Here is a 130,881-nt window from a genome sequence, read left to right as displayed (position 1 = left end):
GCGGGAGACGTGTCTGCAGAATTCCAGGCAAGTTGGAAGCGCTGCTTGAAGGGCCGGAACTCTGGACACAGTCTCATGGGGGCACCATAAATAGTAGCTGATGAGACCTGTACCCTGTTTACAGGGTGCTCATTCAGGGCAGTGGTTGCATTTGGCCTAGTGCCAAGAGACTAGAGGGCAAAGACCCGATCCCTGATTACAGGGCGGTCGTTGGCAGCAGGCTGTGAAGACAGCACGAGGCCAAGAGACCCAAAGGGCCTCAGAGACGCAAACCCTAGTTACAGGGAGGTCAAGCTGCCCACGTAACGGAAATGATTCTAATCCCCCAGATTTCGAAAGCGAGATGCAACCTGTACCCTGATTACAGGGTGGTCGCTGGCATTAGCCAAATAGGAGAGACCATAACCTGAATTACAGGAAGGTCAAGCTGTCAAAGTACCAAAGAGCTCGATATGTCCCATTCTAGAGAGACTTGTGACATAGACCCTAATTACAGGGTTGTCACGCTGACTAATGGGGCAGAGCACGGCGTAAAGCCAAATGAGCAAGAGGGCAGAGACTCGGACCCTCGTTACAGGGCGGTCACATTGCTCACTTTAACAAAGAGCTCAATGCCCCTCCAAGGACAGCGGGAGGTGACTGGCACCCTGATTACAGGGCAGTCACACTCACGAACCAGCTAACCGAGACCCAAAGGGCCTCGGAGACGCAAACCCTAGTTACAGGGAGGTCAAGCTGCCCATGTTACGGAGTCGATTCTAAGCTCCAATTTTCAGAAGCGAAATGCAACCTGTACCCTGGTTACAGGGTGGTCGCTGGCATTAGCCAAATAGGAGAGACCATAACCTGAATTACAGGAAGGTCAAGCTGTCAAAATACCAAAGAGCTCGATATGTCCCATTCTAGAGAGACTTGTGACATGGACCCTAATTACAGGGTTGTCACACTGACTAGTGGGGCAGAGCACGGCGTAAAGCCAAATGAGCAAGTGGGCAGAGACCCGGACCCTACTTACAGGGCGGTCATATTGCTCAATTTAACAAAGACCTCAATGCCCCTCCAAAGATAGTGGGAGGTGACTGGCACCCTGATTACAGGGCAGTCGCTCACACTAGCCAGATAACGCAGCAGAATGTCAAAAGGACACAATGGCACAGACCGGGACCCAACTTACAGGGCGGTCACGCTGCTCAAGGTATTAAAAGGCTCGAGATTCCCATACAGTCGAATTACATGACCTGAGGCCTGATTTGAGGGAGCTTACTGTGCCCAGAGTTCCTTTCGTTTTCCTCCATCTTCTTTTCTCCTCTGTGTGTGGCTTTCCTGACACTTCCTTCTTCTCCACTTGTGCTTCATGATGCCTGAAACAGAGAGAGGGAGCACAAGGCCTGTGTAAGTGAGAACCGCTTTCGACAACGCCACGTCCCGCACGCAAATTCAGTGTAAACTACTGATACAGTGTTCTTTTCCGCATCTGCAGACAGTCTGGATATTTAGGTCCAAGACACTTCTTTGTGGTCCTCAGACACTTCCACAAGCATATCCCCCTCCTCCCAAGCTGCACTGGCTGAGAAAAGTACTGGACCCATTCTCCTCTAAAGCCACAATCTCCAGATTTCCCCTTGACAATTATTTCACCAGGCAGTCTCCCTACAAAATCAAGAGGAATTAAATGATTAAGGGCGGTAAGGAATTAATTGACAAGGATTCCTAAATCAATGTGACAAGGAATACTGCCTGGAATGCCTTAGTCCAAAACCGCCACAGGACACTCCCTTTCGGAACTTACCACCAATAGCATGTCAGATCTCGAAGAGTACAAGAAGTGAGTAGAAAGCGGGAGACGTGTCTGCAGAATTCCAGGCAAGTTGGAAGCGCTGCTTGAAGGGCCGGAACTCTGGACACAGTCTCATGGGGGCACCATAAATAGTAGCTGATGAGACCTGTACCCTGTTTACAGGGTGCTCATTCAGGGCAGTGGTTGCATTTGGCCTAGTGCCAAGAGACTAGAGGGCAAAGACCCGATCCCTGATTACAGGGCGGTCGTTGGCAGCAGGCTGTGAAGACAGCACGAGGCCAAGAGACCCAAAGGGCCTCAGAGACGCAAACCCTAGTTACAGGGAGGTCAAGCTGCCCACGTAACGGAAATGATTCTAATCCCCCAGATTTCGAAAGCGAGATGCAACCTGTACCCTGATTACAGGGTGGTCGCTGGCATTAGCCAAATAGGAGAGACCATAACCTGAATTACAGGAAGGTCAAGCTGTCAAAGTACCAAAGAGCTCGATATGTCCCATTCTAGAGAGACTTGTGACATAGACCCTAATTACAGGGTTGTCACGCTGACTAATGGGGCAGAGCACGGCGTAAAGCCAAATGAGCAAGAGGGCAGAGACTCGGACCCTCGTTACAGGGCGGTCACATTGCTCACTTTAACAAAGAGCTCAATGCCCCTCCAAGGACAGCGGGAGGTGACTGGCACCCTGATTACAGGGCAGTCACACTCACGAACCAGCTAACCGAGACCCAAAGGGCCTCGGAGACGCAAACCCTAGTTACAGGGAGGTCAAGCTGCCCATGTTACGGAGTTGATTCTAAGCTCCAATTTTCAGAAGCGAAATGCAACCTGTACCCTGGTTACAGGGTGGTCGCTGGCATTAGCCAAATAGGAGAGACCATAACCTGAATTACAGGAAGGTCAAGCTGTCAAAATACCAAAGAGCTCGATATGTCCCATTCTAGAGAGACTTGTGACATGGACCCTAATTACAGGGTTGTCACACTGACTAGTGGGGCAGAGCACGGCGTAAAGCCAAATGAGCAAGTGGGCAGAGACCCGGACCCTACTTACAGGGCGGTCATATTGCTCAATTTAACAAAGACCTCAATGCCCCTCCAAAGATAGTGGGAGGTGACTGGCACCCTGATTACAGGGCAGTCGCTCACACTAGCCAGATAACGCAGCAGAATGTCAAAAGGACACAATGGCACAGACCGGGACCCAACTTACAGGGCGGTCACGCTGCTCAAGGTATTAAAAGGCTCGAGATTCCCATACAGTCGAATTACATGACCTGAGGCCTGATTTGAGGGAGCTTACTGTGCCCAGAGTTCCTTTCGTTTTCCTCCATCTTCTTTTCTCCTCTGTGTGTGGCTTTCCTGACACTTCCTTCTTCTCCACTTGTGCTTCATGATGCCTGAAACAGAGAGAGGGAGCACAAGGCCTGTGTAAGTGAGAACCGCTTTCGACAACGCCACGTCCCGCACGCAAATTCAGTGTAAACTACTGATACAGTGTTCTTTTCCGCATCTGCAGACAGTCTGGATATTTAGGTCCAAGACACTTCTTTGTGGTCCTCAGACACTTCCACAAGCATATCCCCCTCCTCCCAAGCTGCACTGGCTGAGAAAAGTACTGGACCCATTCTCCTCTAAAGCCACAATCTCCAGATTTCCCCTTGACAATTATTTCACCAGGCAGTCTCCCTACAAAATCAAGAGGAATTAAATGATTAAGGGCGGTAAGGAATTAATTGACAAGGATTCCTAAATCAATGTGACAAGGAATACTGCCTGGAATGCCTTAGTCCAAAACCGCCACAGGACACTCCCTTTCGGAACTTACCACCAATAGCATGTCAGATCTCGAAGAGTAGAAAGCGGGAGACGTGTCTGCAGAATTCCAGGCAAGTTGGAAGCGCTGCTTGAAGGGCCGGAACTCTGGACACAGTCTCATGGGGGCACCATAAATAGTAGCTGATGAGACCTGTACCCTGTTTACAGGGTGCTCATTCAGGGCAGTGGTTGCATTTGGCCTAGTGCCAAGAGACTAGAGGGCAAAGACCCGATCCCTGATTACAGGGCGGTCGTTGGCAGCAGGCTGTGAAGACAGCACGAGGCCAAGAGACCCAAAGGGCCTCAGAGACGCAAACCCTAGTTACAGGGAGGTCAAGCTGCCCACGTAACGGAAATGATTCTTATCCCCCAGATTTCGAAAGCGAGATGCAACCTGTACCCTGATTACAGGGTGGTCGCTGGCATTAGCCAAATAGGAGAGACCATAACCTGAATTACAGGAAGGTCAAGCTGTCAAAGTACCAAAGAGCTCGATATGTCCCATTCTAGAGAGACTTGTGACATAGACCCTAATTACAGGGTTGTCACGCTGACTAACGGGGCAGAGCACGGCGTAAAGCCAAATGAGCAAGAGGGCAGAGACTCGGACCCTCGTTACAGGGCGGTCACATTGCTCACTTTAACAAAGAGCTCAATGCCCCTCCAAGGACAGCGGGAGGTGACTGGCACCCTGATTACAGGGCAGTCACACTCACGAACCAGCTAACCGAGACCCAAAGGGCCTCGGAGACGCAAACCCTAGTTACAGGGAGGTCAAGCTGCCCATGTTACGGAGTCGATTCTAAGCTCCAATTTTCAGAAGCGAAATGCAACCTGTACCCTGGTTACAGGGTGGTCGCTGGCATTAGCCAAATAGGAGAGACCATAACCTGAATTACAGGAAGGTCAAGCTGTCAAAATACCAAAGAGCTCGATATGTCCCATTCTAGAGAGACTTGTGACATGGACCCTAATTACAGGGTTGTCACACTGACTAGTGGGGCAGAGCACGGCGTAAAGCCAAATGAGCAAGTGGGCAGAGACCCGGACCCTACTTACAGGGCGGTCATATTGCTCAATTTAACAAAGACCTCAATGCCCCTCCAAAGATAGTGGGAGGTGACTGGCACCCTGATTACAGGGCAGTCGCTCACACTAGCCAGATAACGCAGCAGAATGTCAAAAGGACACAATGGCACAGACGGGGACCCAGCTTACAGGGCGGTCACGCTGCTCAAGGTATTAAAAGGCTCGAGATTCCCATACAGTCGAATTACATGACCTGAGGCCTGATTTGAGGGAGCTTACTGTGCCCAGAGTTCCTTTCCTTTTCCTCCATCTTCTTTTCTCCTCTGTGTGTGGCTTTCCTGACACTTCTTCTCCACTTGTGCTTCATGATGCCTGAAACAGAGAGAGGGAGCACAAGGCCTGTGTAAGTGAGAACCGCTTTCGACAACGCCACGTCCCGCACGCAAATTCAGTGTAAACTACTGATACAGTGTTCTTTTCCGCATCTGCAGACAGTCTGGATATTTAGGTCCAAGACACTTCTTTGTGGTCCTCAGACACTTCCACAAGCATATCCCCCTCCTCCCAAGCTGCACTGGCTGAGAAAAGTACTGGACCCATTCTCCTCTAAAGCCACAATCTCCAGATTTCCCCTTGACAATTATTTCACCAGGCAGTCTCCCTACAAAATCAAGAGGAATTAAATGATTAAGGGCGGTAAGGAATTAATTGACAAGGATTCCTAAATCAATGTGACAAGGAATACTGCCTGGAATGCCTTAGTCCAAAACCGCCACAGGACACTCCCTTTCGGAACTTACCACCAATAGCATGTCAGATCTCAAAGAGTACAAGAAGTGAGTAGAAAGCGGAAGACGTGTCTGCAGAATTCCAGGCAAGTTGGAAGCGCTGCTTGAAGGGCCGGAACTCTGGACACAGTCTCATGGGGGCACCATAAATAGTAGCTGATGAGACCTGTACCCTGTTTACAGGGTGCTCATTCAGGGCAGTGGTTGCATTTGGCCTAGTGCCAAGAGACTAGAGGGCAAAGACCCGATCCCTGATTACAGGGCGCTCGTTGGCAGCAGGCTGTGAAGACAGCACGAGGCCAAGAGACCCAAAGGGCCTCAGAGACGCAAACCCTAGTTACAGGGAGGTCAAGCTGCCCACGTAACGGAAATGAGTCTAATCCCCCAGATTTCGAAAGCGAGATGCAACCTGTACCCTGATTACAGGGTGGTCGCTGGCATTAGCCAAATAGGAGAGACCATAACCTGAATTACAGGAAGGTCAAGCTGTCAAAGTACCAAAGAGCTCGATATGTCCCATTCTAGTGAGACTTGTGACATAGACCCTAATTACAGGGTTGTCACGCTGACTAATGGGGCAGAGCTCGGCGTAAAGCCAAATGAGCAAGAGGGCAGAGACTCGGACCCTCGTTACAGGGTGGTCACATTGCTCACTTTAACAAAGACCTCAATGCCCCTCCAAGGACAGGGGGAGGTGACTGGCACCCTGTTTACAGGGCAGTCACACTCACTAACCAGCTAACTGAGACCCAAAGGGCCTCGGAGACGCAAACCCTAGTTACAGGGAGGTCAAGCTGCCCATGTTACGGAGTCGATTCTAAGCTCCAATTTTCAGAAGCGAAATGCAACCTGTACCCTGGTTACAGGGTGGTCGCTGGCATTAGCCAAATAGGAGAGACCATAACCTGAATTACAGGAAGGTCAAGCTGTCAAAATACCAAAGAGCTCGATATGTCCCATTCTAGAGAGACTTGTGACATGGACCCTAATTACAGGGTTGTCACACTGACTAGTGGGGCAGAGCACGGCGTAAAGCCAAATGAGCAAGTGGGCAGAGACCCGGACCCTACTTACAGGGCGGTCATATTGCTCAATTTAACAAAGACCTCAATGCCCCTCCAAAGATAGTGGGAGGTGACTGGCACCCTGATTACAGGGCAGTCGCTCACACTAGCCAGATAACGCAGCAGAATGTCAAAAGGACACAATGGCACAGACCGGGACCCAACTTACAGGGCGGTCACGCTGCTCAAGGTATTAAAAGGCTCGAGATTCCCATACAGTCGAATTACATGACCTGACGCCTGATTTGAGGGAGCTTACTGTGCCCAGAGTTCCTTTCCTTTTCCTCCATCTTCTTTTCTCCTCTGTGTGTGGCTTTCCTGACACTTCCTTCTTCTCCACTTGTGCTTCATGATGCCTGAAACAGAGAGAGGGAGCACAAGGCCTGTGTAAGTGAGAACCGCTTTCGACAACGCCACGTCCCGCACGCAAATTCAGTGTAAACTACTGATACAGTGTTCTTTTCCGCATCTGCAGACAGTCTGGATATTTAGGTCCAAGACACTTCTTTGTGGTCCTCAGACACTTCCACAAGCATATCCCCCTCCTCCCAAGCTGCACTGGCTGAGAAAAGTACTGGACCCATTCTCCTCTAAAGCCACAATCTCCAGATTTCCCCTTGACAATTATTTCACCAGGCAGTCTCCCTACAAAATCAAGAGGAATTAAATGATTAAGGGCGGTAAGGAATTAATTGACAAGGATTCCTAAATCAATGTGACAAGGAATACTGCCTGGAATGCCTTAGTCCAAAACCGCCACAGGACACTCCCTTTCGGAACTTACCACCAATAGCATGTCAGATCTCGAAGAGTACAAGAAGTGAGTAGAAAGCGGGAGACGTGTCTGCAGAATTCCAGGCAAGTTGGAAGCGCTGCTTGAAGGGCCGGAACTCTGGACACAGTCTCATGGGGGCACCATAAATAGTAGCTGATGAGACCTGTACCCTGTTTACAGGGTGCTCATTCAGGGCAGTGGTTGCATTTGGCCTAGTGCCAAGAGACTAGAGGGCAAAGACCCGATCCCTGATTACAGGGCGCTCGTTGGCAGCAGGCTGTGAAGACAGCACGAGGCCAAGAGACCCAAAGGGCCTCAGAGACGCAAACCCTAGTTACAGGGAGGTCAAGCTGCCCACGTAACGGAAATGAGTCTAATCCCCCAGATTTCGAAAGCGAGATGCAACCTGTACCCTGATTACAGGGTGGTTGCTGGCATTAGCCAAATAGGAGAGACCATAACCTGAATTACAGGAAGGTCAAGCTGTCAAAGTACCAAAGAGCTCGATATGTCCCATTCTAGTGAGACTTGTGACATAGACCCTAATTACAGGGTTGTCACGCTGACTAATGGGGCAGAGCTCGGCGTAAAGCCAAATGAGCAAGAGGGCAGAGACTCGGACCCTCGTTACAGGGTGGTCACATTGCTCACTTTAACAAAGACCTCAATGCCCCTCCAAGGACAGTGGGAGGTGACTGGCACCCTGTTTACAGGGCAGTCACACTCACTAACCAGCTAACTGAGACCCAAAGGGCCTCGGAGACGCAAACCCTAGTTACAGGGAGGTCAAGCTGCCCATGTTACGGAGTCGATTCTAAGCTCCAATTTTCAGAAGCGAAATGCAACCTGTACCCTGGTTACAGGGTGGTCGCTGGCATTAGCCAAATAGGAGAGACCATAACCTGAATTACAGGAAGGTCAAGCTGTCAAAATACCAAAGAGCTCGATATGTCCCATTCTAGAGAGACTTGTGACATGGACCCTAATTACAGGGTTGTCACACTGACTAGTGGGGCAGAGCACGGCGTAAAGCCAAATGAGCAAGTGGGCAGAGACCCGGACCCTACTTACAGGGCGGTCATATTGCTCAATTTAACAAAGACCTCAATGCCCCTCCAAAGATAGTGGGAGGTGACTGGCACCCTGATTACAGGGCAGTCGCTCTCACTAGCCAGATAACGCAGCAGAATGTCAAAAGGACACAATGGCACAGACCGGGACCCAGATTTCAGGGGAGTCATTCTTCTTAGGTTTCCTCAGAAATTTATTCCCCTCCAGAAGACATAGAGACTCGTTCTCTCCCCTAATTAGAAAATCAGGCCTCCCACCAACCTGCTGATGTGGCATGCTTTCAAAAGAATTAAGGGCAGAGACCAAAGCCTTTGATACAGAGTGGTCAAGTTGCCCAGGTACTAGGAGATGCTGTACTTCCTTTGACCTTAATCATCCTCATTAAAGGCCATTCACTGCCATCAGCCCACTAATAGGAACTCAACCTTAGGAAAGCAGAAGTGGAGAGAGAATCTCCTATGCACTAAAAGATATCTGAGCTTTTACTCTTCCCTTTTGTGGGGAGGAGGAGGATAAATATATTAATACACATTCAGCTCTTTTTCCAATTCTGAGGAGTATAAAGAAAAAGCACTGCAGTGATTTAACTGAAAGAACGCAAAATAAATAAATAAATAAATGCAGATGTTCAGATCCATTTGTATCACGTGCACTCACATACACATACATACAAAACAAAGGGGGACTTCCCAGAACAGAAAGAGAGCTCCTTGCAATAGGTCACTTGACCCACAGTGTTAAACTTGACTAAACATCCTCCCTTCCAAAAAGAAAGGGAAAAGGCATAAGACCTGAACCCTGCTTACAGGGGGGTCATGCTGTTCAAGGGATTAAAAGGCTCGAGATCCCCATACAGTGTAATTAGATGACTGGAGGCCTGATTACAGGGAGTTTACTGTGCCCAGAGTGCCTTTCCTTTGCCTCCATCTTCAGTGACTTCTCTTCTTTCTTCCCCTTGGCTTGACATTCCTCAATCTTTCTTCTTGTGTACTGTGTTTGAAGCTGCCAGAACCAGAGAGAGGGAGCACAGAGGCATGTGTTAGTCAGACACCCTTACAACAACTCCACAACTCTCAGATAAGGATTTTCCTCTCCTGAGTCAGAAAAGTACCAAATCTTTCACGCTGAGCTCCTCCTCCTCCTGCATCACCTCAGCCATTCCGGCCCAAGTTCCGACCCACCCCTTCAGAGTCACCTCAGCCTTTCCCTCCCAGGCTCCAACCCCACCCCCCTTTCAGAGTCATCACAGCCTTTCCCGCCCAGGCTCTGACCCACCCCGTCCCGAGTCACCTCAGCGTTTCCCGCCCATGCTCTCACCCACTCCGTTCAGTCACCTCAGCCTTTCCCGCCAATGCTCCGACCTCACCCTCCCGCTTCAGAGGCACCTCAGCCTTTCCCGCCCAGGCTCCGATCCAGCCCCTTCAGAGTCACCTCAGCCTTTCCAGCCCAGGCTCCGACCCACCCCCTTTAGAGTCACCTCAGCCTTTCCGACCCAAACTCTGACACTCCCCCTTGAGAGTCACCTCAGGTGTTCCCGCCTAGTCTCCAAGCCCCACCCCTCCCTTCAGAGTCACCAGCTATTCCTGCCTAATTTCTGAGCCCCTCCCCTGGTGTCACCTCACCCTTTCCCTCCCAGGAGCCAAGCTCCTCTTCCGCTGCCACCTCAGCCTTTCCCGCCCAGGCTCCGACACAGCCCCTTCAGAGTCACCTCAGCTTTTCCCGCCCAGGCTCCGACCCAGCCCCTTCAGAGTCACCTCAGCCTTTCCCGCCCGGGCTCCGACCCACCCCCTTCAGAGTCACCTCCGCTTTTCCCGCCCAGGCTCTGACCCAGCCCCTTCAGAGTCACCTCAGCCTTTCCAGCCCAGGCTCTGACCCACCCCCTTCAGAGTCACCTCAGCCTTTCCTGCCCAGACTCTGACACTCCCCCTTGAGAATCACCTCAAGTTTTCCCGCCCAGTCTCCAACCCCCGCTCCTCCCTTCAGAGTCACCCGCTATTCCTGCCTAATATCTGAGCCCCTCCCCTGGTGTCACCTCACCCTTTCCCTCCCAGGAGCCAAGCTCCTCTTCCGCTGCCACCTCAGCCTTTCCTACCCAGGCTCCGACCCAGCCCCTTCAGAGTCACCTCAGCCTTTCCCGCCCAGGCTCTGACCCACTCCTTCAGAGTCACCACAGTCTTTCCCTCCCAGGCTCCAACCCCTCCCCCTCTTCAGAGTAATCACAGCCTTTCCCGCCCAGGCTCTGACCACCCTGTTCAGAGTCACCTCAGCCTTTCCCGCCAATGCTCTGACCTCACCCCCCTTCAGAGTCACCACAGCTTTTCCTGCTCCGGCCCCGACCCACCCTTTCGGAGTCACCTGAGCCTTTCCCGCCCTGGCTCTGACCCACCCCTTCAGAGTCACCTCAGGCTTTCCCGCCCAGGCTCCGACCAGTGGCGTAGCTAGGTTCTAAGAGCAGGGGGAACAAACATTAAAAAGGTGCCCCCCACTTGGCTGGCTCCTCCGGCTGCACTGCGCCGCTCCCCCACCCCCATGGCTCCCCCGGCTGTGCCGTGCCGCCCCCGCGTCCCCCCCCATTGCTTCTACGACAGTACTGCCCCACTCCAAGGCTCCTCCGGCTGTGCTGGCCCCCCTTCCCTGCAGGAGCCCAGCGCCGACCCGGCAGGATAAGCTTCAGAGCGGGCCCCGAACTCTGACACCATGGTAACCCCTAACTAAGGTGCCGCTTTTTGGAAATGTGCTGAGGGGAAGCGGCTGCTTCCCCTGCAACCCCTAGCTATGCTACTGTCTCTGACCCCACTTCAGAGTCACCTCAGCCTTTCCCGCCCAGGCTCGACCCAGCCCCTTCAGAGTCACCTCAGCCTTTCCCGCCCAGGCTCCGACCCCACTTCAGAGTCACCTCAGCCTTTCCCTCCCAGGCTCCGACCCACCCCCTTCAGAGTCACCTCAGCCTTTCCCGCCCGGGCTCCGACCCACCCCCTTCAGAGTCACCTCAGCTTTTCCCGCCCAGGCTCTGACCCACCCCCTTCAGAGTCACCTCAGCCTTTACAGCCCAGGCTCTGACCCACCCCCTTCAGAGTCACCTCAGCCTTTCCTGCCCAGACTCTGACACTCCCCCTTGAGAATCACCTCAAGTTTTCCTGCCCAGTCTCCAACCCCCGCCCCTCCCTTCAGAGTCACCAGCTATTCCTGCCTAATATCTGAGCCCCTCCACTGTTGTCACCTCACCCTTTCCCTCCCAGGAGCCAAGCTCCTCTTCCGCTGCCACCTCAGCCTTTCCCGCCCAGGCTCCGACCCAGCCCCTTCAGAGTCACCTCAGCCTTTCCCGCCCAGGCTCGACCCAGCCCCTTCAGAGTCACCTCAGCCTTTCCCGCCCAGGCTCCGACCCCACTTCAGAGTCACCTCAGCCTTTCCCTCCCAGGCTCCGACCCACCCCCTTCAGAGTCACCTCAGCCTTTCCCGCCCGGGCTCCGACCCACCCCCTTCAGAGTCACCTCAGCTTTGCCCGCCCAGGCTCTGACCCACCCCCTTCAGAGTCACCTCAGCCTTTCCAGCCCAGGCTCTGACCCACCCCCTTCAGAGTCACCTCAGCCTTTCCTGCCCAGACTCTGACACTCCCCCTTGAGAATCACCTCAAGTTTTCCTGCCCAGTCTCCAACCCCCGCCCCTCCCTTCAGAGTCACCAGCTATTCCTGCCTAATATCTGAGCCCCTCCACTGTTGTCACCTCACCCTTTCCCTCCCAGGAGCCAAGCTCCTCTTCCGCTGCCACCTCAGCCTTTCCCGCCCAGGCTCCGACCCAGCCCCTTCAGAGTCACCTCAGCCTTTCCCACCCAGGCTCCGACCCAGCCCCTTCAGAGTCACCTCAGCCTTTCCAGCCCAGGTCCAGACCCACTCCTTCAGAGTCACCACAGTCTTTCCCTCCCAGGCTCCAACCCCGCCCCCCCTTCAGAGTAATCACAGCCTTTCCCGCCCATGCTCTGACCACCCTGTTCAGAGTCACCTCAGCCTTTCCCGCCAATGCTCTGACCTCACCCCCCTTCAGAGTCACCACAGCCTTTCCTGCTCCGGCTCCGACCCACCCTTTCAGAGTCATCTGAGCCTTTCCCACCCTGGCTCTGACCCACCCCTTCAGAGTCACCTCAGCCTTTCCCGCCCAGGCTCCGACCCAGCCCCTTCAGAGACACCTTAGCTTTTCCCGCCCAGGCTCCGACCCACCCCATTCAGAGTCATCTCAGTCTTTCCCGCCCAGGCTCCGACCCAGCCCCTTAAGAGTCACCTCAGCCTTTCCCGCCCAGGCTCTGACCCAGCCCCTTAAGAGTCACCTCAGCCTTTCCAGCCCAGGCTCTGACCCACCCCCTTCAGAGTCACCTCAGCCTTTCCTGCCCAGACTCTGACACTCCCCCTTGAGAATCACCTCAAGTTTTCCCGCCCAGTCTCCAACCCCCGCTCCTCCCTTCAGAGTCACCTGCTATTCCTGCCTAATATCTGAGCCCCTCCCCTGGTGTCACCTCACCCTTTCCCTCCCAGGAGCCAAGCTCCTCTTCCGCTGCCACCTCAGCCTTTCCTACCCAGGCTCCGACCCAGCCCCTTCAGAGTCACCTCAGCCTTTCCCGCCCAGGCTCTGACCCACTCCTTCAGAGTCACCACAGTCTTTCCCTCCCAGGCTCCAACCCCTCCCCCTCTTCAGAGTAATCACAGCCTTTCCCGCCCAGGCTCTGACCACCCTGTTCAGAGTCACCTCAGCCTTTCCCGCCAATGCTCTGACCTCACCCCCCTTCAGAGTCACCACAGCTTTTCCTGCTCCGGCCCCGACCCACCCTTTCGGAGTCACCTGAGCCTTTCCCACCCTGGCTCTGACCCACCCCTTCAGAGTCACCTCAGGCTTTCCCGCCCAGGCTCCGACCAGTGGCGTAGCTAGGTTCTAAGAGCAGGGGGAACAAACATTAAAAAGGTGCCCCCCACTTGGCTGGCTCCTCCGGCTGCACTGCGCCGCTCCCCCACCCCCATGGCTCCCCCGGCTGTGCTGTGCCGCCCCCGCGACCCCCCCCATTGCTTCTACGACAGTACTGCCCCACTCCAAGGCTCCTCCGGCTGTGCTGGCCCCCCTTCCCTGCAGGAGCCCAGCGCCGACCCGGCAGGATAAGCTTCAGAGCGGGCCCCGAACTCTGACACCATGGTAACCCCTAACTAAGGTGCCGCTTTTTGGAAATGTGCTGAGGGGAAGCGGCTGCTTCCCCTGCAACCCCTAGCTATGCTACTGTCTCTGACCCCACTTCAGAGTCACCTCAGCCTTTCCCGCCCAGGCTCGACCCAGCCCCTTCAGAGTCACCTCAGCCTTTCCCGCCCAGGCTCCGACCCCACTTCAGAGTCACCTCAGCCTTTCCCTCCCAGGCTCCGACCCACCCCCTTCAGAGTCACCTCAGCCTTTCCCGCCCGGGCTCCGACCCACCCCCTTCAGAGTCACCTCAGCTTTTCCCGCCCAGGCTCTGACCCACCCCCTTCAGAGTCACCTCAGCCTTTACAGCCCAGGCTCTGACCCACCCCCTTCAGAGTCACCTCAGCCTTTCCTGCCCAGACTCTGACACTCCCCCTTGAGAATCACCTCAAGTTTTCCTGCCCAGTCTCCAACCCCCGCCCCTCCCTTCAGAGTCACCAGCTATTCCTGCCTAATATCTGAGCCCCTCCACTGTTGTCACCTCACCCTTTCCCTCCCAGGAGCCAAGCTCCTCTTCCGCTGCCACCTCAGCCTTTCCCGCCCAGGCTCCGACCCAGCCCCTTCAGAGTCACCTCAGCCTTTCCCGCCCAGGCTCGACCCAGCCCCTTCAGAGTCACCTCAGCCTTTCCCGCCCAGGCTCCGACCCCACTTCAGAGTCACCTCAGCCTTTCCCTCCCAGGCTCCGACCCACCCCCTTCAGAGTCACCTCAGCTTTGCCCGCCCAGGCTCTGACCCACCCCCTTCAGAGTCACCTCAGCCTTTCCAGCCCAGGCTCTGACCCACCCCCTTCAGAGTCACCTCAGCCTTTCCTGCCCAGACTCTGACACTCCCCCTTGAGAATCACCTCAAGTTTTCCTGCCCAGTCTCCAACCCCCGCCCCTCCCTTCAGAGTCACCAGCTATTCCTGCCTAATATCTGAGCCCCTCCACTGTTGTCACCTCACCCTTTCCCTCCCAGGAGCCAAGCTCCTCTTCCGCTGCCACCTCAGCCTTTCCCGCCCAGGCTCCGACCCAGCCCCTTCAGAGTCACCTCAGCCTTTCCCACCCAGGCTCCGACCCAGCCCCTTCAGAGTCACCTCAGCCTTTCCAGCCCAGGTCCAGACCCACTCCTTCAGAGTCACCACAGTCTTTCCCTCCCAGGCTCCAACCCCGCCCCCCCTTCAGAGTAATCACAGCCTTTCCCGCCCATGCTCTGACCACCCTGTTCAGAGTCACCTCAGCCTTTCCCGCCAATGCTCTGACCTCACCCCCCTTCAGAGTCACCACAGCCTTTCCTGCTCCGGCTCCGACCCACCCTTTCAGAGTCATCTGAGCCTTTCCCACCCTGGCTCTGACCCACCCCTTCAGAGTCACCTCAGCCTTTCCCGCCCAGGCTCCGACCCAGCCCCTTCAGAGACACCTTAGCTTTTCCCGCCCAGGCTCCGACCCACCCCATTCAGAGTCATCTCAGTCTTTCCCGCCCAGGCTCCGACCCAGCCCCTTAAGAGTCACCTCAGCCTTTCCCGCCCAGGCTCTGACCCAGCCCCTTAAGAGTCACCTCAGCCTTTCCAGGCTAGGCTCTGACCTCCCCACTTCAGAGTCACCTCAGCCTTTCCCGCCCAGGCTCTGACACTCCCCCTTGAGCGTCACCTCAGGTTTTCCCGCCCAGTCTGCAACCCCCGCCCCTCCCTTCAGAGTCACCAGCTATTCCTGCCTAATTTCTGAGCCCCTCCCCTGGTGTCACCTCACCCTTTCCCTCCCAGGAGCCAAGCTCCTCTTCCGCTGCCACCTCAGGCTTTCCCGCCCAGGTGCCAAGCCCACTCCTCTGGCATTACTTCAGCCCTTCCCCCTACCTCGTTGATCAACCTCAGACCTTTTCTGCCTCAGCCCAAGCCCCGTACACCAACTCGTGCCACCACATCTCTTTGCCCATCCTGTTGCCTCAAATCACGGTTCCTCTCCCCCTTGTGCGACGTCAGCATTTCCCTCCTGAACTTGAACTCTTCTTTATGCCCTGACCTCTCCGTGCCTAGATGGAGCCCCACCCTCTTGTGCCCAATCACACGCTCCTCACCCCTCTCCTCGAGTTACCTCAGTGCTTCCTGCCTCAAGCCCAACCCTTCCCTCTGCTCGTGCCCCTTCTGTAGGTTTGCCCCCAGCCTCCTACCCTGTTTCCCCGAAAATAAGACATCCTCCGAAAATAAGGCCTACTTACAGTTTTGCCTCTCGTTGTAATATAAGGCATCCCCCCGATAATAAGACCTCCCCGATAATAAGGCATCCACCGATAATAAGGCATTTTTCATTTCTGAAAAATAAGACATCCCCTGAAAATAAGACCTAGCGCATCTTTGGGAGCAAAAATTAATATAAGACACTGTCTTATTTTCGGGGAAACAGGGTAGTGCTCTCTCAGCATCGCCCCTTCCTGCTCTGCAGCAACCTCAGCACCTTCTGTCTGCCCCGTGTTGCAGTTTCCCACCCAACCCACATTCTGTCTACCGCCGCCTCAGACTTCCCGCCAGAACCAGCTGCTTCCCGCCATCTCGTCGTGGCGCTCCAGCCTCACCTTTGCCCCTCCTGCCACGTCACAACCCGGCCACCCGCTCCTCTTTCTCAGGCAGTGCCTGTCGCTGCTTCCCATCCGCCCTCCTCACGGTGCCTGCACCACTTTTAGCCTCAGCTGCAGTCCCTCTCATGCCGCCATGTGGAAGCCTGGTCTGAGCCCCCTGCCTCTGAGGTGCTTGCTTCATCTGGTCCCAACCATTCTGATGTTCCCCGGGTAGCGGGGCCTCCTGCAAGGTTCTACTGGCTGTGTGCAGCTCCTAGCGCCGCTTCTCCCCATTGAGCCCCCCTTTCCCTGAGGGCCTGGAGCAGTGTCAGAATTTCTAAGACCAGGGCCCCCGCTTGGGTACGTGGCCCTCTGCTCCTAAGCCCCACCCCTGGATCGTGCCGTCTCAGAGGTTTTCTCGGGCCCACCTCACAGTCGGTGCCCGCCGTCCTCTAACCTGAAGTCTCGCCTCAGTCTCGAGCTGACTCAGCCTCTCTCTCACACCGAACGCCCTCCCTCTTGAACCAATTCCCGCCCAGTCTGAGCCCGGCCCCCTGGTGGAGCCCCATGTGGGCTCCGTCCAGCCCTTGTGTCTGCGACTAAGTTTTGGAGTCCTGGTGCCATGGTGGCGGCAGGGCAGCGATGCGCAGAGCTGCCTCAAGAGGCGTGAGGGGCGGAACTCACCTGTCAGGCTTCCCATGGCAGCCCCCGCACTGAGCCTGCCCTGGCCTCTTTCTATGTGGCAGGGGGAACCAAACCATCCCCTGCTGTCCCTCAGCAGTGCATGGAGCCTGCCTGCACCTGCTTCCACACTTTGCCAAGCTTAGCCCCATCCCTGCTGCTCAGGCTTTAGCACCAAGCCCACCATGGCTTCCCTCATCCCCAGCAGCGCGGAGCCATCCCAGGCTCTTTGGTAGAGCCCACCACCAGCCCAGGGAGGAGTTGGGCCACTCCCAGCCTTAGGCAGTGACTTCCCATTTGCACAGCCCTACTCCATTGACAGGAAAGAAAAACCAGGAGATAGCGACCCAGATCCTCAAAGATGTTTGGGCCCCTCACTCCCATAATGGCTATGTACCTTGGAGGAGCTGGGCCAGTATAGCCAAAAGATACAGCAAAAGCTTCTAGTGTAAAGAGACATCCCCTGCACAGGCATCAGAAAGGAAATGACCTGCACACTGAAATGTGCTGAGGTGCTAGCTACACATCAGTATATTGAGTCCTCGAGGTTCTTCTTTTTACCCATAGAGGTTTAAATTAATCTTCTAGGCAAAGCACTTTCAACCTTGATTTAATTATATGGATGTGTTTTATAGTACACAAAAATAAAGAGCTTGTAATTTTACAATTCTATCTACAAGAGACCAAATGTCATAACCCAGTACCTTTAACTTTAAACCATTCTAGAGTTACATGGAAATTCTGTTCTTTATTCCCCCTGAAGAAATAGAACATATAGGGTTTGTATGTGTGTTTGGATCTTTAGCGATAATAATCCCAGTAGATAGCCGGGAATAAGTGTTTGCAGAGGACATATGTAGATTTGTTTATGTAACTTTAGCGCCCTCATGGCCAAGATGGAGTCTGCTCTGCAGGCAGCTCTGACCAAGAAAAGGGCCGGGCAGGAACGCAGCAAGGAAAGATCCTCCTACCCCAGGGGCATCTGTTCCAAACCCCCCAGAGTGAACACACACACACACACCTGAAGAATATAGGAAAGGGAAATATTTGTTTCCACGGGGATGAAAGGAGAAAGATAACAGGGGGAAAGATGGGGGAAGCGGTAAAACAGGGCTGCATTCATTACAAGGCCCCACTAGTACCACAGTCGGAAAGAGCTGAGGGGAGAACGGTAATTCTATTTTGTAGAGGATTTTGCTATTTCAAAATCAGATTTCATTCTGATTTGGAATCATATTCAAAAATTTTGAAGTTCTCTGTGAAATAGAATTGCTGATCTCCACTGAGCTCTAAAGCAGCCTTATAGACTGCCCCAAGGCTGGAGACCCTTGGAGCCTTACAAGACCTAGCTCCACGGTAGCACACCTGGTGGGCTGTCCTGGAGCCAGGGACTCTAAGAGCCCTACCTGGCAAGGAGTCACGAGCCTGGCAGCTGGGGGTCCCGCAACTTTTGGGCTCCCAGCTTCCCATCAGCCCACCAGGCAGGCAGGTGAAGAGCTGGGAGCCTGGAAACCCGGCTTCCCCAGCAGCGTGCCACATGGTCTATCAAGGAGCCAGGCAGCTGAGCTGTCAGGAAGCCAAGCAAGTTTCTGATGGAATTCTGCCTGGCTGGCAAAGTTCCATCGGAAACATGCTTGGTTTCTGCTGGATTCTGTCAGAATTGACACAGTCCTGCAGTGTGTTTCAATTTCAACAAAAGCGCAAACTCTGGCAATTGTTTTTTTCTAACAAGCTCCGCTAATTAGCAGTGGAGAGCAACACGACACAATAGTTTTAAACAATAAGACCATCAGAGACAAATCAAAGAGCAAGGAAGATAATTTTTAAATAGGCAGAATGTATGGTAATTATTCAGTGGAAATGCAACCTGCACCAGCGCAGTCTTTGAGAGGTTTAGCCAACTTTATACCAGGTTAACTAGCAGCAACCTATTCTATTGAATAGTCAGTCCTGGCAGATCTTTCTTTTTCCAGGTACGCATGATGACCGTGGTTGAGGTATGCTAGAATGGTACGTTGCTGAATTAGAGCTCTCATCATCATACCATCAGGTTACAGGTCTCTCATAGCGTGCCATTCATCCTGTAAGAAGGAAGAAGCCAGTGCACCTGTGACTTGTCAGCTGTCTCTGAATTGGGTTTAAGTGAAGGGGGAAACGGGCGAGAGTGCCTGTAAACAGAGAAAAGACGACTATTGAAGTCATGGAGTTCCCCTAGTGTAACTGCCGCTGCTGCACACTTAGACTTTGTTCACGTGCTTTTTCTACACCAGGCGAACAATTACCTAATATTGAGTATTTGCTTTCCAAGTTGCCCACTTTTGAATAATAAATCATAGGGCAAGAGTAATAAATAAAAAGCACATTCCCATGCATATTTCAATGGAACAAAAAGCATCTGGTGTAGGAGAAATGAATTAACAAATGCAAAGAGAGAGAGGCTGTTTCAATTCATTATTCACAAGACAGTTTCTTCACAACATTAGCAAAATGAATGCCTACATAGTGAATTATATCTTCACGTACCCTACCAAAGTTAATCTCTAGTTCTCTACCACCCCTATAGAATCTCATTTGTAGTAAAAAAAAAAAAAATCTGTTTAGTGCTTTTCTTCAGTAGATCTCAAAACACTTTACAAATGAGGTCAGTACAATCATCTCCCCTTCCCCACTTTTTTTTAAATGGAGGGGGACACTGGCACAGGGAGGCGAAGTGACCACCAAGTGACCCAAGGACAGCCAGTGACCCAGCAGCAGAGCCAGGAATAGAAACCAGGCGGCCTGAATCCCAGGCCAGTGCTCTTAACCACTAGACCACACTATCTCACATGTATTAGCATATTGAAAATTTAGTGCACCGTAAAAGTAAATTTCTGAGAAACTTGAGATTGAATTAAATATAAAAATATTACATTAATCTACTTTTAAAAAAATGTCTGAATGGGAAAGGTGCAGAAACCAGGGGACCTTGCTAGTTTTAGTCCAATCTTATCATAGCCACAATCATATATTGTGCTCAGGAAGTGAGCTCTAGGGCCTGCAGATCTCAAGCAATCTATAAGCCTGTGAACAGTGAAAGAACCAAACAAAGGCCTATTCTTGTGCACCTTAGAAGCTCTAGGAGGGCAACCTTATGCACCTAAGTGGCAGTGCGATCTTCATCCTCAAGATCACACTGCAGTCTGCCCAAAACGTGTGATCCAAGAGAAAAATCAAACTTGCACCACTACAGGGTAGTTACTTCCAACGACCGCATAAAAAGGGTAAAAAGATGTTAATTAAATTAAACGTAACAATACCAAAATTCTTCACAAGTTTATCAGATTCCTTTTTGTTTAGCCAAAGAAAGAACTGAGACTATACTTGAATGTATACATTTTATTAATTGAATTACACAAATAGTAATAAATACATTCATAAATAAGGAGTTACAGAAAGCAAAGCAATCTGATATGACAATCAAAATTCAATCCATGCATTTAACATGGAGTAGTTATCAAACTATTATCAAATAGATATAATCAGAGCTAGTTAATTCATTTCACACATCATAAAGTGGCAATTTTAGCAAAATCATCTTAATACAGAACAGAATTAACTACCAGTGTAAATCCTTTATTACAAGTCATTGTTCAACACTTAAGTGGCAGAAGTAGAAGTTTTCCAAAATTATTATACTTTGAAAAGCTCAATAAGGTTTAAGGGATCCCCTAAAGCTGCAGAAATGCTACCCTCTTGAAAGTCTCTGGAGATATCGTCATTCTGCCTGGTCACGTTCATCCAAGATTTTGGAATTAAGAATAACAGTAAGAACTGAGGTAGCCAGGTGGGTCCCGCATCCCTGTTGAGCTAAAAATTCAAACCTCAGTGTTTTCAAACACCTACCCCAAAATTAACTTTCACACCAATCAAATCGCACCAAACAGGCAACCTCAGCTTTGCCCTCTAAATACATCTACTAATGTACGTGTACAAAAACATCTAAAATTGCCAACAATTTACACTAAACCAATACCAGAAAAACAATCATAATCACAAAATACTGCACCTCTACCCAAATACCAAGACTTAACAGAAAAATACCTACCTAAAACATCCACATCATCATCCTCTGAATTCAATAAGCGTAAAAGACTATTAAAACACCACGATTGCCACTTCCACCAATGGACACAACTACTAAAAACACTCTAACTTCTGACACAATAGGTGCAAAGTTAATATTGAATGTGTGGTACACTTTGGTTGGTGTGACCGTTTAAGTAGAGTAGGTGTTTGAAAGTTGTGAAGTGCGGAAAGTAACTGCCAGTTGCCAGAACATTTAGTTTTGTTTGCTTCCTTTTAGAAATGTGTAAGCAATACACAAGTTAGGCGTTACCTGGAATAAATGTTAATTTTGTGAACCTTAACTTTATTTGAAGAGTTAATGGGGGTGAGTGGAGGATTCAAATATATACCTTCCCTTAAGTGACATCTTTGAACTTCCAGTAGGAAATGATGATTTATTAAAAGGAAGCTATGATTCTAGAGAACTTGTGTGTTTAAGGACTATGCATTTCAGATTCAAAGTTACACCTTGGTACTGACACTTCCTGCTTCTCCACTTGTGCTTCATGATGCCTGAAACAGAGAGAGGGAGCACAAGGCGTGTGTAAGTGAGAACCGCTTTCGACAACGCCACGTCCCGCACGCAAATTCAGTGTAAACTACTGATACAGTGTTCTTTTCCGCATCTGCAGACAGTCTGGATATTTAGGTCCAAGACACTTCTTTGTGGTCCTCAGACACTTCCACAAGCATATCCCCCTCCTACCAAGCAGCACTGGCTGAGAAAAGTACTGGACCCATTCTCCTCTAAAGCCACAATCTCCAGATTGCGCCTTGACAATTATTTCACCAGGCAGTCTCCCTACAAAATCAAGAGGAATTAAATGATTAAGGGCGGTAAGGAATTAATTGACAAGGATTCCTAAATCAATGTGACAAGGAATACTGCCTGGAATGACTTAGTCCCAAACCGCCACAGGACACTCCCTTTCGGAACTTACCACCAATAGCATGTCAGATCTCGAAGAGTGCAAGAAGTGACGTGTCTGCAGAATTCCAGGCAAGTTGGAAGCGCTGCTTGAAGGACCGGAACTCTGGACACGGTCTCATGGGGACACCATAAATAGTAGCTGATGAGACCTGTACCCTGTTTACAGGGTGCTCGTTCAGGGCAGTGGCTGCATTTGGCCTAATGCCAAGAGACTAGAGTGCAAAGATCCGATCCCTGATTACAGGGCAGTCGTTGGCAGCAGGCTGTGAGGACAGCACAAGGCCAAGAGACCCAAAGGGCCTCAGAGACGCAAACCCTAGTTACAGGGAGGTCAAGCTGCCCACGTAACGGAAATGATTCTAATCCCCAAGATTTCAAAAGCGAGATGAAACCTGTACCCTGATTACAGGGTGGTCGCTGGCATTAGTCAAATAGGAGAGACCATAACCTGAATTACAGGAAGGTCAAGCTGTCAAAATACCAAAGAGCTCGATATGTCCCATTCTAGAGAGACTTGTGACATGGACCCTAATTACAGGGTTGTCACACTGACTAGTGGGGCAGAGCACGGCGTAAAGCCAAATTAGCAAGTGGGCAGAGACCCGGACCCTACTTACAGGGCGGTCATATTGCTTAATTTAACAAAGACCTCAATGCCCCTCCAAAGATAGTGGGAGGTGACTGGCACCCTGATTACAGGGCAGTCTCTCACACTAGCCAGATAACGCAGCAGAATGTCAAAAGGACACAATGGCACAGACCGGGACCCAGCTTACAGGGCGGTCATGCTGCTCAAGGTATTAATAGGCTCGAGATTCCCCATACAGTCTAATTACATGACCTGAGGCCTGATTTGAGGGAGGTTTCTTTGCCCAGAGTTCCTTTCCTTTTCCTCCATCTTCTTTTCTCCTCTGTGTGTGGCTTTCCTGACACTTCCTTCTTCTCCACTTGTGCTTCATGATGCCTGAAACAGAGAGAGGGAGCACAAGGCCTGTGTAAGTGAGAACCGCTTTCGACAACGCCACGTCCCGCACGCAAATTCAGTGTAAACTACTGATACAGTGTTCTTTTCCGCATCTGCAGACAGTCTGGATATTTAGGTCCAAGACAGTTCTTTGTGGTCCTCAGACACTTCCACAAGCATTTCCCCCTCCTCCTAAGCTGCACTGGCTGAGAAAAGTACTGGACCCATTCTTCTCTAAAGCCACAATGTCCAGATTTCCCCTTGACAATTATTTCACCAGGCAGTCTCCGTACAAAATCAAGAGGAATTAAATGATTAAGGGCGGTAAGGAATTAATTGACAAGGATTCCTAAATCAATGTGACAAGGTATACTGACGGGAATGCCTTAGTCCAAAACCGCCACAGGACACTCCCTTTCGGAATTTACCACCAATAGCATGTCAAGTCTCCAAGAGTACAAGAAGTGAGTAGAAAGCAGGAGACTTGGCTTGAGAATTCCAGGCAAGTTGGAATTAAAATTACTCCAGCTATTATTACTGGCTTTGGTAAGTCTCTACCAAGATGGGATGGATCTAAGTAGTGATGCTGGTGGATTACTTTTGGTACTACATTTAGAGAAGACTATTGCCATTCTCTCTGTTGTAAGTCTATTGTTGAAGCCACTTGAGTCATTAAACAATGCCATACAGGCATCTGCTACAACAGTAGTAGATCTTTGTCCAGCAATAGAAGCTACATTTGGATCAGAGAGCTATCCATTGAAAATGTACTGGAAGAAACAAAGACTTCAGTCCAGAAGTTGACTAATGAAGGCATTTATATTGAATCCTTAAGTAAAGAGGACAAGAAATGTTTAAGACAACTGAAAAAGTACACAGACTTGATTCTTAAAAATTTACATCAGCAACTTCTAGATTCTACTCAACCTCTATGTAGTTTTTACAGATCCCTGTCCTATAAAACACCGACAGTTGAATGGAGTGAGGCACTACCAGCAATGGGGCTGCCATGTGCTCAGGACAGAATAGAGAATTTGAAGACAGACTGGAATGTCATACGATGAATGAATGAAGATTTGACTTCAATTTCCTTTTTATTATCACTAGTGGCTCGACACAATCTTTGTGCTATGTTTCCTGGGATGAAAGAAGTAGGAATTCATCTCTTGCTACTCCCAGTCACAACAGCTACAGCTGAGCGTTCTTTTTACTCATTGAATAGAATTTTGTGTTCTGAAAGAAGTCGCCTTCTGCCTGATCATGTGAATGAACTAATGAGCATATCAATTGAAGGAATAGAAGTACCGGACATATGAGAAGCCACCAAAGATGAACACATTGCATTCAAGAAGTGCATTAAGAGAGTTGTGCAAAATTATAACAAGAAACCAAGAAGGATGTAGGTATAGTGCTTCATAGAAGGCTTGAGTAGCTAACTTCAATTTGTGTGATGATTTTAAAACATGAGTTAAATCTAATAAAATGGTCATGAAACATTTTTCAGTTTTTACTATGGTGCCATACAGCCCACCTTCACCCTTATGCCTCCCCTCATGTAAATTCAAATCGCCCCCCCCCCCCCCCCCCACCAACTTCAGTTCCTGGAGAAAACACTGCCCTGCCCTGTATCTGCTCAGCCTCCAGGACCCCTTTCCCCCAGGGCAGCTCAGCCAACTCCCCCAGGCCATTGACGTCAACAGCAGCAGGACTGGCCCCTGAATACATCCTAGAGTGGGAAAGGGGCTGCAGGACAGGGGCAGCACTGTGTAAAAGCGCCTGGCAGAAGGCGGCCAGGAGTGGCTGCGCTTATCTCTGTTATTAGCACCCACTGTACACAGACAGATATTGCTGGCATTTAATTAGTAATAGCAGTACCTAGAGTAGCTGCCGTGGGCTGATCGTGTCTGTCAGAATAACAAAAATCATTGCTGTTGTCAAGTTCTGCCCCACTACTACCCACCACCAATTTTAAAATCACTTTCCCCTAAAAAATGCAGCACTCTGCTGCTGAGACATTCACAAAGATACTGAGCTTTAGGAAGAGATTCTCCATTATGACCATATCCAGGAACTGAGACTCAGGACTAAACTATTTGGCAGTGTCTTTTAAAACTTACTTCTATAGATACTCCTGAGGGCATTCTGTTGCAAAAAATTAAAAATTCTGCACACTATTTTAAAATTCTGCAAATTTTATTTGTTAAATAAATGTGCACAGAGGTGGGAGATCTGGGGAGGAGCTGCACAGTGGACAAGGACTCAGCGGTGAGGCTGCACCCAACCCTGACAGGGCAAGGAGTGGGCCTGCCCCAGAAACACCCCAGAGCCCTGCCCCTCCATGCCAGGTGTGGGCAGGCAGGTTTAGCAAGGCAGGATCCAAGTGTGAAGGGGCTTAGTGTGGGGGGGATCCGGGTGTGGGTTGAGAGGGTTCTGTGTGGGGCATTCTGGGTGCAGGCAGCTCAGTGGAGGGATCTGGGTGTGAGAAGAGATCTGGATGCACAGGGGCTTGTCGGGGAGTTCTGGGTGCAATGGTAATGGGACTCTGCAGGGGGATACAGGTGAAGGTGGTTGGGGCTCAGCGGGGGGGCGGGTCTGGGTGTGGGGGACTCAATGGGAGGTTCCAGATGCTGGGAGAGTGGGGTAGGGATCCATGTGCAGCTGGTTGGGGCTCAGTAGGGTAGGGTTCTGGGTACGTGTGGCTTGGGGTGGTCCAGGTGCAGGGGGAATGGGGCCCATCTGGGGGTGCAGGTAAAGCTTGGCGGGAGGGTCTGAGTATAAGGGGGTCTGGATGCCCAGGAGTTGGGTGGGTGGGGGAGCAGCTCCCTGTACAGGGATCCCTCCCCCTGCAGCTGAGGAGTGACAGGTGCAGGAAGCATGTGGGGGTGGGGAGAGTTTGCAGAGCTTCTTACAGCTGGGGGAGAAATCTGGGGGTGGGTCTGACACAGCCCCAGATGCCATGCAGGGGAAGAGGAAGTCCCATCGTCTCCAGCCCAGCCGGGACTAGCAGCTGAGCCCAGCACAAGGTAAGAGCCACCAGCTAAGTCTTCTCCTGTCCTGCCCCGTACCCCACAGTGATTTACTTCTCTGCCAGCTGCCATGGGCACCCAAAACATACTGCTGGGGAGGGTCATATGACTGCTCGTGGCTTCCCTTTGCTTCTCTATCAGAAAGTCATTTTTCTGTGGGGAAGCAAAGAAATCTGCAGGGGACATAAATTCTGCATCTGTGCAGAGGTGCAGTTCCCCCCAGGAATATATATAGACTTCAGCAGGTATCCAACAGCTCTATATTAGCATCTCTGTTAATTATCCTGTAATTACTTTTCTTCCATGGAAACAAACCTTGCAGTGTTAAAGTATTTTCTCATTTTATTTAGCAAACCCACAGTTGCACCCTCTTTTCTGAAAGAAAGACTAGGCTCAACAAACATTTTGTTTTTGAGCTACCTCATTGTCCTCCTTCAAATCCCTTCTTAGAACTCTCCTTTTTCTGATGCTTACAAAAAACGTAGAAATACAAGGTGGATGAGACCAACTTCTATTCATGATAGAGACAGGCTTTTGAGTTTACACAGAGCTCCTCAGATCTAAAGAAGACCTGAAGAAAAGTCCTATGTAAGCTTGAAACCTTGTTTCTTTCACCACCAAAAGTTGGTGCCATAAAATATTATCTCACCAGCCTAGTCTCTCTGATATCCTGGGACCAACTTCACTACAACAACCCTGCATACAAAGAAATTAAAGGGCAGCTGGCAAGTTGAGATCACTGCCTGTCATGCAGACCAATATTGTCTCATTGTTTCCTTGTACTCCCTCCTCTTGTTTGTCTGCATCAGTCTGTTATTGCTTGTCTTATACTTAGGCTGTAAGCTCTTTAGGGCAGGGAGTGTCTTTTTGTTCTTTGTTTGTACAGTGCCTGGCACAATGGGTTCCTGGTCCTTTTATTAAGGCTCCCAGGCACTACGGTAATACACATAAATGAAAATAATAATGGTTATTTGTTCAGTGGCAGCTAAAACTTCAAATTTGGTTATTGGAGCTGTGAGCCTTTTCTCTCAAGAAAATTAAAATGAAGTACTATTGATGCCTAGGGTGGTCAAGGGACATTTCTCTGCATTCTGCTTGTTCTAGTTTGGATGATTGTGCCAGGGTTTCTAATTTTCATTCTCTTGGGTTTTAGTGCATCCAACTCTCACTTAATTTTATAGGTTGAGTTTTAATATAAATTAAAATGTAATTTCTGTCTCTAATCTGGGAATGTGAGACCACATAATTCATTTTAAATTCAAAATACTAAGATCTAAATAATATTGTGGACAGTGCCCATCCATCTGGTTTAAAATCTAGATCTGATCATATAGAGTGGAATTAGTCTAAGGCCTGGTCTACACTACGACTTTAATTCGGTTTTATCAGCGTTAATTCGAATTTACCCTGCAACCGTCCACACAACAACGCCATTTATTTCGAAATAAAGGGCCCTTTAAATTGATTTCTGTACTCCACCCCGACGAGCGGAGTAGCGGCAAAATCGATTTTAACATTTCGAATTAGGGATAGTGTGGCCGCAATTCGATGGTATTGGCCTCCGGGAGCTATCCCACAGTGCATCATTGTGACCGCTCTGGACAGCAATCTAAACTCGGATGCACTGGCCAGGTAGACAGGAAAAGCCCTGCAAACATTTGAATTTCATTTCCTGTTTGCCCAGCGCGGAGAGCACAGGTGACCACAGATAGCTCATCAGCACAGGTAACCATGCAGGCCGATAATCGAAAAAGAGCACCAGCATGGACCGTGAGGGAGGTATTGGATCTGATCGCTATATGGGGAGAGGATTCAGTGCTAGCAGAACTTCGTTCTAAAAGACGAAATGCCAAAACTTTTGAAAAAATCTCCAAGGGCATGATGGAGAGAGGCCACAATAGGGACTCAGATCAGTGCCGCGTGAAAGTCAAGGAGCTCAGACAAGCCTATCAAAAAACAAAGGAGGCAAATGGTCGCTCTGGGTCAGAGCCGCGGACATGCCGCTTCTACGCCGAGCTGCATGCAATTCTAGGGGGGGCCGCCACCACTACCCCACCTGTGATCGTGGATTCCGGGTCGGGGATAGTCTCATCAGCTACACCTGAGGATTTTGCTGATGGGGGAGAGGAGGAGGAGGAGGAGGAGGAGGATGAGGATGAGCTTGCAGAGAGCACACAGCACTCCGTTCTCCCAACAGCCAGGATCTTTTTCTCAGCCTGACTTAAGTACCCTCCCAACCCTCCCAAGCCAGTATCCAAGACCCTGACCCCATGGAAAGGACCTCAGGTGAGTTTACCTTTTAAAATATAAAACTTGTTTTAAAAGCAAATGGTTTTTAATGATTACTTTGCCCTGAGGACTTGGGATGCATTCACGGTCAGTTCAGCTACTGGAAAAGTCTGTTAATGTGTCTGGGGATGGAGCGGAAATCCTCCAGGGACATCTCCATGAAGCTCTCCTGGAGGTACTCCAAAAGCCTTGCCACAAGGTTTCTGGGCAGTGCATCCTTATTCCGTCCTCCATGGTAGGACACTTGACCACGCCATGCTTGCAGCAAGTAATCTGGTATCATTGCCTGACAAAGCCTGGCAGCGTATGGTCCCGGTGTTTGCTGGCATTCAAGCAACATCCGTTCTTTATCTTGTTGTGTAATCCTCAGGAGAGTGATATCACTCATGGTAACCTGGTTGAAATACGGGAACTTAATTAAGGGGACAGAGGTGGCCGTTCCTACTGGCTGTTTGCCTGTGGCTGAAAATAAATCCTTCCCTGCAGTTAGCCAAGCGCAGATGGGAAATTGGCCCTGAGCTTTTCGCGTTTGGCTAGCAGGGATCTTCCCTGTTACCAGCCACGTGGTGGGGGGAGGGGTACCGTGATCATCCCAGAGAATTCATGGCGGGAGGGGGGCGGCGGCGGGTGGTGGTGGTGGTGGTGGTTAGTTTGGTGCCTGCAGGGATCTTCCCTGATACCAGCCACGCGGTGGGGGGAGGGGTACAGCGATCATCCCAGAGAATTCATGGCGGGGGGGGGGCTTAGTTTGTTTTCTGCTGCTGCTGAATGTTAACAGAAAAACCGCAGCATTCTACGGGCTTTGCTTGGTATGTGGGAAAGGAGGGCGCAGAAGCCGTAAGACAATGGCTTACCATGGCCGCATGCAAGCCGAATTCTGTTGCCCGGACCTGTGATCTCTAGCAGCAAAGCCACAGGCACTCAGTATTAAGAGGCAAAATGCGACCTTGCACAGAAATCACATGTGCTATGTAATGTGAATAGTGTTGGTCACCGTGAAAGAGTATAAGCATTGTTCTGCAAAATGTATCTTTTTAAACAATTCTCTCTTTTTTCCCCTCCCTACAGCAGCTGCAAATTCCTCAAGCCTCCCTCCTCCATCCTGAAGGCTATCACAGATAAGGCGTCGTAAGAAGAAGACGCGAGACGAGATGTTTGCAGAAATTATGGAATCCAGCCGCAGTGACAGAGCTCATCTGAATGAGTGGAAGGAAACGGTTTCAAAGTATAGGAAAGAAGCCAGTGAATGTGAGGACAGGAGGGACCAACGTGAGGACATGAGGGACCAACGTGAGGAGAGGAGAGACGCTCGAGATGAGAGGTGGCGGCAGGAAGATCAGAGGAGGCAGGATGCAACGCTGGGGCTGCTGCGTGAGCAAATAGACATGGTCCGGCGTCTGGTGGAGCTTCAGGAACGGCTGCAGGAAAACAGACTGCTGCTACAGCCCCTGTACCCCCCTCCCCATGTTCCATATCCTCCTCACCCAGACGTGTAAGAACGCGGGGGGGGGGGAGGCTCCGTACACCTTCCCATTCCACCCCAGTGGACAGCCCAAGCAAAAGGCTGTCATTTTTTTAACCTTTTTTTAGTGGCCTTTTCCTTCCCACCGATCCTCCTCCCAAATCCCACCCGGGTTCCCTCCCTCTTTTTCTAATCTATTAATAAAGAATAAATGATTTTTAAATGATAGTGACTTTATTTGGGTTGAAAGCAAGCTGGGGGAAGGGGGAGGGTGGGTTCCTTACAGAAAATGAGTCAATAAAGGGGGCAGGTTTTCATGAAGGAGAAACAAATAGATATTTCACACTGTAGCCTGGCCAGTCATGAAACTGGTTTTCAAAAGCAACAGAGGGTCCTGTGGCACCTTTGAGACTAACAGAAGTATTGGGAGCATAAGCTTTCGTGGGTAAGAACCTCACTTCTTCAGATGCAAGTAATGGAAATCTCTAGAGGCAGGTATATATCAGTGTGGAGATAACGAGGTTAGTTCAATCAGGGAGGGTGAGGTGCTCTGCTAGCAGTTGAGGTGTGAACACCAAGGGAGGAGAAACTGTTTCTGTAGTTGGATAGCCATTCACAGTCTTTGTTTAATCCTGATCTGATGGTGTCAAATTTGCAAATGAACTGGAGCTCAGCAGTTTCTCTTTGGAGTCTGGTCCTGAAGTTTTTTTGCTGTAAGATGGCAACCTTTACATCTGCTATTGTGTGGCCAGGGAGGTTGAAGTGTTCTCCTACAGGTTTTTGTATATTGCCATTCCTGATGGTTTTCAAAGCTTCTCTGATGCACAGCGCTTCCTGGTGTGCTCTTCTAATCGCCCTGGTGTCTGGCTATGCGTAATCAGCAGCCAGGCGATTTGCCTCAGCCTCCCACCCAGCCATAAAGGTCTCCCCCTTACTTTCACAGAGATTGTGGAGCACGCAGCAAGCAGAAATAACAATGGGGAGATTTCTTTGGCTGAGGTCAGAGCAAGTCAATAATGAACGCCAGCGACCTTTTAAATGGCCAAATGCACATTCTACCACCATTCTGCACTTGCTCAGCCTGTAGTTGAACCGCTCCTGACTCCTGTCCAGGCTGCCTGTGTATGGCTTCATGAGCCATGGCATTAAGGGGTAGGCTGGGTCCCCAAGAATAACTATTGGCATTTCAACATCCCCAACGGTTATTTTCTGGTCCGGAAAGTAAGTCCCTTGCTGCAGCCCTTTAAACAGAGTAGTGTTCCTGAAGACGCGAGCGTCATGAACCCTTCCCGCCCAGCCCGCGTTGATGTTGGTGAAACGTCCCTTGTGATCCACAAGTGCTTGCAGCACCATTGAAAAGTACCCCTTGCGGTTTATGTACTCGGTGGCTTGGTGCTCCGGTGCCAAGATAGGGATATGGGTTCCATCTATCGCCCCACCACAGTTAGGGAATCCCATTGCAGCAAAGCCATCCACTATGGCCTGCACATTTCCCAGAGTTACTAACTTTCGTAGCAGCACCTGAGTGATTGCTTTGGCTACTTGCATCACAGCAGCCCCCACCGTAGATTTGCCCACTCCAAATTGATTCCCAACTGACCGGTAGCTGTCTGGCGTTGCAAGCTTCCACAGGGCTATCGCCACGCGCTTCTCAACTGTGAGGGCTGCTCTCATCTTGGTATTCTGGCGTTTCAGGGCAGGGGACAGCAAGTCACAAAGTTCCATGAAAGTGCCCTTACGCATGCGAAAGTTCCGCAGCCACTGGGAATCGTCCCAGACCTGCAACACTATGCGGTCCCACCAGTCTGTGCTTGTTTCCCTTGCCCAGAATCGGCGTTCCATGGATAGAACCTGCCCCATTAACAACATGATCTCCAAAGCACCGGGGCCCGTGGTTTCACAGAATTCTGTGTCCATGTCCATGTCCTCATCATGCTTGTCGCTGCGCTGCCGCCGCCGCTGCCTCCTCGCCTCGTTTTTCTGGTCCTGGCTCAGCATAAACTCCACGAGAACGCGTGAGGTGTTTACAATGTTCATGACTGCTGTCTTGAGCTGAGCGGGCTCCATGCTTGCCGTGGTATGGAGTCTGCAGTGTTCACCCAGGAAAAAAGGCGCGAAATGGTTGTCTGCTGTCCGTTGCTTTCATGAAGAGAGGGATGGAGTGAGGGAGGAGGTGAGGCTGTACCCAGAACCACCTGCGACGATGTTTTTTGTCCCATCAGGCACTGGGATCTCAACCCAGAATTCCAATGGGCGCGGGAGACTGCGGGAACTATGGGATAGCTATGGGATAGCTACCTAGAGTGCAACGCTGCAGAAATAGACGCTAGCCCCGGTACTTGGACGCACACCGCCGAATTAATGTGCTTAGTGTGGCCGCATACATTTCAACTTTATACAATCTGTTTCCCAAATTCGAATTATATAAATTCGGATTAATCCCGTAGTGTAGACATACCCTAAGCCTTCACTAGTGCTGCCTGTTGATGTTTAGCAATAACTGTGACTTTGCCCATGAATATGTTTTTTCTTGGTTCCCGCTCTTCAAGCCATTAGAGAATGTGGAGCTGGAAAGGCTGTACACTTGGGCCATTTGCTCATATATGCACTGAGTCCTGGAATGCCCTTTTGTACACACACATAGGCTTGTTTTGATTATATTGCTTGGGGGAAACATAGCATTGCAGAAGTTGAGACAGTGAGAACAATATTTCCATCAGAACAATACATCCTGAAGGTCAGGTGGCCTGGTCATAAAAAGCTTTGTTAAACATGCATGTGCACTGTCTTGTTAATTTGTTGGTATTTAAATGGGACTTCAGAGGGAAATCACTGATACAGATCACCTTCCTTTTCCTACTCTCTCAGTATCTGTGTAAGTGATTTAGCAATATGTCAATTGTATATTGCAATGAATGGGCAATACATTTTTTATTACTAGGCCACAGTGTGAAGACAAAATATTGAAACACATTAATGATTGATGCTGGATGCCAGCTTCATCAGGCTACATGTATAGCTTCAAGCATATAGATCTGATTTTTCTACTAGTTTTACTCTAGAGATCCAGAAGTGTTTAAATTTGTCACCTTTATATTTGCCTTTTCCTAAGGATAATTGGCTAGAAGAGCCACCTCTGTTTTTCATTTCAGCATAGCACTTTATAGCTTTTGCAAAACCTCAGACAACACGAGATCATCTTGCAAAGTAAAACACATCACTTATAATGATGATCAAGTCCATCAGGAAATACTTGTCCCCACATTTGTCAGTTTTGATCTCAAGAATGCCCCTAACTTGGGTTAATGCAGCCCTTTATTCAGTTTTTGCAATATATTCCAAATGGATGACAGCCAAGTAATGATAATTAAAAAATAATTTCAGTGCTCCGGCTAGAGTAACAACCCAGCATATATGGTGAATATTGCAACAGGATGGGGGAGCTCTCACCACAAATACAAAATACAAAAACATTTTAGAAAAAAAATCAGAAAATTCATGTTGGCATATCTTATACATGTAGGGTGTCTATAAATGTTCTAGGAATGTACATGTAATGGCAAACATGGGCTCTTATTTCCTTGATCTTTTAGGGCTCTATCAAGTTACTATTAACCAAATGAATAGTCCGATCAAAGTAACAGAACGTTTAAAATTAAGCAGATGCGTAAATGTTTAAGGCCTTAGAATGATTTTTTTCATTTATTTAAGAAATTTTTTTTTAATTCTCTGCTTTCTGTCTAGATATGTTGGAAAGAGTCCAGTAATACAGTGGGCAATATTTCACCTGAAGAGACAGACACATCTTGGAAGTGATCTCTTATTCAACATCAACGATTATTCTACAACTAACCTTGTATATATTTTATCTAATTAAAATTAGTTATTTATTCCTGTATAATCTTAAAACTTATCTGAGTACACTAAAAGTTCTCATTTAAGATAACTGAAAATATTTATCACAAGTATTTTAAGATAGATTATGATTACCTCAAAAAGATGGGGGCGGGGAGAAGAATGTTGTCAACATGTTCAACCCCCTTCCCCACCCCCCGTCATTCAGTGGGATTAGAATGGTCAGAGTGGAACATACTTATGACAAACTCACAATGAAGTAGGTGGAAAGTCCCAGCCAAATTCTTCACAGAACAATCTAGCTATTGCTAGAATTGTTGTTTGCATATTTCAGTGCATTCAAATAAAATTAGTTCCTTATAAGAGTTTTACAGTATGTATGAATTATGTTTATTAATGAGTGAGTGTCTTGGAAATGTTAGACTATATTTGTGGAACAAAAATAAAACCAAAATAAACACACAACTCAAACAGATACCCATGACTACTGTAGAAACCTTTGTTCTGTTTAAAGTACACTCAGTGTCCATAGGGACAAGTAGAATACAGTCAACAGGAATACATAGACTAATGTTTACATTTTTACTTTTGTTGTAGAGGGGAGATTTTGAAAAGCTGAAACGTCTGTTGTATATTTGCCCTAAAGAAAGAAGCCAGCAAGATCTCAGGCAGGTAAGGAAAATAAAGCACTTTATTTGATAAATAATTACTCCAGTGATACTAGGGCACAGTGATGACTTTCTTATGTCATTTTATTTTCATAGATAAACATTTAACTCATGGAAATGTAATTTAAAAAGAAGAGAACTGCTAGTACAGCATGCAAAATTAGTGATTGCACTGAATTTTTAGACTGCTTCACCTGAAACCGATTATTACTCTGATCTGTTCAGTCTTGAATATTTGAGGGCTAATCTGTCTGATTTCAGTTTCCAGATCTTGAGGGGAACTCCATCCAGCTATTTCTATTGTGGTGTTAAAGGATAGCAGATCACAGGCCTACAATATAGACACACTATGTTAGCAGTGTATGTGGGTGCCATGGAGAAACTTGACCCATATGGGTATACTTGATTATGCAAAAATTCTATACTATTAAACTTATGAAGGTAAACTCAGCTAATCAGATCCACTTCCTACTTCAAAAGTAGTAAAGTAGGTTGGGTGATTGGTATCAAATAAGGGGAGGGAAGGAAAAAGGACAAAAAGAACAAAAAAGTAAAGGGAGGGAAAGGAAAGGAGTGGAGGAGAAAGGAGAGCAACATTTCAGTTTCCATCTGCTCGGAATCAAAGATTTCTAAAATGTCAGACCAAATCTTTTCAAATTTGCTGGATGTTCTTGTAAACATCTTCTCCAAAATGTTATGCGCTCTTTAGCTTCCAGGTCATCCAATCCTCTGTGCCAGTCTCCCATCCCTAGAGGCAATCTGTTCTTCAATCTGAGCCTTTTGGCTACAAGCGCTGCTCTAGAGACCCAAGCTTTCTGTGAGTTGCAGAATTTCCAAGGTGATGGGATGTATCACAGCTCTGAGAAGGCATTTTTAAGGAAGTATCCAGGATTATATTAATCCTCCTGCCTACTTCTAGCCAAAAGGCCTGTATCTTGGGACAGTCCCAAAACAGGAGAGCCAGGGTGGCTTCGGGAGCCCTACATCTCCAGCAGCACTTTGGTTTGGTAAGGCCCACGCGCTCAAACCTATGCGGGGACCAGAGTGAATGAAATCATGTTTTCTGCAGGATCAGCCTTAATCGTAGATCAGAAGAAGAGGTTTAATTTTTTGTAAGGCACTTCCTCACAGGCTAGGGTTCAAGGATATATGCCAATCTTTGTTCCAGGCCTAGCACAGGCAATCTAAATTAGGGAGTGTCTTTTGGACCCCAGAGTCATAACAAGCTACAGATGATCGGGTGAACCTCTGGAGCTCTCTCCATATCAACAACTATTCAAAAGTCTCTGGTGCTCCCAGCGCATCAGGACCAAATATGTCCTTCAAGAGCTGCTTAAGTTGCTGGTAATGTCAGGCAGCTACACCAGGTAGGTTGTATTGGTTTTGGAGTGCTTGGAATGTGAGAAACTGATCCTCAATTAAGAGATCCAAACTGTCCCCTTATCCATACACTCTCTCCACAATAATGATTTCTTGATCATTTTCTGCACTGGGTTGCCCCAGAATATAGCATCCATGAGTGAGAAGGGGTGGAATTTACATTTTCTAGCCAAACTGGCCATGTTTGTCTGGTAGCCAACATTGTAGGGGACATTTTACAATCAGAATGGTAGTAGGCTGAACCCAACATTCCTGCCAATGGAAGGTGATGGATCAACTCCTGTTCCACCACAAGCCCAGGCAGTGGTCTGCTCTGTTATGTTCTGGGCTGCCTAGCTGCTGCTAAGTCTGTATGATAATTCTGCAAATTGGAAGCCTCCCAATTTGGTTGAGAGTTGCAGTTTAAACGAAGCCAGTCTTGTCCTCCTACCCACTGAAATAGAAACTGGGAGACCTTCCAGGATACACCATGTTCAGGGAAGCACGCATTCATTTTGATATTATTTTGTCTGAAAGGATAAGAGCAAGGGGTCTCCATATGCCCCAAACTCACTATCTGAGCTAAAATAGGCTCTAAATTAATTTTGACCAGATTCTCCATCTCATTGGGGATGATTTTCCCTAAATATTTCATCTGTTTGGGTTGCCGATTAATATTCCAATGATCATAGATTCCCCTATGAGCTTGTTTAATTATACCCAGAATTTCCAGTTTTTTTCTCAATTGTTTTTACAGCTGAGAGGCGTCCAAATGCATTAATAAAATGTAATAGGCTAGGAACAAAATCTTCATGCTTTATGCTGATGATGATTTTATTCTTGTATCTAAACCTGATCTTGTGCTCTCTTTGGCCTATCCTGATGCCATGTATATGTTGACTTGTATCGATAGCAGTAGCTAAAAGTTCTAGGGCTAGGTCAAACAGCAAAGGGGAAAGGGGAAAACCCCTGTCTTGTACCCCTGTGAAGTGGGAATGGTTCTAATGTAATGCCCTGGGTGACAACCCTGGAAGAGGGATTCATACAAAGAAGTTTAATGTAGGAGATAAATTTGGATTTGGCAGTCAGTTTAGCAAGCATGTAAAAGGTGTTCTCTGCATCCAAGGAGACTGCAGTTTTGATGGACTCAAAAGAGCCTCTAGCTGCTATGATGTCAGTCATCTGACACAAATTGTCAGCTCATCTGTTTAACTTGTTGAATTATCTCTTAAAAATACTTAACACTTACCACATTAATGCAAACTCCAAAAAGCATCAGGACTGCATTTCCAGGATGCCTAAAGCTAGGTATCTAATAATATGGATTTAGATACCCCACCATAGACATCACTGTGTGAAAACACTGCCCATCAGATTTTACCAGAGCTACTTAAAGTGCTGTGCTACATTGGGGGGGAGGGAGGCAACTGCCCTGCATGGTGTCCGTTCCCCTTCACTCCTCCCCAGAGTGCTGCTTGTGCACTGGGACATGGAACCACACCAGTTCTGCTACAAGGGAACTCTTCACTGCCATGAATAAGGGGGTAGAATTTGCTCCTTAGGGAATGTTCCATATTCCAGTTTGTACTGATTTTGTGTGATCTTGCCAGTCACAGAACTATCTAGGGTAAATAAAGAATAAAGTGTGTTTCTCTTTACCTACATATCTCAATGAACAATAAAGAGAGAAAAGTGTGACTGCATTATGAATAATATTGAAATTTTGCAGTGGATTTTTCCTTTTATACCAAATACAGGGGAATCCCGCTTTAACGCACCCCGCGATACCACGAATTCGGTTATAACGCGGGGCGAGTCTGGCCCCGGCGGCTGCAGCGCGCGCGGGGTTTTTGGGATCCATGCCCCGGCGGCTGCAGCAGGAGCGACTCTCCCTGCAGCCCCGGCGAGCCCCTGGGGTTCTCACCTCTGTCCCTGGCAGGGCCGGCTCCAGCCCATCCCGGCGGCTGCCGTGGTCTGGCCGGAGGTCCGGCCGGGGTTGCGGCTGCCCCACTCCGGCCAGCATCCGGCTGGCGTCGCGGGGCTGCGGGGCTGCCGTGCTCCGTCCGGGAGAGTGGGGCTGCTGTGCTCCGGCCGGCGTCGCAGGACTGCCGCACTCTGGCCGGCACTCTGGCCAGGGGAGCGGGGCCCCCGAAGACGACCGCCGCCGGGACGAATCGGCCTAAAGCCGGCCCTTCTCTCTCTCCCCCCGGCTACCTCCCTCCCGCTAGCCAGGGCGCACACTCTGCTGCAAACTGAACACAAGTACAGTGAAACCCGCTATAACGCGACCCCGCATTTACCGCGATTGAATTTTTTGGACCCTAATGATCGCGTTATAGCGGGGTTCCACTGTATATAGGGTAAAGTATAGAATCATAGAATATCAGAGTTGGAAGGGACCTCAAGAGGTCATCTAGTCCAACCCCCTGCTCAAAGCAGGACCAATTCCCAGCTAAATCATCCCAGCCAGGGCTTTGTCAAGCCGGGCCTTAAAAACCTCCAAGGAAGGAGACTCCACCACCTCCCTAGGTAACCCATTCCAGTGTTTCACCACCCTCCTAGTGAAATAGTTTTTCCTGATATCCAACCTGGACCTCCCCCACTGCAACTTGAGACCATTGCTCCTTGTTCTGTCATCTGCCACCACTGAGAACAGCCGAGCTCCATCCTCTTTGGAACCCCCCTTCAGGTAGTTGAAGGCTGCTATCAAATCCCCCCTCATTCTTCTCTTCTGGAGACTAAACAATCCCAGTTCTCTCAGCCTCTCCTCATAAGTCATGTGCTCCAGACCCCTAATCATTTTTGTTGCCCTCCGCTGGACTCTTTCCAATTTTTCCACATCCTTCTTGTAGTGTGGGGACCAAAACTGGACACAGTATTCCAGATGAGGCCTCACCAATGTCGAATAAAGGGGAACGATCACGTTCCTCGATCTGCTGGCAATGCCCCTACTTATACAGCCCAAAATGCCGTTAGCCTTCTTGGCAACAAGAGCACACTGTTGACTCATATCCAGCTTCTCGTCCACTGTGACCCCTAGGTCCTTTTCAGCAGAACTGCTACCTAGCCATTCGGTCCCTAGTCTGTAGCAGTGCATGGGATTCTTCCGTCCTAAGTGCAGGACTCTGCACTTGTCCTTGTTGAACCTCATCAGGTTTTTTTCTGCCCAATCCTCTAATTTGTCTAGGTCCCTCTGTATCCGATCCCTACCCTCTAGTGTATCTACCACGCCTCCTAGTTTCGTGTCATCTGCAAACTTGCTGAGAGTGCAGTCCACACCATCCTCCAGATCATTAATAAAGATATTAAACAAAACCGGCCCCAGGACCAACCCTTGGGGCACTCCACTTGAAACCGGCTGCCAACTAGACATGGAGCCATTGATCACTACCCGTTGAGCCCGACGATCTAGCCAGCTTTCTATCCACCTTACAGTCCATTCATCCAGCCCATACTTCTTTAACTTGGTGGCAAGAATACTGTGGGAGACAGTATCAAAAGCTTTGCTAAAGTCAAGAAATAACACATCCACTGCTTTCCCCTCATCCACAGAGCCAGTTATCTCATCATAGAAGGCAATTAGGTTAGTCAGGCACGACTTCCCCTTCGTGAATCCATGCTGACTGTTCCTGATCACTTTTCTCTCCTCTAAATGTTTCATAATTGATTCCTTGAGGACCTGCTCCATGATTTTTCCAGGGACTGAGGTGAGGCTGACTGGCCTGTAGTTCCCCGGATCCTCCTTTTCCCTTTTTTAAAGATGGGCACTACATTAGCCTTTTTCCAGTCATCTGGGACCTCCCCCGATCGCCATGAGTTTTCAAAAATAATGGCTAATGGCTCTGCAATCTCACCCGCCAACTCCTTTAGCACCCTCGGATGCAGCGCATCCGGCCCCATGGACTTGTGCACGTCCAGTTTTTCTAAATAGTCCCGAACCACTTCTTTCTCCACAGAGGGTTGGTCACCTTCTCCCCATGCTGTACTGCCCAGTGCAGCAATCTGGGAGCTGACCTTGTGCGTGAAGACAGAGGCAAAAAAATCATTGAGTACATTAGCTTTTTCCACATCCTCGGTCACTAGGTTGCCTCCCTCATTCAGTAAGGGGCCCACACTTTCCTTGATTTTCTTCTTGTTGCTAACATACCTGAAGAAACCCTTCTTGTTACTCTTAACATCTCTTGCTAACTGCAACTCCAAGTGTGATTTGGCCTTCCTGATTTCACTCCTGCACGCCTGAGCAATATTTTTATACTCCTCCCTGGTCATTTGTCCAATCTTCCACTCCTTATAAGCCTCTTTTTTGCGTTTAAGATCAGCAAGGATTTCACTGTTTAGCCAAGCTGGTCGCCTGCCATATTTACTATTCTTTCTACACATCGGGATGGTTTGTTCCTGCAACCTCAATAAGGATTCTTTAAAATACAGCCAGCTCTCCTGGACCCCTTTGCCCTTCATGTTATTCTCCCAGGGGATCCTGCCCATCTGTTCCCTGAGGGAGTCAAAGTCTGCTTTTCTGAAGTCCAGGGTCCGTATTCTGCTGCTCTCCTTTCTTCCTTGTGTCAGGATCCTGAACTCGACCATCTCATGGTCACTGCCTCCCAGGTTCCCATCCACTTTTGCTTCCCCTACTAGTTCTTCCCTGTTTGTGAGGAGCAGGTCAAGAAAAGCTTTGCCCCTAGTTGGTTCCTCCAGCACTTGCACCAGGAAATTGTCCCCTACACTTTCCAAAAATTTCCTGGATTGCCTGTGCACCGCTGTATTGCTCTCCCAGCAGATATCAGGGTGATTAAAGTCTCCCATGAGAACCAGGGCCTGTGATCTAGCAACTTCTGCTAGTTGCCAGAAGAAAGCCTCATCCACCTCATCCCCCTGGTCTGGTGGTCTATAGCAGACTCCAACCACGACATCACCCTTGTTGCTCACACTTCTCAACTTTATCCAGAGACTCTCAGGTTTTTCTGCAGTATCATACCGGAGCTCTGAGCAGTCATACTCCTCTCTTACATACAATGCAACTCCCCCACCTTTTCTGCCCTGCCTGTCCTTCCTGAACAGTTTATATCCATCCATGACAGTACTCCAGTCATGTGAGTTATCCCACCAAGTCTCTGTTATTCCAATCACATCATAGTTCCCTGACTGTGCCAGGACTTCCAGTTCTCCCTGCTTGTTTCCCAGGCTTCTTGCATTTGTGTATAGGCACTTAAGATAACTCAACGATCGTCCCTCTTTCTCAGCATGAGACAGGAGTCCTCCCCTGTTGCGCTCTCCTGCTTGTGCTTCCTCCCAGGATCCCATTTCCCCACTTACCTCAGGGCTTTGGTCTCCTTCCCCCGGTGAACCTAGTTTAAAGCCCTCCTCACTAGGTTAGCCAGCCTGCTGGCGAAGATGCTCTTCCCTCTCTTCGTTAGGTGGAGCCCGTCTCTGCCTAGCACTCCTTCTTCTTGGAACACCATCCCATGGTCGAAGAATCCAAAGCCTTCTCTCCGACACCACCTGCGTAGCCATTCGTTGACTTCCACGATTCGACGGTCTCTACCCCGGCCTTTTCCTTGCACAGGGAGGATGGACGAGAACACCACTTGCGCCTCAAACTCCTTTATCCTTCTTCCCAGAGCCACGTAGTCTGCAGTGATCTGCTCAAGGTCATTCTTGGCAGTATCATTGGTGCCCACGTGGAGAAGCAGGAAGGGGTAGCAATCCGAGGGCTTGATGAGTCTCGGCAGTCTCTCCGTCACATCGTGTATCCTAGCTCCTGGCAAGCAGCAGACCTCTCGGTTTTCCCGGTCAGGGCGGCAGATAGATGACTCAGTCCCCCTGAGGAGGGAGTCCCCGACCACCACCACCCTCCTCCTCCTCTTGGGAGTGGTGGTCGTGGAACCCCCATCCTTAGGACAGTGCATCTTTTGCCTTCCAATCGGTGGAGTCTCCTTCTGCTCCCTTCCCTCAGATGGGCCATCTAGTCCACTCTCCGCATTAGCACCTGTAGAGAGAACATGGAAACGATTCCTCACCTGTATCTCCATTGCTGGTGCATGGACGCTCCTCTTTCTTCTTCTGGAGGTCACATGCTGCCAAACCTCCTCACAATCCTTCTGTCCCTGCTGCGCCTGCTCTGAATCTTCAGAACATTGTGGCCGTAGAAGCATCTCCTGACGTCTGTCCAGGAAATCTTCATTTTCCCTTATGCAACACAGAGTCGATACTTGTTTCTCCAGCCCTCGAACCTTCTCCTCCATTATGGAGACCAGCTTGCACTTTGTGCAGACAAAGTCGCTTCTGTCCTGCGGAAGAAAGACAAACATGGCACAACCTGTGCAGGTTACAACAGCTGATCGCTCACCTTCCATATCACCGTCCTCTTAGGAGCTTCCTCAACTGTTGCAGGAACTACTCGGAGAAACCTGCAGATGAAAGCCTCAGTGCGCTCTCCCTAGGCGAACTCCCGCTGTTAGCCTCTGCTGTTCGCCGCTCAGCTGATTCGCTGCTGACTGCCCTTATATACCAGTCAGGCCCACGCAAGGCCCAGCTGGAACAAAGCACTCCCAATTCACACTTTTCAAACAAACAAGCAAGCAATCAAGCACACGGTCAAACTGACCAACTGTCCCAGCAGCAGACACTCAGATACTCACCAACACAGCCCCCCTAATGCAGCACTTAGCGTACCTCCTCTCGGACAGCTCCCAGGCAAACTCCCGCTGTTAGCCTCTGCTGTTCGCCGCTCAGCTGGTTCGCTGTAATTAGTTAAAGAACTATGAAAACAGTTTACATACTAGGGTCATGAATATCCACATTATACCAAATACTTTTCTGAAAATGTAGTTGTTAACACTTTGATCATACTTCAGAGAACATGTATAGGATTATAGCCTTCCCTTCCTCCCCCCTTAGAAACTGGGTGTGGGCATGGGAAGGATAATGTTTTTATACACTTTAAATTTTAGTATCCCTAAGTAAATTGGGTAATTATGTTTCACATACTAATGGACAAAGAAACCTACATTTCATTTTGTTAACTGACCTTTTAGAGGTCAGATTTTTGTTTAATTGTTCCAATATAAAAAGTTTTTATGTAAACAGAAGGGTCATTCTAAAGCGCCTGACAAATATTGACAAAAGTTGTTCCCCTTTTGAAAGACTGCATTATGTGAGTTGGGTGGATGTTACTGAGAAGCTAGGAGTCCTTTCACATAACACACTTCAGATCTGAGTCATTGCCAGCCACTTATTACTCACAGTATAATAAAAATAAAACATTTTTCTAAATTTGATAAATCTGCTAATGATTTAAACCCCATTAACTGGTTGACCATGGATCTGTAGTGTCTTCCAGTTCATTGGTTCATTGGGGATTGGTCCTGCTTTGAGCAGGGGGTTGGACTAGATGACCTCCTGAGGTCCCTTCCAATCCTGATATTCTATGATTCTATGATTCTATGATTCTATGATTGTGTGGGATTTTAGCAATAGCAATGGCCTTAGGGATGCTTTAGAATGAGACTTGGCCTTAGGGATGGATTTAAGCTCCTGGATCCACCAAAATTTCAACATCCCCCTTATTTTTTGAGTCTTCTCAGACAGACCCTTTCCTCCATCTGCCTACACTGACAGCCATCTGTCCCTCAGTTCTACTTCCCATTGATGGCAACAACCTCACCAGGATCTTCCTCCTACACAGGCAGACCAGTCCTGCCCTGCCAAGTCCATCCTGAACAGACTGGTCTTTGCTTAATTTTCCCACTTCACGACCCCTGACGCTTTTCCATCAAACCAGTATCAAAGCTGGCAGTCTGTCTTCTCCGTAAGGTACCAAATGGAGTGAATTTCATTACTAATGGGGTACTTCATAAACTGTCACAAGGCAGTGTGGTGAGCATCAGCATGGCCTGTTCTCTTATCCTCCTTCCCCACGCTATGACATGACTTGAAAGACTGAGGGGAGAGACAAGTCCATAGTGCCCCTCTTACTTGCATTATTCTGCTGTAGCAGCATCAGGTGTGTGGGTAGCAGCAATCAGTCAAGAGGTTTGTTGCCTCCTCTAGCCCTCCTGATATGAGAGGTATTGGCTCACCTTTCCTTCTCCCTTGAGCCTAAATTTGGTCTTCTACCAGTATGCTGCTAACCAGCAAAATCCAGCTGTGAAGTGTCCATCTACTGCTGCTTTTCTGCTTCTCTCGGATTCACTACCAGCTACTATAACTGCTTGAGTACTGGAACTTTTGAATTTGAATTCCTGTTCCAGGGATCCGCAGGCAATCCACCCTTACATGGTTCTCTTCCAGACTTGACCTAGCTAGAAACTTTCAAATTTGTATATTAAATGGTCCTATCCCAGAAATCTCATTTATCATAATATAACTTGCTGGATCTCAGAATGTAAAAAAAAAAAATAGCAAATTTGTTAAAAGCTATACAGATGAAAAATATTCTAATTCAGGCAAATTAACTGGTTGTGCTGCTGAAAGTGAGATTCTGATGTGCAGCAAACGTTCTTAGTGCCAAATTCTATACCAAGATATGTGCATGTGGCACCCTTTAATTAAGTCTGGAGTAACATCATGGGGCCAAACGCTGCTCTCAGCTACAGCAGTGTAAATCCAGAGCAACTCTGTTGACTTTTGTGGAGGTACTAGTGGTGTAAATAAAGAATAACTAAGGGCAGAACTTGGCCCCATGTCTATCAGCCAAGCTGGAGAGTAGAGTCACATTCTGAGACAACAGACAGGTGGGGAAAGGAAATGGTAATAGTAATACAATAATGTGGTTACTAAATCATGACATTCACAACACAGAATCCCTTACGTTCTGGGAAAAATCTTAAAATATAGAGAAAGCCCAATGTATTAGGAAGAAGCACGATGCAAAAAAAAGTACCATTTTCCTTTGTTCCTTATGAACAAGATCCTACTTTAAAGGGGTTAAGATGACTTTCTCTTAGCAGTATCCTCTCAGTTGCAAATTTGGTCCTGAATATATATGCACACAGCTCAAGTCTCCCACTAAATGTAGTGGTGCTTGGAGCCCCCAGTGAGTATGGAATTTGGCTCTTAAAGCCCTCAACTGGAGCTGGGATGGAGGCCAGCTGTTCTAGTGGAAGCCTTGGGAAGTGTGGTACCTGAAGTAGGCCCAGTGCTTCTTGGTGCTGTTATGAGGGCAAGGAAAGCGTGGCTACTCTACAACCTGCAAGGAGGGAAAATCATCCACTCCTCTGTACTGGCTGGTGTGGAAAATGGGACAGGGCCATGGAAGCCAACAGCAGTACTAGTCTTGCACAGAGCTCAAGCACTGCTGTTGTGCCTGGATCCTACACAAGGGCCAAGGAAATGGAAGATTCTTCCACCCTCTTCCTCTGCCTGGGCACACACACAGGGGCTCACTCAGTCCTGACCACAGTGTAGTTTACAATTTCTTTCGTGTGTTATCTGCGCCTGTTACTAAATTAAAGTGTGCTGTCTTTTTTTTCCCCTCAAGATACAAACATGTTTGAAGAAGAACAGAACATTTCAGTGTTTACCTAATAAAACACAGCTCCAACTTTGCCACGCTGTAGTCTACCAAGAGTAAGTAAGAGACAAGAATGCTACTGTTTCCTTCAGAAACCTAGGTCAGAATATGCAAATTTTTCAACAAAACTGTAACTCTTTGAATTAAATATTAATCATACTTCAGAAACACTCACCCCATTAAAATAAAATATTGACAAGCAGCATGTGACACGGTTGGGGGAAACCCCATCCTGTGCAGGGCGAGTGTGCCTGCTTCTCATAGGCAATATGGTGGGGGATGGGGGAAGGAAGCATATGTACCTTCCTTCTATGTCCCTCCCAGCTCGAGTCTATATGCTCACCCTTATCAGCAGGGTGGTGCAGCCTAGTGGGCAGAGTCCATAAATTCACCCTTTACAACTGGGCAGTAAGGCCTAGGGGCTAATGTCAGTCAATCACCCCCCTTTTTGCAGGGCAGCAAGGCCTAGTGGCCCAAGTCAATAACTTCGCCCCTTTTCGCAGAACAATAAGGCCTAGCAGCCAGGGTCAATAGCTTCACCCTTGTGAGCAGGGCAGTAAGGCCTAGCCAGAACTGCCAGACACAGGGGGAGGGGTTGCACCCCCAGCAGGGGGGTCCAGGCCCTCCCCCTCTCCACCAGACCCCAACCCAAGGCCCTGTTAGTGGCTATAGCATAGGCCACTGAGTCAGCGGGGAAAGGCTCCGACCAAAACACAGTGACTCAAGGCTTCAGCTCACTCTCCAGTTTGTCATCTGATTTCCCTGGGCTGCTTTCTGCCATCGTCCTGCTGCTGTGGTCTTGGCATCCTTGTTACCTTTAGATTCTCTGGTCTGCCCTTTCTCTGGCACCTCCAAACCCTGCATGGCCTCCTGAGTTGCCTTGGCGTCTGCCTGGGCTGTGGCATCCGCAGCTCCTACCGTCCAGGGCTTCCATCTAGCCTTGGTTGGAATGGGCAGTGCACATCCTTCCTCCACAGCAGTCCACCCTAACTGAGGTGAGCTGCTCCCTTTTATACCAGTGCACCTGGAGCATGCCCAGTAGAGTAAAGTGGGCGTGGCTTCCTCAACCCACATTGTAGGGTTAACCCTTCCCCAGCCAGTGCAGGGCGAGTGACCCCATCACACAGAGCTATATAATACTTCTCTGGTATTTGGTGATTTGGACCACAGTCCTGAAATGGAGAGCTTCCATATTGAGATCTAAAAATCCAGTTGGAATGCAAGATCATCAGTGTGCCAATACAAAAGGCTTCTCCCAAGAAAATACAAAAATAAAGACATAACTATTTAAATTAAAAGGTCTCCCCAGGATCCAAGCAATTAAACCACTTCCTGCAGTAAGTCCTGGCTCCCACCTGCCTGTCCCCCCCCAGAAAACCACCTTACTTTTCAATGTCTTGGCCCCCTTGTATCCTGTAATGAACTCAACATCACACTGATGTGTGGATATAGCTGGCTTTTGGGAAAGGCAGGTTCTTGCAGTGCAGAAACTGGACCTTTTGATATGAAATATACTATGGAACAATATAAAGACTCGGAGATATCTTAAGACCTCTTTTGTGCTCCCACCCCCCCGAGACAATATTAATCCTGTCTATAAAATCTACTCGTTTGTTTGAACAGCATTAAAATTTGAGAACAAATCCCTCCACCCATGCAACTTCAGCATGTACATTTTCAGATTATAAATATGTTCTTCTTACATGCTGTCCTATATCAGAAACATGAGAGCATGCTGTTTTGTTCAAAAGGAATATGCAAATTAGCAAACAAACTCTACATTTAGTGACAGTTAAGGCTGTGGCAGGACATACCCCACCCACCCACAACCTTAAAAGAGTGGAAATAAGTTAAGCATTGTGACTTGTGCATTTCTTTCTGGCTTCCTGTGGCCTACAACTCTCTTGATTAACACATTCCGGCACTCCATAATGCTTTTACTTCCATCTCCAACAGATATCCAAACGGAATAAGCACCCCAGCTTCATCAAATTTGCAGAGCTTTAACAGCGACCTCAGCAGTGATAGAGCACAATAACTTCCCTCTTGCATGGAATGTGTGACATCCAGATGAACTGCTGTAGATAAAATTGATATAGAAGAGAGTTGAGGTTTTGCATTACAGTTCCAAATTTAATCAAGTTGGCATAGAAATAGCTTTGCTATAGCCCAGAGCAACAACATGTTACATCAGTAGATCTGCCTATTGTTCTCCCTCTTTCCTGCCACTATGAAGCAAACCTTTCAACTAGGGCTGTCAAGTGATGAAAAAAATTAATCGCACTGTTAAACAATAATATAATACCATGTATTTAAAAATGTTTGGATGTTTTCTACATTTTCAAATATATTGATTTCAATTACAACACAAAATACAAAGTGTACAGTGCTCACTTTATATTTATTTTTGGTTACAAATATTTGCACTGTAAAAAACAAAAGAAATAGTATATTTCAATTAATCTAATACAGGTACTGTAGTGCAATCTCTTTATAATGAAAGTTGAACTTACACATGTAGAATTATGTACAAAAAATAACTGTATTCAAAAATAAAACAATGTAAAACTTTAGAACCTACAAATCCACTCAGTCCTACTTCAGCCAATCGCTCAGACAAACAAATTTGGTTACAATTTGCAGGAGATAATGATGCCCACGTCTTGTTTACAATGTCACCTGAAAGTGAGAACAGGCATTCGCATGGCACTCTTGTAGCCAGCATTGCAAGATATTTATATGCCAGATGTGCTAAAGAGTCATATGTCCCTTCATGCTTCAACCACCATTCCAAAAGACATGTGTTCATGCTAATGACGGATAATGATCCAAAGCAGAGCAGAGCAATGCATGTTCATTTTCATCATCCTAGTCAGATTCCACCAGCAGAAGGTTGATTTTCTTTTTTGGTGGTTCGGGTTCTGTAGTTTCTGCACTGGAGTGTTGCTTTTTAAGATTTCTTAAAGCAATCTCCACACCGCATCCCTCTCAGATTTTGGAAGCAATCTCCACACCTCATCCCACTTCAGATTCTTAAACCTTGGGTCGAGTGCTATATTTATCCTTAGAAATCTCACATTGGTACCTTCTTTGCGTTTTATCAAATCTGCTGTGATCTTAAAATGGACAACATGTGCTGGATCATCATCCAAGACTGCTATAACATGAATTATATGGCAGAATGTGGGTAAAACAGATCAGGAGACATACAATTCTCCCCCAAGGAGTTCAGTCACAAATTTAATTAACGCATTATTTTTTTAACGAGCATCATCAGCATGGAAGCATGTCCTCTGGAACGATGGCCAAAGCATGAAGAGGCATATGAATCTTTAGCGCATTTGGCATGTAAATATCTTGCAATGCCAGCTACAACGGTGCCATGCGAATGCCTGTTCTCACTTTCAGGTGACATTGTAATTAAGAAGTGGGCAATATTATCTCCCGTAAATATAAACAAACTTATTTCTCTTAGCGATTGGCTGAACAAGAAGTAGGACTGAGTGGACTTGTAGGCTCTAAAGTTTTATATTGTTTTGTTTTTTAGTGCAGTTATGTAACAAAAAAAACCCTACATTTGTAAGTTGCACTTTCATGATAAAGAGATTGCACTACAATTCTTATGTGGTGAATTGAAAAATACTATTTCTTTTGTTTATCATTTTTACAGTGCAAATATTTATAATCAAAAGTAATATAAAGTGAGCACTGTACAAGTTGTATTCTGTGTTGTAATTGAAATCGCTATATTTGAAAATGTAGAAAAACATCCAAAAATATTTAATAAATTTCAATTGGTATTCTATTGTTTAATAGTGCGATTAATCATGATACATTTTTTAAATTGCGATTAATATTTTTGAGTTAATCGTGTGAGTTGTTAAGGCTGCTTCCCCACTTTGAACTTTAGGGTACAAATGTGGGGGCCTGCATGAAACTTCTAAGCTTAACTACCAGCTTAGATCTGGTCTGCTGCCACCACTTTTGATGCTAATTCCCTTCCCTGGGTAGCCTTGAGAGACTCTTCACCAATTCCCTGGTGAATACAGGTCCAAACCCCTTGGATCTTAAAACAAGGAGAAATTAACCATTCCCCCTCCTCCCTTCCACCAACTCCTGGTGGATCAAGATCCAACCCCCTTGGATCTAAAAACAAGGAAAATCAATCAGGTTCTTAAAAAGAAGGCTTTTAATTAAAGAAAAGGTAAAAATCATCTCTGTAAAATCAGGATGGAAAATAACTTTACAGGGTAATCAAACTTAAAGAGCCCAAAGGACCCCCCTCTAGCCTAAGGTTCAAAGTTACAGCAAACAGAGGTAAACACCCTAGTAAAAGGTACATTTACAAGTTGAGAAAACAAAGGTAAACTAACATGCCTTGCCTGGCTGTTTACTTACAAGTTTGAAATATGAGAGACTTGTTCAGAAAGATGTGGAGAGCCTGGATTGATGTCTGGTCCCTCTTAGTCCCAAGAACGAACAACTTCCCAAACAAAGATCACAAACAAAAGCCTTCCGCCCCCCTCCCCCCCCAAGATTTGAAAGTATCTTGTCCCCTTATTGGTCCTTTGGGTCAGGTGTCAGCCAGGTTACCTGAGCTTTTTAACCCTTTACAGGTAAAAGGATTTTGGAGTCTCTGGCGAGGAGGGATTTTATAGTACTGTACACAGGAGAACTGTTACCCTTCCCTTTATAGTTATGACATGAGTTAACTGTGATTAATCGACAGCCCTCTTTTCCACCTTTAAATATACCAGCGTGGGACATCTGCAACTCTGATAGCTGACATCCTGGCCAACATCAGGGACTGAAATGATAAACCCCAGAGCTAAAAGCATAAGTTTTTATAATGTGCTAAACAGTGAGGCTCACAAGTAGAGAGCTGTCACAGGTTTACATCCATTATGGATTGGGCATAGCAGGACATATACACACACTGACTAGGGGTTCCAAAAGTGAACTGTTTAGCAAATGACTGACATGTGAAACGTGTATTCTGGTGATTAATGCCATAATTTAAGATATCATCGTTAAAGTGCAAAAAGTGGTCTTTTTCCATTTGTGAAACTCTCATAAACATACCATCACCCCACATAAATACTATTGCTGATCTGAATCTCTTGATCTTCAGATCCCTAATGTAGGCTCTTACTATTTGAGCTGTAGGCATATCTCTAGACTAACCCCTGCAGAGGTCTTGAAACATATTTTCTTAATTATTTACTGGTCAGCAATAAAATATTGGTGATTAAGAATCTTGGATTCTATACCTAGCTCTTGGAAGGGAGTGTGGGTTTACAGTGGTTAGAGATAGGATAGTTGGATTTATTCCCTTTAAAATGCAGTGTGATGTACTGGATAAGATTGTGGTTTCTCATGTTAGAGTTTTAGGCCTGTAGTGATCTTGTATAAACTCTTTGCTAATTTATTTTAAAAATGTGGGGGAGTGTTGAGCTCTTCCTTAACTGTCTTGTAGACTGAGGTTCGGGATTGTAATCAATAATCAGGGTAGTAAAATGCATGGGAATTTAAACAACATTTAGCAAAGGTGGGATTTGAACAAGTGGCCTCCTCTTTGCCAGCTCAAGAAACTTTTCCTTATGCTTCAAGTGTATTTGGGGAGTCTCTTTCTCTCTCATTTGCCTGCAGCAGATTTGTTGTCAAATTAAGTATGGTGGGTTTGCGTCAGTGCACATATTTTCCATTATGACTAAAAAGGTATATAACACTCTATAGATAAACACTACCTATGCATAACATACTCCAGGAATCAGCACACAAGAAGCCACAATGATGCCAAAGGACTAAAGTGCAAAAGGGGTACAAAGAAAGTGAGACAATCAATGACAAAAAAATCACCAGAAGAGGTGATTTGGAACTGCTATTATTCATTCTGTCAATTCATTTTTCATCAAACCACCATGCAAAAATCCAGATAGAACTCAAACTTTATATTCTATGCTTTTTTTTTCTTTTTTTGCTATTTCAATGAGATTTTTACAAAATAATGTAAAGCTTCTGTTAAAATTGAGCTTTGTAAGGCAGCCTTACTCATAGCGCACCTACCATTGCATCATAATAAGTGATATGTTTTGCTTATATAGCACTTTACAACCTAACATCTCAAAATGCATTATAAACACTAATGAGTCTCATTCTCATTTCACTAAGGCTATTTTATGCTGCTGTGCCAACGTAAAGGGTCCTTAAACAGGGTGTAAATTATGTTTACAACCACTGTAAGGCCACTTTACACGGCGGGGTGGTATAAAGTTGTCTTAACATCATGCATTTAGCTTTACCACAAGTCTGTGAGGTGGGTAACTAATATCTATATTGGACAGATGAGAAAATTAGGGCAAAAACAGGTGAAGTGATTCACCTGATTTCACATAGAAAAAGTCTGCTACAGCTGGGAATAGAATTCGGTTTTCCTGACTTTGACTGCTTTCACGTCTTTGTTAGCGCAATTAGCTAATGTTTTGACAAAGTAGGCTGGTGAGTAGCTTTGTTCCATTGTGTTATTTTGTTATTGGTGACATCAGCTCTGGTTCTGGGTTTAGTTATGTTTTTGTCCAGTGAACTAGGATGGAAGCTCTTCACAGCTGAATACATTAGGCAGTGGTTCTCCATCTGCGGCCCAATCAGCACACATGTGACATCCTCAGGGCCATACAGGTAGTATTGGATGTGACCCACAATGGTAAACACGTTAAGAACAACTGCATTAGAGTCTGAGCTTTGGTGACGGCAGTCTGACCAGTTAGGTAGTTGACAGTAAAGAGTAGCTGCACTGATAACTATTTAGTGGCTTCTGTGGTTCAGGAGAAGAAGAACCTTTTGATTTCTTTCATGTATGTAACATATCATAGTCATTACTGTTTGGTACTTGGCACTTAAATAGTACTTTTCATGAACAGAGAGTTAAGCATTTTATAGTGATAGGTAACTACCGTGGGTGTGCAAGAAAACCATCTTATGCTATAGTGATGTCATCTTTTAGGAATTCCACTCTCTGTTTTGCAGGTTGATCCTTATTGTATCCTGAAACTTAAACAAATCAACCACTAATTAATGGTTGATGTTTTCCATGATATGTGAAATATAATATGTAATATATTTAAAATTAATATACCAGTAAGCTGTATATCTAATACTAGAAGGATCCTTTTTACAAAATAAATACATGTTGAGATTTCTGAAGGGAAAAACTTTAAATTAGATGGTCTCAACACAAGCTAAATCATGTGTTGTAACTACTCTGATAGAATTCCTTTAAGGTTTATCAGGAATCCTTGCTGATAAGTATCTTGGCATCAAAGGATCAGACTTTTAGAATGCTGTGTGCACAGTTTATGTGCAAAAGTATATGCCATTTTTGTGTTTAATTTACATGCATGACTGATGGACTTAGGAATCCAGTTGCAGGAAATGTGCACTCAGATGACCAGTCGGGATTTCAGGACTTGCACACTCATGATAATTATGCAATCATGGTAATAGCATGTGCAGATTAAGCGCATGTACCAGCTGAGGTTCTACAGCTTTGTTCTCCTCCTGACATAATATCAAGTTAGTCTGTTATTAAAGTTATACTTTTTTCAGTGTGTCATGTTAATTATGGAATAATTTTCATCCAGTCTACTAGGATACGTTCTGATGTCTGTATCTTGCTGTTTACATTTTGCATATTGCAGTCATTGTTTATTGTCAACATTACATAACTTTTATCTTTGGGATTTAAATTCTCTTTCTAGGTGTGAAGCTGGAACCATAGTTATCAGGCAAGGGCATGTTCCAAGTGAATGTTACTTAATACTATCTGGAAAGCTAAAAGTCATATGGGGTGGTGCAAATTTCAAAGCCCAAACTTTCACCTCTGAAATATTATGTGAAGCTGAAGAAGGAGACTTCATAGGGGTAAATATTTTAATTTCAAATTTTAATATTATTTGAATGAAACTATGCTTTAAAATGTTTAAAGGGGATATTTCCAAAGACACAAAAGGAAAGTCAGTGGAATCTGGATACCTAATTACCTTAGTCTCTTTTGTTAAGTTTTTAATAACATTTAGAAAATTAAAAATAATGTGGTAAAAATTTCTGCTAAGGTGAATGTCAGACAAAATGTATATCATGGTTACTTTTAGCTTTTGTTAAATCGTATTAGAATATTGAATAACTTATACCTGACCATACCCCTTGTGGAGAACACCCTGCAGCAACATGCCCTCCCTGTAGAAGTGCTCCATGAATCCTGTGATCTGTGCAGGAAAGAGGGACAAGTTGGGGCAGATGTGGGGCATGGACAAGGAGGTGGGAAGAAGAGAGAACTTGTCTCCAGGTCCTATTATTACCCCTACACCATAGTACATTTCATTGATCCAGGCTTTCGTGTTTCGTTTGTTTGGGGGGCAGGGAAAGCAGAGGGAAGTGAGACAGGCTGTCACTGGAGACCAGAAACAGCATGTAGGAATGTTTGGAAGAAATCTTATATAAATTACCTTCCTTCTCTTTAGCCTCTACCTTCAGTAAGGGACAATCAGGCCCTTAGACATTTGTTAATAAAAATGAATTTGATGGGCCCAATAGATTGTCTAGTAGCAATGCAACATGAGAAAATTCCTAATGCCTAACAGGATAGAAGGAAAATGAACATGTGTGATTAAATCTATTTTCATTTTAAAGGAGTTTGTTCCTCATACAATAAAAATGATGGTAACTCTTTTTAGTTTTGCACCCTAAAAACATTAGGCTGGATTTTGCCCCAAAGTACAAGTATGCATCTTTCACAGAAGGCAGCATTTGGCCTTTTGAAATTAGATGCCCATTTAGAAGGTACTTTACATTTAGAAAGCCCTCTGATTTCTTTACCTGCAATAATTTTATTTTCCCAAAATTTACTTTAGAATTTTCAAGCTTTTTAAAATGTGTCCCCTTGAGCAGAGTGCATTTGATATTAATTGCAAAGGGCAGATAGGATAAAACAATATATTATAATCAATGGAAGTAGAAGGAACTCAGTTCCTTGTAGGACTGTGTGTTTACCCAGTTTACTATTATTAATTTATCTTTATACCTTTAATGAAAAGTTGTGCAATCCTCTATGCAATCTTAAGTGTTTTATTATAAAAGTAAACTGTACAGCTGAAAGAAGAATTATGCTTCTTGTTTTTGTTTTTGCAGGAAATCTGTCTTCTGACTAATACAAACCGATCTGCTTCCATTATATGTAAATCCGATGTGGAACTTCTAGTGATAAACAAAGAGGTACTGGGAAAAAAATGAAGGGCAAAAGAAGTGGTTTCTTTAATTGAATTTATTCTCTCCTAAAATATTTTTAATACATTTCACATCTTTGAAGACAAAAATGGGCATTTAAAAATTAATCTCTGAACAATTAATGTTCTGATATTTAATTTCATTAGTAAATTGTTGTGCAAATTCTTTACAAGGACTGAACTGAGAAGGTATAATCAACAGTATTAGGGTAATTTAAAATGATTCCATTAGATGTTAAACATAATGCAGGTACAGTGTTCCAGTAGCCAAAGTATTGTGATGAAGAAAAAAGGCACCTGAGGTAAGCTGCTACAAAGTATTATTTTTTAGGAAATATATAGTGTGCCTAGTTACAGTGGTTTCTTTATATTTTCAATTAGAACCCCTCTGAGAGTCATATCTAACAATACGATGCAGTGATGCATCAACTGCTAATGTTACAGCAGAAAAGCCATCTGATCACATTTATATTGGCAGCTGTATCACAATTTGGCATATAAGCCTCTAGGGCTGAAGCTGAAATTTTTCAATGTTTTTAGAAGATGGATTATAAATAAAAAATATTTTTTATTGCTGGTTCTGGGTCTCTTTTTATTTCAAAAATATTTACAAGGTAAATCTTGTGAAGCAGTAAGTCTTAATTCACAAGGTGATTGCCTAATGCTAGAAGTCTTGTTAAGTGGCTTTCTAAAGCTGTTTAGGCCATGAATTCCTGATGTAATGATGACAATAGTTTATCTATCTTGATGTGCCAGGTTGTGGAGTTTATTGCTTAGTCCCTCTCTAGGGAACTTTGAGTAACAGCCTTGATTTGTCTCTGGTGAGGGTGGGGGAATAGGGGAACTCATTGGCTGTTCTGGAACATTATAGATTATCTGTAGGAAGCTTTGTGGCATTAGACTCTAGCCCAAAAGTGCTTTTGGGTGTTGGTGTGGTTACCAGCATGGCCTGGAAAAAGAGCAGAGAGAAAAGAAAGACCGTGATGTGGTGTTTTACACTCACAGAAGCAAATAATGGTTCTGGATGTATGTAAAAAGGTTAGATTTTTTTTCCAGACATCTTTGTCAATACTCATTATATAAAAGTCAATACTCGATATTTGCCAGATAAATCAGGCTGATATTCTCCTGCTCCTAATAATAGTAGAGCTATGCAAGTGTGATGCATTTCAATTTGAAAATGTTAGAGGAAATATCCTGAATATTTTAGCACTCAGAGATCTTCTTGGTTTAATGTGATCACTTTTTTTAATAACTCAACAGAAGCCCTAGGAATCTGATCACCTGCAACAATTGTGAGACTAGCTAATGTAATAAAATAGTACTGCTATACTGTAAAAATACACCATAAATAAAATCATGCCCTGGATGTGGTTTTCTCTTTTTGACTATTGTATTATTTATAAAATAGAAAAGGAAAGAGAGAGCTCTATTAATCCAATGACCTGAGTGCTAATGGAGACATGTAAACAATAGGTAAACAGTAGGTGCTGTTATGTATATGTAGTGCCCCAAACAGTGTTATTACATGCTCATCAGTGAAGTTTTAGCAGCAATTTACAGGCACAACGATTTAGTTTCCTATATGAGAAGAAAAAGTGTTCATATTTTTGCATCTGGAAGGCTTCCTCCTTTCCCCAGTGTTAAACAAATGGTATAAAAGTTATGTCAATACAATAGTATTTCTTCTGCTAGACTTTTCATTGTATTCATGAATGGAATTAGCATTTTATCAACTGCTGTTGTTTCAGTTCACTTAGGGCTGGTCTATACTACAAGGTTAGGTCGAGTTTAGCCATGTTTGCTTAATTTTATAAGCAATGCAGCTACATAACGAACCCTGTTCCGTCAACCTAAAGGGCTCTTAAAATCGACTGCTTTACTCCTCCCCAACAAGGGGAGTAGCGCTAAAATCAATCTTCTTGGGTCAAATTTGGGGTAGTGCAGACACAGCATTGTGCAATTCGACGGTATTTACCTCCAGGAGCTATCGCAGAGTGCTCCAATGTGACTGCTCTGTACGGCACTTTCAACTCCAATGCACTAGCCAGGTACACAGGAAAAGCCCCAGGAACTTTTGAATTTCATTTCCTGTTTGGTCAGCGTGGCGAGCTCAGCAGAACAGGTGACCATGCAGTCCCAGATTCGCAAACGAGCTCCAGCATGAAGCCATCGGGAGACACTGGATCTGATTGCTGTATGGGGAAAAGAATCTGTGCAGGCAGAACTCCGATCCAGCAGAAGAAATGCTAATAGATATGCCAAAATCGCACAGGGCATGGTGGAGAGAGGCTACACCAGTGACACACAGCTTCTATGATCAGCTGTATTCCATTCTGGGGAGGGGGGGGACGCTGTGACGTTGTGCAGTCTATATGGTTTTATAAAAATATGATAATAAGTGAATATAATGTAACTGGGATATGCTTCATGCAAAAGGTCTCTTGTAAGGTATCATTACAAAGCTTATAATCTACTGAGTGTGATCATCCTATTTGTATAACTGTATCACTCTTGTACCTGAAACTAAAAATATAACATATAACTCTGAGGGCCTATTGTAATTATGTAAAGTGTGGGCCATTAATGGTGGTTTGGTATCTTGATGACTCCCATTAACTAGGACCATTGTCTGCAAATAGGTGTGTTTTACCTGTAAGTCTTCCTGTATATGTGTGTGCTGGCAAGTGGGTAATGAAGTCTTGCAGTGACATGTGATCATGTCACCTGAACTGGAATCCATCTTTAATCTAGTGCTTTTCCAGTGAGGGGGGGAGGGTGGAAGCCCAGAGGGACAAAGGGTTCCTGCCTTATGCAAAAGATATATAAAGGGGTGAAACAGAACAAGAGAGGAGAGGAGCCATCATGAAGTATCCCCTAGCTACCACCTGAGCTGGATCACAAGCTGTACCAGGGGAAAGAATTGTGCCCAGACCTGGAAGGTGTCCAGTCTGAGGAAAAAACTTACTGAAGCGTCTTTGAGGGTGAGATTATCTGTATTCCGTTTGATTAGACATAAATTTGCACATTTTATTTTATTTTGCTTGGTGACTTACTTTGTTCTGTCTGTTACTACTTGGAACCACTTCAATCCTACTTTCTGTATTTAATAAAATCACTTTTTACTTATTAATTAACTCAGAGTATGTATTAATACCTGGGGGAGCAAATAACTGTGCATATCTTTCTATCAGTGTTATAGAGGGCAAACAATTTATGGGTTTACCCTGCATAAGCTTTAAACAGGGTAAAATGGATTTATTTGGGTTTAGACCCCATTGGAAGTTGGGCATCTGAGTGCTAAAGACAAGGACACCTCTGTTAGCTGCTTTCAGGCAAACCTGCATCTTTCAGACCCTGGGTCTGGGTTGAAGCAGATGGGAGTGTCTGGCTCAGCAAGACAGGGTGCTGGAGTCCTGAGCTGGCAGGGAAAATAGGAGCAGAGGTAGTCTTGGCACATCGGGTGGCAGCTCCCAAGGGGGTTTCTGTGATCCAACCTGTCACAGTACCCTACCACTACTCCACCACTGTCCATGGACATCTACAAGGGGGGAGTCTCACGCAACATGGAGAAGGATTTTGTGGATGAGGAAGAGGAGGAGAATGCACAGCAGGCAAGCGGAGAATCCATTCTCCCCGGCAGCCAGGACCTTTTTATCACCCTGGAGCCAATACCCTCCCCAGGCAGGTTCCCGGACCCTGAAGGCGGAGAAAGCACCTCTGGTGAGTTCACATTTGTAACTACACTACAGGGGTTAAAAGCAATTGTGTTTAATGTTTGATTTGCCCTGAAGAATTGGGATGCATTCGTGGCTAGTACAGCTACTGGAAAAATCTATAAACATGTCTGGGGATGGAGGTACTCTGAAAACCTTTGCAGAAGGTTTCTGGGGAGGGCTGCCTTATTTCTTCCTCCACGGTAGGACACTTTGCCACACCAAGCCAGTAGCAAGTAGTCTGGAATCATTGCCGCACAAAGCATGGCAGCGAATGGTCCTGGGTTTTGGTCGCATTCATGCAACATTCGGTCTTTATCTTTCTGTGTCAGCCTCAGAAGAGTGATATCATTCATGGTCAACTGGTTGAAATAAGGGAATATTTGTAATGGAACAGTAAAAGGACCCCATTCATGCTGGGCTGTTGTGCTTGGCTAAAAGGGATCATCCTGGAGAATAGCTACGCGGTGGGGGGAGGGGTGTGCTGCACATCCACCCCAAAATCACAGCCCCTCATTTAAACGGCAAATCCAACTGGGATTGCTTGCTATGGGAAAGGAGGGTGCTGCAGTTTTAAAACATTGCCACATGTTATGAAGGCGGAAGAAGCCAACCCCACGTACCCTTTGACTTACCATGGCTGCCTGGAAACAACCAAATTCTGTTGCCCAGCCGTGTTTGATGTGTCACCATACTGGCAGGCACTCAATATAAAAGACAAAATGTAACTTTGTACCTAAAGCACATGTGCTGTCTGCTGTGAATTGCTTGATTCACTGTGAAAGAGTCTCCCTTTTGTTCTCAGAAATGTATCTTCTTAAATTTTACTCTCCCTTTTTAGCCCTCCTGCAGGTGCAAATGTTTCTATGCTCCCCGTATCAACTCCGTCCCTGAGGTTATTGCAGATTAGAAGGTGAAAAAACCACACTTGTGATGACATGTTTTCCGAGCTCGTGCAGTCCTCCTGCACTGATAGAACACAGCTGAATGCATGGAGGCATTCGGTGGCAGAGGCCAGGAAAGCATACAGTGAGTGTGATCAGAACACGCAAGAGGAGATGCTGAGGCTAATGAGGGAGCAAACAGACATGATCAGGCATCTGGTGGAGCTGCAGGAAAGGCAACTAGAGCACAGACCCCCACTGCAGCCATTGTGTAACCGCCTGCCCTCCTTGCCAAGTTCCATATCCCCCTCACCCCGACGCCCAAGAACACAGGGGGGAGGCTCCAGGCACCCAGCCACTCAACTCCAGAGGATAGCCCAAGCAACAGCAGGCTGTCATTCAAACAGCTTTGATATGTAGTGTGGCTACAATAAGCAATGTGACCTTGTCCTTCCCTCCTCCCGCACTCCACCCGGGCTACTTTGTCAGTGATCTCACTTCTTTTTTTAATAAATAAAGAATGAATGGATTCAAAACAATAGGGACTTTATTTCCTTTGCCAGCTGTGGTCAATGTGGGGAGGGAGATTGGCTTACAGGGAAGTACATTCAACAAAGGGGGCGGTTTTGCATCAAGGAGAAACACAACTGTCACACCATAGCCTGGCCAGTCATGAAACTGTTTTTCAAAGCGTATCTGATGCGCAGCGCGCCTAGCTGTGCTCTTCTAATAGTCCTGGTGTCTGGCTGTTCAAAATTGGCTGCCAGGCGATTTGCCTCACCCCGCCATAAATGTCTCCCCATTACTCTCACAGATATTATGGAGCACACAGCAAGCAGCAATAACAATGGGAATATTGGTTGCGCTGAGGTCTAACCTAATCAGCAAACAGCGCCAGCGGGCTTTTAAACGTCCAAAGGCACATTCTACCACCATTCTGCACTTGCTCAGCCTATAGTTGAACTTCTCCTTACTACTGTCCAGGCTGCCTGTGTATGGCTTCATGAGCCATGGGAGCAAGGGGTAGGCTGTATCCCCAAGGATAACTATTGGCATTTCAACATCCCCAATGGTAATTTTCTGGTCTGGGAAGAAAGTCCCTTGTTGCAGCTTTTCGAACTTGCAAGTGTCATGCACCTTTCATGACCATCCCACGTTAATGTTGGTGAAATGTCCCTTGTGATCCACCAGTGCTTGCAGCACCATTGAGAAGTACCCCTTGCAGTTTATGTACTGGTATATGTGTTCTGTCCATCACCCCACCACAGTTAGGGAACCCCATTGCAGCAAAGCCATCCACTATGACCTGCACATTTCCCAGAGTCACTACCCTTGTTAGTAGAAGGTTACTGATTGCCTTGGCTACTTGGATCACAGCAGCCCCCACGGTAGATTTGCCCACTCCAAATTGATTCCTGTCTGACTGGTAGCAGTCAGGCGTTGCAAGCTTCCACAGGGCTATCGCCACTCACTTCTCATCTGTCAGGGCAGGTCTCATCTTGGTATTCCCACGCTTCAGGGCCGGGGAAAGCAACTCACAAAGTTCCATGAAAATGGCCTTATGCATGCGAAAGTTTCGCAGCCACTGGGAATCATCCCATACCCTCAACACTATGCGGTCCCACCAGTCTGTGCTTGTTTGCGTTCCACTGTATCAACCTGCCCCACTGCCGCCATGATGTCCCAATTGCCACATCCTGTGCTTTCAGGAACGTCTGTGTCCATGTCCTCCTCACAATTGTCCTCATGCTGGCGGCTCCTAGCCAGGCTCTGCACATACTGCAGGATAATGCACGAGGTGTTTACAATGCTCACAACAGCAGCGCTGCGCTGAGCGGGCTCCATAATTGCCGTGCTATGGTGTCTGCATGGTAACCCAGGAAAAAAGGCGCGAAATGATTGTTTGCCGTTGCTTTCAAGGAGGGAGGAAGGGAGGGGAGACTGACAACACGTACCCAAAACCACCCGTGACAACATTTTTGCCCCATCAGGCATTGGGAGCTTAACCCAGAATTCTAGTGGGCATTGAGGACTGTGGGATAGCTACCCACAGTGCACCACTCCGTGAGTAGATGCTAACCAGCTAGATGAGGACGCACTCCGCCGACCTACTGTGCTTAGTGGGGACATACACGATCGACTGTATAAAATCGCTTTCTAAAGATTGACTTCTATAAAATCAACCTAATTTCGTAGTGTACACATACCCTTAGAAGCAGCACAATTGTTGTATTCCACTGCCACTAGTTTCATTCTCTTTTTAGAAATGTGCTTCAGTATGATAGGGCTGCTTTTGAAAATGGATATTTTGTTCTTCTCAAAAACAGCCATCATCAGCCTTCCAGGGGTGTTAGAACAATTTGTATAGTCGGGGTGCTGAGAGCCATTGAACCAAACAGTAAACCCTGTCTATAATGAAATCCACTTCAAGCGGAGGGGTGCTGCAGCTGTAATTTGGAGTGTCTAATCTGTATCCACAGTCTCTCTTCAGATTTCACACAAAACCCAGTTTTCCATATATCTGTTTACACTTCCTGGGTTAAACTGCTCTTAAAGCTTTCAAGAAGGTGTGTTACCCTTGCTCATCTGGGGTGAGGTCAGGCAAGTCCTGAGTCTCTGGAGTATGAGAGACAGGATGTTCAAATAAGTGTTGCTCTCTCCTCATGGTCTACTAAAATAGGTTTCATTGCACAGCTACACAAGGATAAGCACACAAATTATGACCTCTGATTTCCACACAAACACATAACACAAACTGTGTACTTTACCTGTGTACATCTGTCAGCAGCAAATATTTGCTTATGTCACTGAGGTTGTAATTACAGTTTTTTGTTACTCTATGAAGGAGATTAATATGTAACTTACCTGTTGGAGGCAGAAGGGAGCTTCTTGTGAAATTGCATGTCTGTCACTGTCAGTTGAAATACATTATTTGAGCATTAAGGAATGGGTAAGAAATGTCCTGCAACTTGGCATTTCCATGCTTTGAATTTGTTTTTTGGGGATATCATACTTATTTAGCCCAAATTACCTCCAGGGGTTAGCCCCAAGCTGTCAAAGAGCTGGACTGTTACTGGTTCAAAGGGGTGGAAGTACCCACCTCCCAGGTGAAATTATGTACCAGTTCAGGCATTTCCCAGCCATTTGAGACTGCTCCATTCACAGGAGTAAAAATGTCCGCCCAGTCTGATCATTGTAAATAGCAATTGGGGTAATGGGAATGAAAGCAAATGATCCTCCCTCCCATGTCCTTAAGGTAGGAAGAGTGAGTTCTTTCTGGGTTGTCTGGCTAAATGTTAGTTAGAAAGTCTCTGTGGACAGAGATGCCTCTCTCACTCTGAAAATAGTGGGGAGTACACAATGACACTGAGAACACCTTTCACTGAGAGTAGACAGTTCATTTTCCCACCACTCTGGATCTCCACCCCGCACTTAAAAATACTTTTGAAATAGCCCATTACTCCCGCCTTGGGGTTGAAGAAACTTGTGTGCTGCATACTCCAGTTGGGATGACGATCATTTCCCCCAAGCCACTGAGCTCTTTTTCAAGCTACTCTGCAATTCCTCACCATGGAGACATAGTTTTAAAGTTACAAGAGGAGTTTATACACCATTTTTAAAAATTGAAACACATTAACTGGTGTTTTCATTTGTACTAGCCCCACAAGAGAGACTGATTCAGAGTTTATAGAGGCTACAGTGTGATCACTGAAAATTTGGTCATATGATGATGTAATCAACTTTATTAAAGAGCCTAATTTAACAAAAGATGAGTATGCTTTGGACTAAAGTCAGAAGTGGAATGGCCTGGGTACAGCATGTTTTTTTGCCAGGGAAAATGCCATCTGGGATTTTATAATAACGTGTTTATCACTTTTGCACTATGGCTAATATGTCTATAAATTCATGTCAGTCAACAATAGTCTAGCCATTTAAAAAGAATGTTTCACCCTCTCTTCTTCACCTTATGTGAAGTCATTTATGCATATTTTGACTTTGCAGGTTCCCTTCAAAACAGAGTGCCTGCCAGTCACATACAGAAATATAGAGCTGCCCATCTATCTTTTTATGTATTATTAATATCTTTGACTCAGCAGTGCCTCTGGTTCTCTGCTTTATATTGCAAGAGGTTGAAGATTAAACTCCATAAGAATCCGTCTACCTAGGGAAATTGAATAATGGAATAAAGAAATAAAAAGATACTTTAAAAGCCTTATCAGCTCTTGGGCCTTAGAGAGGCATAGTGGGGGAGGCTCTTCTTAAATGCTTTCATTTTATCACCTCTGGAACTGCAAATAAACAGTAGAGCGAAAACAAAAAACATGGACAGGCTTCTCTAGTACTTTAGCAATGGTGATCATGCAGTCACAGCAGGCCTTACTATATATATCCAAAAACAATTGCATTGACACTGGACTTTCCCACTCCAAATAGTTCCACCAGAGTGTCGTGATCAGTGCTGTGGGCCAACCTCCAGACTGCTATGAATTCTCTTGTCCATATGGGTCGTATGGCACTAACTCCATGTGGAGAAGTTAAAGTATGTCTGATCATCCAAAGATTTCTCAGCCAGTAACTCAGTCAAGACAGCTATACATAGTATCCCAACTTTGGTTAAAGCCAGAACTGGCTTCAAGTCTTGCCTCTGCCGTTCATTTTGGCAACATTAAAGATATGAATACCTTCTCATAGGTAGCCACCTTTTTTTCATATACCACCTCAGATTGATTTGTATACAATTGTTGCCATTTCAGTTGCCTAGAAGGCAAGTGAAAAACAAAAGCAAGAGGATGCAGCAAACATAGCTGATGTACCATTGGGCTGGAGGAAATGCTGTAGTATGTAACACAGTCATGTTTGTTGAAAATGGGTCAGAGGAACATGTCAGAATCTAGTTAAATAAATATGTATTGTGGACGGGGGAGGGTAGGTATTTTTTATTGTTTTGTCTTGTTTTAGATTTAATGTAATGTAGGGTAGAGAATATGTCTATAATTTGACTGTGCGATATATGTGATTTCTACTAATAATAATATATTGTAGATATATTGCAGTTAAAGGTCCTGAAGCCCCTCACCCTCCATTGAAACAGATGGAAGTCTTTTCCCCCTAACTTTAATGGAAGTTGAATCTGTCCCAAAGTGTGTATGAAAAATAGCTCCACTGTAGTTAAGTACATGTACTACAGAGCGTAGATAATTTATCAGACAATTCTGTTACTTGAATGATAGCAGAATCATAGAACTATTTATGTCAATATTATGTATTTTTTTCTGGATACTATGCAGTTTAGGTACCACTGCGTGGAACAGTGGCTGGAGCACTGGATTGGGACTCTCGAGGGTTGGCTTTTATTCCCAGATCTGACACTCACTAAACAGGGCAGTTGCAGCCCAAGGCTGGGGTATTTTCCACCTCTAAGGCAAACCAAACCAGCCAGACTAAGGGAACTTCGGTCTCACCCCACTGGCTAACCGCAAGTCTCTCAAGCAATCTCCTTAGACACTCCAGTTTCCCAGTATAACCACCAGTGCCACTCGTATGGGGACAAATGGTTATGAAAACCAGTACCCAAGTAACAGAAAAAGGTTCTCCTGATCCCAAAGGACCAAGTCCCAGACCCAGGTCAATATACAAATCAGATCTTTCCCACAAATCATGCTGTTGCCAATCCTTTAGAATCTAAAATCTAAAGGTTTATTTATAAAAGGAAAAAGATAGAGATGAGAGTTAGAATTGGTTAAATGGAATCAATTACATACAGTAATGGCACAGTTCTTGGTTCAGGCTTGCTGCAGCAATGGAATAAACTGCAGGTTCAAATCAAGTCTCTGGAATACATCCCCCGCTGGGATGGGTCCTCAGTCCTCTGTTCAAAGCTTCAGCGTGTGGCAAAGTTCCTCCAGAGGTATGAAGCAGGATTGAAGACCAGATGGAGATGAGGCATCAGCCTTATTTAGTCTTTTCCAGGTGTAAGAACACCTTTGTTCTTACTGTGGAAAATTACAGCAAAATGGAGTCTGGAATCACATGGGCCAGTCCCTGCATACTTTGCTGAGTTACAAGGCATATCTGCCTTCTCTCAATGGGTCCATTGTATAGCTGATGGTCCTTAATGGGCCATCAAGCAGGCTAGGCAGAGCTAATCTCAGCTTGTCTGGGATGTCACCCAGAAGCATAGCATAAGTTTGCCATACAGACGGTATAGAGCCAATATTCATAACTTCGACTATGAAACTGATACACACATATAGACAGCATAATCATAACCAGTAAACCATAACTGTGTCCTAGACACCCCATTTGACCCCCTTTATACAAGATTTGGGTGCCACTACAGGACCTTGGTTGCAACAATGATCTATACGGTCCCAGTTTATGTCAATAACATCACAAGGGGATGCCACCTATACATCACCCAACAACCATCAGCTGGTAACAGGTTTTAGTCTCTCTTAATTTGGGCAGTATTTAAGATGGAGACTTAGTTAAAAGGCTCCAGAACTTATCAATTTTCTAAGCTATCTAGTCTTTTAGAATGATACTTTTAAGTACCAGTTTTCGTATTTCTAATATTGTAGTGGAAAAATATATCTTGTTACCTCAGAACTGTATGGAGACATTGTCAGGGACAGAGCCGGCTCTGGCTTTTTTGCCGCCCCAGGCAAAAAAGCCTCCCACCGGGGAGCGTGGCAGGGGAGGGCGCTGAGCACCGGGGGGGAGGGCGGCGAGCCGGGGGGAGGGCGGTGAGCCCGCCGCAGCTCCGCTCTCCCCGGTGGCCGGAGCGCTGAGGGGAGGGCGGCGATCCCAGCCGGGGCCCCGCTCTCCCCGACCAGCCGGAGCGCCGGGAGGAGGGCGGAGAGTCCGGCCGCGGCTCTGCTCTCCCGGGTCGGTCGGAGCTCCAGGGGAGGGTGGCGAGCCCAGTCGCGGCTCCGCTCTCGGGCCGGAGCGCCGCCGGGCACCCCAACAGCCCCAGTATGTTTAAAAAAAAACCAAAAAAACCCAACCCTGAGCACCGCCCCCCTCCAGGTGCCGCCCCAAGCACATGCTTGGAAGGCTGGTGCCTGGAGCCGGCCCTGGTCAGGGAATAGGTCAATCTTCTGTGGATGTTATTATGTTCAGATGCAGCATCATTTAAAGGCACTTAACTAAAAATTAATGGTCACAGATGCCATATAACTAATCAAAAACTATATCATATGGGTTTAAACTGTAATTCTACACTGAAGAGAGACTAAAAATGGCATTTGTTGGTCTCATGTTTTTATCTCAGTGCTAATATTATTATAGGCCTGATTCTGCAACTGTAACGCACTTTGAGTAGTACCTCGCTAGTGAATCTAATGGGATTACTCTTGGAATAAAATACTACTCACAGTAAATTTGGATGGCAGAATCTGGTTTAGTTTACAGATAAAAATATGTTTATTCTAACTGCCAGCCATACAAACTCACCTAAGAATCTGAACATCAAACTTCATTCTTTCTGGAACATACATCCTTGCCATTAAACCTGCCCCTACCAGGGTGTACTAACTATAATTCAAGTGTAATTGGTGAATGCATTTTATAATAAAGGTTCTTCAACTGGAAATACACTACATAGTTAGGTCAACATAAGGCAGCTTATGTTGACCTAACTATGTCAGCGTACACACAACAGTCTTGCTCCTGCTGAAGTAAGTGCCCTACTACACTGATATCAAAACTCACCTCCATGAGAGGCATAGGGCTTATGTCGGTGTAGTTAGAGTGACACAGTGTCAATGTAGACACTGTGTTACTTACATGGGCTGTTGGCTGTCTTTTGTTAATTTCAGGGCTCCACTGGAGCCGTGAAATTGAGAAGGCTTGGCTCCCCAGCAGGGCTGCTGCCGGCTCTCTGCTCCAAGCTGGTCTGCTACCCAGACTCACTGCTTGTGCTGCCACTCGGACTTTCCACTCCCACTGGGAGCCCTGCTGCCCGCTGGGGTCCCTTCTCCCAGCAGGAAGCCTGGCTGTCCCTCCCGCCCCAAGCTCTTGGCTCCCCTGTAATTACTGTGGTGGCTGCAAATTGACCTAACCAAGGTCAATTTAAGATTGTAGTGTAAACATGCCTATAGTTAAATATTGTATTGAAGAAGTTGGAGTCAGAAAAAATATGACTCACTCTTCCAGGGCTGTATTAGTTCTGTTGTCCTAATGTGATGGAATCCCTGGGGTGCAACCTGGAACTGCGGTACTGCTGTACCCGTCTGGGCTGTCTCTTGCAATGCTTTGCTAGTGACAAGCAACAAACCCCTCCGTGCACTGTTATCACACTAAGCATAATAGCATATAGAGCCCCACACCCAGCTAGATTGCATGAATGCTCCCAGAGCCACTCACAAATCACACAGAGAAAGGCATCAGCCACTTTCCCCCAGCTCCCCAGCCTTACACCCCAGAGCTGTACCATCTTGCCCTGGTCAGAAGCCTGACCAGTGTAAGTTTATTACCCAGTCCGCCCCTCCCTCAATGTGGAAAGAACATATACTAGCCTTTGTAACCTGAGCTGAGATTTCCCAAGCACTTAAAGGAAAATATTTTATGTAAAATATAAAACAGATTTATTAACTACAGAAAGATAGATTTTAAGTGATTATAAGTGGTAGGCATAAAAGGTCAGAGAGAGAAATTAAAAGAAAAAAGATAAGCTCACAATCTAAATCTTATACCTTATTACACTAGACAGTATTTAGATCAAGCAATTTTCTCACCCCTCTGGATATTATAGTTCTTAATACACAGGATTCTCCCTTAGCCTGGACCTGTCTCCTCAGTTGAAGTTTTCTGTTTTCCCAGCATTCTTGTTGCTTCCAGCATAGGTAGGGGAGGAGAAAGGCAAAAGCATGATGACACTGTCCCCTATTTTATATCCTTAGTCCATATGCCTAGAAGACTCTAGCCCAGGCATGTCCTGGGGGGCTTTGCTGAGTCACAGGGGTGAACAAGAAGTGGGTATTCACATCCGAAGAAGTGGGTATTCACACACGAAAGTTCATGCTCCTATACGTCTGTTAGTCTATAAGGTGCCACAGGACTCTTTGCTGCTTTTACAGATCCAGACTAACACGACTACCCCTTTGATACAATCCCCCTGGTGTGGTCTTGTGCAACTGAGTCATAGAGTTCAGTAGTCCCTATTGCGTGGTGCTTGGGCAGCCCTCATTGAATTGCAAATCTCTTGATTACAACTCCCCTGCTGATTAATGGTCACTGAGGAGTGGTTTGCCTTCGTTGTATGTCACTAGCAAACTTATAACATATTTCAGTAACAACCATACAGCAAAATCTCATAACTTCATACACACTAATATTTGTACAGAACAACGGGTTTCAGCAGATCATGACCTTTCATATGATATCTTACATGGCATGCTTTGTATGAAATATCACAACCATATATGAATGATGAACATGGGGGTTATAGGGTGCTATTTTGAGTAGTAAACAATAACAAAAATCTTATTTTTGCCAATAATCAGGTTGGTATAATTATATAAAGGGATCAGTACTGTGAGATAAGACGGTGTCATTGTTATAAAGCCACTTTTCTGACTGTAACCACACTTTAAATAGTTCCCGTCTTTGCTGGAAGTGATGTGGTAAGGTACTTGGATCCAAAGACTTTGAGTTATGGTAAACATAATTTTATTAAAATTACTTGACATTAAGTGGGATGCAAGGCTTTTGCTGCGGTTACCAAAAGAAGTGAATGGTTGTGCACAAAATAGGGATATGATGTTATTAGCTGTAAGAAGAGTTGTTCGTATGGTTTTATAAAAGTGGGAGTGCCCCCAGGAGATAAATTTCCCTCCCTTCCTCCCGCATCTCATTTTGAATACCCTCAGCGAGATATTCATCACCTTTAACTCATTACTTTTTATGGGGATTGAGAGTGCTCAGGACCTTGCAGGCAGGTTCACTCAGTGACTTGCAGGCTTGGGCCCTTTATTTGGTTTTTGGAGAAAAAAAATTAAAGTGTAAAAAGAATAACACATGGTAAACAGTGTACATAAGAATGGCCATACTGGGTCAGACCAATGGTCCATCTAGCCCAGTATCCTGTCTTCCGACAGTGGCCAATGCTAGGTTCCCCAGAGGGAATGAACAGAACAGGAAATCACCAAGTGATCCATCCCCTGTTGCCCATTCCCAGCTTCTGGCAAACAGAGGCTAGGGACACCATCCCTGTCCATCCTGGCTAATAGCCATTGATGGACCTATCCTCCATGAACTTATCTAGCTCTTTTTTGAACCCTGTTATACACCCGAACAAGACTCATATTACCTGAAATATGCTGACAACCATTGAGTCACAGATGTATTAACAAAGTGATAATACTCTTGTATTGCATTAAATACCCATATTTGTGGCAATTTTGTGATAGGAGAGACAAAGACAAATGTCAGCTGTCATCAAAGGAAAAAAGCTGTAACCAATAGGGTAAGGGCTAATAAAAGATTTGTTATGAGACATCTGAGGTGAGAAGTGGTCTGGAGGTTTGGGACAATAATTGCAATGTATAAACTGACAGCATATTTGAGAAAGTTTTCAAAATGTATTTGTTTTCAAAACAAAGAAAAACTGGGTCCTTTTAAACCTTGGTAGCAGTGATTAAGTATGGCACAGATTTTCAAAATTGAAAATCTTGGCCTATTATATAACCTATACAGACCAGTTACATGAAAGCATCAATTTCCTTTAATGTCTGGATTTTTTTCCTCTAAGAAGTCAACTTAAAACAAGACATAGATTAATGAAATCTAAACAAATAAAAACAAAATCCTTACCTCAAGCAGAGTTTTTACCCTGAAAAAGGAGAAGCGCCGGACACTCTATGGAGTTGACTAGGGTCTTTGCAATTACTATTGATTTTAGGTGGAAAGTACTCGGATACTGCTAAAATCCTAAAATAGAGTCAGGTCGCAGAGCTGCCTCTGCCAGCTTTTTGTGCCTATGAAGATTCCTCCTTTAAAGGGGGAATTCTTCAGTGCAGATCTCTTGCCACATGTAGTTCAGTTTGGTCTGCATAAGACTGAATTTAGCAGACTGAAGACTCTGGTTCAAAATGTTTAAAATTAAAGGAGAAAGATGAAGATAATCTATACAGTCAAGTCCAGCATTTCGTAATCAGTGTAACAATTAATGCCAGAGAGCAAACTTTGCATTAACTATATTTTATGCCTCGGAAAGTGGGAGAGTCCTATAATACATTTTTGAGACACTAATTTGTTTAATCCTTAGAGGGAGCACAATAATCTTGGGTTATTTTAAGTAAAAAGATGCCTGAGAAGAGAGAATCTGTATCAGTACCACCTGGGTCAGAATGAACATTTAAAGAAGTAGTGTGTTAATACTTAATAGAATTTATTCATGCATATTTTATAACTTCTAGCTTTTGTAGCTGAATATAATGAATGGAGCTCCAAGAGGTTGAGTCATCATGCCGGTAGCTGGTGCCAGTTTCCAGGCATTCACTTTAATTATTTATGCTTTCTCTAATAGAATTTATGGCACATTTTAAAAGTAAAGAATTGTATCTTACCAAACACATGCCGGGGTACCTGGCAAACAGACTGAGGTTGGCAGAAGTAAAAATTTAGTTTCCACTTGGTCTTTAAGTCAAATATTTATTTTTGGGTTTTTTAGTTACAGTGTATAGTACTTTCACCTGTTTTTTTTTTTTTTTTTTTTTTTAACGGAGCAAATTAGTGAATGGAAGAACAAACCAGGTGGACAAGGATCAATGCTGTGGTTGGCCACAACTTAAAATGTGACACAATGCTGCATTTTGTGGCCTTGTTGGATTATGGAGTCTGAATATACAGTCCCATGCATCTGTCCTAAATATAATGTAGCATTTTTCATTTTCGATGCATTTTACATAAATTAATTAATATTCACAATACCCTTCTGGCAGGTAATTATTATCTCCATTATACAGATGGAGAAGCTAAGACAAAGGTGAACTGACTTTCCCAAGGTTATAGAGAAAACTAGAGTCAGAGACAGAGTTTGAGTTTAGAAATTCCGAGCATGGACGGTTAGTTTATGCATGATTGGGAACCAAATCATGTTTTAATCCGCACCTTCAGTTATGTTGGTGCAAGTCTGTTGTGGATAGCCATAGTCCAGAATAAAATTTACAAAAATGACATAATATAAATTGAAAAGGGTGGTCTTATTCCGGAATCAGTTTGTCCACACACAGACTTGAACTGACATAAATAAATGTGTGAATTAAAACCATTTTAGTTGTTTGGGATCCCCTTTGTATGTAGATGAACCTTTACTCTTGTGCGTAGACCACATCTCTCATTTAAATGTATTTGATACAAAGGCCATTAAGCGAAATGTTGTCGATCTAATGATTTGTGGCTCTGTGGGTGAGGGATGAAATAGGAGGGAGCAAGTTTTGGAGGTGGTTTTCATGCACAACTTCATTGTGCCATCCTTAAACACATGGATGGGCAAACTAGCACAAGTTAATGTTGATTCAATCAGCATTATCTTCAGTATGTTCCCCATCCACATTCTGATCCTCTCAAGACCTGAAGGAAAGTTAAGAAGCCATGCTGTTTGGCAGAGCCTAAAGTAACATCAGATTCATGCTGTCAGTGGGCTACAGGTAACAAAGAGCCAGGGCATCTAAGGAGATGACCCAGGCCTCTGGTGGCTCTCTTGAGATCTCATTAGATGTGTGGGTCACTCCCTTTGCCATTTCTGTAGCAGTGCAACCTCCCATGGCCCAGCAGAAGAATGAAGAGAAAAGTTTCTGAGTGCAGACTCATGTCATTTCAAGACCCTTGGATTTAGGGGAGTCTGGGGATCTGAATGTTTATATAGCATTTGAAAATGTAAAGCATCATATAAGAACTATGTGTTACAATAATGCATTTTTTCATTCCACCACTTGTAATTGACTCTTTGCATTCCATAGGATTTTAAAAAAATATATACACTTAACAAATGTGGTTCTAAGAGGATTTACTGAGATTTCCTTTTCTGTATTATTTATATTGTTTATTATTGTTAAGCACTGACTGCTGAACAAGAGACAATTCTTCCTGAGGAGTTTATAATCTAAATAGACAGATAATGCAAAATGCACCGTGAGATGCACAGAAAGATCATATATATATTCACTTATGTACGGTAGCTTTATGTACGACCCTATGTATTATGCAGCTGCAGAACACATGTGTTACCTGTCTTTTTCAGCAGAATTGTGCTAAAAATCCCCTAAGTTTTCATTTGTTTTCAAAATCTTTCTAGCACCTTGAAAATGTGAAGTGTGTAAACTGATGCAATACTGTATTTGTGAGTCTGAAGAGAGTCTACAATAAAAGCCTAAGAGGTGTGAACTGCCCCATTCATCTCAATGGTTGATTTCTGGAACATAAGAATTATACTTAAATGTCAGTATTGTCTGTTTGTTTGTAGTGGTGGGTGTTGTAACTGTGTTGGTCCCAGGATATGAAAGAGACAAGGGGGTGCGGTAATATCTTTTATTGGATCAACTTCTGTTAGTGAAAGGTATAAGCTTTCAAACTACACAGAGCTCTGCTTCTCTGTGGTAGCTTGAAAGATTGTACCTTCCACCAACAGAAGTTGGTCCAATAAAATATATTATCTCTATCTACCTAATCTCTTTAATATTGTGTTTCAATTCCAGTGATTTAAACAGAAATATACATCTAATGTAATTATCCCACAATCCCAAATTGCCTTCATTCCCCGCAGATGCCAAAATCTTCAGCATACTGAAAACAGCATAAAAAAAGTATATGTCTTGTCTTGTCCTTATGCTGTGTGCTCTGGCCTTTTAGACTGATCCTGCGAAGATTTAGGCATATGATTATTTTTGACCACTCTGAATAGTCCTGTTGAAATTTGGATTACTCAGAGTGAACAAGATTAATCATGTGCCTAAAGGCCAGAATTTTTAAGGTATTTAGGTGCCTAAAAATGCAGATAGGTGATTTTGAAAATCCCATTAGGACTCCAACTGCATCTTTAGGTGCCTAAATACTGTTGCCCTTTTTCAACCCAAGTGGACAGTACATTTTGGGGCCTTGGGGATGTTCTAGTTGGGAGTAGAAATTAGTGATAGGTATTTCTGTAATACAGTTTTGTTTATTTACAAAAAAAAGTACAAACTCCTGTGTTTCTGAACACAGAAGGAACCAAGAACAAAAGGAGCAGTTTTTTTGTTTACAGCTCCAAACCCCGTTAGCCAACAGACTGAAAAACTCTCCTTCTAGCTTTTTCCAGGGAAACACTATGCTTACAGGCTACTGTTTGGCTTTCTTACTTTTTGCCTGGTCCTCTGTCTCTGTTTTTGTCTGTCCTCACCTCAGTTTGTGTGTTCTCCCATACACCCACCTGATCAAAATAATCAGTCAGATCCTCCACCCACCTGGCACTAGTTTCTGGCGGACTCTATTAGGCTTTGTTTTAGGTATGGCCCCTTAGCCGTATCTTACAACTATCTTACATGGGGATCTCATTCACACATCACTATGAACAAGGTTTTAACGCAACCTATAACAAGGTTTCACCCAGCTCATAATGGTACTTTTAAAATTCTGGCCCTACAGCTAGGTCTACACTACAGACACCTGTCAGCACAGCAGCGTTGGTCAGGGATGCTGAGAGGTGATCCCTGACTGACACTTAGGGCAAACTGTGGTTTTACTGGTACACAGAGTGTGTTGCATGTTTGTGAGATGGTTCTATTATATTGTGCAAAATACAGCTTTGCCTGTAGAACTGTATCCACAATAGGAGGCTTTGCTGGTGAAATATACTGGTATTCCTATACTAGTAAAGCACTCCTCTTGTATAGACATAACCTTTTGCAAAATCAAGATCTTCAAACAAGAAAATATTTGTTAATTAAGACTTTTCGAAACTGGTCATCAGTTTGTATCTAGTTTAATGGATACTGATACTTTGTTTCCAATTGCATATTGTGTTCAGATGTACATTTCTCTCTCTTTTATTGTAGGATTTTGATTGTATTCTTGCAGATTTACTACATGAACAATACCATGCAACATGTAACTTTCTAAGGTAAAATTTCTTTCCCTAAATGTTGGGTATTGGAGATAAAGTAGTGGGGATGTCTAGAATTCAATTGTATCTGACTCAATTCAACTGTGTCATGAGAGTTTCATAAAACACTATGTATTTTAGCCTTTTTTTCCCTGTTGGCATTTATATGAATTGAATCTGATCTAAAGTGTATTGGAGTTAATTTGAGTCTTTCCACTGACTCCCGTGAGCTTTGGACCAGGCCTTAAATGACAGACAGGAGGGTGCCGATAAATATTCGTATGGATCCATCCACATATTGAGACAAATTTATCTCTGGTGTAAGCTGGCACTACTCTCATGGAAGTGTCTGGGATAAATTGATAGGTGACTCAAGTTACATGTAGAGTGTAAATGGGCTGTAAAATGGGTATAACTTAGTGATAATATAATGTAACCTGCACCAATTTGGTATTCAGTGGATATGTAAAATGAATGTATTTTACACATCAGAAGCACAAAGAGGGATATAGCAAGAAAATCAGCTAGAAGGGGAATGTAAAAATAGACCATTTTACATCTTCCTGTTAGCTGCTTTTCCTGTTATACCTATTTCTTGCTATACTCATTCTACTCCCTTTCGATCCTTTTATCATTTATCTATTTTATTTGTACTTTCTGGGTCAGAGTCTGAGCTCAGTTGTACCAGTATAAATTAAAAGAAAGCAAGAAAGGAATGCTATTGATGCCTACTCCATGAGACATAGAACCAGATTCCTGGGTGATTTAAACTGAGGTACATGTGGATCATCAAAAACACAAGTTGCATCAGTTTAATTAGAGTTGGATTATAATTGATTTAGTTAAACTTGTACAAACCCCTGTGTAGTTACACGTGTATTGGTTTTAAGATAATTATTTTGGTTTAGCTTGTGCCTATAAATTTGTTAACCCAAGCTAAACCAATATAAGCTAGTTGTAAATTGAATTAAGAATGTTCAGACGTGGTTTTTCATTGGCTTAACTAAATCACCTTAACATCACACCTTTAGTTAAACTGGTGCAATTTTCTATGTAGACCTGGCCTTAATGGGTTTAAATGATAAAGCAATCTATCCTGCACTAATCGGGCATTCACTGAGTGTGCAAAATTGGCCATATTTGAATATCAGTTGTTCCTACCCATGCCTGCTTTCTGACCCACTTCCACCCATGTGTGTAACTTAAACTACTGTTTGAATCACCATTTACTTTGACTAATTGCATGAGGGACTATGCATTAGCAACATCATTTATCTGCCGTCTTTTCATATTGTCATCACTAGGCCCCCGCTAGACCCTTCAATATAGTCTTGCTTGTATAGAGGCTAGCTCTTAGTATTGTACACTTTGCGAAATTGTATGGCAAATGCTGGTTTGGCAACACAGAGAATGTTCAGCAGTTTCAACTCATTTGACTGAATATAAAATGCTGGCTCCAAACTGAAATTCTGGAAGGTTTTATTAAGTAGGCCCCTCCATTGTTTGAAAACATTTGTTTTTAATTTCTTTCCAAAATAAATATCTTTTGGCTTTGTCTATTGCAGTGGTTCTCAAAAAAAATTTTTCACGGACCACTTGAAAATTGCTGATGGTCTCAGCAGAACACTTAATGATCTTTCCAAATGTTGTTTGTACCGTTAGCTAATTATTGTAAAGCGCTTTGGATAAAAGCACTATTAAAAAAAATCCTTAATAATAATAAATGTTTTTTTGTTCTACAAATAAAAGCCCACAACTCATAATTTAATATTAGTAGTGTTACCTTTCTAATGCAATGGATGTGCCCTCTCTCTCCTGCCGCGGTAGCCCCTGAGCTAGGGCTGGGAAGCAGGGGGGTCTTTCCCTTTCTCCCCTACTGCAGCCGCAGCCCTGGCGCTGGAAAAAGTTGCCTCTTTCTCTGACTGCCGCAGCCCTGCACATCTCAAATTCCCCTCACCCCCTTTTCTCACCCCACTGCCCACTCCCACCTACCCTTATTTCCCCCCAGGCCACAACTTCACTGTACATGTGCGTCTTCTCCAGGGTCCAGGCACCTAATTAGTGGAGCCACTCCTGCGCGGCTTCACTAATTAGGTGGGTGGCCCTTCATTCTCTCATGTGCGGCCGCCCAGGTGCGCACCTTATAGGGAACTATCCGCGGAACACCTGAATGGAGCTTGCGGACCACTGGTGGTCCGTGGACCACTTCTGGTCTATTGCTTTGAATGTATTTTTGGTAATATGAGCTGCTTTATCTGTCAGATGCTCATTTTGTAGGCAGTAGTGTGTGACCAGTCTTTCCAAAATGTGTTTGTTTGAGGACATTACTGTTTTATTTTCCAATTTTTTCCAGAATAAATTATGCTTTTTTCATTTGTTCTCCCCCCTCCTTGTATCATTCTTCTTCAAGTAATGTCCCTATAGGTGCTCCATTTTTGGGTGCGCATATGCCCCATGTGCCTTTGATTGGAAACATTTGGTAACAGTGCCCATTCAGCCTACACATGCACCCTAGCTATCCTTGTGCCCTGTAACAAGGATATACATTGCCCTGTTGGACAAACTGCCATCAGTTCGTTTTCAACAGCCTTGGCCTGAGACGGAGTGTTTTGCAGTGCCTCTTCTTAGCTAGTTTACCTTAGGGAATAGCTGTTCTTGTTTAACTATTGTTGGTTTTAGGTTTTGCCATTTAGCTCTTTCTTGTTTTTATCCATATTGGCAGGTTTTTTTGAGGGGGGACTTCTTCGGGAGACTCCACCTCCCCTGATGTTTCTCCTTCCTTTGGGGGAAGCTATCTTGGGTTATGCCTAGCCCCACCCCAGAGCCTGCACCTCCAGCCGGAGCCTTCATCCCTCCCATACCCCAACCCCCAGCCCCAGCCTGGAGCCCCCTTGCGCTCCCTAAACTCCTCATTTCTGGCACCACCCCAGAGGCCACACCCCCAGCCAGAGCCCTCACCCCTTCCTACACCTCTACCCCAATTTCGTGAGCATTCATGGCCTGCCCTAGAATTTCCATACCCAGATGTGGCCCTCAGGCTAAAAATTTTGCCCACCCCTGCTATAGCTGCTTGTGTGAGGCTAGCAGGCTGGTCCCATCCCAGGAAGTGGAGGGGGGCTGGTAGGTGGTGGCAGCCGGGTTGACGAATGCCACCTGGATGAGGAACGAGAGCCAGTTCATGCATAGATGAACCCTATGGTGCCAGCTGGCTTGGCATGGGGCAGGGTTTGGGGCCCAGCTCACTTTGTGCTGTGCTCCGGGCCAGGCTGCCGACATTGATTCCTGTCTGACTGGCAGGAAGATGGGTGGCCGGTGCTAACAACTCAGTGATTAGAAGCCCTGGCCCTGCTAAGGGAAGGCACTGCAGCACCAGCTGGTATGGAGGAGAGACTGGGATCCGTCTCCTCACACCGTACCCAGCATAGTAGCCAGTACCACCACTGGTTGGAACATGTGCATGTGCGTGAGGGGCCCCTGCCCCAGCAGGGGGATAATGGTGTGAGGTGGATCCTGAGCTCAGCTCCTTGCCAACCAATGTCTTCCCGAGGCCTTGTCCACATTGTGCAGTTGTTGGTACAAAAGAATTATGAAATCTCTGAACACATCAGAATGTGTCCATACAGTTATCCAGTAATTTTATTTCCTGGCAATTGTCATAATAAAGTTCCTTTTCTAGAACTTCCTTCTCTATACAGTATGGCTGACCTCTTTTCATGCTTGTTGGAGTTCAGAAAACTGATATTTTGGCAAGACTACGAATTGAACCATGACTCTCTAAGACAGTAAACTAATCATCTCTGTGGCATTTAATAGTGCATTATCATATTTCTAAGTTATTTTTGCTTCAAGACTTAAGGTACATAATGTATCTCTGTGATTAGGTTTATAATCAAGGTTTGCTGAGGTCAAATATGAAGCATTGTTATGGTTATATTTCGAAATGTGATGTGAAAATTCATCTATTGGATTTTTCTGCCATATTTGAGGTTTTCCTTAAATATTTTCCCTCTTTTATAAGAACTGTAACATGGCAGCACTTTTTTGCAATGGTTTATAATACTAGAATTATTTAAATAATTAATACTTTTAATTATTTTAATTTTTTGCAAAATATTTGGGCAATTAATATTTTTTGTTTTGAAAGATACAATGAAATAAACAATGTACATTTAACTCAGTGTTGCGCTCATGAAATTTTGCAGTAGAAGTGCTATAATTGCTGTCTGGGAATATTTTTCTTTTTGTGTATTGTAAGTGAGGAGAGACAAAAAGAGAGAAAATTTGTATCAAGTTGCTGCTGTTACTGACCCGTTTCTAATCCTGAAGCTGCCCGCAGGGTGCTTACATGCATGTAGTCAGTGCTGCTAATGGTTTGTGGTGAGGTCAAATGTCTTGTCTACAGAGCTCTGTAATGCAACAAGTGAGAGTGATGATAAATTACTTACACTTTGAGTCTTTAATTTTGCACCAGTAGTGGTACTGAAACCTCCCTATTCCCCTCCCTCCCCCATCCCCACCCCAACATTATAAAATTAACTGCAAAAAACAACAACAACCAAAAAAAAAAAATCAGATGTCTGGAGGGTTTGCATGGCTCATGGTGCTCTTAGAGCCAGAATCTATTTCATTGTCAGCTGGTGTTCAGACCCAAGGGACTACTGCCATAGAATCCTTTGCGAGGCTTTCATCTCCAGTGTATCTTGCTTTTCCTTACTTTTACTCAGGAAGAAATAAACATGGTTAATTAGCTACAAGTCTTCTCATGCATAGTCATTGCATCAGCCTGTCTAAGCTTTTTAAAAGTTTAAATGAGAAGATGAACTGGAGGCACTTTTCCTTGGAGCTATGAATGAAGAATCTAAAACTATGGCAAGTGGTTTTTGTTTGTTTTTCCAAAATAAAAAGCCACTGACTTGGCAGCTGGTTTCCTGTTGTAGTCTGTGACAGGGTCTGTCAGGCCTTCTCTACCCCCCTACTGGAGGCATCGGTGCCCTGACATCCCCACTTAAGGAAAATCCACTCAAACTGGGCTACCAACAAGACAGTCCTCCAGAGGCCTAGAAAGACCTGGAGGACATACTGACCAATCAAGAGTCAGCAAGCCAGTTAATAAGGCTTGCTTGCTTGCTCTCATCTCAGTGGTTGAGCTGGGGGGAAACTGGAAAAAAGGAGGAGGTTCTTAGTTCTAGCTGAGAAACTGAGGTCCAGGTATGGGCCTTGCCTTCAAGCACTGGAACAAAGGACTTATATTTAAGGTTTTTGTTTCTTTACTTAAAGACACAGAGAGTCAAATCCTGAGTTTATTTTGTTATTTAATTGTTGAGAGACTGACGCCCCCTTACAGCATAGGCCACACACAAGGGGTGTTACAAAGCAGGTTTGCCCACAAGGGGTGCTAAAGAGCAGTTCCACCTGCCACATACTTCATGATAAGAAACAAATGTATGTTGCATGACTGGGTTTTTACTGAAAATATGTCAGGTGGGTTTGCACTCCCAAGCTGTGGCATTCCATCACAGATGAGTAGAAACACTTCCATGATATCGATTATGGTTGCTGAGCTGAGCATTACATGGTTGTGACTTACAGTATATTATTCAAGTAACACTAACACCTTTGGTGGGGAGCTTTTTTCCTCTATTTGTCTCAGGCTCTGAGCTCATCATGGGATGTAACGTAGCTGTTAAAGGTTTCTAAAAATGATAACTATTATGCCTTCAGTAATTAACATTCAAAGAGCAGTCTTCATGTCCATAGTACTTTATTGACATTGGGCCAAATCCTGCTATTTTAAGTCAGTTGAGTTACTTTGAATTAACGCTAATGAGACTGAGAGTAGAATTTAACCTACTGTCTAATCTTCTCAACAACAGTGTGAGAGGGAGATAAGTAGCAGTGTTCTCTTTTTACAGGTGGGAAATTGAGACAGAGAAGTTAAATGGCTTGCCTAGTGCTATAGTGGCAATTAGTGTCTGTTCAGATTAGAACCTGGGAAAGCCTGTGATCAAACTACTAGATCACACACCTCTCAACAAATAAAGCTCTAATTCTGGCTTATTATAAATTTATTTAAGAAAAATACAATTCTATATTACAGATAGAAAAATGACCACCAGATGGTGCTATCCAATAGCTAATGAAATAATTCAGGCAGGGAAAATACACTGCCGTGTTTCATTTTGTGAGGGGCTGAGCATAAGGAATTCCTCTGAGGAAAATGATCATGTAAGTAAGGGACCACCATCCACAATCATTAGAAAAATGGGACAAATTTCTGTATATTCCTAGCAGTGGCATGTGATTTCACAAGGCAATAACATTCTTAAATCTTCTGGGGTTCTGCATATTGCCACCAGACTACCTGCTGATATGAGTGTATATAAATTGATGACAGCAATTGTATCAAATTATACACAGCAAATTGTGTGCTGCTGCATTATGCACCGTATTCAGAACCTAGTGGATTTAAGATGTAGTCACAAATAGAGCACATTACAGTAGTCTAATCTTACGCAATGAGGACATGAATCATAGTGAAGTCCACATCCAAAAGAAAAGGTTGCTGTTTCCTAGCCTGATGCAAATAAAAGAAAGTTATCCTACCTATTCAACAACTGGGAATCTAACCAGGCTCTCAAGTTGTAAATACAAATAGCCTCAAACAGACATAATCCTCACCATATTCCCTAACCTATCAATATTCTCTCTGTATAATATAAATTGAAGATCTTCTCCAAAGCATGTTAAAATCAATGGAAAGACTCTTATTGACATCAGTAAGTTTAGGATAAGACCACTCGGTGAGCCTTAGTCCACTCACTCTCACCCATATTCATGTTCATCCAGGCACTGGCTAAAGGTACACAACTGTATCATTTGGCTCAGAATAGAAGGAAACAGATGGGTCTTGTGTGTGTACTGAAGGCATCACAATTACATGTTATCACTATCCCTGCCTATAGCCCCCCATATATTTTTAATAGGAGGTGGGACATGATGGGACCTTGTAGAACTCCACATTAGAGTACCCTGGGGGAAGAATAGCAACACCCCAATGTGACATTCTTCAAAATATGAGAGAAAAGAAGGGAGCCATTTAAGGGCAACACCGTGCACTCCTCCTGGAGGTCTGGGGATGGGTCAACAACACTTTATAATCAGTAGTATTAAGTGCAATGGATAAATCTAGTAATATTAGTATGAACATCTGATCCTCATTAATGGCCAGTAGGAGATTGTCAACCAGTGCATCCAGCTCAGTGCTGGCATTCAGAATGGCAAGGTTCTAGGAAATCTGAACTATTTAAATGCTGTGGGATTGTCTTATTGCAATCTTTTCAATAATCTTAGCCATATTGTCAATGTGAAGAGAGATCTTCCTGAGCCAAGGATATATCAATGCATTCTTAGGCAAATCCAGCAGCCTTGCTTTTTGTAACAGAGACACTGACAATTTCCATTAGAATAGGTTCCAAATATATTTATCAGACTTCAGCAAAGAAGAAGATATATCCAGAACTTGGTTTGTGGCACCTGCTGTCAGTCTCCTGCTCTCTGTCACATCACATGCCCTCTCTTGGGGCTTTCAGCCATGGAACAGCTTGTCTTAAAGGGACCTGGATGAACAGAGTAGCTGCACCAGATTCAGCTTGGCTCTTAAAGGGCTACTGCCTTGTTAGAGCAGCTTTCTCCTTCAGAGAAGTGCTATTTGGAGAAGACCTAGAGAAGGTAGCCAAAGAGTTCTCTCTTGCATATCTTCTTCTTCAGCACTGTAGGTCCTTCTCACTCAGGCCCACAATCTTCTCCTGTCACAGCACTTTTTCATCTTTTTGCAGAGGCTCTTTTAAGCCTGGGGTAACCTTATAAGACTCATTAAAAGCCTCACAGATATGATTAATTTCCTCTTAGTCTCCCCAAACACCTTTTGAAGGACAGCCCCTACTAGTTTGCTTACAGTTTGCCGGGTGTTTGTTCAGATATCTGGGCTTGAGAGGAGATTACACAAGGAAACATCTAGAATCTGTCCCTTGTTGAATTCCTTTTATATTTAGAGAAACAGCCTGGTTTATAAATTTTTCTCATAGACAATCCCTGGAAATCTCTCATAGGCAAGTCCTCACTGGAAATTCCAGCCTGGGGCTTCCTAAAGTCTATAGTGATAATCTCTTTGGAGGAGCAAGACTGGAGATTTGTTGGTCCTAGTCTGTTTTGGTCCCAAACAAGTTGGAAAGATTTTGGCCCATCCTGGACTTAAACCACTTCAGAAATTGAATTTGCTGGATTTATTTCCAGCTGGAAATCCTCCATTCCATTCTGCTCTTCTGGTTCCTGGAGGATTTCCTTTACTCCATAGACCTCAAGGATGCATATTTTTGTGTGTCTGTCACTGAATTTTCCCAAACTCTATGCTCTGACTTGTTCTCAGCTCCCATGGTTGCACAATAAGGCCTTATTATAACAGTTTGCCAGTAGTATATTTTCCATTAAGTGGAATTTTCCAATTTTTTCCCCCTGGGAAACAAAGGAAAAAATAAAATCCTCCTTCTTCTAGCAGATCATCGCTTGCATATTTTTGGCATCATATAAAATTATTGACATGAAGTTCTGTTTAGATCAGGGAGCTAATGATTTTTTTATTGACATTAAACAGGAAATCACTTAATGTCAATTGATCATCAATCATGTAATATAAATTAGTGCTCAGGTATTATTATGATGGATTCCTGGGGAATACATTGTGATAGACACATCTGAAGTAGATGCAGCTGCTAAATTATTTGTTACATGGAAAAAAACATTTGTATTAAATGGACTTGAGATGATATTAATACTTGACTGTATTACTACTAAGAAAGAAGTGGATTGACTGGATCTTTAAATGGTAGTGATTGACCATATTTTTTCCTTCTTGTTGTCTGGTAGAGGGACTCATACTACTCACTGTTAAAGAGTGTTTCCTTGGAGAAACAAAGATAATGAGGACTAACCCTAACCCTCCCCTTCTTAATAGAAATCCAGTCATGTAAGATACACCCACTTGAGTCTATCTTAGAGTATGTCTTCTCTGCAAAGTTAGCCAGGACTAGCCCAGCAGGGGTGGAACATCCCCATTGCAAATTGCTACCTGTGCCAGACCTGTATTACAGAGTCCACAGTAGTGCTGTACTGGCCTGTGTACTTGAATGGATTTCTGGTGAGACAGCCCGTGGTTCTTAGTGGTGCATGAAACTGGGCTGCTCTATGAATTCATTCGAAGGAGTCGCCCTTCCCTCTCCCCCCATCCCAAGCGGGAACTGCTGTCCATGGTAGTGATGTGAGAACAATACTTTATGTAAATAACTTCCAGCTGGACTTACTCTTTATTAGCACAGACAGTTCTGAAGGCAAAAGCCGACAGTGTTTGGCAGCAATAACTTTTAATGAGAATACCATTGGGGAATATAGACTGGAAATTGATTTTTAATGTACCTGACTGGCTTTTCTGCGTCTCTTTCTTTCCTGTCAACTGAATATAAAATTATCATTTTGGGGACACTTTCCCTAAATTTGAGTTTTACTGATATCACACCACAGTTTTACCAGAAGGCTGGCATCAGCCTCTGGCTAATGGGCAGCACAGAAAGGAGGATTTCTTGGATGGCATCTGTTCAAATGCTGTGGAAATGCTTCAGAAAATGAGCTGGCAAACATGGGGTTAAAATGCTGATCCAGTAAAAGTAAGTTCAGTGCAGAAGAAAGGACATAGACAAGAATGTACAACCCAGGTGGAATTGTGGAATAGGACTGGAAGTCTAACAGAACCCAGGCTTGATTAGCCTGCATATACACGGCATTGTAAATAGGTTGCCAGCCAGAGCTGGAGTGAAACCTGAGCTCAAACCTATACCCTCAGCCGGGCCTGTAGCTCGGGGTTAAAGCACTCTCAGGCTTGGGTTAGAAGTGTATGGAAAGGAGGTTGGGTGACACCTAGGCTAGAGCCCAGGCTAACTCTGCGGTGAAGACATACCCTTTAAGTGTTTTATATAGCCACCCGACCTCTTATCTGAGCACCTAAGGAATAGTCTCTGCTCAGTTCTTCAGAGGTCTGGGGGGTTATTCCCCCTTGGCTCCAAATTTGACAAGCACTTGTGGATCACAGGTGAAAAAATTCTCCATAATTGAGCATTTTATCCCATTTATGTCCTGAGACAATGTCTGTATTCAAGTAAATATCCATACTCCCTCCACCTGATCCTTGAATTTCTGTAAAATGGATTTTTTTTCATATATCTTAAGTGCAGAATTAAGGCTGAAATCTCATCTTGAATTAATCTGACTGAGCTAAATTCATTGTTAGTGTAAATCTGTTGTCTTCAGGAACTCCATTTGATCCATTATTGCCTCTCTCATATGTGGTTCTATTGGGACAATCAATCATAATGGGAAAACATTTGTATAATTACTCAACAAAATATGTTATAGTCAAATTCTTAGCCATGTTTTTCATTTTACTTTTTCAGATCATCTCTTCCTTTCTCTTGACAAACCATCACTTACTTCCTCTTCCTTTGTTATCCTACGCATTTTTCATTGTATACCACTGGGTATCAGCATTACTCACACCATAAGTGTTTCTCTTAGTAGTCTTTTGGGATTGCCTGTGAATTACCCATGTCCTCAGCAATAATACTTACTCATAACTGAGTGAGGTAATAAAAGAATTTGAGCCTTTAATCTGCATTTGTGGAACCTTTCCTCATAATTTGTGTGTGCATGTGAAATTTTTTGCAGCTTTTCCCCCCTACTTTTTTTAAACGAACCCATTTGATGGAGTTATATGAGAAGAGGCAGAGTGTTTTTGTTTTACATTTTTATTTTTAAAACAAAAAATGAGCTTTATCTATAAATGACTGTTCAAAAGATCAACAGAACATGGTAAATGGTCACAGAAACAAGATTCTAATGCAGTTCACAAAAAGGGTATCACCTTAAATTTATTTCAGTATTCATTTATCTAAATTTGCTAGTTAATTTAGGTTCATATACAAGCTTATAATATTAAGGTCTTTACAGTCCTTCCACTATTAAGTAATACATCTTTTACATTTTTTTACTTGATAAACATAATATTTGCCATATCTGATATGTAAATGCATTGAAATGTATGTTTAACATATAAGTGCAGCTTTAACAACTTTTGAAATGTTTAATTTACTTTTAAACCAAAATGTCTTGTTTGGATGGTGCGATCTATCATGGAAATTCATATTTAGTAAATTTAAAGAAGCCTATTTTTCACTTCAAATGCCACAAAGCCTTTATGTGTCACATCAAGGAATACTTAAAATCTTTCATTTATCATGTACAAGCATAATAATAACCATATTCTAATCTCCAATCAAGGGCAAGCATCACAGTTTACTTGAAAAGAAACTGATTACTTGAGCATACCATAAATTCTCCTAAAATCTGCATGGTAACAATCACTGTGACATGCTTATTGAAGTCAATGGGAGGTTTTCTACTAATTTCAAGTTGGGCTTTGAGTCTGGCCCCAAAAGCACATGATTCATTATCATTTGTCCTCTTCACAAAAATATTGATTTATTACATACATTTTTATCATATCAATTGTAGATTTCCAAAAGTACAAGAACCCACTAATATTTTATATTAATTATATTTTGGGGTGGGATGTGACAAACTTCAGCCCAGAGAGTTTTTAAAAATATATTGAATATTGTGCACAGTCTCCAGATTTTTTAGATATAGTGAAATATCTCAAGTTATTTTCAGTGTATCACACTAATGTCACCAAAACTTCTTCCAAAGAAAAGAGTTTTGTTTTTCCGATTTTCCTTTTTTACTGTCTTGCCTAGTCTGGCCATATGTTTTTGGTTTTTTTAGTTTCATCTGTGCTTTCTGATTGCCACAGCATGTGCACCTTCTTATATGATTTTCCTATCTACTATTTTAAATCCCTGCCTATTTTTCTGTTCATTTTGCTGTTTCTTTGTGCTGTTTCTATCTCAGGGCTCAGTCCTGAGTACAAAGAGCTGCAAACTCCCACCAATGTGTGCAGTGTCTGCTTCCAGGAGCCTTCTCACCCTCTTGTGGACCATGCAAGGAGTGAAATTGTGAGAAGGCGTTGTGTCGGGGTGTAATAAGGCTTCTTACAGGCTTCCTTCCCATCACCCTCGCGTACACAGGCTACTCACGAGCCGAGCCTAAATTATAGTCTGACAGCAATACAACAAATATAATCAGAAATAAGACAAGTAAGCACCATTTCTTAACCCTTCATTGAAAACTCTGTCTAGTCAAAGTATTAACAAGTGTCACCAAAGAGTATTATAAATTCTCCATTGTATGGTCTGGTTCCCCTTTGAAGATTGCCTCATGCTGTGTGGGGTGGAGATTCTTTGTAAACATCACTGAACTTTTTATGCTCATCCTACAGTATTTCAATACATATGCACCCTGTCTGTCTGTATCTATCCATTGTTCCCTGTCTTGTCTTATACTTACAATTTAAGTTCTTCAGGGGCAGGCACTGTCTTTTTGTTCTGTGTTCGTATAATGCCTAGCACAATGGGGTCCACGTGAATAACTGGGGCTCCTAGGTGCTGTGTTAATACAAATAATAACAGTTACTATATCAGTGAGCCCTTGAGGAAATTCAAGGGTATGTCTGTTTAATGTAGTGGGTGCCATTGTGTTCCTTTATTGTAGAACATGCTGTATGTGTGTTGAGTATGAAATCATTTGTGAAGAATGACACCAGGATGATTATCAGATTGAATTGTCATCTCTATGCATTATAATGCAATTTTATTTAGTTAAGCAGCAGATGTATAATGAAATTAGAATTCATAAATCATTTATCAGGTCATTTCTATCATTATTCCATAACAGCTTAGTCTTTTTAGGGAGATTTTCTTCCTTTCCCTGGGTCCAATTTAATTTAAAACAAAAATATGTCTGGGTTTCTCATGACAGAAGCCCTGAAAAATTAAATTTTTAATGGCTTCTGGACATTTTAAAAAATTGAATCAGGCACCTTATGAGAACATTGATCCTTCCTCTGCAGATCTCTTTAAATTTATCCTATGAACGTATAATTTCCAGGCACTGCAGCCTGGCTGGAAATCCATCAGTCACATGGAAAACTGATAGTATTTTGTTCTGACACATTTATAAATGCTAAGTATAAAAAAATTGGTAAAATTGAAAAATAGATGTTGTTTATACAGTGAAAGATACCCTGGGATAGAATTTAAAAGTTCCAGTTAAAGGTTACCTTGTTTCATTTATTTAATTCTGTGCACCAATCAGTCTGGCTACTGGCCATATGATATATTTAAAACCAACACATTAAATTCAGTTTCCCACAACATACAGCCTGCATCATGAGAAGAAGTTCCTTGTAGTTGATCTGTAGTTGAACAAATGCTTGATCAAAGCTATTTGCCTTGTGCAGCACATTTAAGATAAATACTTAGGGGCTGAGAAAGTGAGTTCCATAGTGGGGAAAACACTCTGGGGTCTGATTCTTATTTATGCTAAGGCCCCTTTGCATCACTCTGGCTATACAAATTTAGGCTGTGTGTAAAGAGGCACTAGTATAAATCAGAATTCAGGCCTCTGCCTCTAGTCCTTAAAAGTATCTCATGTGATCTTAGTGATTCAGCTGTAAAGCACTTCTTCCTAGCAAACCTTGTATACTGTAGATTTGTGGGTATGATACTGCAGTTATAACTCCCTCTTCCTCTTTTGCATTTTGATGAGCCACTGAAATATGCCCTGATATTTTATTGCTGCCTTTGGAAATCATTATATTTTTTAGTATTTTTAGTAAAAGTCACGGACAGGTCATGGGCTGTAAACAAAAATTCGAGGCCCATGACCTGTCCATGACTTTTACTAAAAATACCAGTGACTAAAACGTGGAGGGTGGGCTGCCTGGGGGCACCATGCATGCAGGGGGAGGGCAGCCCAGATGCTGGGGAGGGGGCAGGCGGTGGCACGTGGCCTGGGACCCCTGCTGGTGCTAGAGGGGTTGGGGGCGGGTGGCAGTGTGTGGCACAGGACCCCCGCTGGTGCTGGGAGCTATGGAAGGCGGCGTGTGGCCCGGGACCCCGCTGGTGCTGGGGGGGCATGGGAGGCGGCGTGCGGCCTGGGACCCCGCCGGTGCTGGCGTGGGGGGGGTTGGCAGGGCCGGCAGACTCCTTACCTGGCTCCGCACCTCCCCTCCCCCCAGCAGCAGAGTTTGGGTGTGGGTGTGGGAGGGGGTTGGGGCACAGGACGGGGTGAGGCGGGCTCTGGAAGCGACGACATTCCCCTCTCTCAGCTGCTAGGCAGAGGCATGGCCAGGCAGCTCTGCGCACTGCCTCCGCCCAGAGCGCTGGCTTCGCAGCTCCCATTGGCTGGGAACTGCAGCCAATGGGAGCTGCGGAGGTGGTGCCTATAGGCAATGTCTTTCTCTATGGGTTCTTATATGGACCTCATTATATCTCTAGTGTGTGATTGCCTCCCTAGTAATTAAAAAGCAAACAGTACAAATGACCTCTTTCTCCCTTCCTCACCTGTAAAAGAAAAACCTCAAAATACATATTGGTATGTTTAAATGGATGGGCTGAGTAAATGTAGGCACTGGAAGAAGCTATTGTACAGATTTTTAAATGTTTTTTGTTGTTCAACAAAGTACAGTTTTCATTATTATTACTTACTGTTTTATTACAGTAGTTCCTAGAGCTCAGTTAAATACAGTAATTTATTTCTAATTCAGGAGAAAGTAGAATTTAATCTGAGAGTTTCAGAAGTAGAGAAGGAGTTTATTAACAATACTAATATCTCTTTTCCTTTCTCTACAGGAAACTCACATTATTCTCTTCATGGCCAGCAGAAGAAATAGACTTTCTTGTCCACTGCTCTCTACAGAGATTTTACAGGTGGTTGTTAGGGAAATGCAACAAAATTTAATAAGAATAGAGAATACTTTCCCTGTAATATGTAGTTAGGCTATTTTATAGCAGGGGCAAATGTAGCCCTTTTTTAATAACTCAAGAAATGTTTGTTTTGATCTATTTTGTAGACATTTGATTGTATTTGTGTGGACTTCATACTTCACCAGTATAAACATTAATAATAAGATAGATATCATAGTATTACTCTGGATTTACATTGGTGTAACTAGGAATAGAATGCTGCCCACTGACTTCAGTGGAGCTACTCCTGAGCTAAGTGAATGGAGAATCTGCTCCTAAAAACTGCAGTTTCCTACATAACTAGAACATATAACACATAACTTCTAACACTGTTGCAAAAAGGGGAACAGCAGTATTTTTCTACTCATGAGCGTTAAGTTTTACCACAAGGGAAACTAAAGTATTTGTGTAAACATTCTAAAACCACTGAAGCGTCTGGATTGTTTCCAGAGCTCCAGCACTGTCCACTTACATGGTATTCAATTGCTATGAGAACGTTTTGGATATTGGCATCACTGATCCTTTTGTTTCAGAATATCTGTGGAAGGAGTTTGTAGACACACTGACATCTATTCCATTTTTCTATTGTCTTCAGGACAGGAACAACTGTTGTCTCAGAAAGTTTAAACTCTTACTTCTTAGTAGTTGTAAAATCGGTAAGTATGTTAAAAACACATCATATGGCAGAAATGACATCCTATAATTCCTGCTGTAAAAGCTCAGATAACTGTAGGTCACAATAAGGAATAAAATTGAATATAAGAAAACTTTGTGAGAATGATGCATGTGAAAACTTGTGCTAGCCTCATGGGAGGATGTAATCTCTGAATACAGCCAATAGGGAGCTATTTGCATTTTTTAGTTTTCATTGTGGGTCTGACCCTGCATTCCTCATTCAGACAATAGCTTCTCAGTGACTTTCCTTTCTTTGACTACAATGGGAAGTTTTGCCTGAGAAAGGACCTCAGGCTCAGGAACATACTGTAAATTCATTCTATTCTGAGGTAGCATGGGGATCCCATTTTTCTGTAACAGTGTTTTGAAAGATGTTATCAATCCATTACATGTCTGAGATATTTTTCAGTCATTACAGTTAGGAATAAATCTACCTCAAGTCATATTGGGCCACATTTTTAGCCTGTATTGGTTTTATGCACTCACAGGGTAACAGTGGACGAGAAGCTGGATATGAGTCAACAGTGTGTCCTTGTTGCCAAGAAGGTTAACGGCATTTTGGGCTGTATAAGTAGGGGCATTGCCAGCAGATCAAGGGACGTGATTATTCCCCTCTATTTGACATTGGTGAGGCCTCATCTGGAGTACTGTGTCCAGTTTTGGGCCCCACACTACAAGAAGGATGTGGAAAAATTGGAAAGAGTCCAGCGGAGGGCAACAAAAATTATTAGGGGGCTGGAGCACATGACTTATGAGGAGAGGCTGAGGGAACTGGGGTTGTTTAGTCTGCAGAAGAGAAGAATGAGGGGGAATTTGATAGCTGTTTTCAACTACCTGAAAGGCGATTCCAAAGAGGATGGATCTAGACTGTTCTCAGTGGTAGCAGATGACAGAACAAGGAGTAATGGTCTCAAGTTGCAGTCGGGGAGGTTTCAGTTGGATATTAGGAAAAACTTTTTCACTAGGAGGGTGGTGAAGCACTGGAATGGGTTACCTAGAGAGGTGGTGAAATCTCCTTCCTTAGAGGTTTTTAAGATCAGGCTTGACAAAGCCCTGGCTGGGATGATTTAGTTGGGGATTGATCCTGCTTTGAGCAGGGGGTTGGACTAGATGACCTCCTAAGGTCCCTTCCAACCCTGATTTTCTATGATTCTATGAGTCTATGAAAACAGAAGCTGAAAACCTGGCCCAGAATATTCATGTTTGAATCAAGCAGTTAAAGTCTTGTAAAAATATTTAGAACATGAAAATGATATTCTCAGGTTTCAAATCTTGGATATGGTTTCACAGAGTAGTTTATAATGACTTGTCCTAAAAGGATTGCATGTTTATGGAACACTATTTAACATTTGTATTTCTATATATGTTATTAGCAGATCAGTCCTTTCTTCATCCCCAGAATTCTGAGGCAGTGTAGTCTGGCAGAATGAGCATAGGCTTGGGAGACAGGCTCTGTCACTGACTCACTTCATGGCTTTGTGCATGTCATTTAGCCTTTCTGTCTCAGCTTTGGTGAAATGGGGATAATAATACTTAGCTGCCTCATGGAGGTGTTGTGAGTATTAGCTAATGTCTGTACAGTGCTTTGAAAATACAAAGCACCATACACATTCTAAGTATTATTTAGTTTACAAATCATGACAATAAATCTTTAAGAATTAAAGGCCAAATTGCCCATCTTGCGGGAAAACACACCAGTGGTAGAGAGGAAGGAGGCCAGAATAGTATGTGAAGTTCATCTTGTGGAGTTTCCCTCACACTATTGCACTGGGGTAAAGAGGTTAACTCCCCCACCCCACATGCCCCAGAATATAGTATGTGCATTCCCCAAGATCCACTTGAGGTCAGGTCTGCCCTAGTGGCGGATTAGCCAATGTGGCTCATGCCCAGGAGCCCCGGCCAATTGGGGGCCCCTGTAAAAATGGGCACCCCATGTCCCAACCTACTCTGCAAGCCCACCTGGCGCTCCCATGGGGTCCCCGGCAGGAATTCTGGGTTGAGCGGGGCAAGCCCCTGTACTCCGACCCCATTTCCCTGGCAGGAGCACGGGGAGGGGGAATGCAGGTGAAAGGGGTGGGGAGGGGCCCCCACTTGCTCTTGCCCAGGGCCCCACAAAACCATAATCTGCCTCTGCTCTGCCTCTGCCCATATGGAGACCCTGTGAACACCCTGTAGCCCACTGTGTTTTTTTCCTTCCTTCTATCTGCCAGCTTTTGCCACTGGAACTCTCTTTAAAGGAAGCCTCCATAGTGCAGAAGGGTCTCCGTGGAAAGGCCTTCTAAATAGCCTTCTAAATTCTGTGCAGGTTGCATCCCTACAGCTCACCCATCTCTTCCTCTCTATAGACCACAGAGTCCAGTGAACGGGAATCTGCATGCATGGGCGCCGACTTCTATTCGCGCTGGTGGATGCTCTGCCCCCGGTCCTGCCCCGGTTCCACCCCTGCCCCACCCCCATTCCAACCCCTTCCCCAAAGTCCCCACTCCAACTCCATCCCCACCCCAACTCCGCCCCCTCCCTGCCCCTATACCCCTCCTTCCCCAAATTCACGCCCTGGCCCCGCCTCTTCCCCACCTCCTCCCCGGAGCGCGCCATGTTCCCACTCCTCCTCCCTCCCTCCCGGAGCTTGCTACGCCACCAAACAGCTGTTTGGCAGTGGTAAGCACTGGGAGGTAAGCGGAGGAGCGAGGACACAGTGCGCTCAGGGGAAGAGGAGGAGGTGTGGGGGGAGGGGAGCTTGGCTGCCGGTGGGTGTAGAGCACCCACTAATTTTTCCCTGTGGGTGCTTCAGCCCCGGAGCACCCATGGAGTCGGCGCCTATGTCTGCATGGGACAAATGAGTGGGGATGGTATCATGGAAACAGCATTCCTGCCCCATCAGCTAGGCAAGGAGAAGTCCTTGAAGGGAGGGTCTCCTGTGTGCAGAGCATCAAGGGATGCAATCTGGCTCTCTTTTTTTCCTTCTAAAGGCTTGTTTTTCTACATATTTTGATCCATTCATAAATGAGGAAATATGAATGCAGTCTAAAAAAATGCTCATATGCTGCAAACTGTTTTTCATGCTGCTGTCTGAGTGTCACCCAATTAATTTTTAGTATGTTAATTGCATCACCTTTTCTATGGTTCATTGCTAAACTGGAAGTTTAGAGAAAAAACACATACAAAAGCTGATCAGGACTTGAAACAGAGCTTTGAATTATGTGAAAACTATAAATCTGATCCTAATTATGGCTGGGGAATTCATATCCTATTTTATAAATTGGTCATGTGTATTCCTTGTGGAAAGTAAGAACTTGTACATCAAGACTTTTTATTTAAAATTTATTGGTGTGCTTTTATATATACCATGGAATATATATGTATTTAAATAATTTTCCTGACTTGGAAAGCAGTTAAATTTTCCCCCTGGGTTTGGGGAAGCAAGGTAGGACCCACGGATGGTTTAGAAAGCCTGATATAAACTGCAAGAACTATGGTGACCAAAATTAGGAGAAACTCATTTGGGGATTGTTGTTTTTATAAATAATGGCAAAAGTAATTATGTTTGAAATGCTGGCAAAAACCTTTTAAAAGGTTTAATAAAACTTGTATGGACTTTTATTCTTGCCCCAATAGTTATATAATTAAATTACTTTGTTAGGAAATATTCAGGAGATGTGTTCTTATATCAAATTATGGGGATTTGCAAATGCAACTTGTATTAACAGTAATGTGATTTACACATTTACCCTTTTCATCAAGTGAATTTTTTTCTAAAGTGCTGTATTCCACAGATGTGAACATTTTTTACTGGAGCTCAGTGTTTGAATAGGTTGTGTGTCTAGGGTCACAGGTATAATTAAGTGGTTATCCCATAGCTCACTTATTACTATGTTTAAATGCTCTCCTGAATTGGGGCCTTTATTAACATAGTTTCAGACAACTGAAAGATATTTTGAAAAAGCTGCCTTATGTTTAATTTGAACAGTCAAAGATAAGTTTTAGTGCTTAGTAGAACAGACAATGTATTTTAGTTACCTTTACAGTGTGAACTTTTTTAGAACACATTCTTGCTTGGAGTTGCTTTAGAAAGTTTGACAAAACTTATATTCCTTGCAAGCAAAACTCACTTGTGAAGGAATCAGACACGCTACCTGAGTAATTTAGGGGAAGTAAATTTTCCAACAGTTCAGATAGATATTGTATAACAACCCCCATTATTACCGTAACATTTAAACTTAAGTGAGAATCATACAGAGGAAACCTTGTGCAATGTTTTGAAAATGTATCCCTTTATTCTTGGTAGATGAATTTGCTTCTTCAAAAGCTTCTATCACAGAAAATCATATTAAATCAGTCAATTAGTTTCAGTATGATGGTTTAATCTGCACATTTTATTCTGCACATTGTTAAAATAAAATTGTAGGTCAGACATGGAACAGAGTAATGGTGACAATTTAGGCAATGTAGAATAACACAAACATCTCTAAATATATTTCCATCTAATTAAAATCTCCATACATTTCCAGGGTCGATGTCTGGTAGTGACACAACTGGATCAAGAGAGAATATATGCACACTCCAATGAAATGCAGAATTTTTCTTCTCTTTGTGATAATTTTATCACAATATCATCATTAAAAGAAAAGAAGGATTTGACTAGAAGACTTTGGGAAAGTAAGTGTCTTTGTCATAGTAGGTAGCAGTGTAAAATACTTTAACCCTCATTTGGAGGCTAGATAACCAGCAGTTCTGAATATTATAATCTCTTTCTATATGTAAATGCTCTGAATATGGGGTGGGATTATCAGATGAGCCTAAACTGTTTAGGACTACAAGTCTCACTGACTTGTGTTTCTAAGACATGTAAGTGCTTTTGAAAATTCCACACTTGGCAATTACAACAATGCACAATATAGTCTGGAAACATTATATTTTAGGTTATTTTAAAAAGTCTAAACATTCAGAATATATTGGTCTATTCCACAATGTCTATTGTGGTAACATTTGGGGGGCTCATGTTTAGTAGCACACTTACATCTTGGTTGCTGGGTTTGAAGCACCCGCAAGGAGTTGGAAGATGGGAGGGGGAAATACATGTGGTGTCACAGTATCAAGCATTTGTAGGCTATCCACTAAGGAACATCTTTTAAGTCTAGGAATAGAGTTGGTTGTTACCTTAGTGGTGCAACAGAACCGGGAGGGACTATAGAATTCTAAAGTGAAAACTGGTGGCCATACTTCAAATTTTAATTAAACCCCCAACTTCTTAATGAGCCAGCTAGATGGCCTAGGGCCATGTATCTGGAAGTGAGGGCATCCTTTGCATATGCTGTCTTAAATTAGCAGATCTGCTAATGGAAGGAAAGAAAGTGATGTCAAAGCTTACTGCTATAATGTGCATGCTAACACTAATGTAAGTGACTTGAGTTACTTTTATTTTCTTCTTGTTTTTATTTGTTAAATCTCCATTTTTTATTAAAACAAGATTATATTGAGGCCAGCAAACAACATCAAATTAAGTCCTACAAATTACAATGTGTGAGTTGTCAAATTCTCTCTCTAGACTGGGAATTAAATTAATAAAACAAAAGAAAATTAAGTCACCCTGACTTTTGTAATGATGTAGTTTCAAGGATTTATTATAATATCTGTTATGTTAATATCTCAAATTGCTGTTACAAAAGTCATATATTTGATTTCATTTTAGGATCTCTTTATTCAGCTGCTCAGAGAACTCCTCTTACCCAGATGCCCAGAAGACCAAGACCTCAAGTAGGACAACCATTTCTACCTCTTAGTTTAGAATTTTCCTTTTCTGGGTCATTTCTTATGAGGGTGGGAACATCCCCTTCCTATGGTGCAGATTTGCAGAAGCTTTTAAACTCTTCATGTACCAGTGAAGAGGATCTTCTGTTATAGTTTATTCCTTAAGTTCAAGATGCAACAGCCGGAAAAGAGGATCGTGAAAGCCCTTGAACATAGATACCTGTTGACAGAACTTTTCTACTTCCCCCACTTACATAGTCATTGAGAGAGAGAATAAGAATGATTCTATATCCTGGAGGTTAGGGCACTCACCTGAGAGGGAGAGACCCAGGGTTTAATCCCCCTGCTTCAATGACTATTTAAGTACTTATCCAAAGTGGAACAGGGACAACAGGAGAGATGGAGAGAGACCACATCAGAATATCCCATAGCCAACTGTTTGGGCACACTTCTCAGAGGTGGGAAACCTCTGTTCAAATCTTTTCTCTAGAGGATTAGGCGGAGGGGGGAATTGAACCCATATCCTGGATAAGTGCTCTAAGTAGTGGGCTAAAAATTATAAGGGCGGCATCTCTTCCTCCAGCTGGATTTTTGGGTGGTGCCTGATCCCATAGGCATGCTCTCAGCACACCCACTGGATTGGACCCCACAGGCGAGATAAGCATTGCCCGACCTATATTTACCTGGTCTGAAGATCAGGCTGGGGCTTAAGCATGAGATAGGCATTGTGCACATGCTGAGTGGCAGAAATTTTAACAGAGAGAATTTAGGTGCTGGGGAATTTTAGGTACCTACAGGCCTAGATAGCAGCCAAGAAGGGGTTTTGAGGGTCTGACTGGTGCCTACATCTTGGACGTAAGCACCTATAGTGGGGAGTTAGGCAACTAAGTACTTTTGTGAATCTGGGCCTTTGTGCCTAAGCTGGTAGAACTGAAGATAATGGGAGCAGGGCTGGGCTGGTCCTAGTATGCTTGGTTTTTGTTTGTTTATTTGGATAGCACCAACAGTGTGCACATAAATGAAAGGCAGGTTGTGAATAATTACTAACAAATAATCATAATCAAATAATATCTTTAAAATATTGTAAGGTGGTAAGCGTGCATTTTGATAACGTTGAGTGTGCAAAAATACTTTAACAGTAAGAAGTCTGCTGTTCAGAACCGAGCAAGTACAGAATTTGTGAAAAGAAAAATAAAATATTCTTCTTTTCCTATACCTTACTCACGTCATTATATAGCATAATTCACTCATTTCTGCTTTAATATACTGACTTTATCCTGGCATTCAGATTGTAATATTACATAGCATGAAATGACAGTGTGCTTTTAATTGGATTACTCATGCCACACTTGATTTTATTACAAGTATATTATAAAAAGGCAGAGAAAATGAATCATTTCCTAAGTTAATTAATTTATCACTTACCAACTGTCATTAAACCCTGGTTAATTAAATATAGTGGCAAAGTTAATTAAGAAGACGGATACTTTCCTAAAACAAATGAACCTGTATTTTAAGCAACTTGTTCCTTTAACGTCTTCCTTAATTGATTTAATAGACAGCTGCAGTATTATGTTATTCGCTCAGGGACAGAAAAGCCTTTGGTGACCTGGAACAGAAAGGTAATGAGGCACTACTTTCAAATCTAATAAAAGGTAAGCATGGTCTGAAGTGACAAGTGTGTCAGAAAGCAACATACAGTGTTGAAAAGCATATTGAGAAGTTCCAAGTTAGAAATGGTTTTCCTTATATCTACCACACAGTTGCAGACAAACTGATAAAAAATAAGTAGGATTTTATGAATTATATATAATAATTTAGCAAATCTAAGTCAAAAGTGTGGAACTGTGGAAATAGTGAAAGTAAAAATCCTCATTCTATCCCTGCATGTTATAATTTTCTTTTCTGCCACTGGAACTGTCATCTACCTTTTGTAGATGTACTTTTCTGTATTTTAAAATATTTCTTTGTACAAAAATAGTGATAGCTAGTTTTCTACTCTGTGCAGTTTAAAACAATTATTCTGAAAAATCCCTAATTCACAAATAATTCACCCACAGAATCTATGAAAATAAGGGAATTTAAAAGTCATGAGTTGTCTCTATTCTGTTATAATCTGGTTCTTACACTTGCTCCTCACTAGGGTATCTGATTGCCTCTTAAAATATTTCTTTTACCAGTCAAATTGTAGTCTTCTTTGGGATGATATGTTGGTAAAGTAGTTGAAGCCTTTGCTCTAACCATTTATATAGCAAGAATACTATATATAAACAAGTTTCAATATACTGTACTGTAGCAATGCAGCAAGAATGACACTATTAATACAAATGGAGCTTCTCGTTGTGTTTTTGTTGATGATCACTTCACAGCATTTTCTACAAAAATCCAAAACAAAACCAAAACAACAAACAAGCGAAAAACCACTTACAGCTCTGACTTGGTGCTTCTTAAATATATATATTTTTAACTATTAGTTATTATTTTGAGCCTCTGGCCAAACTGTATATGTTACTATGCTACACTTTAGATACCTAAAAAAGAACAGGAGTACTTGTGGCACCTTAGAGACTAACACATTTGTTAGTCTCTAAGGTGCCACAAGTACTCCTGTTCTTTTTGAGGATACAGACTAACACGGCTGCTACCCTGAAACCTTTAGATGCCTAGGAACTTTAGAGGTTATTTCTAAATTTCATATTCTTCATCTTTCTAATATCTTTAGGTTTCTTGTAATTTATGATTGTGAGTTTCTTTTTTTCAGGAGTAGGTGAAAAAGTTGCCGAGACGAAGAGAGATGGCAGGAAACAAAAGGCATGTAAAATATTGCATTTTTCTCTTGAATCTGTTTTTTTTTTAACATTAAATGAGAAAGTGAGAATAATAAGTTTTCAACATAGAATTAAAATAAATGAATATACCAAACTTATAAATTTACTTCGATTCTCTGTTGTGAAATGAATTTAAGACTTCTTCTAAATCTTTGTTTTATTTTGGTTAAGAAAACCTTTAAAAGAAATAAAAGAACTAAAAATGGCTATATGATAGTAAGAAAGATAAACATCTTTATTTAACTTGGCATGTGCAAATTTATCAAGAAATTATAATTAAATTTGATACAACAACTAAAGTTTTATCAAAAAGTAGGAATCCTATTGAAGACCTTGATCCTGCAAAGACCTATGCATGTACTTAATTTTACGCACTATCAATGGCTTCAGTGAGGCTACTCACAAAAGTATGTAAGGTTAAACATGTGCAAAAGTCTTTGTGGGATTGGGGTCTAATTCTGTTCTATACTGAGAAGATAATTTTGTTATCAATCTTGAAACTAGGAACCTATAATACAGGATCTTAGTAAGTGCCAGTCATGGGGCCCAATCCTGCAAAGATTTAAGACTATGCCTAACTTTATTCATGTGGATATTCTCACGTAAGTCAGACCTTGATCACTGGATTAATCACATATAAGCATAATATATTGATCCATTATGCACATTGCAAGTTACATTCAAATATTTACTTTATTACCATCATCCTGTAACCATCTGTATTTCAATTTATGACTTAATGTTTATCATACTTTGACCCATAATTCTTAACAGATCTTTTAACAACCTTTCATAGGCAATGGTGCACAAGCCAGTACAGAGAATCATTACAAGGCATCCTTTAAATCCCACCCTGTGAAATCTGTGCCTGCAATAAGCATAGTTTACTAGTCCGAGTAACCGAACCCTATTTGCAATGTATACATACATGAAAAAGATTTTGATTAATTTATGGCTAAGTAAATAAAAAATGTTTACATTTCTTACTTCTAACTTTGCACTTAATTTTTAACTGAACTGTCCCAGGCAGTTACATGGGCCCCAACCCTGCAAAGACTTAAGCACATGTCTAAGGCTATGTCTACACTAGCACTTTTGTCGGTAACACTTTTGTCAGTCAGGGGTGTGAAAAAACACCCCCCTGACTGCCATAAGTTTCACCAACAGAAGCACCGGGATGGACGGCGCTATGTTGACAGGAGACGCTCTCTTGCTGACATAGCTACTGCTGCTCGTTGGGGGTAAGGGGCATGCGCAGGGATTTAAATTTGACTACTTTTGGGGGGGGCACTTTAAACACTGGCCCTCTACCCAATGCCCCCGGGCCCTGCTGCCTCCCCCACCCCCTGGCTCCCACTGCCTCCTCGGGCTCCTCACCCATCCCCCCAGCACCCTGCTGCCTCCCTTCCCCATTGTCCCCGGCTCCAAACACTTACTAGAGGCTGCAGGCGAGGAAGAGATGGGGCTCAGCAAGCTTGCCGTGCCCCCTCTGGCAGAACTGTGCTGCCAGCCCAGCTTCCCTGCTCCAGGTGCCATCTAATGGGGCTCAGCCGGAGTGCTAGCTGCAGAGCCTTTCCCAGGCGCGTCTCCAGCCATGCTCGGCCCGACTTCCACTGTGGCAGAAAAGAGGAGGACGAGCTTGGGGAGGGAATCCTGGGGTGAGGGCCAGGGTAGAAGCTGCGGACAATGGCAGAGATGATTACTGGAGGGGCTGTGCCCCTGCTTGCCCCCACTGCGCACGTCCCTGGACGTGGTTTAATTCTGCCGACAGGAGACCTCTCTCCCATTGGCATAGAGCAGCTACGCAGGAGACATTACAGCAGCGCAGACCTGCTGCTGTAAGGTCTCTGCTCTAGACATGGCCTAACTTTACGTAGGGAAGAAGTCTGATGGGCTTCACAGAACATTAGTCACCCTGCCATAATGTGTACTTGATTTTTCTTTTTTACTAACCAAGTTTCACTGGAGATCCTACAAAGTGGTTTCCAGTCAAAAAGAGATTGTTAATACTTGGTGTCAAGTATCAGAGGGGTAGCCGTGTTAGTCTGGATCTGTAAAAAGCAATGTCTCATGAAGTGGGTATTCACCCACGAAAGCTTATGCTCCAATACATCTGTTAGTCTATAAGGTGCCACAGGACTCTTTGTTGCTTAATATTTGGTGAAATTCACCCCAAGCAGAGGGCCATGCTAGAGCCTGTGCCCTACTTCAGTGTCATGTAAGCCCTCAAATGAAACAACCCCACTTTTGAAAAATAATCAAAAGTCCCAGTAATTGAGGGCAACATAAGATTGAGTGACACTGACTCAAATCTTATGTCTGAGACCCACGAATCTTCTAAATGAGATTAAAGTAGGAATTCAAATATTTTGGTAGCCATCTGAATATTTTTAAAAATTTTAAGGATTTTAGTTAAACAGTTTCTGATTAATTTCAGTAGGCAGTGCCCAATTATATAATTTACTAAGTCATAAATAGCAGCACAGCATGGGGAGGAGGTGACCAGTCCTCTATGGAGAAAGAAGTGGTTCAGGACTAGTTAGAAAAGCTGGACGAGCACAAGTCCATGGGGCCGGATGCGCTGCATCCGAGGGTGCTAAAGGAGTTGGCAGATGTGATTGCGGAGCCATTGGCCATTATCTTTGAAAACTCATGGCGATCGGGGGAGGTCTCGGATGACTAGAAAAAGGCTAATGTAGTGCCCATCTTTAAAAAAGATCCAGGGAACTACAAGCCAGTCAGCCTCACCTCAGTCCCTGGAAAAATAATGGAGCAGGTCCTCAAGGAATCAATTCTGAAGCACTTAGAGGAGAGAAAAGTGATCAGGAACAGTCAGCATGGATTCACCAAGGGCATGTCATGCCTGACTAACCTAATTGCCTTCTATGATGAGATAACTGGCTCTGTGGATGAGGGGAAAGCAGTGGACGTGTTATTCCTTGACTTTAGCAAAGCTTTTGATATGGTCTCCTACAGTATTCTTGCCAGCAAGTTAAAGAAGTACGGGCTGGATGAATGGACTATAAGGTGGATAGAAAGCTGGCTAGATCGTCGGGCTCAACGGGTACTGATCAATGGCTCCATGTCTAGTTGGCAGCCGGTATCAAGCAGAGTGCCCCAAGGGTCGGTCCTGGGGCCAGTTTTGTTCAATATCTTCATTAATGATCTGGAGGATGGTGGGGACTGCACCCTCAGCAAGTTTGCAGATGAACTAAACTGGGAGGAGTGGTAGATACGCTGGAGGATAGGGATAGGATACAGAGGGACCTAGAAAAATCGGAGGATTGTGCCAAAAGAAATCTGATGAGGTTCAACAAGGACAAGTGCAGAGTCCTGCACTTAGGACAGAAGAATCCCATGCACTGCTACAGACTAGGGACCAAATGGCTAGGCAGCAGTTCTGCAAAGAAGGACCTAGGGGTTACAGTGGATGAGAAGCTGGATATGGGTCAACAGCGTGCCCTTGTTGCCAAGAAGACTAACAGCATTTTGGGCTGTATAAGTAGGGGCATTGCCAGCAGATCGAGGGACGTGATCATTCCCCTCTTTTCAACATTGGTGAGGCCTCATCTGGAGTACTGTATCCAGTTTTGGGCCCCACACTACAAGAAGGATGTGGAAAAATTGGAAAGAGTCCAGCGGAGGGCAACAAAAATGATTAGGGGGCTGGAGCACATGACTTATGAGGAGAGGCTGAGGGAACTGGGATTGTTTAGTCTGCAGAAGAGAAGAATGAGGGGGGATTTGATAGCTGCTTTCAACTACCTGAAAGGGGGTTCCAAAGAGGATGGATCTAGACTGTTCTCAGTGGTAGCAGATGACAGAACAAGGAGCAATGGTCTCAAGTTGCAGTGGGGAAGGTTTAGGTTGGATATTAGGAAAAACTTTTTCATTAGGAGGGTGGTGAAGCACTGGAATGGGTTACCTGGGGAGGTGGTGGAATCTCCTTCCTTAGAGGTTTTTAAGGTCAGGCTTGACAAAGCCATGGCTGGGATGATTTAGGGATTGATCCTGCTTTGAGCAGGGGGTTGGAGTAGATGACCTCCTGAGGTCCCTTCAAACCTCATATTCTATGATTCTATGAAAGCTGTTTTGTGGTCCTCAAATTCAAATTAGTGTTATGATTATGACTGAAAATTCCCAACCTAGTCTACAGCCAGTTTTTCTAAGTCATTCCTGAAAATAAATTCCTGAATTTCTGAAGTAAAATCTCTATTTTACCACATTACCTAGTTTGTTATGTTAAAAAATAGGGTTTTTTCTTATTTGGAAAAAAATGTTTACTTATAAAAGTTGTGCAATTTTTAAGGCAGTTAAAAAAAAATCTCAGAAGCATTGTTATGGTACTTCTAACTTCAATCATCAGTGCAAAGGGTGTGGGGAGGAAGTGGAGTCATGTGGCATGCACGCAGCTGGCCAGGCATGGAGGTAAGTACATTTCACAGAGGCTGCACTTTTTGGGAACTCCTGAAGGCCTTGTGCCCCTCAGAGTACTACCCCAATTTGAGGCTGTGGGTTAATCCCACAATTTAACTATCTTCTTTCTGTAGCGTAGGTAAGATACTAATCATTCTGTGTTGTCAAATTATTAGTCTTTATCAGTATGAATACAGGAATAATTTGACCAGATTGGTTTCTATTTTATTTATTACATCACTTTGCCATGTCCAGTAATATAAGAAAATACTGTGGCATTTAGTGGGGAAAAATAGTTTTAAATGTTACGATAATTTATTTTTGAAGGTGCTGTTTTCAGGTCAAACCGTTCCCAAGAACTGTGATAATATTACTCTTTTGATGTATCTTATTGATCTTACTAGTAATACTTCTGAAAATTAAGTAGACATATGTTGTTATAGTCTAGGCTGGTGAATTGTGCTGTCTGTCAGTGTATTGTTCTGTGTAACTGCATAAAGGAAACATAATAATTAAAATAGTATAGTTATTTTATTTGACAATGGTTGTTATATCTAAAAGGCTTTCTGTTTTCCTGTCTGATAAGAAATAAGTCATAATGAATAAGGCAGAAGTAGAAAAACCTCTGGCTTATGGCTATATATTAAGGTACATCTAAAAACCTACCTATGAGAGAGTTCAAACTGAAAAAATATAAACTATACTAAATGTGTTCTGACTATCAAGTATTAAGAAGATGTTCTTTTTCCTCTAGCTTTCTCTCTTTCATTGCAGCATGGTTTGTTGTTACACTAGGTCACATTTTGTTATTTTATCTCACAAGGTCTAAACAGAAATGATGGTTTGTGATTGGATGACAAAATATACAGTGAAACTAAAAATATTCATTTGGAATAGGCACATACTAATAGTTAAAAGATCAATTATCTAATTTAGAGTCTAGTGCTCTTTAGTTTAGCAGAATAATGTTTGACTCTGTTTTAATAAAGAATTTGAATTATTTTCATGTAAGGCTCAGTTCTTCAGGTGCTGAGCACTCTGGTCCAATTCAGCAAAGCACTTAAGCGTATGCTTAACCTTAAGCATGTATTGGTCCCCTTGATGCTTAAATTCTTTCTGGATTGGGGCTCAGTACCTCACAGGATTGAGCCCACAGAGTCAGTTCCAAAGCCCACTGAAGTCAATGGAAGTCATTCCATTGATTTCAAATCAGTGGGCTTTGGATATAGCTAGGTTTGGACTGGAGCAACCAGGGATTTTACCATGCTCACCTCCAAACTGGTATTACAACTAATCACTACTTTGAACCTTCTCATTCCCAGACGTAGCATTCTTGGAGAGAGGAGAAAGGTCTGTTTCTAACGATGACATAATTGTGCAAGCCTACAATTGGCTGTTGCTGTGGCATTTTTCTGAATTATCTCCTGTGTGGGACAAACTTTTGGGAATGATAGAAAGAACATAGTATATTTCATATCGCTTTTCCTGTGATCTTAACTGATAGGGTATCACCAACAGAATAAGGGTGGGCAAAAATTAACACACATCACAATGTCAAAATAATTTTATTTACAAAACAAATGATTTGTTAATCCCAGGAGCCCTGATTCAGCAATTCCCATAAGCGCCTGCTTAATTTTAGCCACATACTTAAGTGCATTGTTTAATAATGATAGGCTTAATGTTAATTTCAAGGACTTAATTTCAAGCAAATGCTTAAAGGGTATGTCTACACTACGAGAGTACTTCGATGTCACTTAAATTGAATATGTGGAATCGATATTACAAAGTCGAACGTGTGTTTCCACACTAAGGACAGTAATTCGACTGTGTGAGTCCACACTAACGGGGCAAGCATCGACATTGGAAGCGGTGCACTGTGGGCAGCTATACCACAGTTCCCGCAGTCCCCGCTGCCCATTGGAATTCTGGGTCGAGCCCCTAATGCCTGCTGGGGGAAAAAATGTTTCGAGGGTGGTTTTGGGTAACTGTCGTCATCCAACCGTCACTCCCGCCCTCCCTCCCTGAAAGCGCCGGCGGGCAATCAGTTCGCGCACTTTTCTGCTGAGTGACATCGCAGACACCACAGCACTGCGAGCATGGAGCCCGCTGCGATCATCGCTGCAGTTATGGCCGTTGTCAACACCTCGCACCTTATCTGCCACCTTTTCCAGAGGCAGATGTTGAGAAATCGGGCGAGGAGGCTACGGCAGCGCGATGAGGACATGAAGTCTGAGAGTGGCACAGACCTGTCACAAAGCACGGGACCCCGCGCCGTGGACATCATGGTGGCAATGGGTCATGTTGATGCCGTGGAATGGCGATTCTGGGCACGTGAAACAAGCACTGACTGGTGGGACCGCATAGTGCTGCAGGTCTGGGATGAATCCCAGTGGCTGAGAAACTTTCGCATGCGGAAGGGAACTTTCCTTGAACTTTGTGAGTTGCTGTCCCCTGCCCTGAAGCGCAAGGACACCCGGATGCGAGCAGCCCTGACTGTCCAGAAGCGAGTGGCCATAGCCCTCTGGAAACTTGCCACGCCAGACAGCTACCGGTCAGTCGCGAACCACTTTGGCATGGGCAAATCTACCGTGGGGGTTGTTGTGATGCAAGTAGCCAAGGCAATCGTTGATGTACTGCTGTCAAAGGTAGTGACCCTGGGAAACGTGCAGGTGATCATAGATGGCTTCGCTGCGATGGGATTCCCAAACTGCGGTGGGGCCATAGATGAAACTCACATCCCTATCCTGGGACCGGACCACCAGGCCAGCCAGTACATTAATCGAAAGGGCTACTTTTCCATGGTGCTGCAAGCACTGGTGGACCACAGGGGACGTTTTACCAACATCTACGTCGGATGGCCGGGCAAGGTTCATGATGCTCGTGTTTTCAGGAACTCTGGTCTGTTTAGACGGCTGCAGGAAGGTACTTACTTCCCGGACCACAAAATAACTGTTGGGGATGTCGAGATGCCTATAGTGATCCTCGGGGACCCAGCCTACCCGCTAATGCCATGGCTCATGAAGCCCTATACAGGCACCCTGGACAGTGAAAAGGAACTCTTCAACTACCGTCTGAGCAAGTGCAGAATGGTGGTGGAGTGTGCTTTTGGACGTCTCAAGGGGAGATGGAGAAGCTTATTGACTCGCTCCGATCTCAGCGAAACCAATATCCCCATTGTTATTGCAGCTTGCTGTGTGCTCCACAATCTCTGTGAGAGCAAGGGGGAGACCTTTATGGCGGGGTGGGAGGTTGAGGCAAATTTCCTGGCTGATGATTACGCCCAGCCAGACAGCCGTGCAATTAGAAGAGCCCAGCGGGACGCGCTGTGCATCCGGGAGGCTTTGAAAGCTAGGTTCCTGAGTGAGCAGGGTAACCTGTGACAATTTTGTTGATTTACAGAGAAGCTGAACCTGCCCCTATTTCTTTACCCAGTGACTGTTCACAATCCTCTCCAGTTTCATACCCCGTTCACCCCCTTCCAACCCACGTTTAAAAATAAAATCACTGAAAATTTGTTAATGAACAACGTTTTATTTATTACTGTTTTCGCGGAAAAGTGTTGAAACTGGGACGCAGACTGTGGTGGGGAGCGGGTGTAGTGTACTCATGCAAAGGACGCTTCTAAACTCGAGGAATGCCAGGCTCCTGCTTCTACAGTGGTCCGCACTGGCGGACTGATTGTTTGAACGGAGCCTGCCACCCCTCCTGTTTGGGACTCTGTGTGTAGGGGCTATGTGACTTTGTGGCAGAGGGAGGACGTTATAGATTCCCTGCTGCGTGGCTCTGTGATCCAGGATAAGGACCGCTGCATAAGATCTGTAACCGCCCTCCCACCGCCAAAAAATCTTAACCCTCCCCCCCCCCCCAACAGACAATGAAAACCACCTCCCAGACTGACCAGGGTGCCTAGTGACTGCACTGTGTGTGTGACCTGCTGCTGAACCTGCCCCCGTGTCTGTACCAACCACCTTTCCCCCCCTTAAAACAGACTGTCCTCTAAAAAAACATGATGGAAACAACAATTAACAGAAACATATTTTTTATTAGCAAATGGACAGTTAGGGGATGAAACTGGGATGGGGGATTGGGTGATGCAGGAAGGAAAGGACTTATCAAATTTTGGGGAATGACAGCCTTCTGCCACTTGAGCAGTCTGCAGGGGTAGAGTGACAGTTTTCACGGGCTCTGCAGCCCCTCCTTCTTGGTACTTTCGGTGAGGGGGGTATGGGACTTTGTGGCGGGGGACGGTGGTTACACATAGACTGTAGCGGGGCTCTGTCCTCCGGCCTCCGGTCCTGCAGAACATCCACAAGGCGCCAGAGCGTGTCCGTTTGCTCCCTCATTAGTCCAAGCAGTGTTCGAGTCGCCTGCTGGTCTTCCTGCCGCCACCTCTCCTCCCGTTCGCTGTGTGCTCGCTGGTATTGGGACATGTTCTCCCTCCACTGACTCTGCAGGGTTGCCTCGACTCGGGAGCAGCCCATAAGTTCTGAGAACATGTCGTCCCGTGTCCTTTTACGTCTACGCCTAATCTGCGACAGCCTCTGGGAGTCTGATGACAGGGTAGGTCGGGAGACAGCCACAGCTGTGGGATGGGAAAAAGGGAGTGAATTCCTCAGAAAGATAAATTTTTGGGTGAACAAAGAAAATAGTCTTTCTCTGTGAAAAAGACCATTCACAGCACCTATCACATGCGCACTCAGGACAAGGTCGAATTTTCGGCCTTCGCATTCAGTCCCTGGGGTCTTGCAGTGCAGATCACAGAATCGGAACAGCACAGCGGAATTTGGGTAGCGGGCTGACATGGTAAGCCGTAGACTTGTGGCAGCTTAAAACTTTAATAATAGCACTGCCCTACCTTCACGTTCAAAGCAATGCTCCTAGCGTTGGCCAGTTCCTGCTGCCAGCAATCCGGCAAGCATGAACTCTGCCCCTGTCCCACCCCCTCGCGGCTGTCCCCGGGAAAGATCCCTCTATGCTGCCCCTCTCCCGCCTCCACCGCATGGCTGTAAACCGGCGGTTACAGTTCTGTAAAGGAACAGGGAAGCAGTCCCAATACTAACATTGCCCTAATTCAAAGCAGGTGACCATGAGCGACATCACTCTGATGCGTATTTCAGACAGCGACAAAGAACGCATGTTTCGGGAAAGCCTCCAAAGACCGGGGCCGTATGCCGCCATGCTGTGCAAGGCAATGATACCGGAGTACTTGATGGTAGCCTGGCGCGGAAACGTTTCATACTACAGAGGACACAACAAGGCCGCTCTCCCAAGGAACCTCATGCAAAGGCTTTCCAATTACCTCCAGGAGAGCTTCATGGAGATGTCCCATGAGGATTTCTGCTCTATCCCCGGACATATTGACCGAATTTTACTGTAGCTGCACTGGCAAGGGCTAAACAGTGCAGCGCCTAGGGCAAACCAATCAAGATATACCGGACATTGTTAGATTTTTTTGCAGCAGTTGCACTGCCAAAGACTAGAACTTTAAGTGCCTAGGACAATCTAATCATGAAAAAGCCACAGTTAATATTAATATTCTTTTCTAAATAAATGTTTACATGTTTAAACCACTTACCGGCTGATCCTTCCCCTGATTCTGGGTCCGGGTTAACGCCTGGGGACGGTTGGTACGGGATCTCTGTGAGGGTGATGAAGAGATCCTGGCTGTCTGGGAAATCAGCGTTGTAAGCGCTGTCGACTGCCTCGTCCTCCTCATCTCCTTCCTCTTCTTCCCCGTCCACTACCATCTCAGAGGAAGCGGGCACGGGCGTGGACAATATCCCATCCTCAGAGTCCACGGTCATTGGTGGGGTAGTGGTGGCGGCCGCACCTAGGATGGAATGCAGTGCCTCGTAGAAACGGCATGTCTGTGGCTGGGATCCGGAGCGTCCGTTTGCCTCTTTGGTCTTCTGGTAGCCTTGTCTCAGCTCCTTGATTTTCACGCGGCACTGCGTTGCATCCCGGCTGTATCCTCTCTCTGTCATGGCTTTGGAGATCTTCTCATAGATCTTTGCATTCCGTCTTTTCGATCGCAGCTCTGAAAGCACGGACTCATCGCCCCACACAGCGATCAGATCCAAGACTTCCCGATCAGTCCATGTCGGGGCCCTCTTTCTATTCTGAGATTGCATGGCCATCTCTGCTGGAGAGCTCTGCATCGTTGCCAGTGCTGTTGAGCTCGCCACGATGTCCAAACAGGAAATGAGATTCAAACTGCCCAGACAGGAAAAGGAATTCAAATTTTCCCAGGGCTTTTCCTGTGTGTCTGGTCAGAGCATCCGAGCTCGGACTGCTGTCCAGAGCGTCAACAGAGTGGTGCACTGTGGGATAGCTCCAGGAGCTATTAACGTCGATTTCCATCCACACCTACCCTAATTCGACATGGCCATGTCGAATTTAGCGCTACTCCCCTCGTTGGGGAGGAGTACAGAAGTCGAATTTAGGAGACCTCTATGTCGAACTAAATAGCTTTGTTGTGTGGACGGGTGCAGAGTTAATTCGATTTAGCGCTGCTAAATTCGACATAACCTGCTAGTGTAGACCAGGCCTAAGAGTTGTATAGAATTGGACCTAAATTCTTAATATCCTACAGGATATATTCTATAACTCTCCCTATTCCTTAATATCTGTCTCTAATACCAGTCTCTACATTCATAAAGTATTTTAACGGTTTCATATTTTCTTCTTTTAATACTTCACCCCTGCAAACATTAATACTGATCATTCAGTTAGTCCAGTTTATTATCTTTTTCCCAGACCAGGTTTAAAAAGTGATGCCAATGTTTATCATGGAGCTGTAGGTCTGGTCAGTTACTGCACTGTAATCTTCTCCCACAAGAACAACCAATATGTTTTTCAGTAATCTTTCATTCCCAAGACATTTCCTTTCTATTACTTATGATGATTAAAAAAAATGCACGTAATTTTCCTCCTCAATCTCTAATTATATTGTAATGATATTTTCTCCTTAGGATTTGTTGCACCAATTTAGTCAAATCTAAATCTTTGCTTGTTCCCAGACCAGGGATGCGGGGGTGGGATAGCTCAGTGGTTTGAGCATTGGCCTGCTAAACCCAGGGTTGTGAGTTCAATCCTTGAGGGGGGCCCCTTAGGGATCTGGGGCAAAATCAGTACTTGGTCCTGCTAGTGAAGGCAGGGGGCTGGACTTGATGACCTTTCAAGGTCCCTTCCAGTTCTAGGAGATAGGATATCTCTATTTATTTATTTTATTTGCTTACTAACTTTCCTTCACCTGATATTTAAATAACTACTATTGGCAAATTGCTATCCCATTTTTGCATTTAGAATTTCTCCCTTTTTTTTATTACCTGATACTAAACTTCTAACACGATTTCTAGTGTAAGCCCCATCTGCATTACAAGCTCAGCCTTCCTGAGTGACCTGATCACAGTACAGTTGTTTCTTGACACTGTTAGAGCACAGTTCCAAATATTTAGGCGTGTGCTTAATTTTGTATATGCGAGCAGCCTCATTGACTTCAATGGGGTTACATGTGTGCTTACAGTCTTTGCAAAAATAGGGCCCAAGACTTCCACAGGGTTTAGAGGCATGGTTATGGTCATGTCTAGACTATAAAACAATGTTTCCTCTCTCTAGGTTCCTTTCCTTACCCTACTTACTAGAATATCCTATAATTAAATTTTGGAAATTTTGCTAGTTTTGTAATTGATATTTTTTTAAAAAACATTGTATAAATCTGTGCCAGAAGAATAGTTTGCTGTAACTTGATAGAATACTTCAGAACTTGACATTGCTACTCCTACTGCTTTGAAAGTCACATGCCCAATGGTTTAGTTTTAAGAATATGTCTTTTGAGCTGAAAGCAGTCGTAATACTAGCTGTCATTTTCCAAATGATTTAAAACATACTATTGATGGTTTCTGCTTGTAAAAGTAACACTGATGTGTGGATTTATAAAGATTGGGTTTAAATACTGGTGTGATTGTGAAATTGTCTGTAGTGGTTCTTAGATTCTCGGACAGAAATCAATTTCTCTGGTGTTTACCTAGTACTATAAAGGAAATAGTTTGTACCATATACACTCTACAGACAGGACCCTGCTCAACTGGTGTAAATCAGCGTGGCTCCAATGCAGCTAACAGAGCTATGCCCATTTACACATGCAGAGGATCTGGCCCACACTGTTTCAAAATACGACATATTTAAAATACAGGCATACATATCAGTAACCCTAGATTTAATATTCTGGTGTAACTAACAGCAATGCTTTTGGATTGCAGCATCTAAAGAATACTGACAATATACAATCTTTAACGGTGTAAAGAGATCTCAGATGTTTTGTCAAGCATGCTCCTATTTTACCTCTGGTTTTACCTCTTTCCAGTTAATGGTCATCAGTGTTTCATGTAGTCTTCTCTCTGCAGGTGGCTCCATCAGCTCCTCAGTTCCTGAAGATAAGGGCGCTGGAACAAGGTGGCATTTTTGTGAGTTTCTGTGATTAAATCTGTTGTGAAGTTGTCCTTCCCAATGTGACACAATGAGTCATTGACAGAATTGGGAACAGAACCCAGGAGTCCTGACTCCAGGACATTCCCTCCTTTACTCTGAGCTTTTATACCAATAATACATTTAGAATTTGGGCAACCCATACCAAAAGTCATTGGGTGCTTTAGCAAAATATTTTCAAAACTCTTTTTAACTTAAATAAATGTTTAAAACATATTTTTAAAAGTTCACATTCCATACACATTCCAGGCAAAGAGGTAATTAAGTGTGACGTATTCTTCACTCTTAATTTCTACCCATAGTACTCTGAAAACTACAGTGATAGAGGATAGGTGGTGAGACACAGTATCTGCTGTGAATGGCATAAGAAAAAACTTCTGTTAATCTACAATTGTCCTGAGAACTTTTCATATCAGAGTACAGCAATGAGGCAACAGTGGCAGAAATGAATGGTCATGTTTTGAACACTCCATGGCTCCTCCTTGCATACTTTTGGGAGACTAGCACTGACAACAACCTTTGTGTAGTGCTTGAGCTACAGGGAGGGCAGAGACCACATTGGCTAGTCCCTGGGTACAAGTTTCTCCTCTACATAAAATCTAGAGTCATGTGAAAATTACTTTATGTTAGTGTTTAGCAGTTTGTCCTATCCGACCCCACCAAAAACAAACAAACAGGATATTTAAAAATTATTTTAATGGTCACTTGTAAATCAGTCCATAGATCATTCACCTCTATATGTTTTTTTTCTGATATATGCCCATAGGCCCAGATTCAGAAGCACTTAAGTATATGCTTCACTTCAAGTAAATGAGAATTCCCATTTAAGAAGTCAATGGGCTTAAAGCACTGTTTAAAAGTAAAGTGTATGCATTAGTGCTTTCCTGAATTACAGTCTGTATTTCCCACACTGAAATACCGCTGTGACTCTCCTTCCTCTGAAAGCAAGGGGGGGGGGGGGTCACTTATCCCCAGGGATTACCAAGGAGAAGAAAACAACTTTTAAAAATTGAAATATTGCACTGCACTGGAGCAGATATTCCATCAGAGAGCACATCATTTGGCTTATACTTTTCTTGCACTGTATTAAATTGCAATGGTTTCCACTTAGAAAAAAAGTCATACAGTTTGTCCCTATATTGAATCATGTTAACTTTTTAAAAAAGTTCTTTATCATTGTAGGGTTTGGCAGAAACAATGGACAAGTTTTGTAGCCTTCAGTTCAGCTTGGTAAGAAGCTTGGAAGGGAGGGTGGTAAAATGTTTTTGCTTTTATTTATTTATTTATTTATTTAGGTTGCGTTTTTAACCAACTGAACATATTATTTAAACAGAAGCAGGAGCCATTTTGCACTGAATTTAGAAAATGTGTATATAGAAAAATGTTAGCAGTCTGAACTTAAATTGCTGTAGTTTGGGCTGAGACCATATTCAGTTCCAAAATAAATATAAAAAAATAGGCATTTCCAATAATTGTGAGCCTGTCACAGTAAAGCTTGTGTGGTAATTGCCATTCACCCAGTAGGACTTGTTCTTAGTCTGAATGTTCCTGTTTCTTTTTATAAGAAAAATGAGCCTGAAAACTAAAAGAAGGAGAAACTCTCAAGGAAATCAGCTTGAATTGTTTATGTGCTCTGTAGTCTTCACCCCTGGGCTCTCTCCCTCTTTGTGATTATGCAGATGTGAAGAAGAAAGTTGTGACTGGGTTGGGAAAGAAGAAATGGGTGACAATAGTCCTCATCCTCTCCATTACCTGCATCAATGGTCACTGAAATAGACAAAGCTATGGCTTGTGGTTACCTGTGACAGCTCTTGTTCTCCAACATATTCCTGAATATAGTTTGCAATTTATACACCATTATATCCCACTTAATAAAAGACGTGGGGAAAAGAAAGAGAAAAAAGCCCTCTCTACACAAGCCATACTCAAGAAGGATATAAACTTGATCTTGGCCAAACTGGATTTCAGTATATTTTGGCAAACACATCTGGATGAGACCAAACCACTTCAAAAAGAATACGCTCTATCCTAGGTCTCTGCCTGGGATAAAGCATGATTGTTAAATGGTTAAAACAGAATTTTAGCTACATCCACACCGTCTGGTGAAACTAGTCTGACCTGCTTAGATTATAATGGAGTTTAAACCACATTTAAGCATGGTAGTCACAACACAGTTGTTATAGCCGTTTAGATGGGGCCTATCATACTAGTTTAACAAGTGGATGTTATTCCAAAAAGCAACTGTCTCAGCTATTCAGTGGTTTTCAAAAACAAGCTGCACATTGCATCTCTTGAGTTCACAAAGATTGCATTACAGCTAAAATACTCTCAAAGCCTCCCAACAACATCAATTTTCGGTAGTTTGATCATCATTGACCAAGTGTCACATTTTGGGGTGCAACCCAGACCAGTGAAAGGTTGTTTCACTGCTTGTCCTGTAATCCTGAGTGCCTTAAAACACTCTGCTGCTGTTGCTTCCTGTCTGAACACTCCCAGCCAGCAGACAAGCATGCACTGAGTGTCTGTGTGTTAAGCAGCCCTAGTTCAGCAGCTCTGACTCTAGCAGCCTGCTTGTTACATAACAGCCACACACTGAAGTCCACCAGCCTTGGTTACTACTAGCCTAGTGACCCACACACACCCCCAGTCCCAGGTTTCCCCATAACTGTCTGCCCTGAAATGTCCAGTCCTCTCCTGGAACATTTAGAGAAGTAGTAAGGTCCATTGCTCTTTTAAAGAGACAAAAACAGCAATGTGTTGCTTTAACTGGATTTAATAATCATTTCAATTCAAACACAAACACTGGATTAGTTTAGATTAAAAGTAAAACATAAACTTGTTTACTAACAGAAAGAGAGTGGATTTTAAGTGAGTTCAAGTATAAGGGATAAAGTCAGAATTGGTTACAAGCAAATAAAAGTGGAAAGTGCTTTCCAGTTACTAAGACTTAACTTCAGCAACTTACAATCTTTGTTCAAGGTAGTTTCCCCATCAGTCTTCCAGTCCCAGAGACTTCAACCTCCTTGGTTGAAGGACCCATTTTTCTAGGCTTGCCAGAGCTCTGGCCCCTTGTGTCTGTCTAGTGATGGAGTCAAGATGGCTCCTTCTCTTTCCTAATATCTTCACAAACTCACTGTTTTGTCCCCAGATTTAGGATTACCTCATGCTGTCCTTTCCTTCCTGTGGATTTCCCATCCCCATGCTGATTTTTATGTAAATGGGGCTTCCATTGTTTTTGGTCACACTTTGCTTATTTTCACTGGGGATAGGTAAATAGCTGCCTTTCCTCCTGTCTGGGGGAAAACCTGTTTCTCCCTGTGTTTGGTCACAGACTTTAAAGCATAGTATCACTGAGTATTCATGTAGTGTTAATACATACATTTCACAATGATATTAATCACCAGTGTATCATTTGCTTTCATAAAAATCCTTACTTGATACCCTTTTATAATACAGTAATATTGTATACAATCAGTTGATTCAATTACTTATCTTTTGAGGTTCAGATTCTCTGTCTATAGACTAGAGGCTATCTCCTCCGCTCACTAGATTGATGGCTTTGTTTACCTTCTATATAAATGTGCCTTCATTGTCTCTGCCTGACAACCAGGCAAGTCAGACAGACAAATACTCATTCCTTTGTCTAGGGCAGACTGGCTGAAGCATTGCTTGCCAAACACATTTTAAGAATATAATTCTAGCACATATCCATAACTCTTTGTACATACCCTATACCTACATGCAAAAATATTAATGATCAATGAGTTTTCAAATGAATTATATCATGCCACCTGTTGGGTATATATCATGACAACAGTTTGTTAGGTGTAGTAAGTATGTCAGGCCTGATCAGGTTCTTCCCTCAGTACACTGCTCATCATTAACAGATAAGCTTGTTTGGTAATAATAAGCCGTGTACTGAAGAAAGAACCACAGATACTTCTCTCCTTATTGGCCTAACAGCTGCTCAATAAACTCAAAGCTTAAACACAAAGAAATGTCATTTCTTCAAGCTATTATGAATTGGGAAAGAACAACTATAAAGAAAATAGATTGAGTACTGAAGTAGGGACTAGGAGTCGGAGAGGTAGGGATGATTTTAACTGCTCAGTTTGCATCCTATTTGGCAAGTGTTGACATTTTTGCTTTCTCTTCAGAGCCTTGTACTGTTGTACATACACACTAGTACAGAGACAACTAATGATCCATTCTGTAGAATCAGGGCTTGACTTGTACCAGCAGATCAAGGATACTTGCTTGTTGTCTTCTAAAACCATCATTTTTGTCCCAGTAATTTTTTTATTGGTTTCTCCAGTACATTTCTATAAACCCACAAAATTGTATTAAGAGTCTTACAGTCTGGAACTAGTAGAGTTTTATGTGATGAGCAAATTTATTTTATTATGCCACAGTCAGGAGTTTACTTGTGATTATTTATCAGTATGTTGTTAAGCAAATGAGTACTTGGGGTACTCGTTTGCTAATTAATAATGAAGCAAAGACAATGTTTTAAAGAGCTCAACTTTTCATGAATCTAGTAAATATGGGACTCTTTCTCAATGTTTTATGGATGCTGCCATTAAATCATACATTGAACATATGGCCAGATTTTCAAAGATGTTGAGCACATACAACTCCCAATGACTTTACTAGGAACACCTCTGAAAATCCAACCAGTAGATTATGGTTATAGACATACTGAAAGGCTATTCAGAAGCATTCATTTTCTGGGAAAATAGAGATTCTGTTCCATTATAAAAGAATATCAGATTTTTTAATTTCATGAACATATATAAATAGATATACATGATAGGTTTAGAGAGAGATGATAGAGATAAAAATGTTAAGTGCTTTTAATAGTAATGAAATAAATGGATAATAAATTAGAAATAAGGAATGTTTGCTTGTGAGGGCAGTGGTGTTATGAGATTAACATTAGATAAAAATGAAAAGTACAGAAAGTGACATTTTCCATTAAGAATATAAAAAACATTTAGTGTCAAGATAGAAGTTATGTGACTGGCTTACCATGCTGACCAGTATTGTTTCATTGTTTGCTTGTTCTCCCCTTCTCTGCTGTTGAATTCATCTGTTGTCTCTCACCTTATACTGCAGTGTGGACTGTGGAGTTGTGTGTGTAAACTATAGAGAGCATCAGAGTGTTGGGTGTAACTACCTATTGTGTACATTGCTGGCATGAACAAATTCATAGCCCTGTTTCAAAGAGTATGTTACCAATAACTAGGAACCTCTTCATTCGTGCCAGCACTGTCCATGCAGGGCAGTTACAATGCAACACTTTAATGCACTTTGCAATTTACCCCACACCTAGGGTTACCAGATAGCAACTGTGAAAAAATAGGACAGGGGGTGAGGGGTAATAGGCGCCTATATAAGAAAAAGTCCCAAAAAACGGGACTGTCCCTTTAAAAACAGGACATCTGGTCACCCTACCCACACCTCCCATATTCCACACTGAGGCACAGGGTAGACAAGCCCTTAGTTAAAACTGAATAGAGAGCTGTAAGGGTATGTCTACACTTCAATTGCACAGTCACAGCTGGCCGATGCCAGCTGACTTGGCTCAGGCTAAGGGGTTGTTTGATTGTAGTGTAGACTTTCAGGCTTGGGCCACTTTTAAGAGCCATTTTTAAGAGCATGTCAAACAGTGTGTTATTTTAGAGCGCACTGCCCTGCCCCAACCAGTGTGACCTCAGATGCACGATGCATGTGAGGTCACAGTGGCTGGGACGGAGCAATGCGCTCTTCAGAATGGCATCTGATATCAGACAAAACCACATCCAGTTTTATCTGAGTATTGAATGGGGGACAAATCCTAGAAAAGAAAGACTCCTGGTTTAATCCAGATGAGTGGCCTGCCCTTTGGGAACAGCTGTCCTCTTCTCAGCTGCATCTGATTAGTTAACAAACTGACCCTTATGGGGGCAGGCCACCCTGCTACGAGAGCTTTAAAAAAGTGTTACACACATGCTAAGTATGACATTTGTTTTTGAGGGATGATATTCTTTCCATTGTTAAGGTTGCAGTCAGTGTCCATAAGCCCTATATAAATTTGGCTTAGCAAATCTGGTTTGGCCTGAAAACTGACAAATTTCCCTTAAAAACTAAAGAGAATGTATCTATTTCGCTGCTATCATTTTAAATCCAAGCAATTGCTCTAACCGAATCAGCATTACTCTCTGTGCAGAACACAGTATGATAATTCTATTTAATCCTAGTTTAAACTATCACTAAATTCATAAATGTGAACTCAGATTTCATTATCCTTAAGATAAAAAATAAACCCAACCTTTTTTAAATGAGGAAAAGATATTATTTTGGATAATAGAGTTTTTGGTCTTTTCCATCTGTGAGCTACAGAAATAAAACATAATGGATGGGCAACTCTTACATGTTGTCTTTATCAACTTTCTGAACTGATTTTGAAAGAATTCTTAATGTGATACATAACGTAAATACAGAACACAACTCCCACCTGTTCATGCTCTCTGTATGTGTGTATATATATCTCCTCAATATATGTTTCACTCTATATGCATCTGAAGAAGTGGGCTGTAGCCCACGAAAGCTTATGCTCTAATAAATTGGTTAGTCTCTAAGGTGCCACAAGTACTCCTATTCTTTTTGCAGATACAGACTAACACGGCTGCTACTCTGAAACTGTAATAAATGAAGATGCATTTATAAACCTATTTGTAATTAATAATTTACAGTGCAGATATAGGAAGAGAGAACAGTATGAAGTTTTAGTACTGCCTAGAAACCAACACAGTTATTCTCTGGTTTTGTTTTTTTGTTTTTTCTCTCCCACAGATCAGTGAAGGAGCGGAGTGCATTTTCATTCCCAAAAAACTTTTTCTAGACAAAGCACCTGTCAAGTCGAGAAAGATGGCTCTCGAGCTGGTGAAAAGCTACCCCTCAGAGAGCATAATTATGGAGAACTATGCTAGGCACCAAGCTTGGAATACCTACAAGGCCAAGCTTATTGGACAACAGCTTGAGAGACAAGCTATGCCAACTTCAGCTCGCTTTTCTTTTTAAAAGATGTCTATAGTAGCTGCCTTATGGCCAGATACTTCTTCTGTTAGTGAATGAGATAATGATGATTCTCAAGCATGTGGCTAATGGGGAAATATGTAGTGTCCATGACTATATACACATAGGATAATGCACATGTTACATGCCTTTTAAATAAAGTTTGTTCCATTGTATGGAACTGCAAATGTTTCTGTTCAATAGGCCTGATCCTAAGAGCCAACAAAGACTCCAATGGGAGTTGTTGCCCTCGAAGATCAGAGCCTAAAAATCACCTGTATTTGTCCTACATTTCTCTTTTAAATAGTATGTCAAAGTTCCTACCTCCTCCACCACCACTCCAGGTCTGTCACCAGTCTCATTGGTCTGGCCACAGTCAGTATCTGAGTATCATTTCTGTGGCCACAGTGGAAACAAAACAGCCAACACACTGTAATGGAGATTTTAGTCTTCTTCTACACTGTAAAAACTCATGTTAGACGGATGCCATTATAAAAACATTGATAAGCCTCTTGTAAACAAAAATCAGGGGAGCAGACAATCAAATACCGTGCGTTGCCAGTTAACCATGATGGGGAATGGATGGAACAATAGAAGAGGTAGAGCTGAGGCCGATATTAATGTTAGTAGACTAAAACAAGGAGTCCTGCATTTAGAGGTATATGCTTTATATTTCTTCTTTCCATTGTTGTCATAGGAAGGAATGATTCAGACTACAGAGTTGGGAGTTAAAGTCCTGAGTTCGAGCTTGCTATTAATTCACTGCATGGTCTTAAGCAAATCATTTCACTTCCTTGTCTCAGTATCCCTATTTGTAAAGTGGGCATAACAATCTATTTCACAGAAATGTTGTGAAGATAAATTACTGAACATTTATATAGTGCTTTGAACATATCGAGTGTTATATACAGTATGCAGAGCTGCCAGTAAATCTCCTCCATCTGCAGCTTTCTGTATATTCAGCCTTGTGGGGATTAATTTTTATCTCTGCAAGGCCTTTGCAGGCCTGTCTTCTGCTCTTTCTATAGCATTTCTTGTGCAAAGGAAAGACCCAGTGTATGGCGACTGCAAAAAGGAATGGCCTAGTAGAGCTAATAATCTCTGTGCCTAGCCCTGTGACAGTGTGCAGAAGGGCAAGAGAAGGATGTAAGGAGCTTGTCCTCACCTTGTGTGACAGGAGAGCAAAGGACCACAATTGCACCTGGCTCAGTGGTCAAATGGAGAAATAGAAACTCCATAGGGTGGCTTCCCTTCCATCTCAGTCAATAGAGCTAGCCAAACACTGTACTGTTGGAGGATGTAGCAACAGTCATTATTGTGCACCTTCCCTCAGTGCTCCTGACAGCATGATGCTTGCTCAAAAGTGAACTCAGAAAAGGAGGGAAGAGACAGAAGCAGAGGAAATCAAGGGAAGTGGGGTAAATGCCATCCCTTCAGAAACAGCAGGTCTCCAGGAAGAGCAACTGTCCTGATTTTAAAAGGAAAAAAAGGGGAAAATATCTTAGTAAGAAGGGACAAATTTAGCCCTGGTGTTAGGTACCCACTTTAAATTAGGGCTGAATTTGTTCCCCACACTTTACTTAAGTTATCCTCCTAACAGAGAGTGGAGAACTTAAATAAGAATTTCCATGGGGACATCCTCAGAAATATATTGCAAAATCAAAACATTTAGTTCCAAGAAAAGCACTTGGGTGACAATTAGGTATCTATCACGTTTAAAAAACAAACCTTAAAAGTGATTAAATTAATAGTTAATAATGCAGCCCTCCCTTGAACACATTGATACCTACTTTTATCCCTAAATGAAGTCATTTAAAACATGTTTAATCCCAATAAGTGTGTATATAGTTTATTCAACATTCTCAGAAAATGTTCACATTGTCAATTTTCAGAGTAACAGCCGTGTTAGTCTGTATCCGCAAAAAGAAGAACAGGAGTACTTGTGGCACCTTAGAGACTAACAAATTTATTAGAGCATAAGCTTTCGTGGACTACAGCCCACTTCTTCGGATGCATCCGAAGAAGTGGGCTGTAGTCCACGAAAGCTTATGCTCTAATAAATTTGTTAGTCTCTAAGGTGCCACAAGTACTCCTGTTCTTCTTTTTGCACATTGTCAATGAGACTTAGCCTGAATGTAAAAGCATGAGAAGTTTTTTCTTTGTCTTAAAGTTACAAAAAGGGATCAAAATCAGAACCTTTGTTACTACCTTAACACCAGAGAAGCTCTGCTAAATCACTGTCCCCCTCTGTCACTTGATCCCTTGTGGACGCCTGTGCTAGAAATTTTGAAAATCTATTTGTGAAAAAGTGATTGTAAGAGGGTGTACCTGGCCTTTGCAGCTCCCTATTGGAGGCCCGGCAGCCCTACTACTCCCCACCCCAGGAAGCAGCAAAATGGGAGGAAAACAGCAGCAAAAGTGGGTCCTCCAGGCCTGCATAAAGAGGCCTCCCTGAGGCAACCATCTTAGAAACTAGAGAGACCTGTCTTTCAAGGGGCTAACAGGGCTAATGACAGCCAATCAGAGCCCAGATAAAAGGGGCGGCAGGGCCTTAACGGTTCAGTTGCTGCGTGGGAACAGAGAGATGAGGGAGGGTGCTTGTCTCTGGCCAAAGATGCTTGAGAGCTAGCTAATGGTTGTTTTCTGGCTGCATTTTGCATAGCTGGGTTTGTAGGGTGAAAGGGGACCTGAGAACCTTAACCCTGAGATAAGGGTGAAGCTAAATGCAGGAAGAGGCCCAGGGAAATAGCAGCAATAAACTGAATCAAGTATGTGGCTGATGTTTTAGGGTCCCTAGGTTGGAACCTAGTGTGGTGGTTGGGCCTGGGTTCCCCTACTGGCCACAGGTAAAGTGGCATAAATTGGGCATAAATGAGGGGACAGGGCTTAGTTGGGAGCTGCCTGAACAAAGTGCTGTGTTTAAAGGGCCCAGAGTCAGGGCTGAAGACCCTAGTGAGGGCAAATAGATTGTATGTTGATTTAACTCAATACTCTGGAAGAGGTTCATTTGGACTTTGTGATTTGGCTGGAGAGTCAAACCACCGAAGACCCTGCCAAGATTGATTGGTAGCCTCTAGGGGGACCAGGGGTGAGAAAAGGACTATAGTACCACACCCTGCTGCTTGGAGGTGATCCAGAGGTGAGTGCCCTATTACAGTGATGGAGCAGCATAATGCGACCCACAAGTTTGTTTTTTCACAATTATTTTAATTACCATTTAAGATAAGTTTCACTATTACATTCACAGAAGGAGAATACAGCATACAGCTATTGAAAGATATGAAATGTTGAATTCCCCCCGCCACCCTAAATTTAGGAAAAGATACTACTCAGCTATAAAATGTCCACTCATCTATCCCTTCACTGCTCCCCAATCACATCTCTAAAACAAACAATTAGAAAGTTTTGCAACTGAACATTGATTACATGAGTGACATTTTTCTGACCTTCTTTCTCTCCCCCAAGCAATAGGCAGCTTTTAGCCGCCTGCTTCCACTGGCCCTGTATAGAATTATTGGATTTCCTCAGAAAAGAAACCAAGAAGTTCTGGATCTGAGACTATTATTACTCCAAGGTTTCTCAGAGAACAGCCTTGCCTATGCTGTCCATTCACTCAGTGTTATGGACCATACAAAACTGCTTCCACGAGACATTCCCTTGTGAGCAAATTATCTCCATCCGGAAACTCACTGCTGGTAATTTTGGTTGCAACTTCTTCTGAAAAGAGGATTAGAGCAAAATCACTAGCATCTATAAAAAAAACCAAATGCTCTTTATCTAGTCTTGTTTTTCTTTTAATTTTTATCTTACAATCAGTGAAATAATTGATTGTATTTATTAATATCATATATAGAGATGTTTGCTTGTATTCTAATACGAGCAACTGTTTTCCTGGGCTAGAAAAATGAGGGAAAGGACAGTTACTGAATGGAGATATGTGCAAATATCAAGGTAGTGAGTTGATAACTTAATATACATACCTAAAGCCTTCCGCCCAATGTGAGTCTACAAAAGAAAAAGCAAACAGGATGCCTAGCAACAAATGCTAGAAGAATTGGTTATGGAGCAGTTCGGCAATCAGGGAGTGCACACCACAAGGTCCTGTGATCCAGCCTCACGACTTCATATGAATAGGTTAGGAAACCTAAGCACAGTGCAGAATTGCAGAACTGTTCATCTACTGCTACAGAAAATCCGGGGCATGCATGCCTATTAACATAGACTGGTATTCTCAAGGGGGACTTAGGCTGAGCATCTAACTTCTAGAGGCCTTGCTATCAAGGGGAATTCTCAACCCCGAGTGAGGTGCCCAGGCTCCCCACACAAGGCACTGGGAGCATTAGGTACATAAAAACAGGATTCACAGAAGCCAGTACACAAAGCAGAGAACTGCCTAAGCTAACCAGTTGGAGATGCTGAGGGAAGGGGGTGGCCTAAGCCCTGCACTTCAAAGAGGCCAGGTTTACATTACATAGTTTTATTGACATAGGTACCACAGTCAAAGTTGTGAAAAATCACACCCCACTGCCAACATAGCTATGCCAGCAAACCCCCAACATGGACGCAGTTATGCCACCATATGAGTGCTTCTGTTCACATAGCTAATGTCTTTGGGATGGTAGTATAGTTATGTTGACAGAAAAACTCCTTTTGGCTACGTGATGTAGCTATACCAGCAAAGCATTTGTAGTGTAAACAAGCTCTAACTCTGGGCTGGAGGAAGATACCACCTCCACTTGGGATTCACAACTGTGAATCTTCTCTTGAAATTAGGAACATAAACCAAGTTAGTCCTTTTTGAAGAAAAACTGATGAGGAGGTGGTTCCCTGTGACCAGATGCACCCCTGTATTCACATCCTACACACTAATGTAATATTCTTTGTACAAAATATGCCTTGTGAGGTATCATTTGGAAACTAATAGCTCAGTGATCAATTATATGGTGAAATGTAAGTAGCAACATTGTATGTAAAGTTATGAACAAAAACTGAAATTATCATAGGACTGGAAGGGACCTCGAGAGGTCATCTAGTCCAGTCCCCTGCACTCATGGCAGGACTAAGTATTATCTAGACCATCCCTGACAGGTGTTTGTCTAGCCCGCTCTTAAAAATCTCCAATGATGGAGATTCCACAACCTCCCTAGGCAATTTATTCCAGTGCTTAACCACCCTGACAGTTAGGAAGTTTTTCCTAATGTCCAACCTAAACCTCCCTTGCTGCAATTTAAGCCCATTGTTTCTTGTCCTATCCTCAGAGGTTAAGAACAACAATTTTTCTCCCTTCTCCTTACAACAACCTTTTATGTACTTGAAAACGGTTATCATGTCCCCTCTCAGTCTTCTCTTTTCCAGACTAAATAACCCAATTTTTTCAATCTGCCTTCATAGGTCATGTTTTCTAGATCTTTAATCATTTTTGTTGCTCTTCTCTGGACTCTCTCCAATTTGTAGTGAAGCACTGGAATGCGTTACCTAAGGAGGTGGTGGAGTCTCCTTCCTTGGAGGTTTTTAAGGTCCGGCTTGACAAATCCCTGGCTGGGATGATTTAGTTGGGAATTGGTCCTGCTTTGAGCAGGGGGTTGGACTAGATGACCTCTTGAGGTCCCTTCCAACCCTCATATTCTATGATTCTATGATTCTATACACTGTTGACTCATATTTAGTTTGTGGCCCACTCTGACCCCCCCGATCCCTTTCTGCAGTACTCCTTCCTAGGCAGTCATTTCCTGTTTTGTATGTGTGCAACTAAAAAAAAGCCTCATCCACCTCTTCTTCCTGGAGAGGTGGTCTGTAGTAGACCCCTACCATGACATCACCCATGTTTTTCACCCCTTTTATCCTTACCCAGAGATTTTCAACAAGTCTGTCTCCTATTTCCATCTCAACCTCAGTTTCAAGCTGTACCCTTGTATACCGATATTCTAGTCATTCGTATTATCCTGTGATGCCAACTATGTCATAGTTGTGTTTATTTACTAGCATTTTGAGTTCTTCCCGCTTATTCCCCATACTTCTTGCATTAGTATACTAATCTAAGATACTGATTTGATTTCCCCCCCAGTTCTGTCTTGTCTCTCCCTTATCCCTGCTATAACAGCCCATGTTCCCCCCGAATTCCAACTCTTCTCCCAGGTTTCCATGTTTTTGACTTACCTGTGGGCTTTGGTCATCTGCCCCCTTTGAACTTAGTTTAAATCCCTCCTCACTAGGTTAGCCAGTCTCTATCCAAATATGCGCTTCTCCTTCCTCGAAAGGTGGACTCCATCTCTGCATAGCAGTCCTTCTTCCTGAAACAGCATCACATGGTCAAGGAAGCCAAAGCCCTCCTGCTGACACCATCCTCACAGCCAGGCATTCACGTCCAGGAGGCAACTGTCTCTGCCAGGGCCCCTACCCTTGACCAGAAGGATCAAAGAGAACACCACCTGCACTCCCAACTCTTTCACCCTTACTCCCAGAGCCATGTAGTCACTTCTGATCTGCTGAGGGTCATACCTTGCAGTATCATTAGTGCTCTCATAGATGACTATCAAGGAGTAGTAGTCAGAGGGCTGGATGATCCTTGACAATCCCTCCGTAACGTCCTGGATATGTGCCCCTGGCAGGCAGCATCCTCCCGGAATGTCATGTCAGGGCAACACATGGGTGTCTCTGTTCCCCTCAGAAGAGAGTCACCAGCCACCACTACCCTACGTTTCCTCCTGGGAGTGGTGGCTGTGATCCTCCCAGCTTTGGCGGTACATGGCTTCTCCTCCACCACCACTGAAGGTGATTCCTCATTGCTTGTTGCCAGGGCAGCATAATGGTTTTCCGTCACCATGGTGGGTGGGTTGGGAGTAGGGGTGGAGCACTGCCTGCTGCCAGAAGTAACCAGCAGCCAGTGTCCTCCCTGTGACAGAGCCATATCCTCCTCCCCTGGCAGTGTGACAGCAGTCCTCTGTAGCTGGATAGCTTCCTCAGCCTTGGATGTCTCCATGTGAATACTCAAGGAATTCCTCGTGGGCATGGATGCCCCTCAGCCTAGCCACCTCCTCCTGTAGCTCTCCCACCTGCTTCCTGAAAGATTCTACCAGCAGGCACCTTTTGCACTGGATGGTACCCCCAGCCTGGCTTTCTGTCAGTGGGAAATGCAGGCCACAATCTCTGCAAATCCACACCAGGATCTGGGTAGAGGCATCCATGGTTAGGTTCATCCATGGTTAGGTTCTGGATACAGGCGCAGGTGGAGGAGACAGGAGCAGCATTGGCACTGGTGATGCGGCCTTCCTAACCATAGCAATTATATTATGTCTCCCTCCCACAAACTCCCTCTCTAGCACCCCTTGGTCACTTAGCCCCTGGCTTTTAAGGCCTTTTCTCCTAGGTCAGCCCTACCCCCTCGTTAATCACACAGGGGAAGGGTGATCACAAGGCTGATTGAGGCTGATCAAAGATGATCAAGGATGATCCAGGCAACAAAGGCTCAAACCCTCCCCAGACACACAATCCCAATTGACCCGAAAGAGAAATAAGAACATCCCAAGATTAGTACTCGCGCCTTGTTCATTCAGCAAGGGGATCTCCTTCTTCCCGCCTCAAACATCCCTGTTTGTGGGCCCCTGTTCACTAGCTCCTGAAATGCGTTTACCAGACAAGTCTGGGGAGGGGGTAAATGTGTTTCTTAAAGACAAGGACAAGCTGATGCCTCTAGCCAGGTGTCATCAAAGTTGATTGGCAATCACCAGTCAAGTGGCCATTCTTTAGCAACAAAGGCAGGCGGGAACAGATCGATCTGCATTTTAGCAAACAACAAGAAGGAACCTCTTTCACCATGAGCCTCTATATCACTGTCCTCAGAGTGGGAAGAAACTTTATCTAAGGGTAACCCTCACAAAAATGCATTTCAAAGGGCAACTGGACTATAAAAGTGAGTGGAAAAACACCCCAGGTTTTCTTTCTCCCCCCCCCCTTCACCTAAGACGACAAAGGAACCACTTTTGGAGGGGTTCTGACCTGAGAATTTGGTCAGCCCTGTTGCTGGGAACATGTGGTAAAGGTTTTACCTTGAACCAAGTCTAGTTTGTTAAATTTTAGTTACTAGAAAGCATTTTATTTTTATTTCCCTTGTAATCATTTCTGACTTTAATACCTTATGCTTGCACTCACTTAAAATCTATCTCTTTGTAATTAAATAAACTTGTTTTATTTTTTAATCAAAACTAATGCAGTGTTGTGTTTAAACTGAATTGTTTGGTAACTCCAGTTGAAGTATCAAAGTGTTGTATCCTGACCCCTTACAGGGGCAATGGACCACTAACATCTGAACTGTCCAGGAGAGGGCTGGACCACGCAGAACATGTTTTGGGGGAAACTTGGAACTGGAAGTGCACTGGGAGTCCACCCTGCAAGTAGTAACCAAGGCTGGTGAAAGCCACAGTGTGACTGGAGTGGAGCTGGCAGGCTGCAGCTATACTCAGACACTCAGGGTGTGGCCTGTGTGCTGTATGGCTGTTCATGAGCAGTCCAGGTAGGGGCCTACAGCAGCAAAAGCATTGTGAGGTACCCAAGGTTGCAGGGCAAGTTGTGACTCAGCCCCCTCACTAGTCTGCACCCTGGAACATGCTAGCCACCTTATACTATATATTGGAGTGGTTAAAGCACCCAGCCAGGATATGAGAGACTCAGGTTCAAATACCCTCTGTGACTGCTGTGCAGTAGGGACTGGAACTTGGGTCTCCCACCTCCCAGGAGAGTGCCCTAACTGGGGCTTTGTCTATACTAGCATTTTTGACGGTCAGGGTGTTAAAAAAAACACATCCGTGACCGACATAAGTTTCATAAAAGCGCCAGTGTGGACAGTGCTTTGTCTGTGGGAGAGCATCTCCCACTGACATAGCTACCGCCGCTCCTTGGGGGGGTGGTTTAATTATGCCAACAGCGTATTTAATTATGTCTGGCACTGGACTTGGTGTCGGCAAACACACACACTCTAGAAAAGGGAAAGCTATCTCATATCTTATACCCGTGGAGAACTGTAGCGAGTCAGTCTGATAACTAGCTAACCTAGTGGTCAGGCAGTGGCTTCCCAGTTCTTTCCAGATTGTTCTAAGGAAGGCCCCAACTGGCTGGTATGTGGTGGGCCTCAATCCCTGAATGCCCCTTCCACATCCCTTAGGGTTCTGTCACAGTGGATGTGTGTAGGGGACCAAGGTAAGGGGATGCAGGGACGCCCACTCCACTGAGTCCCAATCCAGAGATGTTACAGTGTCTGGACCACTCATTGGTCCACTCCAAGTAATATTCCCCTCAGATAGCTTCCAACTGGGGTGGGGCTCCTCCATTTGGGGCTTGGTCATAGATTTAGGAGTATCCACGTAGTTTGCCAGTGGGACAATGTCTTGTTTCTCACACTCTCTTGTGTATTTCAAACTCCCAAAGAGGTGGGAGGAATCAGGATCACTACTTCAAGAGTAGCCTTAACAATGCTATTGCTATTCTTCTCATAGAACATTAGGGTTGGAAGAGACTTCAGAAGGTCTAAGGATGGAGATTCCACCACCTCCCTAGGTAATGCTTTCCAGTGCTTCACCACCCTCCTAGTGAAATAGTTTTTCCTAATATCCAACCTAGACCTCCCCCACTGCAACTTGAGACCATTGCTCCTTGTTCTGTCATCTGCCACCACTGAGAAGAGACGAGCTCCATCCTCTTTGGAACCCCCCTTCAGGTAGTTGAAGGCTGCTATCAAATCCCCCCTCACTCTTCTCTTCTGCAGACTAAATAAACCCAGTTTCCTCAGCCTTTCCTCATAAGTCATGTGTTCCAGCCCCCTAATCATTTTCGTTGTCCTCTGCTGGACTCTCCAATTTGTCCACATCCTTTCTGTAGTGGGGGACCCAAACCTGGACTCAGTACTCCAGATGTGGTCTCACCAGTGTTGAATAGAGGAGAATAATCACTTCCCTCGATCTGCTGGCAATGCTCCTACTAATGCAGCCCAATATGCCGTTAGCCTTCTTGGCAACAAGGGCACACTGTTGACTCATATCCAGCTTCTTGTCCACTGTAACCCCCAGGTCCTTTTCTGTAGAACTGCCATTTAGCCAGTCAGTCCCCAGCCTGTAGAAGTGCCTGGGATTCTTCCAGCCTAAGTGCAGGACTCTGCACTTGTCCTTGTTGAACCTCATCAGATTTCTTTTCGCCCAATCCTCCAATTTTTCTAGGTCACTATGGACCCTATCCCTACCCTCCAGAGTATTTACCTTTCCCCCCAGCTTAGTGTCATCCGTGAATTTGCTGAGGGTGCAATCCATCCCATCATCCAGATCATTAATGAAGATGTTGAAAAAAACTGGCTCCAGGACCAACCCTTGGGGCACTCCGCTTGATACCGGCTGCCAACTAGACATTGAGCTGTTGATCACTACCCGTTGAGCCCAACGATCTAGCCGGCTTTCTGTCCACGTGATAGTCCATTCATCCAACCCATACTTTTTTCACTTGCTGGCAAGAATACTGTGGGAGACTGTATCAAAAGCTTTGCTAAAGTCAAGGTATATCACGTCTACCACTTTCCCCATATCCACAGAGCCAGTTATCGTATCATAGAAGGCAATCAGGTTGGTCAGGCATGACATGCCCTTGGTGAATCCATGTTGACTGTTCCTGATCACCTTCCTCTCCTCCAAGTGCTTCAAAATGGATTCCTTGAGGATCTGCTCCATGATTTTTCCAGGGACTGAGGTGAGGCTTACCAGTCTGTAGTTCTCCAGATTCTCCTTCTTCCCTTTTTTCCTCACAGCTCCTGGTGTTAGCCTCACTTCCTGGTGCAGTCTGTAGCTCCTTCCCTTGGGCTATCAGTGCCCTTTTAAACTATCCCTCCATCTGGAGCATGCCCTCCAGCTGCTGAGGAGTTGTGCCTCCATAGCCCAGTACTGCTCTTTTCCTTTGTCTGGTTTAGTGTGGGGTCTGTAAACTGCATCACAAGGACACAAGTCCAAATCAATTTACTTTTAACAATATAAGAAATCACGAATAATCGTTTGCTTATATTAGAAATGAATATGGTATATTGCAAACAAATGGTGAATCAGTCAACAAAGTTTGAAGTGATTATTTTGAAAGAATGATGAGTGAGGAGAATCCCAGGGAGGAAGTAAGAACATGTAAGCCAAACCAGGGCATGATAGATTGCATGGAAGAGGTGGCAGAGGTACTTAGGAAAATGAATAAGGAGAAAGCATCTGGGCCAAATGAACTACCCATAGCTATGATGAAGCTATTGGGAAGGGAGGGATCAAATATCTTACAAGTTTGTTCAGTGACATTCTTAGAAAAGGAAAATGCCAAATGAATGGTGTAAAAGCTTTGTGGTGCCCATTTTCAAACACAAAGGGGATATTACACTTTGTGCTAATTATTGCCTGATTTAGCTAATGTCATGCTATGAAACTATGGGAGAAAATTATTGAAAATTGTCTCCATGGAATGGTTGAAATTTGGAAGGGTCAGTATGGATTCGTGCTAGGAAGGAGCACAGTTTACGCCATATTTGCACTATGAATCCTCATGGGAGAAGTTCAGAGAAGAGAAATGGCAACTGAATATGGGATGTGAGGACCTGAAGAAGGCATATGATTGTGGTATACCAAGAGAGCTAGTTTGGTGAAGTTTGTGATGGAGAGGATATGAAGGATATGTCTGTCTGATCCAGGATATGTATGATGGAAAGACTACCAGAGTCAAAACTAATGGGGCTACAGTAGAGAATTTCCAGTAAATGTTGGCCTGCATCAGAGGGTCAGTGTTGAGCCCCTTTTTGTTTGCAGTTGTCGTGGATGCGATAAGTGGAGTATACAAAGGGAGCCACTAATGACTTAGTGATACGTGCTGAAGATTATGAGACCCTGCAAGCCAACTGTGTCTCCTCCCCAAGTGTAGCTGTCCAGTCCAACCCCTCTCGCTAACAGGTTGTGATAGCTCCCTGGGCGAGCAGCAGCTCCTTGCACAAAACATTGGGGAAGATGATTGTTCCTCTTCCCAACAGGAAGTGTCAGATCAGTTAGCTGCCAGGTTGGCTAGTTGTAGCTGCTGTTTGATGTCAATGATGCTGTGAGCTCTCTTACAGGGGAATAGCACAGATATTATTACTGACATTAATTACCATATTTTATCATTCCAGATTGATTAAAAAAATCCAGGTGTTAATTATATACCATATATCTATACATGTGTCCACAGCCATAGATATATTCATATATACACTAAAGGAGCCCTATTGTACCTATTACTGCTTCTCAATTTCTAAATAGGTGCATAAGCAAGAGTGCCTTCTTCATCTGTGCTTGCAAGTGTAATGTAAATTTTCCCTGCCCTTATCATTCCAGACTAGATTATCGCACCATTTTTAATTTGGACCTATGCTTGACCAGTACAAACTTTAGCATGTGCAAAATGCATCTGTCCACTTACTCACCAGCAGTGTGCACAGAAGGCATATTGCAACTCTAGAGGCTGCACTTGCTGCCAGTAGATTTCCAGGTGCATTCCAAAGTGTTAGGTTTGTTCTATAAAACCCGTTACAATTTAAACCTGGGGTGACAAAGGAAGCTTCGCAACTGGTGTAAATTGTCATAGTTCCATTGCTGAAGAGCTATGACAATTCACACCAGTTGGAGATCTGCCCCTGAGTAGCTAAGTGACCTCTCTTTTTGGGCTCCATCCTGCAAACATTTTCTTATGTGAATAGTCCCACTGATGGCAACTACTTGTATGAATGATGGTTTGGGGAAGCAGCCACTTGGTGTAATACCATGCCAACTG

At 44.1% G+C, this 130,881-nt stretch overlaps 1 protein-coding gene across 1 annotated transcript; it reads left to right on the top strand.

Annotated features, from left to right (window-relative positions):
- Positions 1–44,906: 44,906 nt before the first annotated feature.
- Positions 44,907–118,207, top strand: LOC128837692 (uncharacterized). The gene is made up of 13 exons (XM_054029023.1): positions 44,907–44,991; positions 52,693–52,855; positions 54,122–54,205; positions 73,852–73,916; positions 88,751–88,828; positions 89,460–89,520; positions 94,048–94,195; positions 95,229–95,293; positions 96,846–96,942; positions 98,049–98,098; positions 110,940–110,999; positions 112,204–112,251; positions 117,856–118,207. The coding sequence occupies exons 7-13, from the start codon at positions 94,108–94,110 to the stop codon at positions 118,081–118,083; spliced, it is 636 nt and encodes a 211-aa protein (XP_053884998.1). The 5' UTR covers positions 44,907–44,991; positions 52,693–52,855; positions 54,122–54,205; positions 73,852–73,916; positions 88,751–88,828; positions 89,460–89,520; positions 94,048–94,107; the 3' UTR covers positions 118,084–118,207.
- The last annotated feature ends 12,674 nt before the right edge of the window (positions 118,208–130,881 follow it).

Source organism: Malaclemys terrapin, chromosome 5, assembly GCF_027887155.1.
Source record: "Malaclemys terrapin pileata isolate rMalTer1 chromosome 5, rMalTer1.hap1, whole genome shotgun sequence".
In the NCBI taxonomy this organism is placed as follows: Eukaryota; Metazoa; Chordata; order Testudines; family Emydidae; genus Malaclemys; species Malaclemys terrapin.
The sequence above is the reverse complement of the archived record's forward strand: the minus strand, read 5'-3'. Positions and strand labels throughout refer to the sequence as shown.

Coding starts and splice junctions, on each gene's coding strand:
- LOC128837692 (XM_054029023.1), top strand. CDS start 94,108: ATGCAGAATTTTTCTTCTCTTTGTGATAATTTTATCACAATATCATCA. Junction 98,099..110,939: donor GAGATGGCAGGAAACAAAAG/GCATGTAAAATA, acceptor TTCTCTCTGCAG/GTGGCTCCATCAGCTCCTCA. Junction 112,252..117,855: donor GTAGCCTTCAGTTCAGCTTG/GTAAGAAGCTTG, acceptor TCTCTCCCACAG/ATCAGTGAAGGAGCGGAGTG.